Genomic DNA, 144,179 nt, shown 5'->3' with positions numbered 1-144,179 from the left:
AATCATTTACAGTGACTTAATACTTCAGCCATGACAATAGCCTAACCAGGCTTTTAGCAACTCAATAATTTGTCCTTGATACCATCCAAAACAAGAGCTTCCTGACATCAACAAAAATGCTATACTTGTCCTTTGAATTTTACAGGAACTATCGACTTTAGGTGATAAACCTGAAAGCAAAAGTAAATACCATTTTTCCTTTGAAGAGAGGTTCAATATCAAAACAATATTAACCCTTTATGTCCTAGAAATCAAATAGTCCTCTTGTTGCATTTGCTTTAAATATAATATCAGAGGGTTGTCTTAGGAAATGCACACTCTAATAATGATTTGCTTGATATTTATTGTACCATTTTTTGGTACAGTCCAAAAATAAGAAAGAGTGTTTAAACTTTCTCCAGTTCTTTTGATTCTCTTTTTCTTCTTCGTGGTAAACAATGAACATTCAGTTGAAATTTCTTTGTTAGGTACGTTTTTGAAAACAAATGTTTAAAATATTGCATTTTGATGTTGCCAAACAGAAAATTTCCTATAAGAAATTGCTTTTATTCAAAATCAGGTGAAATATTGAAGAAAAGTACTGAAAATCAAGACAAAACATTAATGTGTAAATTGATAGACACAAGATCTTTTTGTCTGCATATTTTAAAATAGGAAAAGACCTCTCAAAATGCTGACTTCTTAACATTACTCAAGACAGAAAATATTTCAATATTTTTCAATTTTCATTTTTTACGTAACACAAAAAGATGTTGAACATCTATTTTTCCAGACTAATACTTCCTTCCAAAAATTGGTTTGTATAATTTGGTTGCTTGAGTTTCCCTATGGTGTTAGTCATATATTTCCACAAAATCTCTATATTTTTGTGATATAGAAAAGCAAAGTAACTTAATCATATGTCAGTTGTTTTCAAAATTCATAGTCCTTTAAAGCAAGCATAAGATTTTAGGTCATATACTGCAATTTCAAGAAAATAAATAAATAAGTGAAAGCTTTCATCAATTACACAAAAAAACCTAATATAACCTCCCACTAAAATAAAAATCATCACTGACCTGCAGACAAGTTGTTTAATGTTTGTAACACAGAAACCGGACATCAAAGAATCAATTACACTACAAGCAGATTGGAAATTGTAATATCTTTAATGTCTGCATTCAGAGGCAAAAAAAAAATGGTCTCGTGAATAAGATAAGTGTCCTTCAGACTACACAAATTGAGTTGCAAGACTTTTTTTTTTAGCTGCCTTTTTTTCCAGAAAACAGATTTATTTTACAGGGGTGTGCTTGGTTTTCTTAATAAGACAACATATTTCTATACTCTTATTTTTAACACCAAAAGTGTGATGAAAAGTGAAATTCAAAAGGATTCTGATGGTAAATCGTCATTACTCTTGCAAAGTGGTAAATTTTACTTGTTCCTGATTAGCCCTCATTGTACGTCACATTAATGGTAACCTCTTCAGCAATCTCTGCTCTGTAAAATCAAGATAGATAAATAACTATTCACAGTACTAATTAGAATGGGGTATTTTTAAAATATTACAGCTCCAGTATACAGGCAAACAAGGGTGCATCTCGAATTGCAGATTAACCCCAGGATGTGGTGAGTTGTTTACAGGGAGATGCTGGCCTTTGAGGTAGAATTTGAACAAAATTAACATAAAATAGGAATAAGGCAAACTGCATTCTTTCATGCAAAGTGTAACCCATTCTTAAAGAGTAAACTGATATAGGAGTGCATTTATGATGGAATATGTGCATAAGAGTAATGTTGATCTATGTCAGATAAAAACACAAAAATGGTAGAAATTTGGTTTCCAGACCTATTTATTAAATTGCTCCATAAACTAAAAGCTCCTGCATCTGTTGCAAGATGGCAAGATTATTAAAGAAGAAATACATTCCTAAAGGTTTCTTAGTACTGTGAAGAATGAAATATTTCCTTCTTTTTTCCTCCTTTTTATGCCCTTAAAAAAATTCTCACCTGGGTCAAAAATTTCACTATTTTTATTATAAATCTAAAAGTAGTTCCATAGTGTAATTTTTTATGATCTTGTAGCTCTTTCAAATACAGATATTTGTTTAAGATATTTTTACTGAAAAATGTTGATGATAAGGCAATAATGAAAAATAGTTTCTAACATGCAAATAATATTTTGAAACAAGTCTATTCAGAACTTCATTTCTCTCTATTCCACACTCACGTCACTATGATTAATTGTGCGATAATAATGCGTAATAATACAAGCACAAATCACACAGTGAATAATAAAGATGCTGTATTATTGAATAGTTCAGCTGAGCACTTACAGTCTGGAGAAGAAGAAAGAGCTACATTCTCTTTTCTTTAATAAAGTGTTCAATGATTGAGGTTCTGGGCTCAAACCTAGGTAGACAGACATGCAGAATGAGCTGACAGAGCTTCAGCAGTCCAAAAAGGCCACACTGCTTTATTCTTGCATTAATAATTGATCCACAAGTGGACCTGTGAGTTAATAAGCTGAGGAAACTTTGGAACTAGGCATAGCTAAAATGGTTAGTTAATATAAGAAATATTTCAACCTTTCCTCCAGCTCTGAATGCAGTTTGCAATCAATCTTTTGCTTCTGAGGCGTGTCTTCCCACTATTTCCATGAGTATGAGCTTCTGAGGGGTCTAGTTTACTAGGAAAAAAAATCCCCTGAAATATGGTAACAGAGTCAGTTGTCAGGAATTTTACCAGAATGAATGACACATTGCCATTCACACTTTTTGGAAAGTCCATGGCAGAACACCAGTAGGCTATACACATACCAGCAGTTTCCCTATATATGGGGAATATTTATTAAATCTATATTTCATGTACATACACTCGCCTCCTTGTTTGTCAAAGTGGATTTATGGGTGATGGTTTATTCAGTCTGGAGAATTTAGGCTTTGGAGAGGAAAATGGGTTGAAAAACCTCTTTAGCATTACAAGAAAATATAAATTTAGGACCCTCAGAGCAATTGCAGTGGTATATATCCTGCCTTTGGTCTTCTTTTCTCAAGTGAATTTACTGTGGCCCATTACGTGACAGTTGTAGCAACTAAATTACAGTAGCTCTCCATTAAATAACAAAGATATGATTGGTAGTGTACTTTACATTCTCAAGGCAGTTTTCTAACCCCCTAAGTGGATAATTGTCAGTTATTGCTTTTAAACTGTGAGCCTTGCATGGCTTTATTAAAAGTTTCTGAGATCCAAAGCCTTACGAAGCTAATAGCAATATATACAGGAGGGGTGTGTGCACCACTCTGCTATAAGGAGGAACAAAATATAGGAAAAGTTGGGAACATTTGCCAGGCTTTTGATGGAGTCACACGTGTGCCATCTTCCTTGAGTGCCTCTGCCTTCAGATATCTGTGGAAAGGCCAGAATTTTACCTGGAAAATCTTGTTCATATTATTCCTCTCTTTTCTCATCAAATTCTTCCAAAAATTTAACCAATCAGCAAGCAACACTTGTCTATTCTTAAGCAGCTTGTTTGAATTGAACATATATATAATTGATTGGAACATAAGAGACCTGAACATGGAAACAAAGAGGAAAATTTATCAGATAATTTCATCCTGAGAAGTTAAAATATCAGTGATACATCCACAAATATAATTATAAACAGAAATTGGTGAAATGGAGGAACACCTAACGCTGAAGACTGATTCTAGGCCATCCGCTAGCTTTGACTACATAGCCCACTCTGTGATCTCCAAATCCATTGAGTGAATGATTATTTTTCAGCAATCATAAAGGAGTTCCTATATTTTTCCTTTTCCTTATTTAAGATATTAAATAAAATACATTCATTTTCTATTTAATTTCTCTTTCTTTCTTTCTTTCTTTCTTTCTTTCTTTCTTTCTTTCTTTCTTTCTTTCTTTCTTTCTTTCTTTCTTTCTTTCTTTCTTTCTTTCTTTCTTTCTTTCTTTCTCTCTTTCTCTCTTTCTCTCTTTCTTTCTCTCTTTCTCTCTTTCTCTCTTTCTCTCTTTCTTTCTCTCTTTCTCTCTTTCTTTCTCTCTTTCTCTCTTTCTCTCTCTCTTTCTTTCTTTCTTTCTTTCTTTCTTTCTTTCTTTCTTTCTTTCTTTCTTTTTTTTTTTTTTCTTTCTTTCTTTTCTTTCTTTCTTTCTTTCTTTCTTTCTTTCTTTCTTTCTTTCTTTCTTTCTTTCTTTCTTTCTTTCTTTCTTTCTTTCTTTCTTTCTTTCTTTCTTTCTCTTTCTTTCTTTCTTTCTCTCTCTCTCTCTTTCTTTCTTTCTTTCTTTCTTTCTTTCTTTCTTTCTTTCTTTCTTTCTTTCTTTCTTTCTTTCTTTCTTTCTTTAAATGTTACTGTTTCTGTGCTAGAAACAATTCACTTTACAGTCCCGTTTTGTGCTCTCTTTTCTGCCTTTTGCAATTTTTTACTGGCAGGTGTCTTAACCACAGGAACTCTTTTTCTAGGTAGCTTTCCAAATCATGGTCCCTTACAAGAGCAGAGCTGATACTGTTGTAGGTGTTAGCCATTCAGGGGTTCAGCAAAATCAGAAGGAAATAAATCGTCGATGTGAAGTCATCAACTTAGATTGAAGGAGATTTCGTCGGACTATTCATGTCATGGCTACTCTAAGCTATCCCTCTATGAATCACAAAATCCCAGAATGGGTCAGGTGGAAAAGGACCACAGTGGCCCATCTGGTCCCACTTCCCTGTTTAAGCAGGGTCATTCCAGAGCACATGGCACAGGATTGTGTCTAGATGCCTCTGGAATATCCCCAGTGAGGGAGACTCCACACCCTCTCTGGAAAATCTGTTCAAGTGAACTGAACAGTAAAGAAGGTTTTTTATCATGCTCAGTTGTAACTTCTTGTGTATCAATTTCTGCTGTTCCCTCTTGTCCCATAGCTGGGCCCCACTGAGCAGAGCCTGGTCCATCCTCAAACCCCTTCCTGCAGACTCTGACGACACGGATGAGGTTCCCTCTCAGTTGTCTCTTTTTGGGCCTGAACAGCCCCAGCTCCCTCATCTTCTCCTCTTAAGAGAGGTGCTCCAGACTTTTCATTATCTTTGTTACCCTACAGTGGACCCACTCCAAAAGTTCCACATCTGTGTTTTCCAGAGAGCCTGGAACTAGACACAGTGTTTTGTGTCTCAACACACCAATTTGAATAAAACAAGCTGTTTTTCCCTCAATCCCCTACAGGGCTTTCTTTGAAATCTATGTTAAATTCTAATTATCCAAGTGTATGCTTTTCTTCTCCCAGATGTAATGAGAAGATGGGGTCATCTTCATGCCTCTCAATTTTTTTTTTCTGGTGTGTGTGAGAAACATCTTTTATGCATCATATAAATAATTATTATTCAAATACAAGAAACTGTCACCCCCTGCTGTTACATGAAAATATGTAAAACTCATTTACTGTTCAGCTATGGTCAGAAGTTGCATCAGGGAGACATGAAAAATCATAAAATTATAAAATCATGGTGCTTGGAGTTTACCTGAGCAGTTCAGCTCAATGGAAGCCCAGTTAAAACAGAGTACTCCAGGAACTGTTTGTAAAAGTTTTAAGTATCTCCAAGGATGTAGCTCAGCAAACATTTCTTTCCGGTAGGCATGGGGTTATAATTTATCCTTACATCTACTCAGAATTCCAGCCTCTCTCCATTGTCTTGCCACCTTCCCGTGTACACCCTCAAGAACAGTCTGTCTTCATTTTCTTTACAGCCTCCCACCATGCAGTTGTAGATGACCATGTCTACAGATCTCCCTGTAACTTTCTCTTAAGTCTGAGAAAGAACAGGTCTACAAAACTTCCATCCTCATAGCTAACTATTATCAGTAAAATTGGAATAGACATAATAGGAGGGAGTCAGCAAGAGAGGCAGAAGAAAGGCTATTTTTTTAAATCCAAGTTTCTTCCATCTAAAATAATCTTAAAAAAAGAAGGGACAATGCATAGCATTTGGGCCGCAGAGTTTTAATCAATACTTGACTGCACAGGAATGTGACAAGGGGAAAATGCAATTATTTTTGAGTACTATATAACAAATTTGAACAGTATGACTGCTTTCACTATTGCAATATCCTCTGTACCAGAAATTTTTATTCAATAGAACTGTTTTGGCATGGTGAGATCATATAATGCTAGACATGGATCAAGAAACAGTGACTTCAGAATATCCAGTTTCAGAAACTACTTTTTACAGACTTGCAAAGAACATGCTCCATTTCAGGAAAACAGCAAGCCTACTGAATTGATAGAGAATTCATTTCTCTCTGAAAATTACTATCTTATCTCTTAAAAGTCCAGATTTTGTCAGTGTTTCTTTGGCAAATCTTCTGGAGAAAGATATTTTTGTATATAGGTATTTTAAAAGTTATTTGTCTGACAGCTGAAAGAACATAAGACAGGATAAAAAGAGCATGCAAATATTGTCATGTAGGAAACCAGAAAATAATGATTCAGTATTTCACACAATGTAAAAATGAACCAATGAAATAATTATAAAGCCAGATGAAAACAATATTTAAAAGCATGTCATTCTATTATGAAATTCACTGCCATATTATGGGGTGGTAGCTAAAGCCAAAAATATATACCAAAATTTGTGAAGGATAAAGACATTACTGTCTATTAATTTAGTCTGCTTGGGAAGTTTGTCAGAAGAATGCTAGAAAATGAAATGCTGTAGCAGGGAAATATTAGTTCTGTACTTGCCCTGTCTTTAACACTTTTTGACTATTTTTTCCTGCTGATCAGTTTCAGAGATCCGATACCAGACAAGAAGAACCCTCGACTTCATTGTTTCATAATAATAGCTATAACATGACTAATTGAAGGACTGCCACCTCTGGAATTTGCCAGGACAGTGTTGCAGTCTGGCTTGCAGTCTGTGGCCATGCAGGCCATTTGTTGTCATGCAGACTCCCCAGGATGATGAGGCACTGTGACAAACAGCAGTGCACACTGGCAGGAAACACCACAGCACAGGAGTATTCTACTAACAACCACTTACAGGCTTGGACAAGCATGTGCCATACTCTCTCCCAGCCATCATGACGTTAAGGGAATTCTTCTCTATAACATCCTTAGATAATGGTGAAAAGCATTAAAAAACATTCTATGATGTGGGATCTGTATGTCCAGATTAAGACAGGGAGAAAAGAGGGGGCAAGCACAGAGCTCACCTCATATTGACATCAGAAAGCCAGAACTTTAACTCATTTAATTCACACAGCTTGGTGTGCCTTTTGCTCACTAATCCTAAACCTTATGCATGTATAAAACCCTTGCACATATAAAACCCTGGTAAGTCTGATGAAAACATGCAGAAAACTCTGGAAAGACAAATTTCTGAGAGAGAACATGGTGCTGATGACATGCTATAACCCAGGTCACAGCCTCAATCCCCATACAGGCCACTTTAAAGCTGGACTCAGTGATTGTTATGAGTCTCTTACAATTCAGAATATTCTGTGAAATCTGTGAAGTTTCTATCCCTGCTAGCCACAAAAAAGCGGCCTCAGTTCTCTTCATAGTAGGCTAGATCAAAATAAGTACTACTTGGATTTGAATGCTATGGGTTTCCTAGCTAAAATGTGGATTTTAAAAAAGAAAATTAACCTTGCCAAGCATCATTACATGACAGAGTTACCAAGAAACTCTCCAGAGTCCAACATTCATGATTTATGAATCTATCTGAGTTCAGACACCTGGAAAATAAAAAGCATCGTGGTTAGGTCTTGTACAGTTTGCTAGTACATTAGTTATAATATTATTGTCATTGAGAACCACATGTGTAGTTATGCAGTGGAAATAATACTTATTTCTACCAGAAAATTTAATTCAGATCCTATACATTGGTAAAATCTCATTAATTATATCAAAGAAAAAGGTGGGACAAAATTCTAGCATAACTCTTTGGCTGAGGAAGTTTACCTTTAAATATGAAGTTTAATTTAAAAGCAAACCAAAAGTCTACCAAATCCAGAACACTGGGTATTTTCTAGACAATTTTATTTCTTATATAATTGTTATCACAGATGTATCTAAGAACCTTCCAGTAAAAAAACTGAATGTGTTTTGTCAACTTAAGTTTCCCATTTTAATGTGTACAAAGTTTAAAGTAAATTATGTTCTATGTGTTGGTGGTGTCAGTCCCAGATACATAATGCTGTCATTTATAACATTTAAGAGAAAGAAGAATTTTAACTTCTAGAACAGGGTGAGGAATTTTAAACAAAAAAATATATCTATAAATAAATTTATCCATAAGTACTGGAAATAGATCAGACTTTTGTATGTCTGAAGGATCTAGCAGGAATACTGAACTGCTGACTAACCTTACATGACTGTCTGCCAAAGGGGACTTTCCTGGGACGTTTCTCTCTTCAAAGTACCTGGTTCTGATACCTACATGTGTTCTAACCTTCAGTCATCAGAATAGCTGCATTTCAAACAGTGACCACAATGAACTCCAGTAGAGAAAAAATGCTCAAGTCAGCTTTTACAAATCGCTTTGGTACTTCACCTTCTGTGGGAGATCAAAGTAGAGAACGAAAACAAGGTACTATGAAAAATAAGTGTTTACATTTTTTTTTCACATAAAGTAAAATATTAATAATAATACTTGCAATAAGAATATGTGCAGAAGTCAGGTCTGGATATTATTTGAAACAATTAATTGTTTCAAATTTTAAATCCATTTACATTTGGATGTAATTCATTCACCTCTTCTGTGAAAATATATCACAGGAAAATTATTCTGATGGAGATGAACCTCACTGAAACTCTTTATTTTGTTTAGGTTTATGTTTTGTTTAAGTTTATATTGATTGATTTTGTACCCATCTTCATTTTCCCTATAGAATTTTCACCCTTGACTATGGCGATGCTTGCAGTGTTTCCTGAGGAGTTTGAACTGGAACACTTACTGACAAAGAAATATCGCCCTTGATTTCTCTGGTGGAGAAGGATTTGTGCAAATCTAAATAAGTATCCTTTTTTGCTATGCAGAAATTTCAGAAATTGTATGAGATGTAAATCTGGAAATGTTACTCATTTGCAGACTAGCACCTGCTGTGTTTTCAATATACAGGTCATGAGTTGCAGCAAACCCCACAGAATTACTGAGTACTCAAGCTTTTGAATCTCATCAGAGCATACAAGCACATAAGTGATCATTGTTGCTTTAAAGAGTTGTTCACAAAACATTGCAAAGATGATACACATTTTTTGAAAAAGCAGCAGTTTTGTTGATTATCCATCATTTGCATCACAATCATGGACAAATTTCACACCTCCGTTCATCGTTGACTTTTAGTTTAATATTTTGCACCAGTTATTTAAGTTCTGGGAACATTATCTGGGAAATGAATTTGACCTATGAGCAATGGTTGTAAAGAAAGGAAAAACGGAGTTGATGACAGCAGTCATGATTTTCTGAAACAATTTTCGACCTTATATTTGTGGAAACCAATAGGAGCTGTGACTGCTCATAGTATGTTAAACTGTGTTCAAGCAAAATTTATGTTCAGAGGACTCACAGTTCTTTTGAGATTGTGTGCTACAGACATCCTTGTGTGCTCAGCTTGCAGATGCTCTGAGCTTATTTCAGCCCTAACAAAAGAACCCTGGAACTTGTGCTCAAGCTATAGCAGTTTACACTTTTAGCTTGACTATATCTAGTTCAAGCCTTAAATGTCAGCCAAGATGGCAGCTATTACGTAAGTGGGGATTGAAACAAAGACCTTTTAGAATCAAAACCATAGTCTTTGCCATGCTGAATAAATCAAGCTTTTTGGAGAACCTTGAATGTACGTAATTATACAGTGATCCATATAATTATTTGGCAACATGCTAGAGGGGAAAAGTACATTCCCAATTGCATGTTTGTCCCTCTGTAACAAGGTAGAGATGAAACTTTGTAAAAAATTATCTACTTTTTTCCTTTTCTTCATTACAGCCATAGTTTTTATGATTGACCTTGGATATATCTCCCCACTTTTTCTACAAATTATCCCTAGAGAATTCTCAGTAATTTCATATAATACCTTTCCTTTCCAATATGGAAAATTTTGGCTATGTATTTTCTACTCCAAATGTCATCATCTAGAATTCAATGAATTTTACTTATGAAAAATTACTCAGATATATTTTCTAGTGTTAGAAATATAGCATTAAATTAATGGAAGCTTGCACTGTGATAAGTCTCTTGCACAAAAGAGATCAGTTCTCAATAGAACAGGGCTCTAGATGAGATGATCCATTTAAGCTAGGTGTTAACAAAGCAACATAAGCCCATGCAGACTGATTAATTTCCAATCAAATTACAAATCTCAGTCTCAGTTTGTAACAAGGTTCAATTAATTAATTTATTTTGTGTGTGTGTGCTTTTCTAACCTGGTTCTCCATATATTTAGGACAGGAAGTGTTGGGCTGAATGAATCATTCAGTTTCCTTTCAGATGTAAAAATTATTTACTTTTTAAAAAATTAATTGGTATAGTCTCTATTACAGAGAGATATTTTGGGTACCATCACAATCCATATATGTGGGGCTCTTTACCCCACATGATATTATATTTAGACCTAACTCTAATTTCTTAAACATCCTGAATCATTCCAAAAGGCCTCTCTTTGATCATCGATTCTCATAGTTCCATTTCATTAAGAGCTCCTGAATTTTTACAGCAAAATGGAAGATGAGACTCCTCAAGAAACTCAGTTATTCAAACAGGTCTCCTAGCTTGATCTCAGTTTTCTGTGGTTTCTCCTTCACTGCTAGGAAAAATCATGAGTCACAAACAGTGAAAAATGTTTACTCAGTCCTAATCATGAGTGTGGGTCAATGACTAAGGTCCCCAAATAAATTAATAGTGCTGGAATAGGCAAGTACCACCTTGTGGGGCACAGATACTCCAGGACAGTAAGTAAGGATGAAGGAGCTTTTCTTGGCTACCTTTCCAGCATGAAAAATCAAATGCAATTTGTCCAGATTAGTGGGCTTAGTCTCTTTCTGATTATCTGGTGCCACAAATATGTGACCCATGCCTATGCCTCTGATTTTTAATAAACACATTTGCTGGGTCCAATAGTTCAGCAATTTGTACAGAAAATTAGATGTAATTTGCCCTGAATGCCACTGGTTTCTCAGCTAGTTCAAAAAAATGCCAGGCAGCTCAGCAAATAACTACAACATCTCTGCAACCGAATCAGACTGGGGACCAGGTTTCCTTGATGAAGCTTTCTGTTGTCTGCTTCAAATCCAGGCTCTCCACTGCTTTCAATTTCCACAACCTTCTGTATATCCTCTCCAGCCTTCCTCCACATTCCTTTTCTGAGTCCTATTACTTCCTACTCTTCCTTAGAAATGCTCAGTACGAAGGGTCTGATGTAATGACAAATGAGGTTGTTTTTCTCATCAAACTCAAGGATGTTGGTGCAGACTTTCCCACAAGTGCTACCATGAAGGGCTACATCTGCTCTCTCAGACCCACGCCTACCCTTCCCTGCCTCTGTCCTAGCACTTGCAGAGGTACCAATGGGTTTAGGATATTTGTGACATTTAGTGGTCTTTTCTAAAACCCTAATAAAGAGATGGAAGAGAGACAAAAGTAGTGGGGTTTTTTTTCTTTTTTCTTTTTTTCTTTTTTCTTTTATCTTTTTTTTATTTTTTTTTTTTTTTTTTTTTTTTTTTTTTTTTTTTCTGTTCATTTGGCAGTGCCCTCCTCCCCTTGCTGCCCAGTGATGGACACAGATGGCTGCTGCCTGTTCCAGTTAGCTTGAATAGCCAGTAGGAGACTTTGGGGCTCTTAAACAAGGCTCCCTCTAGGCTGGTCTCAACCCCATCCCTAAATAAAGTTAAATAAAATTTTGAAATATTATATGGAAAGTTTTCTCTTAGGAATGCCAAGTTCATACAGGAAACCGGTGATCCTTTTTCTCCCACTCTTGTCTATATTTTTTTATTTCCTTTTTCTTCCTTCTCGCTCACAACCTCCTTTCTACCCCATCAGCCCCCCTTTCTTCCCTTCCTGATTCTCTTCTTCCTTTGCCATCTGCTCCTGGCTTTCATATTTTTGGTTTCCCCTTTCTCTGGCAACACAAATATCTCTCCACCCACTCCAAGAGCACTGTTGCGCAAAATGGGTTTTGTTTCTCTGGACAGTGTTGTAGCAGCTTTTTGCTGCAGTTTAAACATAAGTTACAAAAATAATCTAAACATTTAGGTTTAAAACTAAAAAGAGTATCTCATAGAATAAGTATATTTTAATTTTAAATAAGAATAGGACTAAAATCTCCTTAAAGTAGTGCTTTACGCAATATGAACCCCACAAGATTTCTGTGGACTGAATAGATGGGGAAGAAACAAAAAAAAGACATCATACCCCTTTTCTAGGTTATTTTTTTTCCTATAATTACCAATAGCCCACTATTAGGCTTCAAGGACAAAAATAACTCTTAGACTGTCTAGATATCACATCAGAACTAGTCTTTTCTCCCCTGGCAGCAGTTTGGAAAGATGATTCCTCACGGCACCTGAAGTCTATAATTGTCAGATCACTCATTCCCATGGAGAAGTCCAGGCAGGTGGTATCTGCTCTGTGATTATTTCTCTTCTTTTTTTTTTCTTTTATTTTTTTTTTTACCTGGTTTCTTCACTGTCCCCAAATGTCAGATGTGTTACAGAGGAATGCCTGTATTTTGGGGAGGGAAAGAGAAGGGTATTAGGATGGGTTAACTCTATCTAAGCTGGTGCAAACAATGCCAACTTTGACGTTTAAATTCTCATTTCCAAGCGGAGGTTTCTGTGGGTTTTGCGATGTGTAGAGGCCCCAGGTGGGAGATGGGTCCCCACGTGTGAGGTGCTGTACAAACACATTAAATTCCCTGACTAGAAGATCTTACAGTGTAAGTAAAGAAGACCAGGGAGAGGCTGGAGGGTAGAGGCTGAATGAGCACAATCTTTGTTTTACAGCAAACAGCTAAATTAAATGGTGTCCCCAGTGGGCTGAAAGAAATCTGAGGTAGAAATGGACATTGAACATCGATTATCCGAACCTCAGCGTTTTGCTCATAAAGCAGTTTAGACTTCAGGCAAAATCTGGCCTCTGGTTTGATCTTTCAATAACATTCTTTACTTTCTTATCATTTTCAGAAGCAATGGGCTTTCACACTGATGCATTGTAAGGTAGACCAGGCACAAAGGAAGAGCAATTCTCTGCCCATTCATATGCAGCCATCCCTTGTGCAGAGCACAGCAGGTATGTAACAGCTACCTAGCTTCACTGCAGAGAACAAGGAAGACTGTGTTTAGCAGATGCCTGGGTAGAATGACTAGCAGGTGGGGTCTAACCTTCATTCTTGGACAGAAGTGTTATCAGATTTTTAATGATCACAGAGCAAGCAAAGGACATACACAGATTCCCTCTCTCTTTTTCTCTGTGTGCATCTCTGTGTGGGTATAAGATCACTTCCGTCTCTTGCAGTTGGGCCATGCCTAGGAGAGTAGAATAAGTCATCTCCTAATAGAGGATAGTAAAAACCTCCTTAAGATCAAAGGATAACAGTTTGTGTCTTTTCTTTCTCCCTCTTCTTTTCTTTTCTTTAAGCAAAAAAAAAAGAAAAAAAAAAAGAAAAAGAAAAAAAAGAGAGGGGGTTCTATTCTCAGCTTTACTGTTCAAGATGGGTGATTTGTCTCATAATTGTGTTCGCTGACTGCAGCAGATGGATTCATTACTAGGGCTGGTCAGAAATCTTTCAGCACAATGTGTTTTTGTGTGTGTGTGTGAAAATGATGAATCATCAAAACTGAAACTTTTCACGAAGATATGGCTGTGCAGAGGAAACTTTTCTCACAGAAGTTTCCTCAGCTCCCCACTGGGGCTTGTGATTAAAACCAGAGAAAGCAAAAGCTTCTCATCTTGGGGTAGCCCAGAAGATAGGATGTGTGGGCACTGAGGTTTTGCATTTCTCTTCTGATTTTTCTGAACTGTTTCTTTTCTCATATAAGTTTGTTAGTTACTTTAGCATCTTATTATTCAGCACATTTTCTTATATATATATGTACCCGTGTATATACAAAGAAACATAAATGAAGTATTAGAGTTTTAACAAGCAAAATTGAGGGAAAGATGGTGGTCTGCTGAACATGGCTAAGTGAATGCAGGTCATGTCCCCTATTAAAGCCACCATATGCCTTTTTTTGAAACAGAAAATCATTTGAAATCTTCAGCGGGAACAGCCTGCTCATTACAGGCCCTTCTTCTCAAATCTACCAGATCCTGCTCGTTTTTGTTTCAGTAGAAATTACCAAAATAATCCAGGGGGACTAATGCTCAAGGAAAAGTCTTGAAGGCAAAGTCACTTAGCTCATGACCACAGCTGAGGAATAACATTTTACAATGAAAGGAGGTCATGAGCCTAGTTATCTGCTCATGTTTATATCCCGTAAAGACTTTTCCCCTCTGAGTGTTTGTTTAGCTTGTATATAAACTATTGCTGATTGTACTGCTGCCTTTGGGATCCAATCTTATGCATGACTTACCCTGTGCATAAAGAAGTTTGTCTTGGACCTCCTTAGCAAATGTTCAGTCTAGACTCTAATCAGCACAGAGAGAGAGAGACACTTCCAACAGGAGCTACAGCCAGCAAGAGGCCTATTTGGAAGACTGACAGGACACCAAATGTGTCTTTTAAATAGGGCAAGGCAGCTTGCTAATGGGCAGGAATTTGGCCCTGAGGTTTCAGCGTATGACAGTCATGTAAATGACAATCCCACTGTAGCAATGGGAAGAGAAAATCAATAACACTGCCCTATCAGTGGGAACAATAACAGGGAGCAAATAAAGGACCACTGTGGAGCAAAACATTAGACTGGGATTTGTCTGAAACAGAGCAGGAAGGAAGAGAAAGGAAATGTGTCAAAATTTATTTCCTAAGAATAACATGGAGGTCAATAGAAAGGCATCTCAGTAATGGAATAAGAGCAAGAAGATGACAACAAAGTTGTCACCAAAGGTGAGATAAAGCTCGCCAAAGCAAAAAAAAAAAAAATAGTCCCAAATTATTGCAAAAGTCCATTCTATCTTATCCATTAGCCGGTCTACCTGCTCCCTTGAGCTTTTCTTCCAGAGCACTCTAGAGCAGCAGAGCATTTTCCATTTCTAGAGTCTTTCTGTACTGATTTGCTTCTTACTTAAAAATATTTTCACCATAAGTAAAAGGAACCATGAAGCATGTAGCCATGTAATTTCCTTGCAGGACATCTGACATGTCCCATTTTTTTCTTTGGACAATTCATAATGTACAAGGAGTACCAAATCCATTTTTTAAGTTGGTGACCACATTGCAGGTCACACAGGTCCACCAGTCTATTGCCATGTCTAAGGTGAATAAAGCTACACTAAAAATTGTTATTTTGAATTGCAAATAAGATTTTACCCCCATCCAGTTAGCTTCTTCTCCTTTGTACTGGTTTCTTGAGATTTGAAGAAATGCATATTTACTCCATCATGGAAGTTGAAGTTCCTTTTATTACTCCTTTAAACCAGCTTTTTCAAACTGTTTCAAACTCAAATAACATCCTAAAAAATATGTGAGATATCATATACAAACTTCTCACAATGGTTTTCCATCTTAAAAAAAAATGGGTTAGATTGTGAATGCTTGATTATGGCTCCCTGACAACACCTTGTTTGTTCTTTTGCTTACCTGCATGTACATATTTATATGATGTAATGGAAAAGAATGGGAGGTTTGCATTGCCCATTGAAGTTTTATGAATCAGATCAGATCGTAGATAGAGAAACACCTTCTTACTGTTTATCTTTTACTCTAAAGTCAGCACAGGATTCATCACCCCCCTTTTTCCCCCAAGGTATATTCTTATAGTTACATCCAAATTTAAATGTCATGAAATATTTGGCTTTCATCCATGTTATCTTTGTGCTATCCGATTTGCAGTTAAGGGTGCCATCTAAAGCTTGATTCTCCTCCATCATTTTATGTATTTATTTTGGCAGAAACTTATTAGTATACTCTGTCAGGACAAAACTTTGCACTATTTGATCACTCCTTATTTGCATTTTTAATAGTCCCCATTAGACAGCCTCCGAACTAATTAGCCAAGCATCTGTAATAGAAAACTCTTGTTTCCTATTTTCAGAACTAAGAAACTAATAGCTGAAGCCCTACTAGAACAATTAAGTAATAAGAAAAATATTGTGTTAAGGTTGGCAATGGAGTAGTTGCCATAAATCACTACAATAATGACTTTCAGCTCACGATGTTTAAGCAGATAAAAAATTAACCCACACACTATTTCTGTGGTCTACAAAATAGATGTCCCAGATTAAAAAATGAAAAGAGGAAAAAAATGTATGTAATGTATATGGAATCATTCAGATTTTGTTCACTGGGAGGAAGACAGGGGCATTTAGGCTTTAACATGGCAAAACTTTTTGATTTTCATTTTATTTATGTAACTTCAAAAATTATGACTTAAGTATCAGGGAAAATTGTTAAATGTAGGCTTTTTAGCCAAACCTTTAAAACTCTTGAAGTGCTTTGTTCCCTTTGATTTCAACAGAGGCATTTGGTGCCTAAATCACTTCAAAGTCACAGATCTTAGGACTGTGATTCAGTTGCCCAAACACTGATCTTTTGCATTAGATATCATAAATTATCCCACCCCCATTCAGCTGCTGCTGGAAAATAGATTAAGGGCATTAGGCATCCATATTCAGGCAACTGATTTTTGCCTGAAATAATTTCCACTGCTTTTCAGAACTTAATTCAGCACTTCCTTTTTTCTATCATTCAGAATGACAGAAGCTGCAAAAAAAGTGGGATTTTGTTTGTTTAAGTGTCACTATCAAATTTTTCTTCAACAAGTAGAATGTACAATGCTTTTTTTTTGCCTAAACAGTCTTTTGCAACTGTAACAATTCTGAGACATTACTTCAGAAAGACAATCACTAGAATGGAAAAATTCTGTATAACAGATTGAATCATTAAGGATGGCAAGTAGCCGAAATAAAAGTCAAAGCAATTTTTTTGTGAGCTTTCAAATAACTTTCCCTGCCCTGCTGGAATTACAAAATCCTCAAAAATTAGCAAAAGTAAAAACAATTACAACTGAACAACACTTACAATGGAACAATAACAGATGTTCAAAATTCTCCATCAGTGTGGGAAATTTTGCAATCCAGACCCCTCAAAACTGCTGTTGGTATTTTCAAGTCTTTGCTTTTTTTCACTATCTTTATGTCCTCCAAAATTCTTTGCCATTACCTAACAAAGTCAAATACTTAATTTATAGCATCAAATTTATACCAAAGGTCATGCTTTCTGTTTTCATTCTTAGAAAATAAATTGAAAAAATCTTAAATAATATGTCCTCTGCAAAAATAAATGGAGCAAAATAGTGTTTTCTAAAAATCTATAACAATCTTTTAGTTTTTATTTTTAACTTCTACTAACTGAATTATTGATTTACCCAAGCAGTCCAAGATTAGATTTTTGTAAAATGAGCATGAGAATGGTAAAATTTAGTTCCTGAAAAGACATAGTACCTTGCTTTACTTACATCCCTTGCTACTTTGAATTTAGTTAACATCGTAATGAAACCAGTAATATGCTTAAAGCAATGAAACTAAATAATGATGTATTTATAAAAATAATGAAACCACCTGATTACTTAAAGCTAAGAATATGTACATTTAAAAATGTGCTCCTATTATGTAGCTAACTGCCAGCAAGAGACAAAAAATCTTTAAATATCTTTTACTCTAAAAATAGTATCACCATATTAACCACATTTCTGCATTGACTTGCCATTAAAAAGTACCTTAGGACTTATTTTTCACCTAAGTTTTCTTTAATTTATTTTTCTTCCTTTATCTCTTTGTAAATTACAAGATTCCTCAAAAGAAACAAGCATGAAAAAGCACTTTAAGAAGTTCAGTTTCAGGAAGCAGGATAACATTTTTAATCCCCTGATCTTCAAAAACATTCCCCGAAGGAATTTTGAACACAGTTCTGTACTACAATTAAAAAAAAATACTGAATTCTTTTGGTTTTTTTGTTTGTTTTTGTAATTAAGAAAGACTTTTGTTTCTGTCTAAGCTGATCATGTTGAAAATCATATTGGAAAAATAATATAACTTATATAACTTCAATCCTGGTTTATAGCTCTTGGCTATGCCAGGACTGTACCTTTGCATATATATTGGGGCTTATACCCAAAACTTGCCAGTTGGACTCAGTTTTAGTCTGGTTCTTGCCTCTTCACACACATACTGTTCTTAAAAATCTCTGCTCAGGCTCTCAGTACTAAGTTTTGTGAGATTCTTTTTGGTTATGTCTGCAGCAACCTGAAGCAAGCTTCGCCTGCCTGTGCCAGCCACCGTGACACTGAAATGAGTATGAACGTGGATGTACTAAAGTAATTCTGAAGAGCGACTAGAGCCAAAATTTGAGCTTGGTTTTGGAGAGGAAAGGCTGGTGAAGTAGCACATTTTGGCTGCCCATTACACCGCCTGCTAGGAGACAATAACTTTCCCAAAACTTGCCTGGTGCAGCCAAAAAAACAATGACACAGAAGCAGACGTGTTTGTTTCTTATCAGCAGGGATCCTATTGCTGCAAGCTCCACTGTGTTTTGGACTCTAGCTCCACTCGTCAAACCATTGCTCTTGCTCCATCGCCAAGCAGCTTACAGAAGGCAATTAAGTATTGCATAGGCATTTGACTGTAAACAATTATGGAACTTAATATCCTGTAGCTCAGAGGGGGGAAAGACGCCTCCTACACTGGCAGATCTGGTAATCAACGACTTTGACAGTGGAGAACTCTGTCTCTGAAAGACAAATGAAGCTATTTCCACAATCACCCCATCACCATATTCCACCACAAACTGTCTTCAATTGGGAGATTATTTCTTTTACAGGGTCTGGCAGTAAACAAGATCTAAATGCCAGGAAAGAACTGGCACAGACTTTTGACTGTTCAGCTTGACCACTCGAGTCTATGCACATTCAGAGAGGCATGTCATGCTGTGTGCCTTTTTGAAGCCGGCGATGAGAGCTGAGCCGCGGTGGGAGGCCGGCGGGTGAATGATGCTGTATTATTTGGAGAGCCCATGCGGCTGAATTGTGCTACACAGCGTGCCAGAGATGGGATGCAGACAGGCAAGCTCTGGGCAACACAGAAGCCTGATATCAAGAAACAGGAGCCTCAAAAAGCAAACCAGCAATCTGCAGAGTTTTGGTAACAGCACCAAGTTCACGCTGGGAGCTTTGCTGAGGAAAGTCGTGATGCATCATTCAACGCAAAGTATTCAGTCAAAACATAAAAAAAATCTCTTCATTAAACGTCAAGATGTCTTTGAAGCTCACAGCAGAGGTTTCTTTGCTGTGACAAGTGATCTCCTGGGTCAGAGCAGATGCATTATTTAGTTTCCAAAAACCTGATATATAACATAACTATAAATGTTATAGTTACCAGATAGGAATTTCTGTAAGTATTTCTTACAACATTTCAAAATACTATTCTTATCACTTGTCCACAGACACCCATCTTTCATATAAACAGAATGATCAAGTGTAATCTCTAGGGAGAAAAAAAAAAAGCTCTGTCATCATCTTAGGGGTGAAAAATCCTGTGTGGCTTTTATGTAGAAATCATAAATAAAGCTTTAATACTGGGTGAATGGTATTATTCCTTCCTTCAGATGAGAAAAGGATCCATGATGGTATCTCAGACATTTATGTAGGTCCAGATTTACCTCTAATGAGATCTAAATTCCTATGGCCAATATGATGATCTCACTACAGGGTGATCCAACTCATCCTAAGACAGATATGTTCCTAAAATTAAATGAGCTACATTTTTGTCATTTATTCTCATCATCTATAAAAGAATCAACCAATAAATAAACAGATAAATGAGGAGGCCAGATGCCTAAAGCTGAGGGAGGTGAATAACTTCCATAGTGATTACTAAAAGGTGCTGAGACATCATTGAGGAAACAAACATTAGCAGCTGGGGTCTAGTTACCAGAAAGCAAGGACACGGTCAGAGCCTGAGCAGAAGCTTTGGGATGAGATATAGGCTTCTGATGAGATCTGTGCTCCCCAAAATCAGCAACACTGACATTCAGTTCAGCCGGGATAACTTTTCGCGCAGACCTCTCATCTTCCTGACCTAGCCTATTGGAAGCTAAACAGATATTCACAGCAAATCACCAAGAGTAAGAAAGAAGTTCTTGGGGTGAGAATTCAGGGTCATTTAGGAGCAAGGGGCAAGAATCAGCACAGGGAAGAGATCAGGGCAGAACATGATGTGTGGTACAGAGGGTGGGCCAGGAAGGCAGTGGCCCAAGCTATGCGAAGACACTCTGACTTCCAGTATATACAGGGGAGCTTCTCCAGCCTCTTCCACCTCCTGCCTCTCATGCAGGTGCTTGGATCCTAGACAGCTATGACTTTTGTGAAACTTATTCCCTCAATGTTTCCTTCCTCCCTAGAGCCGCTGAATGTCCTTTCCCCAGCTCCAGCCCTTCTTGTTACACAGCAGCACAAAGATAGTTATTTCGGGGAAATCCCTCAGGATCGCTTTACCAGCTCCCTTAAAGATGTTTAGTGTTTGTGCCACTTCCTTGCCCTCTTCTAGTGGGTGTGCTGTGTCACCAGGCGGGATCCAATCATTTACAGACAGAAAAGACAGGGGGAATGCTTGTACCCATGAAATTTATCTAGTGAAATTCCCTGCCTCTGCCTCCAGTTTAACACTGGAACTCAGCACAGTCTGGCAGTTTCAGGGTAGAAGGTCCTAACACTGGATCATGTGGAAAATCAAGAGTTCTTTGGCTGTCAACTCCTCCTCCAAAAACCACCTGGAAACCCTCTCCTGAGCTGTTCTTTATCTTTCTTTGTCTATCGTGCCCTGACAGCTGCTCACATCTGACAGCCTAGCCAGCTCTGAAGGGGCTGCACATGAAAAACCCACCGACAGATTCTGTAAACTGTTCCTGCAGTTGCAGCAATGGTCTCATAGGGCAGTTTTCTCTAGATAAGGTAGTTAGAAGAAGTGTGTACAGTGCAAGGAGTGATGACTCTTGAATGGGCTGCAGCTGTCACATAGTGGAATTTTGTGTGTCATTCTTCCCTCCTGAGTAACTAGTGACAGGACAAGGGGAAAATGGGCTGAAGTTGCACCAGAGAAGTGTTAGATTGAATTAGGAAATATTTCTTCCCCAAAAGTGAGGTCAGGCAATGGAACAGGGTGCCCATAGAAGTGGTGAAGTCACCAGCTCCAGACATATCTAAGAGATGTGTAGGTGAGGCACAATGGTTTATTGATGGACATAGCACTGCAGAGTCAATAGTTGGACTCTTAAAAGTCTTTCTTTTCCAGCCTAAATATTTTTTATAATTCTATAGCAGAAGAGGTCAGATGGATATGGAAACATCTTAACAGTAACAAATGGTAACAAATGGTGTAAATTTTGTTGCTTTAACAGCTTATTTAAAAGACTGATTACAACCCCCTTTTATTTTCCAATCAATTTGCACTTTCTGAAGGCACGCACAGAGTGCTAAAATTGTTTTAGAAGTAACAGCCATTTCAGAATCCATTTTGCCTCTTACAGCAGTGGTCCAGGTACACTTGCAAAATGTGTGTTGATTTTGGGATGAATTTAGCAGCATTTTATATTTGGAAAACTATTGTACACCCACCAGGTTTGACTGCAATGGCTCATCCACACCCGGAATGGGACTTTCTGAGAATCACTAACAAGTTAAGAGAAAGAGTGGGATTTCTGTATGACAAGAGAAAAAAATACTTTTCTGGGAATTGGTAGGAAAATATCTTTTTGACATTTCTTGATTCTGCATGATTGTGGCTTGTTCATGGGCTGCAGGGAGGCTTAAGAAAAAGAATGTGATGCACTGAAAGTCTAATGGAGCAATAATAAAAGCAAGAAGAAACATGCTGTCTTCATTATTCCTTTATTAACATTCACCTAGTACACCTGATAACATTAAGTTGCTGCCAATAAGATGTGAATTAGCATCCACATGTCTGGAAAACACAGTATCTCCTTTAAGTGCTCTCTGTTCAAAATGGAGGAAGAATCATACATGTCCTTTTCAGAAAGATGTAAATCTTTTAAAGCAGCTGTATGAGACAGGCCAGTACTTGGCGTTAATTCCTGTCTTGGATCACGGTGAGTTCTTAGTCACAATCTCCTAATTGATCCAGCTCAGCAATCAAGTTGTGAAATGGGAATGTATCATCACTAAAAAAAGATCAAGCTTGAGAGGTATTGTGAGGGTCTACATGGATACGTAATGTAGAATCTTTGGCGGCCTCCATAATATTGAAACCACCAGTTCCTTTTCTTCCCAGTCCTGTAGTGGGGGCTTATCATTCCCCAACCAATTTACAAGCAAACCAATCTTCTTCTTGTAAGTGTGATTTTTATTTGTGGAGTGCAACATTTCTGGAATTTACTCATTAGGTGGGAATTTTTAAAATTATTTTTATTAACTTTTTTTTTTTTAAGATGGACAAACTGTAATGCAAAGAAAGGATGCAAGAGGAAAGGGAATGAGGAGAAGGAAAATCTCTTTTTGTTGATGAAGGGCCGTCTGCTCTGAAAGGTTATCATAAATATGAAGGTCACATTTCAGACAGAAAAGAATTAGAATAAATAAGGGAATAGGACCAACACGGTCAAATTGAAGCAGAATTACCATGATCATGGCTGGCTCCTAATGTTAAAAGTTCAAAATATAGTTTAGATGTTCAGGAGGAATGGTTTTAGGACCACATTAAGGTTAGTTTTAATTCCTGGTGTAAAATTAAGCAAAGGACTTTATCAAGTTCATATAACAAGTTCTTGAAATAAAATCCTTGCTCAGATCCTTATCTAGCACAAAATGCATAGAGCAGAATTACACTGGCCTCAATCAGCTACATTTCTGCCCCAAGATTAGAAAATCAAAGTTGCATTTACTGGATGGAAAATTCTATCTTGAGAACTGTGATCTTGTAAAAGACTTGAAAGAGAAAATGAGAATCAGTAACAGCTCATCAGCAGAATATGGGATCCAATGAGATGTTATGTTGCACAGGACCAATATGATCCTTAAACACATGAATGAAAATATATCAGATGGGAGAAAGGAATTTTTTTATTAGTTTGTACTTGGCATTGATATGACCATTATAGGAAAACTGTCCAGTCTTTGTACCTGCAGCTGAGAAAAGGTATCTAAAAAAGATTGGAAACTGTTCAGAAAAGTTCCACGGGAATTATTACAGGTTTGAAAACACTGTGCAATGAAGTACTGCATGCTCTATTTAATTTTTCAAAAGGAAGATAAAGGCGTAACTAGACATGGTCTATAAATATCCCCTGAAAGAATAAAAATGTGATAATAGAAGTTTCCTCAGTCTTAGAAGGAAAAACTTGAAAAGATCCAGTGGCTGGGGATGGAAACTTGGCAAACTGATTCTGAAAAGAAATATCCATTTTTAACAAAAATTATTAAAAAAAAGTAGAATGACTGACAAAGAACTATAGTGGGTTTTTCATCACCTAGCACCTTCAAATAAGGAAATAAAGGTTTTTTTGCTTATAGAATGTAGTGTACAAGCACAGATCACAGAAATAAAATTGGAATTTCTTCATGGAAGTAATGTCTTTATCTGAAGCGCGGTTAAAATTTCAAATTCAATTAACTTATTTTAATATCAAATGGAAATTGGATGTTTTATCTAAGATGGCTATGCAAAGACTTTCCTCCATATCCAGTAGCTAAAGAGTAACACCTTGATATATCTGTTCACTTTTTCTAGGCAGGGATCTTCAGTTAGATGAACCACCCTCAAAATGTACCTCTTTCTGCTGGTTGTAGAGGGAGGATATGGGTAAGTGTTGTCTGAACAAACATAGATATCTACACTCAGTCTTACCCTTGTTCCACCTTCAATTCAAACCAAAACTGATATTTCTAGTGCATAATTCAGATCATCCTAAGGAGAGCTAAGCAGGGCTAGAAACCGTTTGCTAAAAATACCTATCTATTGTACTAAATTTAAAGTGCTAATATTCCAGTTGCAGATCCTGTAGCCTTTTACAGTTACAGTTGTATGAGATGAATCCCATCCTTAGTTAATGCAATTTCTCATGGCCTTTAGGCTGAAAGGAAATCCTGTGAATAATTAAGCATTCAGATATAACTATGATAGTCAGTTTTACAATATTCGTGAAGATTTCTTTCTAGCTGGAACTTGAAGAAACAGGGTTGGTCTCTCTGCCTCATTTAAATTTTGCTGAGTAACTGACATTTTCCTACAGCAGTTCTATTTTGTCATTGAGGGGAGCTTTATTTTAAAGGACCAGGTCATGACTTTGGGTTATATTACTTTATAGTAGGCGATCTCAGTTCTACCCAGAATACTTTATGTGTCTGAGGTCAGACTTGTAGACAGCTCATTAGCATCTTCTTAATTTAAAGATGTAAAAACCCCATAGGTAAAGTAAGACTTGGCATGGGTGAAAGGTGGAAAATCAGGAAACTTAATAAAGATTTTGGAATCATCTTATGGTCTCACACCTTTCATTCTACTAACCTAGGATCAGCCTTTGATACCATCAATTATATACCTATTTTTGACTGAAAGGAACTACATGATGAGTTGTGAGACTTAGAAAAATCTAGTCAACATTAGAGGAAGTGTCTGAATGATAGACAGAGAGACAAAGTCTAATCTCTGTAATTCCCTGATGAAACATACACTGAGGATTAACCTAATCCCTGAAGAAATGACAGCAAAAATAAGGTGAAAGACCAATTAGCCTTCTCCCATACTAATCCTGGTTAGAGCAGCTTATTCTTTTTTTACACTTGTGGAGACATTCCTTATACCATGGAAAATCAAAATTGTGCTAGCCATACCTTTGTTTCAGAATAATTTCACTCCCATACAATATCAGTCCTTGTTATCTACAGGTTTGTCACATGCCAGAATGAAAAGATTTCTGATCCCAGTGGAAGATTCGGTAGTGATAAGTCAAGAAGACAAGCCAGGCATGAAAATTAACCCTGGATAGAATGATTTTGAGTTGATTCTATTCAAATTAAATGAAAGGATGAAAGCAGGTCAGTAACTAAGGTTTTGAGTGGTAAAGGACAAAAGGAAATTAGGCAGAAAAGTCAGCTGGGTGGAACATATCCAGAGCATGAATATAAAGAAGGTCTGTATATTTTCTTTTTCCAGCATAGGAAAACTACGGAGAATTTCTACCACAAGAAAAAAAATTACACTTGAATAAAACGTAACTAGGCTATACTGAATGAAAAATTGTAACAGAATAATCAGTAAGGAAAAAGAAGAACTAATAAGGAATAGAAGTCAAAAACATTTATAAACCTACCAAAAATATTCTGTATATCAAAAGGCCAAAATTCTAGAGGTTGTTCAAGAGTCATTAGCAAGTAAACAATATATACAAAATGAAAGAGATAAAGATTAAGGCAAAAAATTATTATGCTTCAATAATTAATATATGCTTTAGTTGTCAAGGGAAATTAAAATATTCAAGCAGAATTAAAGAAAGTAAGTAGAACAAATATAAAAATCATAACTGTTTAAATATATTTCAACTGTTTAAATATATTTCATACATTTTACCAATTCAACCTAATTCTGGGGAAAGAATAATATTTCCCGATTCCAAAATTTATTAAATGGGACAGGTCAAAAATCAAGAAACAAAAAAAACCCCAGTTCTATAAACCACATCAAAACAAAAACTTGCAGAAAAGAGAACATTCAACTGTAGTATCTGAATCTTTGAAATCTTATGACAGATTTGTGTTTGATTTATGATTATCATGAAGTCTAACATAAGTAATTCTAGTATGAATGGTTTGCTTACTTTCAGGGAAAAGAACTTGTAACATTTACGTCTTTTCTTGAGGTCTGCCAGCCATCTTTTTTAACTTGATATTTGCCATATAACTCCTTGTAAGGGAATTTTATTAAAAAAAAAAAAGAAAACAAAACAGTACTAAATATACAAGTTCTTTAACAATGAATACTAGGAAGCTTCAACTTCTATACTGTCTGATGAGAAACAACAATCTATGTAGGATTTTTTTTAATCTTTTGCATGTGTTGAATACTGACAAAGCTAGAACTACCCTCGTCAATGCAATATATTTCAGTTGATAAACCCATCTAAATTAGTTATGTTGTCATAATTCTATAATCTATTATTCCTTACTAGAAAAGGTGAACAAGACCTAAGACAAAATGTCCTTTATTTGTAAGAAGAACCAATGCATCATGGCAGTCATGTAATCACAACATCTTCAAGCTGGGGACAGACCAGGAAAGAATGCAGGTATGCAACACCCAAACAACAGTGCCAGTAGGAGTAAAAATAACATCACAGACTTGGATTAGGTATGGTTTGAAATTAAAAATATCTCAATTAAATGACATTTTTAACATATATAATATTAATTAATTTTAAAAAATAGTAATCAAGATACTTGAAAGGAAAATTTCCCAGTGGAGCAGTTTGTTCTTTTTTCAAATAAGAAATCAATATTATTTTGGAGGTGGAAAGGGAATAGAAAGCTCATCTTCCCATGGACCAGATGCTTGGAACTGATAGGACAAGTCATCTCCCAAAATGTGCATGTCAGTCATTACTAAACTCAAATTCTAGAGGACTGGTGTGCACTTACAGAATGGCAAAGACAGTTGAGCTCAATGTCCCTCCCTTCTGCTGATTTTGAGCAGTAAATCTCTGAGTAAACTTTTAAAATTTAAAATTAAATAACCTTTGAAACCATAAGGAAAGATACAAGGAAAGTAGACAAGCTGTCTTGTAGAGGATGTTGTTGTAAGTCATTGTGTTTGAGAGATATTTCTCAGGCCTGGAAAAAAGTCCTACATTTATTTGTGATACCAAAGTAGTGTAAGCAGAACATCTTTCTGGTGTCCTGACCTTACTACTGCAGTAAACCTAAAGACCTTAGAGATTTATATAATAAAAAAATCTATGATGAAAATTTCTTTAAAATTTGCTTTTTAGGTTTCAACAGCATACTTAGGCACACATGTAAACTTATAAACAGGCATTGTGCAGACTTTAGATACAGTTTTCTGTCTTGCCTGTCTGGCTCAATTGGTGGCAGCCTCAGAAGGTAAAATCCTCAGAGACAGATTTAGTAGGTGTTATGTCTTCCCAAAATCCAATCCACATCTGAAGACAGCCTCATTGCTATTGCTCCCTACACCAGAAAATTCAGTCACCTGAGAGAGTTTAAGCACAGTTTTCCCTCTAGTTCTCACTAGTTCCCTCTGTTTTGCTGCTAGTAACTGCCACTAGATCAGAGTCACAGGACTGAGATGGCAGTGAGAACTTCAGCACAGATAAGATGGCAGTCAGGACATTTATTGATAGCACAAAGCCATGGGGCTGAAATTGTGGTAACTGGGTACATCTACTGTGTAGAACCACAGAGCAGAAATACAGCAGACTGCTGGCACTAGTCAGAGCAGACTGGTGTGAAACCATAGAGCAGAAATATGTCTTTTGGGAAAAACCTCTGGAAGAACCTTGCTCCACCTCTCTCCTCAAAGCCAAACCAACTCAGATTGGGTTTCTCGCATCTTGTCCAGCAAATATTTGAATACCTACAAGGATGGAATTCCAAAAATCTTGTTGAGCGTCCAGTGAGGAGCTATGAGGGAGAAAATATTTAGAAGAAAGTTAATAGAAAAAATTCATAGGGACCCCATTGGAATTCCTACTCTCTTTATTGGAGACCTTGATCCCACTATGATTCTTGGTTTAACATGACATTTTATTTGAAATATGCTAGACATGTTCAGAGATTCACTCCCAGAGTATTTCTACCAGGTTTTCTCTCACTGTATGTGCGCTCTGCAGAGAAAACGGGTCACTGTTTAAACACCAGAACTCATGGTGGTGTGCCTAATCTGGCAGGAATGAACTATAATTTTCATCATAGAAGTCCATATGGTGATGTGCTACCAATTTGTGATCAGAACAGTATTGATAACCCACTAATGATTTGTGTGTTGATGAACAGCGCTTGCACAGCTTCAACACTTTCTGTTTCTTTTCTGCCATGCCACAAGAGATAGTCTAGAGGTGGGCAAGGAGTTGTAGGGGAAACAGGAGGGACTGTCAATTTGAATGGGCCAAAAGAATTTAATGTCATGCTCCACAATTCAAAGCTGAAGCATGGAGGGAAGTATCTTCCAAGGTCGCTGTTGCTGAGAGATAACGGAAGGTGATGATTGATTGCCTTTACATCAGTGCTGCTTGAGTTTTATTCCCTTCTTCATTTATTGAAGTATCTTTAGCTCAAACAATTAGTTTTCTCCTTCTTGCTCTACCTGTGTTTTCCTCTGTCCCAGTACAGGGGTAGGACTGAGTAAGCAGCCATGTAGCTGCTTAGATTCTCTTAGAATGCTCCACAAATGGCCAAAGGAGAACAGCAGCATGAAAACAATTTCTTTTCTTCCCCCTTCCCCTACTATGTAAATATTTTTGAACAATCACAACCTCACTTGCTCAGCTGAGTTTCACCACTTCCTCCATAAAATATTATTTATTTCATTTTTGACAGACACCTTAATTATGTTAAGGATCTCAAACAGAGTGATACACTTTTCTATTCATATGTGTACTATTTGAGTTTATAAATTTTCTTCTTTGTGCCTAAGTTTTGCACAGCAATTTCTTTAAGGAGGAAAAAGAGAAGAACTGATGTTATATATGAAAGAGACAGGTAGTGTTTCACTAGGGAACACCTCCTCTAACAATTATAATTCATAGAGCAAAAATCTTGAGTATGACACTAGCCAATTTAGTCTGATGTAAAACAGAGCCCATGTTTTCTTTCATTTATATTTTTATGATATGTAATGTCTTTATAATTTTTACCACTCACATCAAAGCTGCCAACTGCTGAGTGTCTAAATAAGTAGCATGTGAAGAAAATGAGTGAATTGCTAAATGTCCCATTACATCCATGGAGAATATCCTTGCATTTGGAGTCAGGAATCTTAAAATTGAGACGACAAATGAATGGTTTTCACTCCAATGGAGTGAGGGTTTTGGCAGTAGCAATTCTATTATTCTCTGTGTCTGAACAGAAAGAGAAAAACAGAGACAGAGAAAGGAATGAATAAAACCAAACCCATAGAAACCTACTGCAATACCTCAACTCTAGGGCTGAATGACAATTATATCCAAAGAGAGAAAAATAAATCTGGTAGAACCTGAAATATCCAGAAATATGCTGCCTCAAAGGTCTGGAATTATTTTGAGTGTACTTGAGTGGACCAAGTAGTGGAGATGTGGGCAGATGAGAATTTTTACCATTTCTACTATCCAAATGAGGCACATTTATCTGTTAGTGCCTACACATGGCTGAATTCTTATGCACTTTAGCTATGATTGTTAATAAAGGAGATAATGCTCAAAAGGACTCTCATCTGACCAGATTAGAGAGATATTAGGATTGTCTCTTGTCCAGTCTTAGTTCATAGCAATTAACACATTGCCAAAAACAGGAAGTACTTTAGGAGTTAGGAATGCCAGTAACTACTCCAAGTGTACTTACCCTTTTTAGAGGCTTAGTGATTTCCCCAGCACAGACCCAAATATATTTTGCTGCTTGACCCTAATGACCAGAAATGTTCCTGGTCCCATTTAATTTCTCAGTATAGATATATTCTTAATGATTGTCATAAATTAGATGCTAAGAATAAAGTAAAATTGCCTAGACATAATTATCTGCTGTCATTTGAGATGCCCTTGGGTGTCCCTTTTGGTTGCCATTTCAAAAGAATAGAAGGATTTTACCTACCTATAGATGGTGTCACATCTGCCAACCCCACAGCATCTCCAGTGATGTTTCACACTTAGATGTTTAGGCAACTAGACTGAGCAATAAGGATGGGTTTCAGCTCCAGATTCAGATGCACACACTGATGGCACTTCTGTTCTCATTGCAGCCAATGAAAATTCAGGCAATGCACTGAAAAAATTTAGGGTTAAAAAATATGTTAAAAATAAATAAATAAATAAATAAATAAATAAATAAATAAATAAATAAATAAATAAATAAATAAAATTTTGTCCATTCTACAGAAGGGCATCCATACTGACCACAATCCCTTATGTGGCTAACAGAACACCACCAGTAATGCTGTCCCTACTAATCAAGGGCCAAACAGGCACCAGAAGAAATACTTTTCATGGAAAGCAAACAAGACCAGATCTCCACCTAAGCTCCCAAAACAGTTCCATCTTTTGTTCTAGTTATAAAGACTCGTCTTTCTATGAGACAAAGTCAGCATTAAGCTGTCAAACTGTGATTGAAGTGATTTAGTCCTGTTACACAGTAGCACTGTTGGGATGAATGCAATGAAAAAAAGGCAAGAAGAAAAAGCTGCTTTTTCTCCTAGCACGTGAGTATCTCACCACAAAACCTGGAGAAAATCCATAGATGTATTATTTTATAACAAGTAACTATCCAATGGTTTAAAAAAATTAAATCTTAAATTATAACTCATGAAGTAAAACTAGGAAGACATGTTGTGTTAGGATGCTCTGGTATATTATGTCTTGTACAGTGCATCTTAATGTGAATTGACACAAGAAAACACTCATTGATTTATGACACTAATTTTAGGACATGATGTTTTTTTGGTTTTGCTGCTGCTCTTGTTTCTACTATTATTGTTACTGTTATTGTTATACTATCCTTGATCTATTACTGCCTTTTTTCACACCAAGATTTGACAGGTGGATAATGAATATTGTCTATTGTGCCATTACTATGATTAGATGTGGATAGCAGTTGTTATGCTATTGACTCATTTCTGCTATTGACAAGCTAATTCTGAAATTTTTTTAGCTTATCAAGATGTATTGTCAGCTGAAGTGTGTGTGTCTTGTGGTTAGCAAGCTGATCTTTTACTAAAACTGTAGGATCCAGACCATTAGTTCATCAGTCAATGCATATGGCAGTTTTTATTCTGTGAAATTATGCACTATGTTAGCATTCTAAGCCATCAGCTGTTATCAAGGATGAGTGAGCACCATGCAAAAAAAACATCTTGGAATAATCATGAAATCTTCAGCTAACCACCAGTCTGTACAGTCAAAGAGAAATCCAGCCTTGCCATATCACTGTTTTTAGCCATGTGCACATCACTTAACCCAGGCTAATCTTCTGGGTTCCCTCCACAGTGTCTCCAGAGAGCGTTTCTTCCCATTTTTAGCAGTCATTTGTCTTTTGCTGATGGGATCTAATTTTCTGTAACAGTCTGTGTCTCTCCGATGAATGCAGGGAGAGCCTGTTTAAGAGTTTCAGAGTGGTCATAGGAGGACTTGTGTTGGGAGGGACCTCCAGCAGCCATCCTGTCTGAATTCTTGTTCAAAGGAGAGTCAGGCCAGGTTTCTCAGGGCTTCCACAGAAATCTTGGATATTGCACAAACTCTGTGCACAACCAAGTCTCCTGTCAACCTCAAGGCTGCTCTCAATATACCACAGCATGATAGATATGTAAGGGCATCTCTTGGCATTTATATCTGAACATGTAATTGACCATTTCTAAAAAGAAGACATTTTAGTGAGCCGCTCAAGTTTCATTGGTTTGAGTATTTTTTAATTTTTTTTTCAGTTGTGGGCTGCTTTTTTCAGTGTTGGCTATGTTAACAGAGGATATACTACTGCTGAAGTTCCAGCTTCTATGTAAAGCACATTTAGGGCAAAAAAAAAGTCTTATTAAAGTGTATAGTAAAATATATAGTGAGCCAAGAGTTTTCAGTTTACAGGGCAAATTATTGTCCCTGTAAATGAAAAAGTAACCTCCAGTGGGCAATAATGCCTGAAGCTGAATTATATCCACTTTTTCATCCCATAAGTCAATAGCTTTCCACTATAAACATCAGCTCTAGTCAATATGATATGCTGCATACTGATATATTGACTAATGGTACTATTAAAAGCTCACAAAATGTCAGCAGCTGGGAATTTCTCATGCATATAGTTCTGCATTTCAGTAGATAAGGGCGCTCTGTGTAACTTATAAATCCATGCCCAGTTGGGAACAGTCTTTGTAATACTTCCCTTTGTGTTATCCTAGAGGATGCACAACTTCCCCAGTGTCTCCATTCCCACACTTTTTTTTGCCTTTTTTTTTTGGTAAAAGAGACTTTCTTATTCAGTCAAGGAAGTCATCCAGAAAATTCTCTGTTGCAAAGTAACGAAAAGAGGTAACATATAATTATTTTTTCTCTTCTACATATAAAACATGACATAGCATGAGGTTTTTCTTTCTTTTTCTCTTACAGTGAAGACACTGACTCATATCTACTTTGCTGACAGAGTGTCTCTGAAGAATGAATTTAGATGGCAGGTAAATGAAAGGTAACCTAGTAAGTTTGCAAGTTGCATTTGTTTTAAGCTGTAATGCTCAAGGCCATAGGTATCTTTTGGGGTTTGTGAAAAGCTTGAAGGAACTGTTGCCCCAGAGAACACCTAGAGATCATTATCACTAACCTAATAAATGCCTTGTGGCAAGGTGATCTGTCTGATTCAGGCATAACAGAAATTAAATTCATGGTCAAATAACTTACATTTACTTTGAGCTGAAAATTTCTGGAGAAGTAAAATATTGTCTGCATTTTAGGCTTGGTTGGGTTTCAAAGGCTTTCCTAAACTAAGAAAAGGTGTGGGTCCAAAGTAGCCAATTGAATTGACAAGAGAATCCTCATATACACGTGAATCAGTTGTCTACATCATTTAGTAGGTTTTTTTTAGCATGTGAGGGTATTTTTTACAACTACAATTGCACTAACAGAATGTATAAATTAGGAATGAAAATGTACATATATTTGTGAATCTGAAGTATCTGACAGTTTGTCAATCACTACTCCAACATGGTGCAGTCTTGTTAGTCAAACACATCATTTGGATTTTGTACAGAGGTAGAGATGCCTCTTTTGGTGCTGCTAGTGGACATTCACCATGTGTGTCATATGACATCATTCGCTGACTGTCTGAAAAGTCTTTCAGGATTAGGACCAGCAACCAAAAGAATAGTGACATTGGTTTTGTTATTAGTTAGATGTGTTTTCCAAGAGAATTAGCTGAAAGTTGTAAACCAATAATGACATTCTCATTAAAAAAAAAGAGACCATTTCTCATTTTTAGACTATATTTCTTTTCTCAGATTGTTTCTATTGCAGGTTGGGAAGCATTTCTGTGTGTGGTTTTAGCTCTGTCACTTTTCCTGTAAGCAGGTCATTTTTCCCTTTCATGGAAAACATATTTTTCAATAGCATTTATTTATTAGAGTACAAGATTTTCATGCAAGCCGTGGACCTAGGAGCATGTACAATTTCAGACACCTACATACATCATGTCTATTCTGACAAACCTATGTTAGAAGATCTTTATCCTGTGCTTCTTGTGCATTGACAAATTAACTTTAACAGACACCCAAGAGGGAATAGCAGTTCACCACAGAAGTTTTAAATTGGATGATCAGTGTCTTGGAATGTTTAACAGAAATAGCAGCAGTCAGGAAAAAAAAGATTTTACACCTATGACACATTCAGCATTTTTGGCACCCCGCTTGCTGAGCATGGTTCAGCATGGAAATGCATAACCATGGAGGATTTTGGGAAACACCATTTACTCTCAGTACTTGGTTGACAGAGAATAATCAAAAGGTGGAGAATAAGAATAATAAATCCTACTAAGTGCTCTGCAGAATTTTTTTAAATTCAAATTCTTTCAGGTTTAGCAGAATATTTTTAAAGCACTGATTTTTGCTCTTTTTTTTTATTTGAAATGCATCTATTTAATTTCTGAAAAGTTAAAATATTTATGAAAATATAATATCTCAATTTCTTCTTAAAAATATTACTTATAAATCCATTTTTTATCAACAGGATATTAGATAGAAATTTTTAATTCTAACCTATAAATAGCCATGATTTATGGCAATGCATTTAACCTCAATTTACTAGTTGGGAAAATAGGTATAATGATAATTATTGCTATTCTCACAGGAGCAGTGAGCATGAATGGACATTCTTTAAGTATGCTAAGATGTGAAATGACAGATAATGGATATGTCCAAAGTACCTTTTCTTTGGGTTTTACCTGCCAAAGGCAAATGTAGCTATGGGAATTAATAGACACAATATCTCATTTTGGTATCAAACTTTTCTTATCAGCATGGTTTATAAAATAATTATCATAGACTTTAATTTTATTACCCAAGAAATATATTAAAAATGTAGATCTTTTATAATTTCTTCAATTAACAGTAGACACTTCTTGATTACTTTCTAATTAAATAATTTCACTCCAAGACTTGGTAATTACAACAAGAAGTTATTAAAATTAGAAAACATTTGCTAACTCAGTACTTTTGATTATTAAGCCTTTATCGCTTAATATCGCCAAATAGTCTATGAAGATATATGAGGTTGGAAACTGAATTTAATGTATTCAGCTATGATAATTAACCACAGGTGTTCCAAACAATGCAATGCCTCTTCCCTGTCATATAGTTTCTTATGAAATCTATTGTTTCTGTCATTGAACTTATTTTTCATCTTATTAAGGTATCTGTCTATTGACAACGTATTATTGTTCCTATTACAGGGAAGAATACTCTTGATACTGTTCCATTCATCTGGAAGATATAGCAATGAATAGCATAATTTATATTAATCAGTTTCTATGTAGGATAAAACATTTTATACATATTTACATATAATGTTCAAGCATGGTGTGTCTCTGCACGCACAGCAAAAGGAGTCAAAAGTCAAAAAAACAATGTTCTTAATAAGAATAAGAGAGATTTTGACATGGGCTGAAGACTTGAGGTGACCCAACTATTTCAAAGGAGGGATTTCTATTAGCAAATGGGAAGAAAACTTGGTTCTACAAAAATTATATCATTTCCTACTGGAAACAGAAGAACAAGGATAACATCTTGGGTTTCCAAGGCTATTGACATCTTTCTAGATGAATACTTCTGGATCAAACTAAGTTTATAAAAAGAAAACTGCTAATTTGACCATCACTCAAATTGTTTGCAATTAAACAATTGAATCCTTAAGCTGATATTCTGAAGGGAATATTATATAAAGGATTTGGCCACACATAGAGAGTTAAGACTCGGATTAATCCTGCTAATTTGTGAAGCATCTGAGGCCTTTTTAGTTGGAATACATTCCCTTCAGCTCCCTGTCTAGTCAATGAAGAGAGATAAGTCACTTCACCAGTTAACTGAGATCACAGGAAGGCTGAATTAACCTCTAGAGAAATTAAGCTCCTGCTTTTAACATCACAGAATATTTTGTATTATTATAGCCAGTCAGGTGTTATGGAGCAATGAATCTAGACCTTTGTGAGTGTGCTCCAAAGAGTTTGGTTAGACAGTCTGGACAGGTCCTTCATTTTTAATGTTTTGCATTTTTTTCCTACTTTATAGACAGAAAAAAATTGAATCTGCTTGTACTCAAAATTAAGAATCCTCTAGGATTTCAGGCAGCTCATTTTTTCCTTTCTATCATCCACTCTCTGATAAGGAAAGTAGTCCCAGAAATTAAGTAGCACTAAATCTGGAATCAGTCACTAAAAAATAATAAAATAAAATAAAATAAAATAAAATAAAAAAAAAATAAAATAAAATAAAATAAAATAAAATAAAATAAAATAAAATAAAATTAAAAGGTGGCGTGGTTAGATACTTTTGTTTAATAGAATTTTAATCCAAACCTCTGAGCGAATATGATCTCAACCAACCTACCTTTTAAAAAATATCTGAGAATCTTAGTGTCATTGACTTAAGTTTCTCTGATTCATAGAGTATCAGGAAGTGTTATCTGCCTTTTCTTATGGACATCAATAAAGAATCATAAGGCTTAATTAATGTGGATCATTTTAAGAGCCTTAGATTAAAAGTGATATGCAAGTTAAAAAGCACTGCCATTAATGTTTATGTTCAATGCTTTGCAGCCTTGCCAGCAGGCTTTTTTTATTTTTTCATTTACTTGTTTTTATAGGGAATTAGTCATAGGAAAAAAAAAAAGTAAATACATGGTGATACTATGGTAACTTCTATATGTCACAGATTCCATACTGTTTCACCTGAAGGCCAGAATACCTGAATGAGCTGTCCATTACACACCATCCTTATGATGCTTGTTCCTCAACAATCATCTTTACAGCCTCACCTAAACCTGGATTCTTCTGCCTCTGTAACAGGCATCTGCAAACCTGGTTGAGCAGGTTCCCTTCTTTATTGTCCAATATTAATTCCAGATCATTTATAAGCTGTTCTGCAGCAGAGCTTTGATGACTTCAGTAGAGCTGTGTCTTACTCAGGCTAGGAAGTAACTGTGTGTTTCTATCAGCTGCTCATGAGAACCCACAGAAAGTCAAGTCTGACTTTTTTATTTACTTATGCTTCATCATCAATAAATGACCAATCTTGCCCTAAAATAAAAGAACAAAAATATTTGAAAGCATGACAACTGAAGAACAAAAAATTATATGCAAACTTCCTTTAAAAGAAAATCCAGTGTTGCTTCTACTTTTTATGGTTTTTTTTCTCCCCAAAACATCCAATTTGGCACATATTTTATGGGTTTTTCTTCTTTATGAAAAAAAATAAAGAGAGAACTTTCCCTGCCCTTCACATTTTAGAGGTTTTCATTAAAAGCAAGATTTTGCCAAATGAAAATGGCAACACTTTATTTGTACCTTTCTGACCACATGGATATTGACCCGCTGGAGTAAGTCCAGAGGAAGCCACCAAAATGATTAGAAGGAAGGAGAAATTTTCCCATGTGGAAAGGCAGCAATGGGCTTGTTCAGCCTAGAAGAGAAGGCTTTGGGGTCACCTAATTGCAGCCTTTCAGAACCTGAAGGGAGCCTACAAGGGAGATGGAAAATAACATTTTACAAGAGCATAGAGTGAGCAGACAAGAGGGAATGGACTCAAAGTGAAAGAGAGTAGGTATAGCTTGGATATTATGAAGAAATTCTTCCCTAAGCCAGGTGAGGAACTGGCACAGCTTGCCCAGAGAAGCTTTGGAAGTTCCATCTCTAGAAGTGCTCAAGGCCAGGCTGGATGGGGCTTTGACCAGTCTGGTCTAGCAGAAATGGAGGGTGGAACTTGGTGACTTTTAAGGTCCCTTCCGACATAAACACATTTATGATTTTATACTTCTATGTTTCTCTGAAACTAAATCCTTCCTCTTTGAACTGAAGCATTGCTGAATTCACAGAATTAACTTTTCCTGTTCAGATATAATTTAGCTGACAATCTGTCCTTGGTACCTTTGCACCTGAAAATCCAAAAGACATTTGATATTTATGAAAGAAGATATTTATGAAAGAAGGACTTGTGCTTGAAGACAAATCCTCACTTGCCTATGCATAGGCATCCAGGACTTCCCCTTCCTTTCCTTTTAAATGAAACTTGATGGGGGAGGCAGAGCTGGACAACCACACTCACTTTTGCCAGTGACCCAGCAGTCCCCTTGAGTCCCACAGGCCAGATCCCTGCAGATACGTCAAGAGAAGGATGTCTGAATCATTCAGTAGAGCACAAATCTTGCTTTTGTACTTGCTATCTCTCCACTTTAACCATCTCACTACCAACAGGCAACCTCTCTGAGAGCAGCTTGCTTAGGCCATGATTGTGATCTTACCTTGAGATGTACCTCCATCTGCCTTGCAGAGGGAGGAGTCTATTGATCGTAACATTATAAGACATTTTTGGAAGGTCTTGCTGGACATTCAGATTCATAGCACTTGCTTGAATTAGGGTTTTACGGTTTCACCAGAAGACTGAGATTTCAGTCCAGAAAAAAGTATTAAACATCATCATGAGATGTTTTTTATGCACCATCAAACTCATAGCAGCACTGAATTAAGAAATTATAGGTGGGGGGAAGCAATAATTAAGTGAATTATTTGACAATTAGGACAATAATTAAGAGAAGCACCTTCCAAGTACCTCCTTTGTTGGAACTGCTCTCTCACTCTTCCTTTGCAGATATAAAAAGTGGAGCCAAAGGTTGGACATGATCATCTTGGATATCTTTTGCAACCTCAATTCTGCAATTCTGTGAAAACCAAAAAGAAAAGAACAATCTTGATCTGCACAAGGAAAAATCTCTGTGCTTATATGTGTGACATTGATTCCTGACAACCATCCATCTACACTAAGTTGTGTGATGTTACCCTTGGTTCAAAGATCTGAAAGATCTTAAGTGATCTTAAGAGACACATCTTTAAGCAAGAGACACATCTGAAGTGCCTCTTGCTTAAAAATTTCAAGTCCCTGCTGAGTTGCTCTTAATGCGTCTCACCTGCCTACAAAACACTCTTCTCTGCTCACCATTTTTTTGCAGTCAGATGCTCCCTTGTATGATTACTGCAGCTAAGAGGAAATTTTTCAGTGCTTGTTGACATTGCTGTCAGGAAAGACTGATTTATTGAAACAAAAACTTTTCTCAGAAACTCAGTATATTTAGTGGATCTTAGCTGTGTCAGGAAAGAGTCACGGCTGCCCCTCAAAATTCAATATTTCAATAATGGTGGGAGACTGAGGTTCAAATACCTGGTTTGTTAATTTCTAACAACAGACTGTTTCTCCCACATCACAGGAGGGCTTCAGACGCTGTATACTTGCATTAGTCCTTCTAGGTGATTGTACTTTAGGAACTGAAAATATTAATCAGCTAGAATGCTTGGTTGCTTCCTATCCAGTTCTTGTCATGAGTCACTCTCAGGACAGGACTTCTAAACCTTCTACATTTGGCAGTCTGTTGTTCTGATATGACATACTAAAAAAAGGAACAATATGGAAAATTGTGGGTTAGGTCCTGACCTCAGGCTCTATCTTCAACAGCACCAAAAAAATCAATCTAATTTCTCCAAATTTATACAATATAATTGACAAGAGAACACAGCCTTTTATCTCTCCACATATCATGACTCAGAACTCCCCTAGTGCCAGCGCCACCACACTGCTACTGAGGCTGGATCATCAGGGTGAAATGAATTTCCTCACGGTTTATTATATGATCCCTGCCAAAATGCATTTCTCTGACAAGGACATGGAGCTTCCTTTCAGAGGCACAGATCTCACAGTGCTGCTGTGGCCTCCACACTTTCATCAGTCTAAATTATTTGATACAATTTAATTAGTCTAATCAAAAGGCTCAGTAGTTCTTGTAACTCTGCTCAAGAAAGAGGAAAGGAAAAAAATCAGTGCTTTGTTTACTTCCAGTGTTGTTCCCAACGCATGAAGACACACCAAAATAACTGCTGTTTATTTTACAAGATGGAAAAAATATTGAACACCCTCTGGTTATAGAAGCCATTTTCTTTTGGGATTACAAGTGCAGAGATGAATTAGGTACACTTAGGATCAATATCTGTTTCTCTTCTCGGCTCAAGATGGGATTTGTCAAAATTCGAGAGCAGCTTCTATTGAGTGTCAGCTACAAATCCTTCCAGTACTGAGTCATATACTCATTGAAAGTTGAAATATAAATGGCAAAGGGCTTTTTTCAGCTACAATGTCCGAGGTCAGAATGGTAGATCACCTTTCTTCCTTTCTTTTTAATGAGCTTTGGTTTGATGAAGTGACCTTGCAGGTCTGGAATCTAAGGACGTAACGGGTCTTTACAAGCCCTGGCTGTGTTGGGTTCCATGTAGCATGGCTCCGGGAAGCAAAAAGCACAACACAGAATAATTGAGCATTGATAAGTGAAAGATACGGCTCATGCTGGGAAGATTTTACCTTTTGATACGATAATTTTTTTTTTTATTCTATCAATTGAATCTTAAATGAGGTCTGAATGTGAGGGAGAATGCTTCACTGCTGAGAAAGTCACTGGGAAAGGAATGCCCTCACTTTTAGAAGAAATGGGATCCTAAGGCACAGTCCAGAAATCTAAGGGCCTCGAAAGTAGATCATGCTCCATCACCTACTTGGAAACTGAAACAACCTCTGAAGACAGAATCAGTTTGAAGAATCAAAAAGGCTCTTCTTTCAAGAGTGGATTTGGCTTTTTGGAAAAATATATCTTTTCTGGAGGAATTAAACACTCCCAGGTTCCAGTTGAACTGAAGTTTGATCTTGCCATTTGCATTCTTGACCAAGAATAGCAAAACCCAAGGAAATATAATATAGAACCAAGTCTAAAAAAATTTAAAAATATATAAAATATAAAATATATAAAATATAAAATATAAAATATAGTATAAAAATAAAATAAAAATTACTCAATTCCTTAGGAATTTGAAAAGTTTCTAATTTTTTTTTTCTTTCTTTGGGATGTATGTTTAGTACTGACTCTATAAGAATGTCCTTTGGCTTGAAATATCTTATATAAGTGTGATCAGCTGCTGTATGGAGGGTAAATGTGCTAAATAATTTTAAAGACAGACTGTTTTTTAAGGGCATATGTGACCATCAAATTTTGTGTCCTGGTGTTCTGTGTAACACCATAAAATTCATCCCATTCTGTCTGCAGATAAAGAGACAAAAAGATATTTCCCTGTAGGATCAATTTGCATGACTGAAGCCAATGTTGAATCATCTTTTCCATTTAGAAAGACAGGATTCATACCTGGGTGGGTCATAAGTCACTCTCTTTTCAGAGGAGGCTGAATTTGCAGCAAGTGTGTTGCATTGGTGCACCTCCAATTGGCAATAAACACTGAGTCTGTGTCTTATGTACGCATTATTACCTTAAAGAAAATTAGCCAGGGAATTTGGACTGAAGGAGCTGATTCTCTTTGTTAAGTGGAAAAAGTACTGTATAATTAATATTGAAGCCAGTAACAAAGCAAAACTAGGCTTCTCATCCTTGAAACTTCGCTGACTGGAAAAATTAGCCTACTCTCCCTCTCGCTCCGTCTTTTTTGCTCTGTCTTCTTTTTTTTTTTTTAATTATAACTTGCTGAAGCACTCCATAATACCCTTTAATCTCCTTTAATAACTACCCTATCCTAGATTTTTCTAAGCATCCTTTTGCACAGCATCCACAAATCCAAGAATGAATTGCTCTTAAGATTGACTGACTGGCTGATCTCTGAGCTCTGCCAATTTACCAATCCATGGCTTGCTCTTGTGGTTCCTCGGGTTCATTGTGGAACACACTGAAGGGTGGGAGGGGAATGGGGAAAGGCATTTATTCTCCTGTAGAACCACTACCTGCACTCATCTCATCTGACTCAGCCTTCTGAGTTGACAATAGCACTTTAAAGAGTCCACTGAAGTGAAAGGCAGGTTGACCTTGTAATGTCCAGAGATAGCAGAGCAATTTTTGCATCTCCATAAAAGTGTAGAGTAAGATAATGGAGGCAGAATGATAAAAATAACTGAGTTTATGGCCCTGGAGTTCAATGACTACAATTTGTTCTCCCTACTTTTCAAGAGGGAAAGAAAGAGAGAAAGAAGAAAGAAAGAAAAAGAAAGAAAGAAAGAAAGAAAGAAAGAAAGAAAGAAAGAAAGAAAGAAAGAAAGAAAGAAAGAAAGAAAGAAAAGAAAGAAAGAAAGAAAGAAAGAAAGAAAGAAAGAAAGAAAGAAAGAAAAGAAAGAAAGAAAGAAAGAAAGAAAGAAAGAAAGAAAGAAAGAAAGAAAGAAAGAAAGAAAGAAAGAAAGAAAGAAAGAAAAGAAAGAAAGAAAGAAAGAAAGAAAGAAAGAAAGAAAGAAAGAAAGAAAGAAAGAAAGAAAGAAAGAAAGAAAGAAAGAAAGAAAAGAAAGAAAAAAAAACCTTCCACCTTACCTGACTTTCATGTTTTTCTGACTACTCATGTTAGTTAAGGCGCTTCTGCGCGAGCAAGGAGTAAAATATACATTACTGGTTTTAATACATTTTGATTCTACATTTTGTTCATCAAAATGAAACAATATGAATTGTTGGTCATATTTCATTATTTCCTTATATCTTACATTTCTTGTACAATTTCCTTTGGTATTTTGTAAAGCAAACATTTTCTTGTAGGGACCTCACTAACTTTTCCTCAATAAGTTATTTGTTACTTTGTTGCTAGGTATAAACTGCTTAAAAGATCAGCTGAAACAGAATTCTAAGAAAAAATGATCCATATACAAAATTCTGTCCATAACTGCACTATAGTTCTTAGTGGCCAGGAATCCTATAATCTACAACATTTTTGGATCTGATTCAATACTGAGTTCTGCCTGGGAAATGCAGCAGTAAAATGGTAGCATACCGAATGCAAGTAGTTAATACCTGCCATAAAGTTTGATTTGCAAAAATGTGTGACAGGTGGCTCAAGACAGTAGAGAAGCAGGCATGCTAAAATCATGATATATAGCCAGGAATTATTATATATGCAGATGGTCCAAATAGGTGGACTTTCTTCAATTTCCTGCTTATGATCTCTGATAAAAAGAGCTTTGTTTAAAGCATTGAGCGAATAACAAGAGAATACAGATGTAAGAGAGGATATCTGAGCTAACAAATCCTATTCACTGATACCAAATGTAATTACACTTGATAATACAATCTGTACATTTATTATGTCTCACTTTGAAATTAGTCCATTTTTCAAAATAATTTCTTCTGTTATATTATACTATTCAAGAATATTTCTTTTCTTGTTGTTAGAGTATTTTATAGGCAGATTTAAAACATCTGTGGTTCATGGATCAATTTTTATTTTTTTAAATTGTTTTTGCTAAGCAAAAGTAATAGATGTTTTGTTTATGTAGGAGTTTCAAATTTTGCTCTAGCCATTACAGTCAGTTCACATTTACCTAGAGAAAGGTAGGTAAATATATAGAATATACACAAACAGAAAGCAAACAAACAAACAAAAACCCCACCCAAAACTCTGTTCTAATATTGTCTAAAAAAATTACAAAGTAGTGGTAGAACACGAGGTTTATAAATCATAACTCTGGTCATGTGTCCCTTCATTCTCCGCCAGATTGCTTGTCTGGTTAAGTCAAACGATATTTGGCACTGGGATATTCAGCATCTGTACTTTCAATTATATGTTATGAAGCTAAGTTAGTTGCCAAACACTTTTTTTCTGTAGTCCATAAACTATTAGAAGTGTGTCCAAAAATTATATCCAGATTTGTAGGTGTTAGGTGAAAAGTAAACCACATGAGAATGTGAACAGATCTTTAGTAAATAGACAAAGTTAAAGTGCTTAGTAACCAGAAACAAAAAGAAGAAAACAGAAATTAATAAGAGTATCTCAAGTATTTGACCAATCCCAACACAGATTCAGAAATAAATTAATCACTGTAGTTCTGGCTTGGAATAAATCTTTCTTGAGCTGTGTCCAGATTATTAAAACAGGGAGTTTAAGCCAGTCACACAACTGACAAAGAATTATGATGCCTATTTGGAGATATTTAAAAGAGGTGTCAAATTAGGAGGTTCTAAATTAGGAACTTCATCAGGTTAAGTTTTCTCTGGGGTCAATGGAAGAGGGAAAGCTGCTCCACAGACTCACTAAGCACATGTGAAATTTGAGACACTTGCAGTCAGTGGGTATTTTTTTCCAGTTTGATCAGAACAGGAAACAGTAGCAACTGTTCTTTTTATTTGGCCACCTAAAATAAGGTAAGCAAAGCAACCAGGTGGGGCTTTTTGTTTAACTTTTGGGTTCTTTTAGGAAATATTCTTTTTCAAGAAGGCTAAAATATAGATATGGGCAAATATTTGATGGTAAAACCCCCATCAGAATAGGATCTTATAAATAAATAAAGAGATCCCTACTATTTCAATAACGGCTGATCTCCAGTAAAACTGAAATTTAGAAAAAAGTCCAGATGTGGCTGAAATCTTGTACTAAAAGAATAGAGGAATAAGAATTATTTCAATTTTCCATTAGAGAATTTTGTTTCTTTTTCAGATTTTTTTTTTCTGGGGGGGGGAAAAAAAGTGTTTTGGGGCCTTGAAAAAAATTCAGAGGTTTGGAAAAGGTCACAACAAATCAAAAAGAATTTCCAAAAATAGTCAGAAAACTCAGGGAATCAGGTAAAGAAGTATGCGGTTTTCAGATGAAGGGAAAAATTAAATCAACCAGAGCAAAAAACCCTCTTAATATCTTAAATAAAATCCTGAGGGTTAATTAAAGAGGAGTGTAGCACAATTAGCAGGCTTAAAATACATATGCCACAGCTTCATGAGTTTTGTGGAGTGATTATGGATAATTAATGACAAAGAAAACTGATTGGATTCAAAACTTAAGCTTTTCCTTGAATATTACTCAGAAATGGCCAATTTATTATGAAAGAAAAAATCTTACCTCATTTACGTATACTTGATAATTACATTTCAAGGAAGTTTTCAGAACATCTACCTGTGTGAACCACAGCGAGAACAGAGGTTCACTGTCAAAGAAACATAATTTCAACACAAAAAATGGAAAAAAATGGAAAAAATCTTAGCATGAAAAAAGAATGTGTTTGTCTCTTTGTTTTAATTTTCAGCTACCTTAATAAAAATGTCCAGTAACCTTAAAAGGTACAAAAGACTTGCTAGTACGAGATTATCTTATTGACCAGGAGGAAAAAGATGGTTTGTCTTTTAACATGCTTTCTGATGATAGCCCACAGACATTTTGTAACCCATTTCTCAATTCTGAGTGATTTCCCCATCTTGAAAAGTAGTCACTTTATTTTACATTATTATGACTAAAACCAAGCAGGTCATATACTGCCTGTAGTTCTGCTAATCTGTACTGTTGGCTTCAGATAGTTTTAATATTTTCTAATATTGAAAAACTGAGTATTACTAAGAGTAAGGGGCTTAGAAAAAAAGACTAAATCAACAATAAAGTCGTGGATTCCTTTACAAATTAAATTGTTAATTCTAGGACAATCAACAAGATTTGAGAAACAGAAGAATTATATAAATAAAAATAAATTAATTCAGATTTTTTCATAAGCGGCAGGCATGGGATCCACTGACTTGCATACTACACTAAAAGAAAGGAGACAGATTTATTTCATTACTTTTATTGTTGTGTGTTAATGGACAAGCTGCTTCACTGGCTCAGTTTTCTCTGGTTGATTATATTCAGACTGGCATTCTTCAAGGACATGCATCAATTCTGTATCTGCACAATGCCACCCTGAAACCAGTCATGGGCTTTTAGAAGTGACTGAAATATAGATAGTAGGAAAAAAAGGAGACTTACATCTCAGCTGTAGTGGAGTGGGTTTAGTGTTCTGCAATGCTTGGTTGCTTTATTATTAATTAACAAACAGCAGCACTATGTTCTTTCTTTCTTTTCCCCTCCTTGATATGAGTTGCAGCATGAAGGCAGCTCCTACCAAAACCACTTTTTAATTTCATGGTATAAATTGGGGTTTTTACGCTAGTTAGCAAAAAATAAACAAAGACTTTCTGAATGATTGAAATGGAATTTCTGAAGGAAAGAGCAACAAATAATTACACTTCTATATCACTAATTATTATTGGTAGCTTGAACAAAATTATGTTTCTGGCCTATAGAATTTCTAATCAGTAAAGTCACAGCATCATAATATGATCTCTTCAAACAGATTTATTTTTCAGATGACTGGTTCCTAATGCCATTTTGGCATTGCACAATTCTGCTGTTAGTTATATTTGTCTTCTGCCTATAAATATACTGTTTTCTCTTATTACAAATTATTATTTGTAGCATAGTAAAGGATAGAAACTATAGTCACGGGTTAAGGGTGCAGTGCACCAGGAATTATCATAAAGGGAATTTAGGAACTGTCCCTGATGCAGACGTTACAATTTAAGAAAATTATATAACATTTAAATTTTCTACAAGCCCTTGTTTCTAGCCATTTTTACCTATTACACTTCTTCCACATATTTGTGAATGTCAGTGGAAAATTATCAAAGCAAGAAAGATGGGCTTGGGGCATTTTTACACTAAACAACAAAGTAAAGAAATTGCACCTGGGAGGCCTCCAGTTAATGATGCAAGCATGGTTTCATCATGGTTAACTTTAGACAGTCAAGACCTTTAATTTAAAAGCCTGCATATCACAGGTCTTTTCTAAATGTGAGAGATTCAACATTAAAGCTGCATGTAATATTCTCATTTATATCTGCCACTTAGACCTAAACACAGGAAAACATCAGGGATTCATATCAAAGTCGTCCTTCATGTTAAAGATTAGTGGGATTTATAAAGGTCAGTCAAAAAGTTAAATGTTGTCTGTGTCCCTTAGTAATGTAGTTCAACCCATTTTAGTTGCAACTAAAACCTCAAAGTTGCCCACCTGTAAATTCAAGGATTTTCCTCTATTTCTACTGAAACAGAAAGTTATACCTTAAGTTTGAACTTCATTAAGAATGAGATGAGTATAAGCAGAAACCATTGAGACCAATAAATAGGGAAATGGGATGGCTAGATAATAAATTTTGAGGTGATGAATGATGATAGGAAAATGGGAAGACTACCTAATAAATTTTGATATGATGAAAGATATTGTGCCTTGGAATGACAAATATTTTGAATGCAAGACTTTTGTACTTAGACATTTATTGAAACTACAAGAACCCTTTTTTTGTTGCCTCCATTCAGAACTGTTTAAGAAACGGAGAGCCAATGTCACATTAACATTAGGGTGAAGTGATGAGGGACAGATAGGTGGCAAGACATGGGCATGGTAGCAGGTTGTGTCCTTTTAATCACATCTGATGAGCCTCTGGTTCACCTCACTGAAAGCTGGTACAAAGGCAAAAAATATAACACAGCTTGAAAGACTCAGCTGATGATAAAAAATATTCACTAAAAGCTTTCAATTAAAGGCCTCGTGTGTGAATAAGAAACTCCTTCAAAATGTTGAAGATTAGGACACTTTTAATGAATGCATTTGGTCACTCACAGAGACAGTGCACTGGCCCAGCTGAATAGTGTTTCAATCCAGTTCTCTTATCCCCCTGTTTCTTTGGCCTCAGGGTGTGTAGGACAAATAAGCAGAGCAGAAGAAAACTGGATTTGCATGGGACACAAAAAAACCTCTTTTAGTGAGAGTTGCTAGTAAGGAGATGGAAATGGGTGCGCTGCTATGCTCAGCATGAAGGAATACCACAAAGGGCTTCATGTCTCCAAACCTGTAGCTCAGAGCTCTTGCCAGGTGGGAAAGCCAGCACTTGCAGCAGTGCAGTGGATGCTATAAACACAGATTGCAAACTCAGAAACCTTTCTGAAGAGCCTCATCAGAAAGGGAAGCAAATGCTGCCAGCCATTCCCATACAAATGACTGTACCTGGCTGGGCTACAGTATACTAAACAACTGCAGAAAGCAACAAATCACCAGTCTGTTTGTGACAGGTCATCCCAGCTAAATCAAGTTGTCATTTATTTTTGACTTGCTCTTGCCCCAGGATCAGTAGCTGTTTCTTTCAGGTTGAGACTGGAGCAATTTGAAAGTGCAAAAGCCTATTAGAAAAAATGGCATGAAGGGTTAGTTATAGCAGTGGCGGTTGCACTTTGTCATCTGTAGTTAACCCTTTTGCCCCAGGGCTTCAGAGACTTTCTGCATGGTTCACAGGTCATTCAGAAGCTTTGCTGCAAGTAAGCATTTAAAGGTGAAACCTGGGAGCAAAGCTGTCATAAAGGCATGGGGGGAGTTGGCTGTGCGTGTGGCAGGGGGGAGTTGTTAATCCAGATAATATTTTAAATAGAAACGAGCTCCCTGGGGAGGGAGGGAGGGAAGTTAATGCGCCTCTTGCCTTTGGTAGCAAAAAATACCAATCACTTAGGGAAAGTAGACACTTTCAAGCAGTGTTTCTGTAGTTTCAGATAGAATTTCTGAGCCAGTGCTGTCTTTTGTAGACTTACACAAGCTGGAGACCTCTGCTGAATCCTGAGCTCAATTGTATCAGGGTCTATGAGCAAAAAAATATAAAGCAATGGAGAAATTATTTGCATGAAGTTCAGAACCATTTCTTCAGAAACAAGAGTATGCAAGAGGAAGAGAAAATGGGTTGTTCTGTAAGGAAACCAAACTCTTCTGTGGAAATGATTTTAGATTAGATATTATGAAGAAATTATTTGCTGTGAGGGTGGTGAGGCACGGGTACAGGTTGCCCAGAGAAGCTGTAGATGCCCATTCCTGGAAGGAATGGCCCCATGCCAGGCTGGAAGGGGCTCTCAACAACCTAGTCTAGTGCAAGGTGTCCCTGCCCACGGCAGAAGGTTTGGAACTGGTTGATCTTCTGGTCCCTTCCAACCCAAAACATTCTGGGATTCTATGATCCTATGGTCCAGCCTCATACTCAGAAAACCATTATCTTGACCTCTGTATATAGAGCCAAATATTTAAGGAAAAGGTTACTGAAACCATGGCTACACTGTTTTGATTTACACTTGGCTATCTGCAGGAGACACTGCTTATCTGCTGCATTTCCTGTTTGCTTACTGCTTTTTAAATAGTTCTTTACAGATTCAGCTCATACCAATGGCAATATTAGGAGAAGGATTCCCATCATTTTCTTATTACTGCACTAAAAGACGCCCAGTCTGACTTGCTGGGAATGCTGGGAATGGAAGGGGTGGAAAAGGCAGGCTTTAGGAAGGAATCAGGTGTTTTCTGTAAGTGACTTTTTAGCCACTGGGCTGGCATAGATATATAGATCTGTAATGACACCACCCTCCAAAAAAAAAAAAAAAAGGAGATTTTTGTGCATTTGCTTAGTCTTGTCAAGATATGTGTATTTGAGGTGCATGGTAAGACTGAAAAAGCAGTTCCAACTAACACACTAATTTTATTATTAGTTTATTATTATGTTTATTATTTTTTCTGCAAAAGCACTTGTCAGAAGGGCTTACCTTAACAGTGCTAATACTCTATTTTCCACTGAGGGATGCAGCCATTCCAAGAGACTGCATGGCAGTGATCACTAACAGTGTCAGAATAATTACAAATTTGCCCATGATCAGTGTTGTGGGGTTTTCTGCCTTTCTTTTTCTTTTTCATCAGGCTTCTTTGCTACATATAAACATGTACAGTTCTGCCCCTTACTCTGCCAGTCTCAGATATTGGTAATGTCTTGAATATCCTAATCTTACTAAAGCATTCCCCTTTCTCCCTTCTATATCCAAGAGATCATGAATACCTTACTAAGTCGGTCCCAGTGTCTAAACAGTTCCCCTTATGGCTTCTGTTCAAATTTGCTGTAGCTTTTCTCTCTCATATCTTTTTACATGCTCTTCTTAAATTCCTTAGGTATCTTAAGTTTACGTTCAAATAAAACAAGGCTGACAGATTTGAACTCATTTCTGATATTGTGAGGAAGAAATCGTAGATAGAAAAGAACCTCTGACAATTCAGAACAAAGATATTTTTCTGTTGCAAGCTTGGTAATGGTGTGAGTTCAACCTTAGTCTCTGCTGAATTGTTAAAATGTGAAAGGCAACTTACCTAAATGGGCAGTGAATGAGGGGAGCTGGATGTACCGTGCAAGCAAAGTGAAAACTATCAATCACCATCTATTACTTCACTCTTGGTATTTGAGCAGTGTTTCAGATGTTCTGGAGAGATTAGCTCAGAGTAAGTAAATGCCAAAATGGAAACTGTCTACACATATCCATCCAGTGTGTCAGCCAAGCTAATCAGAGTGTGCTTTATAGACTGACCACTTCAGTCCCAGCTCTATCAGGGATCTCTCAGACATAAATTTAGCAAGGTAGATGAATCTGACTTGTCTCAGTAGAAAGTTCCATATCCTTCAAGCAAGTCATCATGCAGATAAGGAATGAAGATATTTGACTTGGAGATTTGACCTTCTAAATAGGCAAAGTAAATTAGAAGCTACAAAGATTTCCTACAATCATTCCCTGGATTATGTCTTGATTTCTAATACTTCATGGATCACAGGCTGAGAGGAACTGAGCTAGCTTAACATGAAAGCTGTCATCTAAAGCAAAACATAAGCCATGAGCCCACTCTCTGAATTTCACACATGATTAGAGGGGATATCCTCAGGCCTAAAAGTAAATTCCCAGTCATTTTACAGAATCCTTTTAGTAAACAGTTCCTCATTCCTCATATTAATTTGTAGCTTTGAAGAATATTTTGCTTGAGAAAATGGGACCTCTCTTCTGCATAAATCAGCGCAAATTCTGGGTTAACAAAACAGGTTCTCTCTCCACCCACTTCCAAATAAGTGAAATGATACCTGATTGCTCTGGGCTCTTTCACAATGGTCCTTTGGATCTCTCCAAATGGAGGAATGGTCAGCCACTGTAATCATCTAAACATAGCACAGAGGCAGCATGAAAACTGTGAGCTTTCCTTATCCTGAATATGGTGCAACAGGCAGAGGGGGTCCTGGAAGGTTAAAGGCAAACGTCACTTCCTAGGGTGTGTTTTCTCATGCTGAAGAAAAACCACTACAAGCAATCACAGTGACAAACCTTTGGAGGGAAAATGTCAGTTACTAGGCAGTATCCCCAGGAGTACAGGAGAAACCTTCCTTGCTCAGGTGAGGTTCACTTCTCATCCTGAAACAGAAAAGAGAGCAGCAGCAGTAGAAGAGAGACCATCAATTGAAGCAGATACTACAAAAATAGTCCCGAAGGCAGAGAGCAAGAGCAGTGGTGCTGTAACCTAAGACCTGAAAGGATAACAGGGATAGAAGAGTTGTAACATTACAGCAGAAAGTGGTAAAGAGTAGGCTGCATCCATACTAGCAGAAGAATGTCACAATTTTGCAGGCATAAGAGAAGCTGAAGTGAGATAGATTTAGCTGCAAGTACTCAAAAGAAAGGAAACAAAAAAGTCATTGAATGAAGCAAGATACAGCCATTAAAAAGAGGCATATTTTCTTCCTCAGAAAAATGTTTTGGGGTGTAGAAGATGCAGGAACAATTCCAGAAGAAAAGGAGAAGGATAAAAGGCAGCGAAAAAGCAGGACTACACCTGCACAGGCAACCACTTCAAGGAATTTTTCATGTTCTTCTTTTTCTCCAAATAATCACAACAATCCCACTCATGATGAGAAGCATGAGTTCATAATTACTCTCCAGCAACTCATGTAAGGAACATGTGACAACTAGGAGAGCCCCCAAGCTGTATTTTAGGAACACATGCACTTCTAGGTCTTCTAGCCTTTATCAAACTCTATTTGCAAATGACTCTGACATTTGTTCCTTTAAAAAACAGGGAAGTTGAAGCATGAGAAGCAGGAATAAAACTGATTCAAAGTCGGAAGTTTTAGAGTAAAGATCAGGAAAAAAAGACAGTTTATCCAAGTCCAAAAATCTACAGAATTTATATACCACTCATAAGAGAAGTGTACAATCATGCTGACTCCTCACCAGCAAAGTGTACAATACAAAGATGAAAAAGTGTGGTCTTTAAAATATGGCTATCCCTCTTTCCCTCTCCCAAACATGCAGGATTTGTATCCATGCTGTATTTTTATGCCTCACTGTGAGCACAAACAGGCACAGACTCATATGTGGTTCGTTTGGTAAACACAGACAATAGACACAAATGCAGTGGCATACAGGATGTGAGAATGGTTCTAGGTGAGATTGAGACAGAATTTATTTATTTTTTAATCAGTGACAGCTATGAATTCACAAAAATGTAATCTTATCCCAGATAAGAAAAACAATTTAGAAAAACCTGATGATCCAAAAATTGACTAAGTGAGACTGAAATTATTTTTTAAGATACATTCTAATACATTAACTTACATCCAGAAAAAAAAAAACTATTTAAACCATCTGCCCCACCTTGGGATTTTTGTTTTGTTTTGGATTTTGTTTATTTTTTGGGTTTTTTTGCTTCAAAATCAGCATATAATAATTAAGCCATTATGTATTTTTCACAGTCTGGGATTTCAGGCTGATGCTTCTGTGTTTGGAATTCATCCTTTCTAATGGATGACTCTATTCATGACAAACTGATATTTTCAGAAAACAGTGTTTTAAAGTTGACAATTCTCTGAGTCTTTCAACTGACAAATTTCAGTACTCTACGAATAAAGTTAAATAACTTTTTTATTTATATTTATAGCTAAGAACATCAGAATATTTGTTGTTTAATATGAAGCTACTCTAGAAAAACAAGTACTTTGTGAACACATTTCCAAATTTAAGCAATGCAAATGGCTAAACAAGATTGTTTTCAAATTGACAGAAGGCAAGAAAAGACCTCCAGTGAAAAATTAGCCATCTAAAATAGCTGGATCTTTTTTTAATCTGTTCCTCTGAGGTGGAAAACACTGTTTTATACAAATCAAAACTTACTATGAAAACTTACGACTTTAGCAGAACTTCAGACTGGATTTGATCTGCAAGAGTGAGTGACAGCTCCCCACTGAATATATGATTCAGTGCATCACCTTTCTGGGGGGATAAAATCCATTCTCAAAATCTCAAGGCCCTGATCTGTCATGTCACAGAATCATAGAATAAGCTGGGTTGGAAGGGGCCCACAAGGATCATCAAATTCAACTTCTGGCCCTGAAGAGGACCCACCCTGTGCCTGTGAGCATTGTCCAAATGCTTCTTGAACTCTGCCAGCCTTGTTGTTGTGACCACTGTGCTGGAAGAGCCTGTTCCAGCACCCATCCACCCTCTGGGTGAAGAACCTTTCCCTGATATCCAACCTAAACCTCCCCTAACATAATTTTAGTCCATTTTCTTGGGTCTTGCCGTGGGTCACCAAAGAGAAGAGATCAGTGCCTGTCTGTCCTCCACCTCTCACAAGGAAGTTGTAACTGCAATGAGATCTCCCCTTACTCTCCTCCAGGTTGAACAGACCAAGTGCCCTCAGAGCTCCTCAAGGCTCTTCACCATCCTCTTTTCCTCCTTTGAAAGCTTTCTAATAGTTTAATGTATTTCTTATATTGCAGTGAGCAAAACTGCACACAATATTCAAGGTGATGTTGAACCAGTGTAGAGAATATAGCTCCCTGTTCTCTGAGGCAGACACACTACTTTATATAGAGTCTCTTTGCCACAATAACTTAAAATATATATTCAGGATTCTCAGAGGATCAGAGCTAGAGCTAGGACTTGAATATCTTTCTTTCAGGCAGTGAGCTGTATAACCCACTGCCAAACCACGTCTTGCAAGAGGTATGCATCCAGTGTGTGCTAGTCCTCTTGGCTTGCTCTGGCATCACCTGCAACACAGGTGAGAACCTCTAAGGGCTCAACAATGCCACCCAAAAAAGCTGACTGAAACTGCTAGCCTACTTGAGAAGAGATGCCCCATTTATCTAATGATAGCTGAGATTAATTTCATCCTTGGTTCTTTATACTCTGAAGAAAGTGACACCAAATCCTTGCTGGAGGTTCAGATTGCTGTGGGTTTTTCTTCTTCATCTTCCTCTTGTCATGTATCACCTCATTTTCCAGCAGCAGTGAATGCACAGAAAGGCTCAGCACACCTGAAAGTGCAACTTGGCACCTCTTGCTCTTCAGCACCCATCATATTGCTCTATGAGATGTAAATATGTGACCTTATTTTGAAAGGAAAATCCTTCCTAGCTGCTTTTCAGCTCCATCACTTATGCATTATAGACTTTCTACTCAATTGCAGCATAATCTCATAGGAATTTATTATGCATCCTGTATATAAAACAGTATGTACCCTCTACAGAGAACATCAAAAGGTAGTTAATAGAGATGTTAAATTATTATTGGTTGAAAGCAGCTGATGCCCTAGAGTAATCAGATTCTCTCTTTCTCTCTCTCGCTTCATATACCATATATAATATATACAATTAATAGTGCACATATATCAGTCGCCGAATAGATCTCTATAAAGTCTGCTCGAATGTTAGAGGAACTGATGTATTAAACATGTGGAACCAAGCAAAGGTGTCACAATAAGGCACATTACAAATACCAGCAAAAGTGTTGATGGATATGGCAAAGGAGAAACTGCGAGTCCCGAGGAAAATAATAATAAAAAAAAAGCTTTATGTTATTTCCTGCTCTCACCATTTATTTGTAGGGGAAGACAGTCAAGGTGCTGCTGACTGGAGCAAATAGCTGCACTGGTATTTATTAATGGTCAGGAGAAAATGTTAAATGCTTACACTGAGCTAATTACTTATTGCCAAAGATCAGGAAAAAGTGTAATTTGGAACTTACTACACAATGATTAGATTAATTGAGATGAGATTGAATTAGAATTGCAGTCCCTGGGATAAGGTTCTGAAATAGCAACCAGGAAATTTCTTCAATGCTATGGATGTAGTATGAAATGTTGCCTAAATTCATCCATCCCAGTTGATGATGTCCTATGCAGAGTCTCTCTCCTTTCAGAGAGCTGACTCTTTCCATGTGTTTATTCAAAACACAGCAACATCTCAAACACACCTAGAAACTTAATATAGTGCTTACATTAGAAGTATCACTGGTAATAATTAGAGCAATTGGTGAGACCTAAATATTAAATACAGATTTATAAATTTTTCTTTAACAGGTAATTGAAAATTTTGGAATAAAATTAGATTAATTGAAAAATTAAGATGTAGGAGAGTGGAAAAGAAGATAATGGTTCAACTAAATGACATTAGAGATTTCCAAGCTTAACGACTTGTGATTCAACAATAACATATTAAATACATGTATTCCAGTAAACGCTTAAGGTGGAGAAAATACTGCAACCCACTGAAACTCAGGTATCTGACTCCTCTAGTCATACACTGGTCTATAGCATGATGTACATTTGCCTGGGGATTTTCACTGCTCCCTTCTGAATTATCTGGGCCTATCTCACACCTGAAGGCTCATCCCATGCAAATCTCGTTGCTGTCATCAAAAAATACCCTAGCAAGATGAAAAATGAAGAAGACTTCCTGCCTGTTTCATTCATTAATTCCAGAAGAGTACTCAAAGAGCAAGCTTGGAGTCAAGTGATATGTTTGTGTTAACAAGGCCTGCCATGGGATTCTGTGATAAATGATCAGACGCTGTGTTCCACGCTGAGACTTGAAGTGGACAAGGTGTTCTTGAAGGCTACCAGCTTAACTGACAAAGCGAGCAGATCTATGAAAGACCCTCCTAAAAATCTTTTTGGAGCTCTGAATGTGATGTGGGCTGTATTGTGAAGACCTGGCAGACCTAGCAATAAGAACCTGTTTTCCTTAATATCCAGGGTAAATTCCAAATCTGCAAAAGCTCTGGTTACAGGCCTGAAGGAGGAAAAGGGGGTGAACAACTGGGGAAAATCATCCTTCCCTGTTTACCCACAGGTTTGGTATGATTATTAATGGACTCCCAGAGGTAAGGGCAGGAGAGCAGCACTGAATATACACCCCACATAATCCTCATTGCATTTGGTTTTGTTGTGCCATGAGCTGCTATTTCAACAAAGAAATCCTGATCCCTCTTTCTGCTCTCAAAAAGGTCATCTCAGGAACACATATTGTGCATATGGAAGTATATCCAGATTTAGGTACTTCATCCACATGAACAGAACAAACAACACTATGACCAGTGTAACACAGAAATGCTTAGATCAAATTTTCTTCTGCTCTGGGCAGATCAGTTGTTGTCACAACGTTTTGTGCCCCATATGGGGTGTCAGTGTAGGCTGTCATGGTTCAGCAATGGTGTTTTCCAATTTAAACACCAACTAAAATCTGCTGCCACTCACTCCCTCTCTTCCTCCAGTTGAAGCAGAAAAGGCAAAGATTATGGGCAAACATAAGAAGAATTTACTGGAAACAAAAGGAGATAAGAAAACCAACAGTAACAGGAATAATATTAATAACAAAAGCTGTAAGACAAAAAGTGGTTTACACAGAAAGGCCGTACATAACAATCAGCAAATGCTAACTGGCTCTTCCCGCCCCAATTCCTCCTGAGTGGAGGGAACTCCACTCTCCTGGGAAGGGAGAGTACCATTCCCACTCCTCCTTCCTGGCAATGACATGTGGAGGTATCAAATACTACTGGTGTCCTGGCCACATCCCCTCCTAGCTATTGCAAAAAGTTAACCCTGTCCTGGCAGAAAACAGAATATCAAAACACAGATTTAATACTAAATGTGCTAACAACATCTCAAAACACACTAAATGCCTATTCTTTACAAGAAAGTCCGGCAAAAAAAGTTCGCCTTTGATGTGGACTGAATGTCTCACATCAAACAATATTAATAAGCCACGTTGAAGAGTGATAAAAGGTGGGTTGATCTCATCTAACTTGAGACATGCAATACAGATATCTACATTTGACTGCAAGGAAAGAAATAAAAATTAAATGGAATACATTTACTAATAGTTTATCTTCAGGCACTAATATAGTCAGTGAGGTTAAACGATAAACTCAGCTGCAGATGACTACCTTGCAAATCTCTGAAGGAATCCTATGTGCTGTGTCAAATGACTCTATGTTCAGATGTCTTTGTCCAAAACAACTGAATTCTGTTTCATTGGTGAGAGTTCCACCTACTTTCATTTTGTGGGATATTCATTTAAAAGGCAGAACAAAAACAACTCTTGAAGACCTAGGAATTGCTAAAAAATTTGGAGTTGTGTTAGAGTTCTAGTGTTTGTTGTGTTTTTCTCTTGTATATGTAACATATGTTTGGTGTCTTTAAGCACAATTACTTTTCTATAATAAAAGTGTTGATTTGATGATGTAACATTTTCTGCAAGTGTGTTTAAGACAGTTTATGTTTTCATAAGTTGTAATGAAACTCAATTATGTATGTGTAATAAGGCCCTTGATTGTTACACTTCTACTTTTCTGTATAATGAAGCCAGCAATTAGAATTTGGTTGCTCTGTGGCATAGGAAAACACACTTGTTTTCTAGACAAAAGATCTTAATGAGCATCTTTAAAAAAAAAAAGTGTTCCAAAAAAAGGTCAATAATTCAAACATGTAATCAGATTTCTTAACAAAAAGGATTTTCTTCCTGAAAATATAATAACTTCAATGGGCAAAAAATTGAGATTACATTAATACACTCATTCTTATGATTAGAGAAATTAATAAGAAAGTATTTCACCAATAAAGTTATTGCCTTTACATTGTTAACTTACAAAATGTCTTGAGTGCAGGTAAGTGCGCACAGCTTGTATAGTGGAAAGCCCTAATCACACTTATTAACATCAGACTTTTTCTTTGGGCAAACAGTGTACTTCCAAAACAAATTTCCCAATTTTCTTTATTTACCATGCATTGGTTTGGCTTCTGTGGCAGTCTTGGAGCTTGGCAACTATTCCTTTTGGATTAAATTTGACCAAAGGATATTCCAGGAGATCTTCAGAAGCACCACTCCTGCAGTCTGTGGGTTCAGACTATAATTGACCCAAAGCAAACATTCTTGAAGTGTCTGTGCTGCGGCCATCAGGTTCCAAACACCACCTGTTTTCCTTACACAGATTTCTTTTGTTCACCTTATTAGACATTACAGATAAAGATAATATCTCATCAAGGAGCTGATTTATGATTTTCTAGTAACTCTCCACAGTAGATATTTATTTTGAGTTCTCAACATTTTAGTGAAGGGCTATGGAGTCAAACTGAGTCCAAACCAACCCACTAGAACCACAGCTTTCTTGTACCATATGGCTCCCCTGTGCCCATTTATCAATACTGTGTATGCACAAACAAAAAAATCTGAGCAAGTTTCAATCAGTTTTGATGACTAGCACAGAGCCAGTATGCTGGGAAAAGAGACTTGTCACCTTGGAGGGCAGTGGGTGAGACAACAGAAGAGGTAGAACTCACTGAGTGTGATTATAGTAATCTAAACCTGATAAACAAAAGCTAATCCAATTGCCTTAAAGTTTTGTGCAATCTAGGAGAGAAATAAGCAATTTTAGGGTATGAGATGGTCTGACCAAATAGTTTTTCTTTCCATTGACTGAAAGGGATCATTGGTGACCAGCACAGATGGAAATCTCATGTTTAACCCCCATGAATGATGTCCAAATTGTCTGATGATCAGCAAAGCAGAAAAAAGCCATGAGGATTTTCACCTTGTGGTGAAAGAAGGAGAATCCTAAATTGAGAAGTAAGAGATCCTAAACTCAGACAGGTAATTGTCCACTTGAATGACTGAAGGCTGAAACAGTCAGTGGCAAATCTTGTTTTGACTTTAAAGGAGCTCATGTTTTACTATTAAAATTAACACAGAAAAAACTAGCAAAATGCTGCCAGTGTGCATTGTTCTGGTATCACAATCACACACGGCAATCAATGTGACTTCAAACGAACAAACAAGAGAGTCAAGAGAGTCTGAAAGACTTTTACACACTAATTTGGATCCACTCACAGCAGTTCATAAAGTCAGACATTTCACAGGTGGAATACCTGTGTAAAATCGGCTTTGAAATGTTTTCGTTCTTTAAAAACAAACAAAAAAACCAAAAAAAACACCCAAAAAACGAACAAACAAACAAACAAAAAAAACCCCAACCCCCCCCCAAAAAAACCCAAACCAAACAAACGAAAAAAAACACCAAAAAAAACCCAAAAACCATAAGGAGTTTTATTAGGTTGCTCTGATATCCATACTTTCATCCTTTTCAGTAAAAAAAAATGTAATCACTGTATTGTAAATCTATTTCACTACAGCTTAATTTGTCTTCGAAAACCAGCTTTTTTAGAGCTTAATAAAAACACCAATAGAAATATACTCGGGCTTAAGGTTGTCTTTGGGGCTTTTTTGATTCTGTAAAATGCAAATTACTTCCAAATCCTGAATTAACTGATTTTAAATAATTTCCCCTATTTTAAAGTAGTTTTATAATTGTGCTTGCATTTAATTATGGTCCAAGAGGAGCAGGATTTCTAATTATAGTATTTTTCTTTAAAAAATTGCTGAAACCATTCTTTTTCTAAAAAGGCAATTGCTTTGATATTACCTTTTTTTTTTTTTTTTTTTTTTTTTTTTTTTTTCAAATCACACTACAGTGCCAGACATACCCATCCAGGGTGGGCATGTGACATCACATTCTGTCTCCTTTGTGCTTTGGTAAAAGACCAAAAATAGTACAAAGGAAACCCCTAAGCTTTGAAAATGTGTAAGTATTTATTGTTACTTTTCATGTTTTAGGAACATTCAGGTGAGATTATTCTGAGTACCACAGCAATACTGGTAAAGCATGGAGGTAGAGGTGAGGAAGAATTTGTGGAAGATGAGGCTTTTTCACCCTGTGCTGCCAAAAATTTGTGGCAGCATAAGGCAGACCTCAGGAAACTCTACGAAACAAGATGTTACTGTACCACAGTCAGGTAGCCCAAGATACCTTGGGAAAGCAGAGATGTGAGTCTCATGGATCTCCTGTGCCAAAACCACACTCTAGGGTCAGGGTGGGTGCCTGGGGTATTATTACTTGAACTGACCAAATAAAACTGATCATGTCTGCGTGTGTGCAGCAACTGACCCACCATATGGCAGTGTCATCACAGCCTTAAACAGGTGTTTGGGCTTGGGTAAATTTAATTTGGGTCCAATCCAAAAGATATTTTGGGAGCATAAACATGTGTTAAACTGCTTAATCCCTTTACATACCTCCACACACATGAAGCACACGGATTTCTTTGTTGTGGCTTTTCCATAATAAGCACACAGCATGTTCTAGGTTTAAGTCCAGTGTGTGCCTGCTCTTTCACAAATAAATGCAAGAAACATATTTTAGATGTTGTTGGTTTGTTTCTTTTCCTTCATCTTTTTTTTTTTTTTCTGTTTTTTTCTTCCCTGCCATCTGGGTTTCCACAATTAGAGGTAGGATTCATCTCAACTAACCTTCACTGTCTGAAAGGTGAATGGCCGAAAATAATCACCTAGGGTCTCTCTGCAGTCAGCAGAGAAAAACAGACAACTCCAAGTAGTGATTTGTCCCAGCTTAAGCCAGATGTCTGACACAGACAGGACAAATCAGTCTCTAAGGTGCCCATTTCTCTCCACTGAATATAAAAAGGGTCCAGTTATCTGCCTTGGACGAAGTATGCAATTTTTAGACAATAACAGTAAGTGAAATAAATATTGTCCTCAGCACATTATGATGCATGTTATTCTTTACACACCAAAGTACTTATGTGAAAAGGACTTCTTGTATAGGGACAGTCCTAAAAACATTTGATAATAGGGAAATGGAACAGATAATGCAGCTATTTAGAATTAAATGTAAAGTTTAATCATCATTACTGCAAGACTGTTTGACTCAGCAATACAATTACACAGGTGTAGATTATTACGATAAAATACTTTCCACCGGGAAATATACATGCATCTTGCCATCAAAAAAATTTCATTTTCCATTTCCTTGCACTTGGCCAATTATATATATAATGATAGTAACATACAGTATAAATTTTGCATGCAGATTCTCATTAAAGAAACATCTTAACAAGATATTTTAAAGAAATTGCATGCATACTTTGTAAAAGCATTATTTTCAAATAACAGTTTGAAGTTAAGTCACGTGAAAAAATAAAGTAATTACACTTTTTCATTGTGGAAGACACATGGTCAAATAAGACTTTATATGAAAAATTATTCCCTTTAAAAATTACTCTGTATTTCTGAGAAGCATCTTCTGAAGTACTGTGATAATAAATTACTCTTCAGAGCACTGTCTGATTTAAAAAAGGTTTTCTAAATGTACAATACCTGAATGCAGAAGACATTAAAATTACACATCTTATGCTAAGAGAATATTATTAAGTCACAAACTTAAGTACTCAAAAATTAGTTCATTTTTTTTTTTAATTTGAAAAGGTTTAACATAACCTAAGTAATTTCCTCAGAAAAAGTGCTCAGTCCTGAATCAATGGCAGAGCTTGTATCTGTTATATCAGTATATAAAATGATCCATCAGATAATAAACAAGACAGTTATAATTCAAAATGTTCATCACATAGTCTCTTAATACAAGAATTTTTCCCTTATAATAGGGAGTTAGAGTGCATATAGGGGAAGAATAGGAGGAAGAAGAGGCTGAAAGGAAAGATAATGAGTTTGTATTACTCTCAAACAGATTTCATTGAAACATTAACTCTGACCCTTTCCTTCTCAAGTGTCTGTCATGGAGGAGTTTTTGCATTGATTTAAAATAAAAAAAGCATGAGTCTACTGCACCAATTTATATGTCTACATGATCTAAATGTGCTTCTGCCCAGTGAGTGTAAGGGAGTCCTGAACTGGCCACCTCATATATAAACCTCTATATTTTGAGATGAATTGTACTCTCTCTCCTGGCACTAATGACATTCTGATGGTTCATTAATGGTAACAAAGGATTAAGTCACTGCAGTGAGCTGAGGGTTGGAAAAGTCTGCAGATGCTTCCAGTGCTGAGAGCCAGTTAGAAGAATGTTTACAAAGTCTCTCCAACACAGGGACACGTATGATTGTCCATTCACAACTAACTACCTCAAATAAGACACCAGATGCCTTGAACAGCTATCAGCAGCATCTTCCTTCCTGTGAGGTATAAAAATGAAATGAACAGCTGGGGTAAATTTCTGTTTAATGAAACATTTTACACTTTTTAAAGTATCCTTCCCCAACTGTACACATAAAATTTCCCTCCTATCTCATCTAGAAAATGGGAAAATTCTTCCCAATCCTACATGTCCCTAGTGTGACACTTCAGAAATAAAATAATAATACCCTCCAATAAGTAAGTGAATGGATAAACAAATTTCCAAATCTTATTATTATAAGAGGTTGCACCATTAAGTAAAATCCAAATGCTCCTTAAGGGATAATTTCAGATAAAACTGTGTCGTATCATATATATTTTACCTTTCCATCCATTATCCAACATTATAGAGAAGGTCTTCTGTTTCTTAATGCTGTGATTTTCAGGGCATGATAAAGTGGAGAAATGTGTGCGTCCATATTTTGTGGGATTTTTAATTTAAGGTGTCTGCGTGTCTGTGTCTGAATCAGTGTCAGGTTTTGTCCCTGCAGAGCATGCAGGCATGTGCTTCAGAGCCATTGGCTTCAATAAGAGCTGAGTTCTTATTGAAGTAGGAGGCTCTGAAGCACATATCTGTGTGTTTGGTGAATCAATAACTTCGGGGCACCCAGCCCTGCCCCAGATGTGCTGGCTATTTCACCTCCTATGGATCCTAGTGGGAGCAGAATGGTAATCTGCCATGGGAAGCACAAAGATGTTGAAAGAATGTTTTACTTTCCAGAGCCCTGTTAAACTCCTGTGTATCATAAACCCTTGTCATCTTCTGAAACAGTTCCTTCAGACATCTGCCAGGTTGTGGCAACTGAGTTTAAACCGTATATGTATTTTCCTCATGGCCCCATGACTTGTAAAATATGACAGGTGATGGAACCATCAAGAATGTAAAGCTTCAGGAGACATCCGGCTTGCTTGTGTGTGTATGGGCACTTATTGGCTCTGTGTGTGTGTGTGTCTGTGTGTGTGCAAGCACATTTTTATGTATGTCCATGTTTCAGTGTTCTCTAGTACCTTCCTTCTTTGGCTTTTTAAATTAGTATCTGATTTTCAAGTGCACTGAATTTATTGAAAAGAATTGCTAGAGAAGAAAGCTGGAAAAATAATGCTCAGAACACTAACAGCAGAAATTACCTCGCCTCACTTAAGGATTTAATGGCCACAGGGAGAAATCTTCAATAATTATTTCAGACTAATATTAGTGTTTAAAAGTTAGTATTTTAATGGAAATGTTTGATCTTGATGAAGCACAGAAATTGGCTGTGTCTTTTAAGTTTCCTTGCTCACACACCTCACATACAGACAGTAGACAGGCAGCATAATCCTCTCTAGGCCTTCAGGTACAAAACAAATCATTACAGTTTTCCCATGTATGCCAAGGTTAAACAAACAACTGTAATGCTCAGTAACTCCAGCTCCTCCATACACTGTATTAGTGGCAGATTTCCTTAAGGATTTGACTAAGCATATGTCTATCCAGCAAAATGGAGACATGATTTCAGAACAGATTGCCTTTAGCCTGCTTGATACAGGTAAAGATAATAGCAATGGCATGTTGACACAGGCTAGGAAAACTCATATGCACCCACCAAAGGCCCTGGGTAAACATCCAGGCTCCCAGGCCTCACAAACGTACAGGATGCCAATCAGCAAGGGCTGACAGCTCACAATTGACACAGGTTAAGGGAAGGCAGTCTGGGAAGTCCTGGCTACAGAACTATGGAAGTTTGTGATCAAGTCAGGACAGTGTGATTCAGCAGCTTTCATGCTGACATCCCCTCCCTTTAGCCATTTGATCGCTTCATATCTCCTTTTTCTTTCATCTGATCTTTTTGGTGGAAAGCATACTGTCCAGGCCAGTGGCTGCCTCTTTTGTTGCAGTCATATTCCCTTTTCAGCAATCATTAATACGTCGGATTTAACTTAGAAATTAATGTTAAAGGCTGACATATTTATTGACAATACAGTCTGTAGGCATTGGGGTTTTTTTCAGTTTTGGTTTTTTTTGGGGTTTTTTGCTACGCAAGGGCTAAAATACCATGTTATCTATTAGTATAATTTTCTCTTTGCAATATCCAATGACACTCAAGACATCCAGGTATACTATCCTACAACAGGTCTGATTAGAGACTAAAAATTATCAGCAAGTCCTACCTGGAATATCTCTTCTCACATTCAAACCAATATCAAATTTTTGTTCATTTCCAGGAATCACCACTTCAGTTGCCTTCTTTTTTTTGTTTTTTTTTAAATTCAGATCTTTCCCCTTATACCTTTCAGCTCCTGTAGGCAAATTTTACACTTACTGTTGCAAGGCTGGCAGAGAACATTTGAGCATGGAGGACAATTTTTTCTTTATCACTGGTGGACAGTTTTTACATTGAAATTTGTACATCCAAAGGTTTTTCCACCTTTCTTTATTTTTCCCCCCGAGCCAAATAATAAGAAAACTATTTGGGGAAAGGTGCAAGAAGAAGACTACTACACAAATAAAAACCAAACTGAAATTCCATGTTTACCTATTACAGTAGGGTCTTTATGGGGTACTGTTCATCAGAGTACAAAGGAACTAGTATTATATAAGGAAAGAGTCACATGACAATAGTCGTACCAAGTATTTACCTTAAAATAATAGATTCAGCTCCAGTGCCTTTATTAAAGAAATTATCTTTTGCGTCTCCTAAAGGTCCTCCCCCTGGGATGACTGCCCTATTTATTATCAAATGGTGGCTTTTAGTCTCCCTCTCAGTTTTCTGGCCAGAAAAGATCAGCCTGCACAGTTTATCTCCTTTTTATTTACCTTGGTTCTGATAGTGTTGCCTAATTTAATGATGGAGTTGTTAAATTTTCCTGATTGGGCTGTATCTTCCCCTGATTTAGTGACGCCCTTCTTGAGTGCAGTTGTTGCACACTTTGATGATTGAGACACATAATTTAATTTAATAAATGGAGAGAGTTTACTATCATTTTTGCATATTTTATTATTAGGGAAGATTCATAGTTTTGAGCACTGGTTTATTCATTCCCCTTATTTATTTATTTTTGGCAAAACCAGCTGCACAGACAACACTTGTTCAGCTGCAAAACTCCGCTGACCAAGCTCTACAATTCAGGAATTGAACTTTTGAATCTTCTCCTTATTAAGGTGCATATTCTAGCAGCAGAAATTCCAGATGATTTTTCTTCAGCAGCCAGGGCTTATGTGCTAAGCTGTCGACAAATCTGTTGGGGATATCATTTGTTTTAAGATCACTAAAGTGCATTTTCTATAGTTTCAGCTATGGTTTTAGATTCTTTGATAAAGCAAATAAAGATGCAATCAGTTTCTTTGTAAATCTTCCTATTTTGCATATAGTAAGTGGCACAAGCTTTCCATAACCAGCAGCTTCAATCTTTGGGGAAGCATTTATCCTCCTATTTGAAAGAAAACCTAAGCATTTTGCTATCTTAGATTCTGAAGACACAGCAGGTTGGAAATACTGTAATTCCTGTTCAGTTTATTTTGCATAATATATTGGGGGAAAAACAAGCTTGAAACTGGACTGGCAAATGCAGAATGAAATAGCTATATAAACAGTGATAATAGATGGCTCAATCAGCAAAGAATACAGCGTGATTATGTATAAAATTTCATCCACTAAAGTTCACAGCGTGATCAGGAAAGGAGGCAGCCAATCAACAGAGCATAGAGCTCTACTGAAAATGAATATGTTTTGAAAACTCAGCTACCCAGAATATTCAACGGGATCAGCAAAGTTCTAAAAGGGGGCATTTGAAGATAATAATGGATATGGCATTATTAGTCAGTAGAATGACAACTCCTTTAGCATGTCTGTTTCCAGCAGTGTGTTCAAAAGAATTTAAGCATTATATACCTGGGAATACAAGTTAATGTTGAGCATGTCACTCATGGTGAGAGCCCTTGGCAGGACTGGTATAAAAACCTGATTCTATTACACGCTAAAGAACTCACTTCATTACATCCCTACTGGTTTTAACACTGTTCATATTTGCAAAGGCTGCCATATTGACTAGCACCCTGAGAATCAAGTGAAGAACTAAAAAATGAGTATATAAGGTTTTTGTTTGTTTTTTTTTTCCCCTCTGTGAAGAAACAACAAGTTTATCGTCCTTGAGGAAAGGGCACTCAGAAAAATTGCTAGTAGTTATCTGTATGTTACACGAGGTGCATTGGTCCCACTGAATGCTCAAAGCCTTGCCTAGCTCACAAAGCACATTTCTCACAGCATGAAAATTTCCATTTGGCCCCTAGTGTATGTATTCTATTCAGAATATAGGCCCATATGATCTGGAAATTTACTGTTGGGACTACCTACATGGATGTCAGCTTGGATGGCTGCCCCACAATCCTAGGAAACAGAGTCTGGAAATTCATTCCACACGGGCCTGTCGCTGACTGCTGCAATCATGATTTTAACATACCATGAGATTGAAAATCTCATTCTTTTCTGGGTTTCTAAGACCCCTACCATTTCATCTTTCTCTTTATTATAAACAAGTTTCTGAGTACCCCAGGAAACTGCTAGTCAGTGCTACCAGGTCTCAATCTGACAGAACAGCTTCACACAGCCAAGCAGGGTGATGCAACTTCATTAGATATACACAACCAGCTGCTGCTGAGGGCCCAGTATCCAGAGCATAGATCCTTCAGGACTTTTTTAGTTTATACTAGCCCTACAGTGGTCCCATGAACCCAAGATGCTGGAGAATGTTAGATATTTGATTAAAGTTCATCCCTGACATCAGCTTTTTCCATACAAGATCCCGGTCAGACACTCCAAATTCACTTTATGCAAGAAAGGTCCAGAAGGTCACTTCCAAAATGCACTCCTGATCCAAACTCACTCGACAACGTGAGTTTGGATCAGGAGTGCATTTTGGAAGATGCAAGAAATACAAGATGCCGAACAAGACATACCCTGAACCATGTCAGCTCCTCAGGCTTTTCAGTCAGCTAGAGCACAGAGCACGCTTTCTCTCCATAACACGGCAATATTTCCAAAATATAAATGTCCTACACTGACATATTCAAGGAGATCAGTACAAGCTATGTTCCCTGTGGTGGGGAGGAATCTTATTAAAAGAGGTCTGGGGGTTCTGGTGGACAACAAGCTAAATATGCATCAGCAGATGTCCGGAGGAACTTCCCTCTGAGAAAAGAGTGAAAGAGTTAAATCTTTTCACCCTGGAAAAGAGAAGGGTCAGGGGCAACTCCATCGCTGTGTACCTGAACCTAAAGAATAGCCAGAAAGAGGACAGGCACTCACTCTTCAGAAGGAGTCACAGAGAAGACAAGCAGCCATGGCAGGAAGTACTGTGGGTAATAGTTTCACCTTCCTATGTTTTTATAGTCAGAGCAGCAATTCAGAGCAACCTCCACGCTGACATGTAGAGTCCTCTTCACTGCAGGCTCTCAAGCTGCAATGGCACAGGATGCTAGATAATCTTATCTAGGCCCCCTTTCCCACAGAAGATGGAGTCAGATCCTCTCTGAAGGTCCCTTCCAACCTGGGCAGTTCTGTGGTTCCATGATTCTGTGATTCCATGTGCATATGCATGTATCCATACATGAACATTGATATGACATATATTACCTTCCCTTAAAAAAGAAACATTCATGTACTTGTAATTTTAATGCCCTTTCCATAGCCACCCTCATGTTACTGCCAAACTGATACTGAAAAGGGTTGACTCTCATGAAGGCAGCCCCAAAGAAGCCCAACAATTGCTGTAGTAATAGACTGTTATGCATCACAAGATATTGAGCCTGAGGTGAGAATTACTGGCTAAAATTCCGTGACAGGCGCTATGCAAGAGGTCAGAGCACATAATCATAATGTTCCCTTCCAGCCATAAAATCTATTAATCTAAGGATTTCATTCTACTGGGTATTGTGCACAATTTGCTACAACAAATACTGAATTCAATTCACCCAGGTCACACAGGAAAACAGTTGTTTTTAAGATTACACTTAGAAACATTTTGCACGTGGTATCAGCTAAGTTCATGTACTAAAGAAAAGACCACAGCAATCTTTTCTCACCTTTTTCTTGGATCAGCACACTTTTTAAACATCTGAGAAATTCCAGTGACTTCAAAGGCTTATGTTTTAAAAAGAAGAGCCACTTGTTAAGTCAATAAATGTAGATTGAACCTCTCAGGTTGTTTTCTTTGGTTTTTGTTTGGCTTTTATTGTTTTGTTTTTGTTTTGTTTTATTTCTGCATGGCTGAAAGGTCTAATAAAAAAAGGATAAGATTCCTTTCATCCCATTCTTTTTTTACAAAACATTTGGTTGCATTGAATTTAGTACTGAAAAATATTTTAATTTTAAAACTATTACCATACAATATGAATAAAACATATGCTAAGTGGATTAGGAACTGGCTAATTATAAGGTTTCAAAATGCAGTACTTAATGTTGTATGATCCCAGGATTTAGGAGCAACCTGTTTCTAATGTGGTTTAGTAATTGGTGCAGCATTATTCAATATTTTCATCAATAAGTAAATAAGAAATCACTACAGCTAAAATCTGCAGATGGCACAGAGATTGACGTGCTGGTAAGTAAGGATGGGAACAGTAAAAATCACCTGGCTGTCTCATGGAATGGCAGCCCAATAAATAGAAGATTCACTGTGACATGGTTATACCTGGAAAAAGAAGGTCCAAAATTTCTTTTCCTTCTTTAGAAAGAAGACCCTGAACACTTTGCAAAATAGAAGCTCAGTATTAGTGAAACTGGACTTGTTGCACAGTCAACAACTCTACATTATAAACAGTTTCCTGCACAAAATCAAAATACAGCCCCATCAGCTGTTATGAAGAAAATTAACTCTATACCAGCAAAACCATAATGGGAAATAAGGCTGATGACATAAAGCAATGGACAACGAAGTCTTAAAAATAATCATAATGTTTAAAATATATTCTTAATGAAGGATTAAAATAAATCAATTCACTTAATTTTCTGGAAGGAAACCTAGGAGTTGCCTAGATTAAAACACAGGGAGGACAAAGTAGGATATGTAGTTTAATCTTATGCAATATGGCAGAACAAGCAAGAATGATTGGACACATTCAAACTGGCACACAATCAATTTTTTAGGAAGGCACAACTTTTTAATAGCAGGGGTCACAAACTATTGGAACAAATTACCCAATAAGTAACAGATTCCCTTTGTTTTGATGTCTTCAGAAGTAGTATGGATGCCTTTTGGGAAGGAATGTAATCAAATACTTTGAATTCAATGCTGAATAACTCTGTGACATTTAATAAATTGTGATATGGAACTATCCACAGCAAGAGTGAATGTGAGTGTCCCTTCTGGCTTTATCATCTCCGCATGTATTATTTTGTATTATAATGGATGTCCCACAGGATTGTTGGCTGGAATGCTTCTCTCCTTTTTGTGATAGAAGGACATGCCGAAGACTAACTTAAAAATAATAATAACAATAAAAAGGAATTTAAGTTCTACTATTTCTTTTATTTCCACTTTCTGCATCCCCATCCTTCACAGCCATAATGGGACACATCTAGGTGTGTGTTGCCACAAGATAACTCTCATCTTGGGTCATTGAAGGCACTCCTCTTTGCCTTGTGTTTCACACTTCCCCAAAGGTATGTGTTATCTCGGTATAACACATGCCTTGTCGTGTCTTATTTCTCATCTTCAGAAGAGACCTTGAAATTAAATAAATAAGTCACCAAATAGTATGGGAGGAATTTAAGGGTATTTTTCCCCCAGTGTTTCTGTTTGTGTGTGCACAGGGGGGTGTGGGTATGCCTTTTGGAATCCTTCAGGGGAGAGGAAGGAAGAGAGAAATGTCTGGAAGAAAAAAAGAATTAAGAATTGAAAGAAGCACAGAGATTAAAAAAAAAAAGTGTTGAGACAGCAGCACAGCTTTGTTACATAGCAACAACATAGGTTTGTGATAATAGCCCCTGATGAAAGTGTCCCAAGAAAATTTTTAACATACTTGCACATGTACAAGAGCCAACAAAAACATTCTAAGATAATAAAACATGCATAAAGAAGCAGGGGGAAAAAGGAACAAGTAAGCAAAGTGAGAACTGACACCTGGGGAGAAAACCAGTGCATATAAAACATGGAAACAGGAGAAAATAGAGCTTTCACAAACAGCACAGTTAGGACATGCAAGCAGAAAACACTGGCATCACATATTTACAGAATGTTCTTTTCACATGCTGTGTTCCAGTTCTGATGATAAGACAGACTGGATCATACAGGTGAGTGAGGAGTAGCAGGGAGGTACTGCAGTGACACATGAAACATTTTTACATGGCTGAAAAAATGAAGGGCAGAAACATCATTGCATCTCATTTCTTCGCAGTCCTTATTTCTTAGCAGTCCTTATTTTTTAACCTGGTTTGAGATTACTTCAGTGGTCCTGATAACCAAAGAAAATGGCAGAAATTATTGCTATTTAGGAAGAAAATGTCTATTGAAATACTTAATCACTTCTGAAGATACCAGCACGGTTTTCACGGTTGCTTTTTGTGCTTTGGTTATTTTTTTCATCTATGACTTAGCCACCAACAGACTCACATTAATAAATCATGCTGTCCATACCAGAAGTTTCATCAGCACTCACCAAAAGCGTGTGATGAGGAGAGCCTTGGGCTGCTGTTGGTGGTGTCAGCTCCAGAGTTGGGACTAAGCTGGCTGTATGAACATATATCTGCAATCAAACTGCAAAACTGAGCAGTAGGGCACATTGGTTGGGATGCAAAACCACACTGAGAGCACTACCCTGTTTCTGGATACAGCTGTGCATCTGCACGAGTTCCCAGGATGTGCAATGTAAAGAAATATATTTGGGGATCATACTGTTTTTCTCTGAATGAACAGTTGCACCAACTACTATACTCTTGGGAAATACAAAAGAGTGAGCTTTTACAGAGGGGTGGAAGCTGCCATTTGTGTCCTGTCAAGAGCTGCAATCAAGTTTGAAAGCCCATGGGGCAGGACCTCTAAGTGCACAGTCCCACTCTGCTCTCCAGACTGGCAAACACAAAACCAAGTCCCATGTTTATGAAGCATCTTGGCTTGGATTGGATTGGAAGGGTCCTTAAAATTTACCTAATACCTCAGCTGGCCTTAAGAGTACAAATTTGGAGCAAACCTACTGTTTTGGTTTTTTTTAATGCCTGTGAAATGCCTACAGAAAGGTAGTCCTATCCCATTCCTTGAGCATTGGTGATAACTTTCATACATCTCTTTAAAACCAGTCTACTCAGAAACCATCTTCTCTTTTGCAGAGCAAAGAGAAGACCTTGATGAAGAAAGAAGGAGTAGGCTTTTGTTTTAAAGACCAATTCCCATTGCAGTGAAGAAGTTTTCTCCCCCCTGGTTCATCTGAAGGCAAATGACACAGATGTCAGTATCCTGAGTCACCCTTACTCTTCCTGACCAGGCTCCCTGGCTGCCCTAAAAAGAGTGACCTAGGTCGCTTCTAAAAGGCCAATTCATGACAAAAGCTATGAACAACCATTTGCCTTGTGAGTTTCCAACCCTACTGCTTACATCGCTTGGTGTGACCAGCTGCAGCATTGATTTCATGCAGGATTTAAGTAAGCAGCAGAACAGTGTTCCCTGAGAAGGTTCATCACATCCTCATCTAACCCTTCCGACAACCTCTTGTGGCATATCCTGCCCAGACTCGACTAAAACAAACCTTGGTGTGGCCACACCAGGAATTGAGTCAAGATAATTTTTGCTTTAAGGTAAGCAAAAAAAAAATACATGTATTTCGTCTAATAGATCTGTCTCTCCATAGAGATATAAGAATTTTCTTCCTCAGAGCTAAAGAGGAGGAGACAAGGGAGGAGGAAAGAAAGGCATTGAAGACCATGCTTTTTTTCCACATCGATATCGTCCTGACAGAATGATAAATTACATACAAATCTGCAGCTTAAGCCAGCCCTGGTAACCACATACAGCAAACAGCACTGTCATGTGTAACCAAACACACAACCACGTTCCTACTTGCCAGCTGCATGTCTGTCAAAGCTGTGGTCAACAAAAATTTGCTGAAGCCATGGGGCAAAACACAATTGTATTTGTCAGCTAGGTACACCAGAAAAGCAGGACAGCAAATAGCTGTTTTGGATGCAATATTTGGAAGTAGAAACCAATAATGGATAATGAGACAACCCAAAGCTTTCTAGAGGTAAGAAAGTGCCTCTCCACACATCTCTCGTGGCTTTTGACTGTGAACAAGCACATCCCCAGTGTATTAACTGCTCTTTTCCAGCTAGCACATAGCTGCACATATCAGCTCACAGATGTGTTCATTTTCTGGATCTTGGCTGCAAGTGCAGCACTTCTGGGTGCCAATCACCTGGTTCCTGAAGATGAGGAGTTCAGATGCCAGGGCTGTAGAGGAAAATGCCACCCCTTTCAAAATCCCACCCCTTTCAGGCTCCTCACAGGTTGCCATAAGAGTAAGAACTAGAGGTGCAGAATAAAAAAAAAAAAAAAAAAAAAAAAAAAAAAAAGATTTGCAGTCTGGGAGATTTCCTAACATTGGTGGAAAAGCACTTGCTTCGGGCCATTGTAGACCAATAAACAGTTCATTTTTTCATTGTTCTAATTAATTTAATTAAGTTAACTTCCAAGGTGTGTTAAGAAGCAATGCCTTGGGTGATTAACTGTTCCCATATCAAGGTGTTTTCACAAACACATTTACCTTGATTAGTGTACACATTATTATGTAATTAAATACCTCACACAGAGGAATTTATTAGTGCCTCCTTGTCTCCTAACAAATAAAGCAGCCCTTGAAATTCTCTCTGAAAAGAGCTCTCCTAAGCTAGGTGAGAAGGACAAGCAGAAATGTGTGGAGAGAAAGATAATCATGGATTCATCATGCAAGCAAGTCCCTCATTGTCTCAGCAAGGCTCTGCATCTGTGTTTTTGCAAGGACTGTGAATGTCTGCCTGGGTCTCCTGGAGACTTTCTGGCTAATTAACCCACTTTTTACAGATCTAATGTGCTTTTCTTTGTCCAGCAGAATCATTGCTGTCCCAGTTCTCTGGAACAAAATTTTTATTCAAACCTTAATTCAGCTAAATGGAAAACCTCAGTTTAAAGCATTTACTTAAGAACATTTCAAATCTGAAAAAAAAATACAAAGGAAACTTAAACAGTGTTTAAGAGCTCTTCCTATGGAGCTTAGTCAAAGGAGTGAAGTGAGACAGTTTCACTGAGAGTTTGCTTCTTCTTTCTACCATTTGTAGCCCCCAGTCACTCCAGCCACAGTTCTATACTTAAACATGTGCTTAAATATTTTGTTGAACCCAGGCCAAGGTTGCTCCCATTGGCTTCAGCAGAGATTAGTGCATGAGGCTGAGATTAGTCTTTGCCCTATCTGCAGGCTGTACCTGCTATTTTATTAGGCGTGACCACAATATTTCAGCATTCTCTTCTGGGTTTGTCAGTAGATCATAAATTGCACTCACCATCTGATGAAGCAATAAGATTTGCTTTATGCCTCATTGGTCACTATCCCAAGCATTAAAGCTTAGAATGGGCAAAACTCAGATGGTTCAAAGGTTCTATTAAGATATTTGCCCAAAGTTTACAAAAATGTATTTTACAACTCTTGTGTTTATAAAATAAATGAGAATTTTTCACTAAATTCTGATATTATTAATTATTTATTCCAGATAAGAAAAGAAGTTGGATGAAAAATTCTTTTAGGCTAGCTAAATATGATTATCAAGCTCCCTGTAGACCAGAAATTTAGTGCTGGAACAGCAAGGTGCAAATTCACTATCATTACCCCAGTTTATCTGTGAGAAGGGAATTTCAGACCTATATCCACAGTCCACATAATTTTCCTATGCTATGAAAGTTCCTCTTGAGCTAAATTTTGAATGTGAAGCTGCTGCCATTATACTCCTTAGAAGAATTTCATATAGAGTGAATAAAATTTCTTAATTTTTTTCCTTTTCCCCCTAAAAATGAAAAGATTCTAGTTTATCTAGCTCTAGTTTATCTTACTCTGAGAAAAGACAACAGTCTGTGTTGTTTCAAGAGTTTAAATCCTCAAATTCATCATTATTGATTTGAGTTATTACTCCTAATTCCTTCAAACAATAAATTAAAAAAATTTATAATATTTACATTTTTAAGTATTTTAAGGAAAATAGAAGAAATGTAGAAAATAAGGAACAGTATTAGACATCTGGCCAACTAGCCAGTTAGGAGTGGAAAGAACATTTTGGATGACTGCTTTTTTAAAAAAGGTTTACATTGCTTAGCTCTGGCAGCAGTGCTTGAAATTTCAAGATCTGTGATCCCCTGAGCATCCTCTTACATAACCTGCTTATAAAGCCATGAGTTTTCCAGTCTTGATTACATAATATCTCAAATACAGGCATTGTCATTTTGTGACCTAATGCCAGTTGTGCCTGAGAGAATCCATCCATCCATCCATCCATCCATCCATCCATCCATCCATCCATCCATCCATCCATCCATCCATCCATCCATCCTCCACATCCCTTTCCTCACCTCGTTCCAGGTTCAGCACATTGGTGACTACAGAGAGAATCTCATCAGTTTGCTTCTCTGACCAAAAATCAAACACTCAGGGTTTTTCTTTTTTTCCTCAAAATCATTTCCAGCCAGGACATTGCACTGCATCGTCTCAGTCCATGGTTGCATGATTTCTGGGACTCACATAAGGGGATGGGGATGGTTGACATCACCCTTTTAGCCTGTAGCACAATGTTAGATCAGGTCAGGCCAAGTGGAAAGAGAAATGTAACCTCCTGAATCTCTGTGCACTGGTGGTTGGGAATGGTGTTTGAGTTAACTCTCCTTCCTCCCCCCTCAGCATGGCAGGAACGCTGAAAAAAAGTTTTGCATTTTCTGGAAAAGTGCTCTCCCCAGCAGATTTTGAGTACCAGATCAGCTTCCAATGAGTAAAAATTTGATGCAGATTTATAAGCTCCAAATACCAGCTTTCAAGATTTCAAGTCCCGAATTACAAGAAGAACATATGTGGAAGAGAACGCTGTAAATGCACTGCAGTCTTTAACATATAATTAGCTAATTACATATCCTGGTGTTTGGAAGCTGGCTTGTTCTGTCTCTGTCTAGGACTAAGAATAATAGCAAGGAAAAAAAAAGAAGAAACAAACACATAAAGCCATTTTTTCCCTTGTCCTATGAGTATAGCCGCTATGCTCCTGAGCAGTGCTCCACATTCTTGGAATTCAGTGTGCTTACTTATCCTGATATTTTCCAGGGCACTGTGCCCCTGGGAATGAAGGAAAAAAAGAAAAGTCAAATCTTAATGCTAGTGCATAATCTTTAAGCATGTAGGGCCCAGCTTTCACTCCATAAGGAATGAAAGCATAGGTCCTGGCTTACAATAGTGTTGTAGTGCAGACCAATGCCTCTGAGTTGCCATTGGAATACAAATAATAAGGCTTACTGATTAACCTACCTGCTGACAGACCTGAAAAGCCTGACTGGGTTAAAAGCACTCAAAAGCTTTTAACAGCCCTCCTTGTGAGTCTACCATTCCCCTCCCTCAAATCACATGCACAAAAGGCGATAGAGGAACCAACAGGATCTTGTTTTCCATTCAGCTCTTAGAGTGTAAAGCATTACCAGGAAAAAAAAAAAGCAAATATTAGGGTCCTCTAATATACAAGCTTTTTAGAGAGGATGAATTAGGTGACATTTTCTGGGAATCTGGAAAATACTCCTGAATGCCAAGTGAATCAATGTTGAAATAAGAACAAATACAATCCCTACAAATAGGACAAGAGCTATCAGGTCTGTGGCAGTGAGAGAGAATTATGTTTGCCTGGGGCCAGCTCCTCAGGGAGAGAAGATTGATTCTTTATGATTGATGACTCGGCACTTGAATGCCAAGTCATCAATTCCCTGTGTTCATGGCATTGACTGCATCAAGATAACTTTTCCCTCGTGCCTAAGCATGGATATGGTCCTTGCTTGGAGTGCAGCCTCAGAGGGCTCAGGTACAGAACCCGAGTCACCTGCTTTAAATAAGAGACAGACAAAAACTCCAGGGGCCTGGATGCAAGAAGCAGGCAGCACTGAAAAGTGGATTGGGAATGGTGCATGGAAGGGTTGGCCATCCCTTTACTTTAGGAGGTCCAGATTATATATCCTAAAATGAATAGGTTGGCATTATGCGGTTATGTACTCTGAAATGTAAAATAAATATTTTTTGGTTTTGTTTGCTGTACATTCAAGCTTTTGTCTGTGAGAACTCAACACTCATTCCACTGTAACACTATAAGCTGTGCACCTCACAGCATGGAGGAAAGTGGCAACCAGAAATACATACTTTTATCTGTATATCTAAGGGAGTGTTGGAAAATACACCTGCCCTATGGGTCCTGACAGCTATTGGCAAAAATGCACAAAATAACTACCCACTAATAGAGAAGCAGGATGTGATTTCATTGTCAAAAAAACTTTTGAAAAACTAACACCATGAAAAAGCACAGTTCGTGTTTGGAAGAAAGTCCTTGTCTCTTCTGTTCCTAAAGTCCAAGAACACAATTCATGTTTCCTAAGCAAAATTTAGGATCGTCTTGATTAACCTTTCTTTTCCAATTGCCACAGTGTTTTAAAGGACAGCTCCAACTGCCTTAAACTGACCACTAAGAATTTCCCGATCAGGGGAGGATCCACAGCTGACACAAAGGCTCCCCATGTCAGTGGTGTAGAAAGGAGGAGGAAGGTGAGCAGGACTGCGATGCCTCTCAGCTGAGTGCAGGCTGACAGAAATGTTCAATCAGTGCATGTTAGAGAAACTGTGTGGCTGATCTTTCACAGCCTTCAGAATGTTTAAGCCCAGACAAGCCACCAGCAGATCAGGGAAGGAATTCTGCTGTGAAGTCACCCATCAGCCTCACGTCTAGAGGAACCATCCCACTTTTGTCTTTCCTTTTTCCTTTATTTTTCTTTCACTTGGCTGCATTTAATGCTGAAAAAACACAATGTCATTTTCACTAGATGCTTGAAAAAGGTTGGATTTGTTTTTTATTTTTTTTTCATTTGTTTGTTTGTTTGGTCTGGTTTTGTTTGGTTGGTTGATTATTTTAATAACTCACTTTGCACAGTTCAGACTTTGAAAACATTCTTTGCAAGTTCAGATTGAGTTTCAGAAACTATATATGAAAAAATAGGGGAACATATTTTTTCAGGACTTTCTTCCATCCCTTTTCATTTTTTACTTCTAGGAAGACTGATGTGTGATGCCTTTAAAGAAAGTGTTAAAATTTTTGCAAGCAGTAATTAGAGACTTCAAAGCTTTTCAAAATATAACTAGTCAGGTTTTTATTTTACTCAAAAACAAAGCAAAATATAGGCAGAAAAACGAATTCACTCCTCCACTTCCCACAACCAAAATGCCCAGTCAAAAAGGCAGAGAAGTGGTAACAATAACAAGGAAATGTAGTATAGATTCCACCTCTAGCCATGTGTATGAACATGCTGTTCATTCACATGTTTACTAACAATCCATGATCACTATTGCCTAATGTTTATCTAGTGATTCCTCTTCCTTGATTAAGACTTAATAGCGCTGGCGCCAAAACCATTTACAAGGGAGTATTTGTAATGCCAGCTTATTAATTCTTTGGGACATATAATATTACAATCACCCTTTTAATCTCATCACATTGCATTTGCCCTATTCAGAAGTGAGGAGTTTCACACCTCCTGCTAGAATCTTTTTTGACTCAGAGGTTATGTGCCATATGCTAAAGGTTCTATGTATAGAAATAGATGTGAGCTATTTCCAGCCTTCCCTCAAGCCCGGGCTGTTGGATTTCTACTCTTGGCTTATAACTATACGATGTGTTGTACATTTAAGCTGCTTTCAAACTTGTTTTTACGTGGCAAATACTTGAAGATGAAAGGCAGAGAGTTATAGTGTGTTTTCCTCTACAGCAGAAAAAAAGTGGTTACACCTTTTGAAGGTTGTGAAAGAGCTGTTAATGATTTTCCATTACTTTTTGATGCAATGATAGAAGGGAAAAAAAATATAGTATTATACTAAAAAGAGATGACCTCGTTCACACAAACTGCAGCCAGACCTCCAAATCTATAGTCATCTGTCGCCAGGCCATTCATACTAAACAATCCAGTCCTATTCCTTGTGAAATATTCTAATTTGCTAATTCCATTCTCCCTGAGTTGGGTCCTTGCTGCCAATAAATCACCATAGGGGTTTTTTTTGGGGGGTTTTTTGGGTTTTTTTGGCTTTTTTTTACTTGAATTGCACTTTTTTACAGAGGGTCAAAAAGATTTTGAGATCCCTTCGGCATTAATATGATTTTTATCTTACGTGCCCATAACATTGATTTACACACCAAAACTTGCATTTGTTGAAGTGCGCGGTGTACGTAACAATGTTTTTCCCAGTAGACTGAAATACAGAGGTGTAGATATGTACACAAACATGCACGCAGCTATTTTAGCCAACAGAAAGTGGGCTAAAATTCCTTTGTTGGTGTGGAAGAATATAGAAGTTTTAGAAGTTTGGGCACATACACAGAGTCTTGATTATCAAGTCCTAAAATTGTGCATTGCCAAGAGGGGCAAAGAGGCAAAGCATCACTCTGTGCTTGGCTGATTTTTTAATATACTTTCTCAAAGCAGATGTGGTTGGCCTGAGGTAGATTTGATGCTTTAGGCTAGCAGGACTTTCTGTTTGACTCTGTATATGGAAGATTTCCTAAGGAAAAGGTCATCCTGAAAAGAAGTCATGCTTCAAACAGTGACCTCAGTGTATGCCCAGATGCTCCCAACTCCACTTTCCTAGTGGTTTTAGTACAAGTCACTAAGAGTCTTCGTCAATTTGTTGACAATTTTAATTACAACAAGACTTGATTATAACTGCTTTGCAGACTCTATTCAGCGTTTCTCTTCATTAACATCTTATCAGCAGTATAATTGCAGGCTGGAGTGAACTCACAATGCCTTTTGCCTTCTTCAAAGCTTCATTCAAAACGTGAAGGCAACTTCCAATTCAGTCCTGTGGAACTAAAGGAGATACACCCCTTCAAACATTTAATCAATCTGATGTTAAAGCAACAAAACCTGAGCAAGCATTTTTTGAACTATCAAGATCATATGAGAATCATACTCATGAAAACATTGCACTGACTTAAAGAATATGAATTTTCCCAGCGCTTTAGCAACTGTACTTGCAGTCTGTTTCCTAGAATATGACACAATTCAAATTTTTTCAGTTTCAAAAAATTTTGTTTGTTCAGGGCAAGAGGCCATAGCATCAAGATGCCAGGGGAGGTTCAGGTTGGACATCAGGAAGGATTTCTGCACTGAAATTGTGGTCAGGCACTAGAGAATGATGTCAAAGGAGGTGGTGCAGCCACCATCCCTGGGAGTGTTCAAGAAAAGACTGCACGTGGCTTTGAAATCAAAAAAGCTCATTTTCTCCTCTGAAAACCTATAATAATAATAATATAATTAAAAAAAAAATCTGTAGGCCACTCGACTCCTTTTTTCCCTCCATTTAAAGCAAATTGCTTCACCCTTAATGACAGTATGTATCACCATTTTGTCCTTGCATCTTGCCCGTCTTTTTCTTCAAAACTACATTGGAGGCTACCAAGCCTGGCTTGTTCTGAGCACCCAGGACAGATGGTGAGTGACCACACCATCTTGTAGCCCTGGTGTGTAATCACCTTGGTGGAAACATCTCTCCCAGTGTCAGGAGGTGCCTGAAGGATGCATTTCTTTAGATTCTATCAGCCACAGGTGAGGAAGACAACAAAACCAGTGGATCTCCACTGCCACAGCTTCCCTGAGAAGAGACGCAGACCCACCCTGATGTGTACCCAGGTGCTATAAACTCATATTACTAGGAGTTTGCTCTGCTTGGCCAGCAGAGAGATGCTGTGATCACATCAATTTAACAACAAATAGGGAAGTTATGGCCTGTGATTTTCTTTTCTGTTCAAATGTAAAAAGCAGATAGAGCCAAGGAACACGCTCCTCTTTCCCTCACTGTTTTAACCACTTTGTCTACTGAGATCTGCTAGTCCTCTACCAAGAAGTCAGATTCTGAATCAGGATATTTATTTATCATGTATTAATTAAGTATATGCCTACATAACTGCACTTAAGGTCAGTTCTTTGCAATTTAATTACAAAAGAAAGTTAATCACATTTAGGCAGGCTCTCCCAGGCTTGCTTTTTTTTTTCCTTCAATCATTTTTCCTCTGTGTTCAAAATTAATTAGTGCTAGCTAAAAAAAAAAAAAGTTACTAGACTGATACCACAGAGTCTGTTATTCTTCCTCTACTCATTGAACAGGCAGCATGCAAGCAAGACTTTTTTTTCACCCAGGTGCACTTTGTTATTGACATTATTTTTAGAAGTTTATGTGTTAATATATATTAAATATGTACAAACTTTGAGGCCACCAGATATTATTATACTTACCCACCCTGTTCCCAGATTCAGGAATGTGAATACCTAAATTCAGCCCTTTCCCCTTACAAGTCATGAAACACATTGAAAATTGTGAGAATGTGTTGACAAATACTTTCCTGGTTTTCTCTAGTTGATTTAGTCTTATTTTTCTCGAGGAATCTTCTCATGCCATGTTCATAAACTCAATTCTGTAGCCACAGACACTACAAATTACTTAGGAAAAGACAGACATATAACCAGACACTTTCTAAAACACATACCTCTGGAAAGTAGGCATTTAAAGAGAAAAAAATTACCATGAGAAATGAAATGAAATCATGGGGAGTTCACGATCAATTTGCAGAGTACAGCTATGGGAACTTCACCCAGTAATTCATGTACAGCACCCAATAAACATGCCTGCTAAGACAAACGTCTTACCCTGACTGAACAGCAGGTTTGCTCACAGATAAATCCACTGGAACCTGCAGCCCTGATTCACATCCATGTATGCTGGGGGTATCAGACCTTCCAGACCACTGCCATTTTTCACAGCTACTGGAATTCTTACTGAGGGTGCCAGCCCAGAAAAGTTAGTTTTTGTTTCCTTTTGGGATGCCATCCCCTCTAGAAGGACAGACACTTGCAGTTTCTTTTCATGTTAGTGTGCCTTTTAAAGATGAAATTTCCCAGCAAGGTAGCTCTGTTTTATGTATCGTGCATGTTAATTTGCAAATGATTGAACCACACTCTCTCTTTTTTTTTTGTGCGTGTGTGTGTGTGTGGATAAGAAGGATGCAAAATACTAGTAAAAATCCATTTATAAACTCTTCCCCTCCTCCTCCCTGGAGAGCTGCTCTAAGTCTTTTCCTCCACTACAGAGCAGCGTGAAGGTGACAAAACACCACTTTTAAGTCTGCCCTCCAGGGTCCTTTTGTCCTCCATGTTCAAACAATAAAAACACAGAAGGAGAAAAAAAAAAAGGAGGAAAAGCAAAGATGAATAAGAAAAAAACCCAACAAAACAAACAAACCAATGCACTTAGAAAACAGTTTCTAAAAAGCCTTTAAATTGGATAACGAGCTTCTGTTTCAGATAAGCTGTTTTGACACAAATGCACTGCAAAGTCACTGATACCTTTTAAACGGAAAACTTCCCACCTTTCTCAAGTAGATAAATTGCTGTGGTCAATATTGTCCCATCTGACAACCATTTGAGTGACAAAATAATTGACCAATACCCAGATTTATATTTTCTATTAGTGCAGTTACCTGAACAGTTATTAGTTTCCTCTTAGATAATAACAATATTATGAATAACCTTAATAAATATTCCACACAATGATGGCAGTTCTGAATAAAATAGCAAAAGAGAAAGAAAAAAAAAACAATGAAAGGAAGGACAAAATACCCCAGCTGCTACCAAATCTCAAGCTATGACTGTGTGCTCTGCATTTGAAACTTCATCAAAAAGCAACAGGCACAGATGGGGGGTGGTGGGGAGAGGGAAAGGGGAAAAGATATATAAGCTATAAGAAATATCAAAGGACACCTTTGTTGGTGGAATATTTTTCATAATATCTTGACATTACAGAAGGCAGGATGGTGATCAGTAAAAATGAGTACAAGTATGAAACAAATAGAAAAGTCAATGAACACATAGAATGCATCAGGTATATTCAATAGATCATCAGCAAAGGAAATCAGCCCAGAGTATTTTCAACTCTCTGCCAGTCTATTTATGTATATATTTATTTATCCAAACATTATTCAACCCGAACAGGAAGGTCAAGAAGCCCAAGAGATTAAAAAGGAAATCTGATGATTGTACAGGGGTGTGATAGTCACGTGTATGTTTGTCAGCAGTGGTGGACAGATAGACTAAGTGAAGTGGTTGGTCACTTTATATCCTTTTGTCTCTCTTTCCCATGGTACATACATGATCTTGAGAAATGCCTGGACAAACAAAACTAATTCTGTTTAAGAGATCAAAATGCCTATGTCTTTATCAGGAAGTAACATCCAATCACTATTAGCAATAATGAGTTTCTTAGACTGTAGGCCCTTAAATGATCAAACACACCATTGAATACAGAATTAACCAAAGGGATGAAATGACAGTGAATTCCCAAATATCTCAAAAATTGTTTTAAAGGAGGAGGAAAAAATTAAGTTTGCAACTTGTGGAAAAGCAGATGGGAAAACAAGTCTGTATGTTAAATGAAAGTACTCAGATCCCCACAATGAATGCTGATTTTTTTTTATTGTTTTTTAAGATTAGCTATTTCAAATTATGAAATGTGTCATTAGAAATCTTCCTGTTTCCTCTGTTTTTGTATTTGTACCACAGACAGCATAACAAATGGAGTAAGTAGGGTCTTAACCAGGGAAAAAATAGGTGAATAAAGTCTCTTGAGATAACCATTCATTTCTGAAAGCCATTCATGATGATGAACGTCTGTGAAGTGCACAGTAAGGGGAAAATTGCTCATGTAATCTCCACCTTCTTGTTGGTGATGACAATGAAGAGTTAGTAGAGAAAACTGAAATTCATTGAGAACTTTAAAGTCTTTTGAAGATTCTTCAAATGTTTGCTATGTTTCTTTGAGTTACTCTTTGCCTTTTGATACACAACTGGTAGAAAGAGAAAAGAAATGGGATTATCTTGTTTTCTAAAGACCACTAAAATGTTCTGTCCTTACAAATTACAAGAACATATGTAAGTATAATCTGCAGTTATTGTTAAATAAATTCAGTTCAATGATAAGGTAGAACCTATGACTTACTTAAGTTAAGTCTTTGCCTCTTTCTCTCTTGCCCTTATTAACTGCTCATTATTGTGGGCTTGAATTTCCCATTGCAGATTTCCTGGGTCAGTTAAATCCATATTTCCTGGGTCAGTTAAATCCATACTTCCTGCACAGCAGTTGAGAAGAGTTTGAACCATTCTCCATGTCCTCTTCTTCCCTGGTACTTGACATCTCTTGCCTGGAAAGCTTTCATTTCCTTGATTCCCAGTTGGTATCTGAGATGGAGCAGAACAACATGACCTCAGGGACCATCAGTCAGTCCTGGTTAAAGCTGCAGCCCTGATATGAAAGGCCTGCAGGTTTTTTTTTTCCTTTTTTCCTCTTAATTTACCATGCTGAGTATGACTCAATATTTTCTGCTTATGGTTCATCCTCGTCCTCCTGCACACAAGGGAGCTTTCACTATCCATCCATCTCTAAAAAAGTACTTGCAAACAGAAGAGCATCAGGATGCAGTTGACCTAAGGAATACCAAACCATGGTGTGACTAAACTCTTCTAGCACTCCAAGAGACACGTCAGAAATGGGGTCGGGTGTGATGATTGTTACAGATTCCAGCATCATGGATTGAACCAGGTACCATCCAACCTGAGGTGGAGGTGTCTTCAACAGCTGCAGCAAAACAAGCTGTCTACTTGATATGATGAGGGCTACAGAATACCTGCTGCACAGTGGGAAATCCTAGCAAATATCACAGTGCAAAGCCAGTCCATGAGGAAACCAACAGGCTAAATAAAACAATTTGTCTGATTTGATAAATAATGAAAAATTGTTTTCTTTCCAAAGCTTCCCAAGTATATTTAGCTAAGATGTTATTAATAATTTAATCATCTCTCTCATCTCCCTCCTAACTCAGATCAGTTGGAGAGTCTGACACTTCCAGATGAAAAACAGCATCACTTTATCTTTAAAGAAACAACCCTTTAACATGGATAAAAATCACTTTCCTGTGAATGAGTAGTGACAAATTTATAGATATACTTCTTATTTTTTTTATTTCTAGATTACTCCAGCTTCAATCTAGTGGTTTGTACCATTTTAATACAATATCCCAAGACTTCCTTAGCTTACTCAATAGTGATATCAGTAAAAAAAAGCTTGATCGATCATATCTGAACTGTGTGAGAACAAAACATGAAACAAACTACTCTCTACCTTTGCCAACACGTGGACACACAGCATTGCAGACCTTGCTCAGGAGAGAGAAAAGAATTTAACAAGAGTAAATGCAGGCATCAGTGGTCCCTTCAGAGATAAGGGTCCACATTGCATAAGCAAAGGTCTTGCAGAGGCAGCCTGTGTGTTCCCAGGGGTTATCAGCATGCCCTCCTGGCTATCACACAAAGTCACAGCTTGGTTGTGGCTCATAGGAGGTTGTGTACAGAATATGAATTATTGATCCTTGGATTTCTACATGCTGCTTGATGTCGAGGTATTATTGGTGAAGAATTGGTGTAGGTCATCTCCTTATGTTTGTATGGTTGTTTTATAGCTCTTTTTTAATTTATATTGATCACTCCTTCTGCCTTCTGCCTTCTGCCTTCAGAAAAGTGTCTCTCCAGGGGTGCATTCTGCCCTAAGTTAATCCAGGAATGATTTTTTGGACTTGACAGTGCTAGGTTGAAGGTTTGACTCAGTGACCTTAATGGTCTTTTCCAGCCTAAGTGATTCTGCGGTTCTGTGATTCTAAGACAGGACAGATTGTGCTTCAGGCAAGGGGAGCAGTCAGAGAAGTGTGTTGATCAGCAAATTATTTATATGAGACTGACCATTTCTTAGCCTTTAACTCCTCTGTCTTCCTGACCTTTTTTCCTTCCCAAATCACCTAATTCCTCAGTATCTCATAACAGGTCTGGTGCAATCCCAAAGCACTTTTCCTCTGTGCTCTTTATAACATCCCATGCCTTTGGCCTCTTTGTCTGGAAGGTGATCCCACGAGCTGCCCCTGATGCCTTGTTGTGATGGGTGTCACACATGCATGGTGGGGCAAAGGCTTTATTGGACAGTTTGGGTCAGGCACTTTATTTACAGGAAGTCCTTGATTTGGTTCCCAGTCTGGCATTGTACCCTTGTGTTCCTGTGGGCTGGTGGACATGGGTATTTAATGGATTTATGGACTCTGGGATAGGCATGAAGTAACCTGGCAGTGCACTGAGCTCCCCCACCTGCTGTGTTCTCTAGCTGCTACTGTGTGATGATCTGAAAATAAGCTTTTGTCCTAAAACCTAACAATAAGAGGTAAACTTAAACCTCTGTAACTGAATTTGTCCTAGCACTGAGTCTAGCTACAAGTGTGGGTAAGATCTGAATTTTTATCCTTCTAATTTTTGAACTTAGAGAACAAGGGTCATTATTCAATGGAAAAAACAGGAAACAAAACCACCATGTTTGGGTTGGTTTCTTTTTGGGTTTTTTTGTGGTTTTTTTGTTTTGTTTGGGGTTTTTGGCTTTGTTGGTTTGGTTTTTGTGGTTTTTGTTTTGTTTTGTTTTACTTTGTTTTATTTTATTTTGTTTTGTTCTGGTTTGTTCTGCCTGAATGAAAAGTTGATCTGTTTTGGAAAAGATTAAATGTCTTCCTGCATTGGTAAAACGATGGCTAAAATTTGGTAATTACAGAACAGTCCCCACACTGAGATGTATCTTCTTCTAGACAGCAAAGATTTCTCCAATATGGCAAAATCAAATATCTTCGAAAATATCTGTTTGTACAGGTTATGTGACATTATATTTCTGCTGCTACCCTGATAATTTTCTTTTTCTGATAAGCATTAGTAATAAAAAATCTCTGGTTGAATTCTGGGTGAACAAGACCCAGAAATGGGTGATAGATTTTGTCCAATAGAATGGGTGAAATAAACTTGAGCCAACTTTTGAATAGTAAGTGGATAGAGAGTTGGAACTGAAAGGGCACAGAAGCCCTTGGCATGGATAGAGACCAGAAATGAGGTAAATGAAGACCACTAGGGTTTTAGTAGCATGAATAAAGAAAACAAATTATAGGGGTTTTGAGCAGTAAAAAGTTACAAGGAGGAAGAAGAAAGAAAAGAGAGCCTAATCCCTGCCCCCCCACCCCCCCCAAAAATGTATATACATATATAGATATATATATATATAAGCTTCAAGGACATGGAGCATATAAATACACTGCCATTTCTACTTGTGTCTGATTTTTGCTGAATTCATTGTGGGCCCATTCTTCACATATTTTTCTCACCCTCAGCTGTCTACTTATGCTCATGCCACACCTGACAAAGAAGGAAGTTGGCATTATTCCTGTTGGTTTTGAGTTTTTTTCAGGTTAAAATATTGACATAGATGTCATGAGAATGGAAAGGGTGAGAAATTGTCTATGGTTCGAGGCCTTAACACTCTCTGCTTCATTTTGTTCAAAACGGTGGCTATATAATGGTGTTTAGACAGCATTGTGAAACTCAAATAAAATCTTGTTCTTAACTGTTTTAAAAGGATATATGGAGCTTAAAGGCAAGATGCTGTCTTGTTTTGGAGATGAGGATTCTACCTTGTGTGTGCTGCCAATGAAGATTTGAAGTTCTCAGGTGTGGTCAGTAATGGGTTCTTCCTCTTTTTCTTCCTCTTTTTCTGGTGCCTGGATTCAGGATTTGGGATGGGGTGTGCTGGATCAGAGCAGCTTAGGTGAGGAGGGAGGGACTATGCACTCAGCATGAAAAATGTGAGGAAGGAAAGTCCTGGGTGAGAAAGTTTCATTCAGTTCAACTTTAAGCACCAAATACGCCCCTGTACCCTCTCATGAGTTGGTGTGGAAATGTTTTCTGGAGAAGATTTTCTCCTTCCATTGATTTGATGGGATGAGGATACACTGGCTGCATAGCTCTGGCAGCAAGCTCCAGTGCAGGGAGCTGGGTGAGTGGCTCCCTCTTGCTTACAGAGTGGATGTGCCACAGGAATGATTCAGCTCTTGTTACAGGGACCGCCAGACTACCCACAGGGCTGATAATATCTCTCTGCTTGAAGTGTTTAAGACTATGTGCTAGATAGGAGTGGGGTCACAGGCACTGGGATGCACCCACAGTGCAGAGGGCTCTGCCTGAACCAGCCAAAGTCTCTTTATAGTCAAGGGAGAGAAGTGCTTCTCCTTAGGGGGTGATTCATTTCACTCTAAACCACACATTTAAAATGGGTCACCTCTTAAAGCACCTCTTCCTTCCCCATGTTTTGAGGGGAAGCCTGGAGCAGCTGGCTGAGATATAAACATATATGTGTGGGATCTCTGCAAGGAGGGGAGGTGAATCCCATGGTTGGTAATCAACAGTAGGAAAGCACATATAGGATCATTATGTACAAAATGAGGCCCATTCAACCTGAGTGTTGAATGAGGCAGGACACCCATGGAGAGAACAACATGTCTTCATGTAATTAAAAGTGCCTTCATTATTGACAGACAAAACTGGAGAAAAGGCAAATATCACTAGCAGCCCTATTTCTGATGTTCACCAGCTCCTGAGTGCTTGAACTTATAAATTCCATAAGCAGCATCTAGGTATACATATATATGTATGTAAACAATGTAAATATTTAAAATGTTTGTTTTGATTTTTCGCTGCATTTATAATAAACCATAGCCTTCACTAATGTGAACAAGGGTAATTCTATTTTCTTCTGCACATTTGTGACAGTTCCTCTTAACTGAAGATTTGGCCTGGTTTGTGCTATATGTGTTCTTTTTTTAAGTTTCACAGACATATAAAGCGAATCAATATTTCCACAGTTATGCTGATGCACCTCCACTTATAATTGCTGACAAGATCCAAATCTAAGTGGCAGCCTCCCATTGGATGAGATAATTTTTCTTCCTGTTTTGCCAAACCTTGTCTTACTTGTTTAGTATACTCAGGCTCATACTGAGTATACTAAAACCAACACTAACTTGTATTGGAGAGCTTACTGATGATAGACAGTGCAGATTATGGATGGGAGATACTGTAGTTAATACTAGCTTGAGATGAAGGAAAGAAGGAATTTTCTTGCCAAAGGACTAAGAGAGTTGGATATCGTTATGAAACAACTGTTTGGTACATCTGTCTTGATGAGTTTTAGAAATAAGAAACTGGAAGTTCTTCAAAGCCCCCAAAACTGAAGGAATGTTATTTAATGCTTCCAAGCAGCCCTGGGCAGAAAATAGAGTTTGGCACTTAAATGTTTTCCTGGAGGGCATTGTGTGATATATTTTACATGTTATTTCTCAAAGTCATGAATCTCATGGACCTAGGGACAGACTTTTCAGTCCCCAGCTGTCATTTGACTTCTGCACACAGAGGACTACACAGTACCAATTTACACCAGTTTCTGGTTGACTTCATGTAATATATACTTGTACTCTGGAATGTGACAGGGAATAAGCCTCAGTCTAAAAGAGGGGCACTAACCTACCCTGTAGCTACACATTGTGGTTTTACAGTCCCACTCTTAATCTTGTCTCTAGTGTGTTTTTTATAGAAAGAGGGTTACTCATTTCAGCCCAAAGTCCAAACATTATCATTGCTTAAGGGTGTTCCACAAACAAATTAATGCTTGAGATTTCTTTGAAAGCTTCTGGCCACAGAAAAAAATAAAATCTCTAGCAGAATTGGGTCATGCCAGTGGTGATATACACATCCTGACTTGGTATGGTTGAATACCTGACAGTGGGTGAGAGAGACAGGGAGAACTCATGTCCTAGAGGTGGTTCCCATTAAAGGGATAATAATGGGCAATATTGCTATCAACTAGATTAAGTTCTGAATCAAAGACTAATTCCCACCAAAGCACCAGTCTTACATTTCTAACCACAAGGCAGTACTAATCATGGCTGGAGGAACATTTTCTCAGCTTGGAGGAATAGGGAATGGAGGCTCTAATGGTGTCAAGAGGAGTACTTTACTTTCTGCAATTTGAATAGAGAAGGGGAAGAAAAGCATTCAACAATACTTGAAATACCCTGTTGTTCTTCACAATCAATGCTCTTAGAAAACAGCAGCAAGATCTTGGTGGAAATGACAAGTAACCTCACCTTGAATTTTCCCTCCTGTGGGACAGAACTTTGGAAGACAAATCCCTTATAACCCTGCCTGACCATGTTTAACCACTGAGATATTTCAATGGGTTCAGACTAAAGAGGTTCCTGTTGAAGAATCATGTGATTTGTCCACTGGCATCACTTCTGCTACAACAGGAAATTACATTCTTCCAAACACGGCTTTTAAAGGCAATTCGAAATACTTCTAATCAGTCTGCGCTAGTGCAAAATGTTAGGCAAAAACTCTCCTAGATCCTTGGTCTAGTGTCAATTTACTTCAAACTGTCAGTTTATTTCTTACAATCAAGATATGTTCTTTCAGCATATCTTTGGGTTATACTCCAAATAATTCTAAGTTCTCTATTATAATTAATTTTCCCTTTAAAAAACCCTAAAATTTTAAAAGCAAAAAAACAAAAGCCACCAATCAAACAAACAAAGACCCCATACACAAAAACCACAAAAAAGAACCCACAAACAAACCAATTAAAAATAAAAACACAAAAAAAACCCAAACCAAAAAAAAAAAAAAAACAACAACAACAAAAAACAACACAAAAGCTCACAAACAAATAAGCAAATGAACACATAAACTCCCCAACCTGTTTTCTTTCCCAGGGGAGCTTTTATTTTACTTCCCCATCACCCCCAAGAAAAACAGGTTTTATTGACTTTGATTTGAAGCTTTAGCCCCCTTTAGATTCTCCTGGGAAATTTTCTGCTGTGCTAGGGAAGTGCTGAAAATTAATGAGGAATTCTAAGTTCAGTTTTGTTAAATATGGTCACACCCAGGTCTGTCTTAGTCTGTGAAAGAAAAAAATTGGAAAACAGGAAGTGTAGAAGCTTTTTTAAGGGATGCTCTAATAGATCTGTGTTTTTCCATCTGGCCTTTTCCTTCTCTGATGAACAGTAGATTATTTAGAAAAAGTGTCAAAAAATCCACAGTAGTAAGGCAGGGAACAAAAAGTTCCCTAACAGCCTTCAGAGTTTAATTTTAAAAAGGATAGTCTGACCATTTGCTCTCCTTTCCACTTTCATTCTTGCCAGAATTTCTGCCAGTGTATATCTGTGGTATCTCATTAATGGAAATGAAAAATTACTAGTTTTGATCCCAGTAAGGTCCAGTAAGGTGAAGGGGAAAACCATTCATCTGGTTCAATTAACTCAGGAATTCAAGCTACACCTTTTGACTATAAAATCCAAAACTATCCTTTGCTCTGAATATAGAGTTCTTAACAAAGCAGAGTCTGGGTGAGTGAGGACAGGAGAAAATAAGCTTCACACTGCCTGTTTTGAAGTGACAGGTTAAATCCTCAAAGATGCTGCACACCTACAACTCTCATTTAGGTCTCCATAGCAAAAAAAGTTATCCTACTAAATGCTTAGCTTCTACTTTCCAGGATTTGGACCTTTCCTTCTATTTTAGAGAAATTTTTGTTGCTCATGCCAGCTTGAATTCTGCTGAAAGGAAGGAAGGTACTGCTTAAACCTTGAGGCCTGAGTGAGAGAAGTTTTTTTTTGTGACTTGGTGCATGCAAAGCAAGGATGATAATACCTGTGAGGTGTGAGGATGAGTGTAAAGGTGTAAAAATGTTATGAAAATAGGATCAGTATACACTCAGATCCCTTTAGGTTTTCTACGTGTTTATCATATGCATCTTTGTAGGTTTTTAGCCACATCTAATATGCCCTTAACAATTGCTTTGGTTTTGGCTGTTTTTGGTTTTTTTTCCCCATTGGGAGATTTAGCATCAGCTGTAGTGTTGGATACATCTTGGTGTTATGAATTTCATTGAAATTCTCTTACTGTGAATTCTTATTCCCTTATCTGGGATAGGATTTGCCAAGAAGAACTTCTCTGAAGTACTTTTCAGTGATTCACTCTCACATTCTCTATCAGCAGTTTATCCAGTTTCCAGAAATGTTGGGCAGAGAAGTGGAACCATGAAAATTACCTTGTGGACAATTTGTTGCTGTTGCTGTTGTTATTTTTGCCTAAGATTCTATTAGAATTAAATATGCTCTGACAGTTGGACGTATAACCTTTTGGATAGAAACTGCCAGATTTGAATAGAACTATTGTAAAGAGGGAGATAAAAAACAAATCTGAGGGTTAAATCTCTGATGGTGAATCTTATCTCAGTGGCTGAATGCACCTGTAGTAGCCCTGTTTCACTTTCCTTGTTAATCAAAAAACAAACAGACAAAAATCAGTGATGATGGAGAATTGAATGCTGAAATGATTGCCTTATAAAGTAATAATAAAAAAGAAAGGGGAAAATTTTCCAAGCTCCTATTAAATTTACAAGTTTAAAACAATGCTAGGATTTCATCAGGGCAACCAGATATGAAATTCCAGTTTTTCTCTGATGTGCTAATGTGAGAAGCTCACAATTAAAGGGAACTTGCTATTCTTAGATGCTACACCTTCAATTAATAAGGTCCATCATGGAACCTAAAGCTTCCTCCTAATTTATAAAATATTTTCACTGATGAATGTCCACTAGTTATTCAGTTCTTTCCAAAGAAAACATAAAGCAGAGAACAGAGCATCAGCATCCCACACTTTTCAAGGAATTTTCATGTAATGTTTTTTAAATAGCCACCCCAGCTCAGTGCTGTCATTAAATATGATTGGAGGGAAAAAAAAAAAAGAAATAAAAAAGGTATTTTTTCTCTCTGTTCTTTTCCTTAAGGGTCTGGATAGACCACAGGAGTAACTCACCCCCTCTATTTCTTCATGACAGGACAAGGGTTCTTTAAACCCTCCTGCTTCTAGAAGAAAAGTAGATGAAACAATGAAATAAATTCAAGCAACCCGAGCCAAAATATCCAAAGACTGCAAGGTATATTACATGTCCAAAAGGGTAGATTAGAATGGTATCTGAAGGATTGAAATTACCAGTATTTTATAGGATGATAAATCAAAGAATTTAGAATGTCTGAGATCCTAAAACATAATTAATTTTAGTGAGGTCAATAGAACTTTTAAGATAATCCTCCTAGTTCAGAAAGTTGACAATATGTACCACATTAGTTTCCTAGAATAAGTGGTGTGTGTCCATTTACTCTGCCTCTCATGTGAAAATAAGGATAATAATTTTCCTATAATCTTAAAATTTATCAGGATAAAATATCTTAAAATCCAGATGCCATGTTGATAAGATATCACATCTGTATTGTATTTTCTTTTCAATTGGCAATGTTCTCTTTCATTTTGTTATTCCATTTAAAGTGAAATATTTCCAAAAGAATCAGCCTCGTCTCATTTATGTTTCTTTTTGACATTTTTAAATTTAAGTGTTCAGTTTTATTTTCATTGTAATATTCTTGCTCTTGCATCATGTTCCAAACATGACTGGTGAATTCTGAGGTTCAAAGCTTCTGCTTTTAAATGTAGTACTTTAGGTTAGTAATCAGAGACTATTTTGAAAATGTGGTGCCTACAGTACATATGAATATGCTAATCAGCTAAACTTAATAGTTCTCATTTGTATTAATGCAAATTAGGTGGCTGTACTTTCCACCAAATATTTTCCTCAGTATTTATTAGAGAAATCAAAATCTCTTTCTACCTATAATAAGTCCTAATATTTCATCTTTACACTTTAAAGGGCGTGTTTTATTTTAGCTTAATCTAATTTCATTGAACAAAATTGCATCTAAAGGCTATATAAAGTTACAATTTGTTCCATGTCAAATAATAAAAATGGACTTTTAATTTTACATAATTTGGCCTTTTGGTTTGTGCATTTCAATTAAACCTCTCTTGTAATCCAAATGGTAAAACATACTTCGTGCTTATTTGGTCTTGAAGACTGGCATCCAGCTGTATTCCTGGTGACTCCTTCCCTGTTGCTTTCATCCTTTCTCAACTCTCAATTTGTTCCCATAAAGAAAAATTGGGATTTTTCTGCTTACTCAAACCAGTCTTTTGCTAGCTGGAAATGGAACCTTGTGGGATCAGATGTGCCCAGCTTTCGAAAAGGAGCAAGGATTGGTAAACATTCACAACAACCTGGGCTTGTTCTGGCCTGGATCTGGAGCAGTTACTCCTTCAGGTTTCCTTATTGATCACCAGGACAGCCCTAGAGTTGAGGTGAAGCACAAAGAGAGAATTTTTAAGAACTGTGTAGAGAAACCAGTTCTGTTTTTTCTAAGCACAGCAGTGTGCAAGACCATGCTGGAGTCTCTTATTATCTTTGTCCATATAAATTTGTTATTAATAGCAAAAATATTTTTGATGTTACCAATTTTCTCTTTTCAGTGGGAAAACTACAGGACTGCTCTTTACTATATCATCCTTCAGAATTATATTAATTTTATTTCAGCATCACATGACAGCCGTTCTCTTCTGAAGCAGAAAAACAAAAGGAACTCCACCATTAGTATTCAGAATGTTTCCAGTGTGACAATGACCTGCATGATGAAGAGAAAGATCTGAGTTGAATGTAGCTGCTCACACCCTCAGCAGAGATGAGATAGAGCTTTGATGGGGTATCATGTGGCACACCTTCCAAAACCTCCCCATACTCATGTGTGACTTGTCTCATAGGGACAGGACCAGCTGTTCTTTGGTTCAGTCCCCGAATGCACACTGGAACCCCACACCTGATTTGCCCACTGTTGTAATTAAGACAATTAATAATACATGTTCTGCAGAGAAATAGCTGAGAGCATCTTCCAAGCCTTGAACTTCTTCTGTGGCTTTAAATGTAGCTTTAAAACTTGATGGCTTAACAACGACTGGTTCTGTGTCCAGTAGAACTAATGACATCTGATTTTCATTGGCATTTTGTCTGGTGGCCAGACCGTGTGGGAAGGCACAAAGCCGAGTCCAGGGGATGAGATCTTCAAAACTACATTCCTTCTCTGTGGGCTCTTTGGAGTCTTAATGAGAGTGGGCTCATGCTGCAGCCTGTCTTTAGTGGCCATGCTCAAGGAGTGTTTCTCTGCTGTTCAGATGCCTCTTTTCTGAAGCTTGTAGTAATTTAATATCCTTGACACCTTCAACCCTCAGCTAAATTTGATTGAAATGAGCTAATCAGCCTGTAAAGTGAGACAGACAGACAAATAGGAAGAGATGTGTGTGCTCTTTGACCATGATAAGCCTCATTTCCCTCAGAAACCCAGGTGAAAGAATAAAATCCACGATGTTTTCAGTTTAATTTTCGTTTTCTGTTTTTATTGTGTTCTTTTTTTTTTTCCTTTTCCTAGGGCAAACTAACCCCAGCACTAAATGCAGAACAACCTTGACATCAGAGTCAAGGGAAAAAGAAAGGGGCAAGCTATTCTAGTGGTATTCTAGTGGAGGATAAATAAGGGAAACGTTTTTTTGTTGTTGTTGTTGGTTTTTTTTTTTTTTCTTTTTAACTGCAATAGAACTCAAACACCAGGGCTTAAATGGAAGAAATCTCACTTTTTTTTTTTTTTTTTTTTTTTTCCTGGGAAGAAGGAGAAGATGGGAGAGAGGAGGAGTAAAAAAAAAAAAAGCTAAGCGACTGTCAGATCAGCTCAGGATCTCCATTAGAATGCAGAGTGCTCCAGAGTAATTACAAAACAGCTGTAATGGAAAATTGGTAGTCAAACCCATTTTCCACCAACTAGAACGGTGAATGGGCTCCATTATGTTCCTAATTCTCATTAACTTAATTTGCATAGGAAACAATGAAGGAATACCTAATGAGTTAGACTCAGCTAGCAGCAGATCGATACCCCTGTGAACAGGGGTTCGACCCATAATTACAGGACATGTGGCAAAGCCAGAATGTTTCTCCTCTTACATAGGGGAGATGGAAAGGTTGGCCTTGCTGTTGTTATTTATTTAAAGGCTGAAGATGTGGTGCCTACAGGGGCGGGAGTTCCTTGCTGTTTGGAGGTGGGAGAGAGGGAGGGTTAGTTTTTCTCTTTCTCACTTTGTTCTGTGGCTTTTAGGAAGACGTTTATTATTTGACTTCCGCTGCTGCCTTAAAGAAGGAAATTGTTAAAAAATGGTCTTTTCAGTCCAAAATTAGACAGCTGTGATGTGGTGATGTTGTACACTGAGGGCTGCAGCCAGCGCACTTGCTGCACGTGCTCTGGGCCAGCTAAGACCTGGACAAATACACATCATGTGCCATCATGCCCCAGACTTTGAGCCCAGACAAAAGGCAGAGCCTGCTCACCTGGGCTCAGCTCTGTGCAAACACAATCACACGGTATTAGAGGACCAACAGATGTAAATACTGCTGGCTCAGGGTGCATGCGTGTCTCTTTGCAGTGTAATCCCAGGAAGGTCTCTGCTCAATTCCTGTTCTTGGCAGCATGGCCGTATTTGCAGTCTTGGACATGTGCATTCAGCTCTCTGGCCTTTAACTCCTGCATGTGGGACAAGGATAGCAAATCCCTGCTCTGGTTTAGACCCTGTGCTGTGTGAGGAAGGCTCTGGATGACCCAAAAATTAGGGTAATCTGAATGAGGAATATTTACTCTGACAGGTAAAGACTGTAAGCAAGGTGAGATGCTGCCACTTCTGTACGTTGAGAAAATTTTTCTTTTTTTCCTGATTTGCCAGTCCTTGACCACAGTAGCTAGATCATGCTATAGATATCAATACAGTTACTGGAAGTGGTTGAATCTCTCCCAATGGTTTCATAGCTTAATTTAGTATCTATTGTTTTTTCTGAGCGAGATTTCCCTTGTGAAGAGGACTTTAAAAAAATTAAAAAGGAGAAATTCCAAAAACAGCATTATGTGAGTCCTCCAAAGAGTTTTAAATTAATGTTACCATATTTTTGTATGTACTGCAGCTGTGCAGTCCTCACAATGCCAGAGGGAACATGCTGTGGCAGATTCTGTAAGAAATGCATTAAAAGAAAAAGTGCCTGCCTTAACAAGCTCACAGCCCACCCAGATCAGGAAAACAGAGGAAATTGTCCCATTCCCCTTTTCACAGACAGAGACCTGAGTCACTGAATGATTCAGCGACAAGTCCAATGTCAGACTCAACTTCAGGTTGATGATTTATTGCTGCAACATCTTTAATGGATTACATAAGCAAAAAATTATAGGACACATAGATTTTGGGGTCCCACTGTACTAATTTTTCCATATGACATAAGAAAAAAGAGGTGGCACTATGAAGGCATTATATTATGAAGACATGCCCTAGCTGTGGGAATCCCTAGTAGACATTGTGTTCATAGGACCGAAGAAAAACTTTGGGCTCATGTCAAGACTGGAAGTAAAGGTTGGATGTTGGAAAAGTCTTTTAGCTCCAAAATCATTGCATCTTAGAGGGGCGAGTCATTGTAGAGTTGTGAGATCTTCAGGAAATGGCAATAAGTGGGAGAAGCCAGGAAAGCACTTCCCTTATCTATGTTACAAGAGAGTGACAGGTTTGCTCTCAATGGGCTGGGGAGCATCTGCAGACCCAAAGGAGCACTGAGGTGACCAGTGAGCTCTGCCTCATTTCCCCATGGCAGGGGTCAGCAGGTGGCACTCACACACAGCCTCAGGAGGTGCCAATGCCACTGGAGTAGTGGCAAGTTTCTCTTTTTAGAAATGCTGCATCATTCTTAGATCTTTGCTGCAGTTCCTTTGTGGGAAGCTGTGGCAAACAGCTCAGGAAGGGTTTTTTTTTTCCTGTCATAGCATTTCTGATTTAACACAGAATTGCACTTTGGGAAGTGGTTTGAAGACCCTGAAAGCCGGATGGTCCAAACTCTGATTTTATAAGTTCTGTTAAATAAGTAACATATATAATATCAATACATTGTCAAGCTGAACCCTTATATAGAGCCATGAATTCCTCTTCAGCTGCAAGACCAAGACATGTGCAAGACCAGGATATCTGCCTGCAACGAGAAGTAGCGCTGTTCAATGTTACTCAATCTCTTAAAAAAAACCTCCTCTATGTTTTATTTGCAAATGTTTATTATTGTCAAATTTCTGATCTGTTTTAAAATAGAGAATCTTCTTGGAAGTCAACAGTATTTTTTCCCTGTTGACGTGTAGATCCTATGTGATGATTGTAAGTTCGTAGCTGGGTGAAGAGGATACAACAATACTCTGTGCCTCTTGAGACCAGAGGTTCATCTCCTGTGTAATTGATTCAGTGAGGTTACTTGGCCAAGTGATTTTGTCATTCTTTGCTCCCCTTGTCCTTTTCAGTTGTTTTTCATCATCTCTGTTCAGATATCTCTGCTTATGTTCTCATTCATCCTTTCTTTATCTGATTTCACCACAACAAATAGAAAAAATAATCACAATAATTTAAAATACATTATTCTGGGTTTTGACTCACGACAAAAGCCTTTTGTCCAGCTTTAGACTGTCAGCTTTGATTTGAAGGAACTGTAAGCAATCACTGCATTTAAAAAGATTGTGGAAACCAAAAGACCAATCTTTCTGCAAGACAAAACCCTGCATTCACCCTCCACTGGTTAAACTAAACTCAGGATCAATGGTTAGTACTTGAGAATTTCATTCTGAATTATCGTTGCTTTGTATGACTAGTTACATTTGTTTAATTAAAGTAACACATCTGTACAGTATATAGCCTGTGATCAGGCAGCAACATAATACTGTACAAGCCCAGCAGTAATTGGATAGCATAATGAAATGAATGGTGGTCTTGGGCTTTTTTTAATATAATGAGATTTCATCATTTTATACAAACAGGTAATTAGTTCTCAGAAATACGAGTAGAGTAAATTATCTGCAGATTTGAACTGTCAGCAAGTATTTTATATAGTGCAGCTGAAGAGGTAAAAATGTTTTAAGTCTCTTGAAATTCAAACCAAATGAGACCAGTATGAAATTAAGGTACTGGTAAGAGCTGAAAGGCTTCAGCTTCTTTCAGACCATCTGCTATAATGCCTACCAAGCTTGCAGGTGAACTCCCACTGCCTGGGTAGTGCTGTACACAACTGCAAGCCATCACCCAACAAGGTCACTGTTCATGAGATTCCTTTTCCTGAGACTTTTCAGATTAACTTTTTTTTAAACCCATTCACCAAATGAGCCAAAATTTGGAGACAATTCCTGTTAGCAGATGTTTCAAAACCAGGTGTTTGTGGTGACAGGAATATGTGTAGAAGAAAGGTGCCAGGTTCTGGTCTGGAGCTGCAGTCAGTGCAGATCTGCTTCTGAGCTAATATTGAATCTCTGTTCCTCACTTTTGGAAAATAAATGCTGTTCCCTTTATGTGTCACAATCACGTCCTGGTAGGGAAGGGAGAGGAGGGAGATAAAACACGTTAGCATAGGTTAACATTCAGAAGGTTTGGCAGGCAAGATCAGAAGTCAGGGGATGCAACTGCCTGCATTGTGTCCTGAAAACAATCCATCTTCCTGCTCAGACAGTCCTGATGTTTAATTGATACATTTCCGCCTTCCCCCTTGTTGTTAATATTTAAGCAGGTGAGCACAGCGGGCAATGGGCTGCTTGCAGTAGCCAGGTGGCCCTTGTCAGCAGCCTGCTGCACTGATCACCTCCCCTGAAATTTGCATTGCTTTTGTTCTCCTCTGAATGTGCACCAACAGCCCCAATTCGAAAATGCAAACAAACAAACATATATCTAAACTTTCTCTGAAGGAAGCCTAACCCCCTTGAAGAAAGTTCCGCAGGGCCACCACTAGATTCTTTTATTCGTCTCTCTCTATATATTTTTTTCTCTCTCTGCCTTTCTGTTTGGCTTTCACTCTTGTTCTTAGCATTGCCTTCTTTCCTTTGTACTTTGATGTTTCTTTGGGGACGTGAGGAAGAAAAGCTATAACAAAACAAAGCAAAACAACAACAACAAAAATGAAAAAAAAAAAAGAAACCCAAACTCTAAGGCACTTACAGTTTGTATTCACATTAACTACACCTGACAACAAACATAGGGGAGTGTAGAAAATGAGGGGAATATAACCAAGAAATACAGAGGCAGGAAGACTGGGGTACAGGGAAACATTATCCTTCCCTAGGGTCTTTGCCCTGAGAGCACAGCCTTCCAATCAGCCAGAACAAAAGGTGCTCTGCCTGACTTACTGGCTGGATCATTTTCTCTTTCCCTACCCTACTCTGGCTCTTTTCCAGAGCAGCAAGCAGGTTGCAGGCAACTGATATATTTGCTCTTGTCTAAGGCAGCAGCTGGTTCAGGTTAAGAGCCTCCAGTGTTCAGTGGTCAGCTCCTTGGTGCAGAGTTAGATTAACAGAAGTAGTCTGTGGTTGGTGTTTGCCCAGTTATGACTGAAGTGAATGGGTCCAAATTCCCCATTGTACAACATTTAGGCCCAAAAGAACCTATCTTACACCAATCTCCTAGTATGGTAGCTCAACAGCACAGACACTTGGACAGGCTTGAGCTCAAGTCCTCTGCTAGAAATGGTTTCATTTTGTACAGATTTTTTAAAATATTGAAGGGGTTAAGAAGATACCAATGAGCTTATTTTATCTTTACGTCATTAAAACCTCTTCTTTGGGAGCCTGGCTGAAATGAAAAACCTGGCCTGAAGCTTTCTTGGATCTTTGGACTTTCTCAGTTCATTTATGAACACCTCTGAAAAATTCTGGTCACAAACATAACATTTCCATGCGTGAAACAATGTACTGTATTGAAGCTAGTACAGTCATCCACAACTGAGAAGGTTTGAATTTAAATCACCATAAACACTGAGGGAAGCCAGACTGTGATCTGGCTACTGAGATTACAGCAAACTTACAACTATCAACTAAGCTAAACTTGAAAGGGCACTTGTGGCCGTGAATGGAAGAAGGTGGCAGTCATTCAAGCAATGCAGAATTAAGAATCTGTTTTCCTGAGAAAGGCAGCTTTGAGTCAACTGACTAGTTTGCATGTGTTTTGCTCTGAGAACATGAATTTAAGTATTCATCTTTTTTAATGTATTCATTTACATCTATTAAGCCCCTTATTCTCAATTCCTGCTGCAGCTTGATGTAAAAACTGGTTCTGTTGTGTTCATTACTCTAGCCATTGTATCCATTGAAGTTTTACAGTCCTGTTGAGAGTTAAAATCCTTTCAAAGTGTCCTAGTGCCTGAGATCTCCTCATACTGAGAACAAGTGTCATCCAAAGACCTGTGAACACCCTGATTTACAGACAGCTAACTCTATTTCTTTTTCTGCTATGATTTACCATGTATCCTGGTGAGTCTTTAATCCTGGTTTATCTAATAATGTGAAGGTCATTGTCTTTATGAATTTGCTGGATGGTTTTGATTTAGTTTTGTTTGGGTTTTGTTTGTTTGTTTGTTTGTTTTGTTTTGGTTTGGTTTTGTTTTGTTGTTTGGTTGTTTTGTTTTGTTGGGGTTTTTTTGTTTGGTTTGGTTTTTTTTTGTTTTGGTTTGGGTTTTTTTTTTTGTTTTGTTTTGGTTTGGTTTTTGTTTGGTTGGTTTTTTTTTTTTTTTTTTTTTTTTTTTATATTATATATAGCTTATTGTTTAGCAAAGTGGGCCTCCAATATTCCTGTCCTGGTTTGACACAAGACAGAGCTTGTTGTCCTGGCTAAATCCATGGACCTGCAAAGATGTAAAGACAGCTATAGTCACCCATTTCTCTGTGTGAAATGCCAGATCATGACAAAGATGTTCCCATTGCTGTATGAAAGTAGACAAACTTGGATCAATTAAAGTAGGGGAGGTTCTGGATAGAAAAAATGTCACTTGGAGAAATCCCAATTCTTAATCTTCTACCCCATTTCTTTTCTTTGTGGCACAGAGCTTATACTGTTAAGGAGTTAATACTAGCAGAAGTTCTCCAACCTCTGTGATTCTCTTGATGGGGCCATGAGTGGCTGAGAAATAGTGGAAAGGGGAAGGAATTAGCAACCTCTGAGTGGGAGAAAGGACTGGAGTGGGATGGAGTGTTTTCTGTAATGCTAACTTTGAAGAAACAATACAGAAAAGATGTTTGATTAAACCCCACACACTCTCCTATACTTATGAATTTCCCCAATAATTATCTTTTTCATGAGAAATTAGAAACTTCTCATTTCTATCAGAAGCAGACACCATTTAAGTAATATCCACAGAAGAGATCATTCACAGCTTTCTTATGTATTAGTTAGGGGCGACAATGGTTTCTCAAGCCCTTGAGTAAAACAGCCGCTGTGATTTTATTGTGTGTGTTTACTGTGTTTATATTGGGGACCTCAACATCTGAACCACAAAACATCATTTTTACCACAGATCCATTTTATAAATCAGGCACTGGGCAATCAAACGTTCCTTTGTATTAATTTTATTGCATCTTTTGCATCCTCAGGTTCTTTGTATGGCAGCATTTCTGCCTGCGCTACGTACTTTGTCTACATTGAAGCATCTTCCCCCATTCTTATATTGGGATGCAGAGGGCATTTTAATAACCCCATTTCATCCACATAGAAAGAAAAAATAGTAAAGAGCAGGTGATTTATTTATATGGACAAAATGGTTTGACGTTGCTTCTTGTTGACAGACTGATCTGGCCAGAATTCCATTTTGTTGATAAAACTGTGAAGGAATGCCACTCATTGACCACATGAAGTTAAGGGACTGGGGAAGATTTCTCCATAGAAATTTATTTCCCAAACTGTCAGATGTTTCTGGAGATTTGAACAGCCTTGTGCTCACATTTGTGTTCACATCTACTTTATCTTTATTTGTTCAACCATTTTGTCCTTACTGGCACACATTCCTGTAAATGCAGCAAAATTTGAACAGTTGTTTTCAGCAGTTAGCTACCAACATCTAATACTTGAGACTTTTATCTTGGTGGGTATCAAAAATATTTTTAACTTTCGCTATCACTAAATATGTAAATCCCTAGAGAACACGGTAGTGATTTTTTTGAGATTGTGCAAGAATTTCCTTCTCAGACAGCAGAATACAGAGTTTGAAGGTTTGGGGCCAGTTACTTCCACAACAGATTCTCCCCCTGCATGTCACAATTCTCCATGTACCATGTGATTCTTATAGTTAGTTTGCACTCCTCAGACTGAAAGGTAAAAGACCTCTTCACACAGAACAAGATGAACAGATGCATTTTAAGAAGGTGGGAAATTCAAACAAGTCTTAGTATCTGAAATAATCCATTACTCTATTTGTTTCTTTTATCTATCTTTCTCTTGTGCTCTGCTCATGATCCTTCAGTACAACATTTAGTCTCACAAACACACACACTTGGGGTCCTGTCATCTTTAAATAAGGAGTCCACAGGGAAAGGAAAGTACTTTTAATTTAGATCTGTCTTAACCAGAATTAAACTGAGCTTTAGATCCCATGGTGATGGTGTAAGTTTGACATTTGCTTCTTGCTTTGTTCCAAGCTAGCGAGCACAATGTTCTTCCTCTACAAAGTAACAGAAAAGCTAAGATTGAATGTAATTAAAATAAAATACAACAATATTAAAATAATATTAAAGGAAGGAAATGCAGTGCATAAACTAGTCATTAACCCCAGCATCCTCAATAGATTTAAATTTGAGTAACTGTTGGTTGATTTGCCTACTTATAATTCCGACTCTAGTTTTAGCTGGATATTATATTCTTTTTCATTCATTAGAGCTTTGCAGCTGCTTCCCACTCCAGTGAGAGGTGCACTGTCATGCTGGAGGGAATGATTCCTAGACAAAAAGAAGTTTTCAGTCCTTTGGGAATTTCTATAATGATTCCAAAAGGGCCTAGTATTTTACCCATAGGCTCATAGCAATGCTATAGATTAAACTGGTATATTGCATCTAAATTCTCCTGAATCCTAATCAAGTCAGTTAAGCAAAATGTTAGTGTACATAAGTGCACAGACTACCAGAATACCCTGAAGCTGGATTTTTTTCTTTCATCTATGATCTGAATTTGGATCCTGACGCTGCATTACTGCCCTTTCTTGCTGTGAGTACATGTACATACATGTATATATGTGTACGCACATATAGCCTAGTGAGACATACTAAAATGCTTTAGGATGAAAGATCCTGGGTAATGTATAGTCATAAGATGTTATTTATGCAGTTTCCTCGGAGGAAGATTAATTGAGCTGAGGTATGTACACTAATGCATGAGTCAGCTGTGGTATCATCACTGCAGATACATGGCTGATTCAGATGATTTAAAACACACAGCCATACTACAAAGCAGCTCAGGACAGGAAGTTAAGAATGATTTCAAAGCCAGAAGATACTGCAGGAGAAATCTGAGCTGGTAGAATATAATTACACCAGTCAGCATGTTGTCTAGGCAAGTGAATGAATATTCTCCTTTCTGCATGAGAGCCAGAGGCTTCTTTCAAATATCCATAACTCCAAGTTTGGACATGATTATGAGGATACTTTAGATTTAATATTGATTTAGAGAGCATAAGATACTGGATGGAGTCCTGCAAAGTAAATCTCAGGACTGACAATCCAAGTAAAGGCTCTAGTCACCAGAATGAGTTTTAAATTCTAGTCTTGAAGCTGTACTCTTTGTCCATTGGTTGGGCAACTTCAGTTATGGCGCTTGACACAATTCCAGCACTTCTAGAAATGTATCTGTAGCCCAGCAGCTTCCAGAAGCTCAAGGACATGGCCCTGTGAGAGCTTTGTAAAGTGACTTAATCATTTTTCATAAGAACTGTACAATTTAAAGGACAAGGCAGACAAAGAAATTGAAACCACACTTTTGAGAATGAAGATGGTTCAAAGGGAGCATGCAGAACTCTTTGCAATTGGAAGCATGATTCTGGATTCACCAGCCACTGATAGAGCAGAGAGAAAACCTGTGGCTCTGGAGCCCCCAGCAGTTTCCTCATAAAAGCATACTTCCCTGACTTTATTTAGAAATGAGTTTAAAGAATTGAAGCAGAAAAAGCCTCCCATGAATCTGTAGTTTGAACCGATAGAAGAATCCAGCATGGGAGAGGGTGGGGATGAAGGTACAGAGAAGAGTCCCAAATTCATAATGGAGATCCAAGTTCAGCCTGAGGACCCAGCCCCCTCAGCTACTCCACTTTAAATTTGTTGTATCCCTGTCATTTATTCCTTTAATTAATGAGAAGGCACCCATAGTCTTCATTCCTCCCACCACACACCTTGCTATCACCCCTCCTTTCTCTTTTTCATGCCCAATCAATATTATTTGACAACATACAGGTCAGCAATGATGGCAGTTATATCAGCAGCATGGAAATTACAAAAGAAACTATTGTTTGTCTTCAAATTAAGGGCTACTGAAATCAATAGAACATTTGAAAATTGATATCGACCACTCTGTGTTTGTGTCTTTGTATATATGTGTGTGTATTTGCATGTTTATGTACAAGAAGAATTTTGGGGGTCAACTCCACTTTCAGCTACATAATTTCTGTTTCTTTTTGACAAAACCAATGAAATCACCCTAAAAATTATACACATCTGAATCTTTCTGAAGCAATTGAAAGGAGAACAATATTGACAACTCATAATTGGATTTCCCCACTTATAATGGTAACAGCCACTGTTTTGTAATTATTTTCCAGGTCTTGTGTGTTGGTTTATTGTTTTTGAGGTTTGCTCTGGGTTTTGTTTTATTTATTTAAAGGTTTCTATTGAAGTCGTATCAAGGAGAGGGGAGGAATAATGTCTGCAAATGCCATTTGGATCAAACAAGCCAAGAATAGTAATAGTTATTGTTTGGCATGTTTGAGAGCTATTGTGTGACAAATAGATTTGGAGTCATCATTTGTTTAAAAAGGCAGTAAATGAAACTTTATGAGATGGGGACAGAGTAACAACACAAAATTACCCATCCAGAACTCCTGATGGTGATCAGTAAAATGAAATAGATTAACTGTTTGTTTTTCCCCCCTCCAAGACACCAAGAAAATAAGATGCAATCAAAAATATTTGTTATCCTTGACCTACAGTGAACCAAAAAATTGCATAGTAGTGGCTCATGACAGCAGAGTTTGATGGGTAATGACTAGATAACCAGAAGCAGATGAGAACATAACAAAAGGCCAACCAAGTATTGTCACAGTCAGAACAACAAGATTTTTTGATGAGAAAAATGATACCAGTATGAAGTATGACAGTTGTCTCCTGGTATATACTAAGCTTACGCTTCATGGCTTCTTGTCACTACCTGAATGGACAAGGAAAGATTTTTCTCTTCATCTTTTTCTCCACCTATTTTTAATGAATTTTGTTTGTTCACCTTCTCTGAACTTCATCTACAAATCACATGTGAGAGCATTTGTATACAGCCTGAGAATGGTGCTGAAGTACATCTGGACTGGTTTACTCTTATGAAATAGGTGTCACACTCAGTGCTAGACCTGGAGAAAGGAACCTTTCCCTAGCATGGTTACCCAGCACAAAATAGTCCTACTTGTTTTGTTCTTTTTTTTTTTCTCTTATGCTACTTGTCTTTATTGGATTTTTGGCTAATTAGAGGAAGGGAACAGAATGAGAGGTGAGTTGTAGAAGTCCTTGAAGTAGTGGCTCATACACAATGACTTGTGGATCAGATAATTGGAGTTTATAAAATTTCACACAGACTAGGTAGGGAGGACCTCTGTACTGCCAGGGCTGTGTCAAATATTGCGCTGTGTTGTGAAAAGGATGTTGAGAAAGACTCTTTACAGGGGAGATTGTGGAAAATCAAGGTGCTTTCCCTCATCTTTCCTTAGACTGTGGTTTGTTTGTTTGTTTGTTTTAATTTCTCTGCTTGCTTGTATCAATTCTCACTGGAACAAATTTCTAGAAGTCAGTTATTTTTCCTGGAAATTCCCCAAATCCCATTTTCTAACTTCAATTTCAAGTCTCCCCACCCCCTCCAAGCCCCTACAAAGAGCCAAATAAAAACACCAAACCAAACAAAAACAAAACAAAAACAAGGAAACAAACAAACAAAAAAAAAAAACCAAGCCACACAACAAAGCAAAAAATAAAAAAGTGCAACCGACCAACCAACCAAAGAAAATCTACATTCCTTCATTATTGCTCAATTGATCTGTTAAACCTGACTTATGAGAAAGGCGTCTACTTATGTCTTAATTACCAAAGCAATTCTTCACACAGATGTTGTAAATGTTATTTATTGATTACGTAGCATGTGTCACCACGGCTAGAAGCACTTTCCCCTGAATTGTAAACTACTTGACCAAATTTTGATGCCTCTTACACCTTGACGTTACAGATCCCCAGATGGAAGACACTATAAAGAGAGTGCTAAATTTGAAGAATATTCCTTTGAACATTGACAGGCAGCAAGAAGACTCTTTCCAGGCCATGGGCCAAACTGTGCTATGAAACTCACTGCTCCAAGTCTAGTATAACTCCCCTGAGTCATCACCACTCTCAATATTTCGAGTCTCAAGTTTTTCCCTGCAGGTCTATCTGCTTCTTAGCCTAATGAATAATTTTCTAGCTTTTCTTTGCCTCTCCTGATAATCCCAAATCCTCATTCTTTCCCTTCAGGTTAAAATCAAACAACACAAAGTATTCCTTAATCTGAACAAATACCCATTTCCCTCAAACATAGGTCTCACCTAATTACATAATTATACTAATTTCATTTCACCAAAGTTGCTTTAACTGTCCTAATTTATACCAATAAGAAATCTTACACATAAATAAATTTTAAAATATTGAAAACATATTGTGCTGAAAACCTGTGAAATAGTCTTTCAGTAATCTGCTTCAAATGCATTGTATTTTGACACTCTTATTCTACAACTCACAATTTGGATCTTTTTCTACTCCTATGTGTTTTTCCCTACAAAACAACCTCTTCCCTCTTGAAGCTACTTATTGATTCTAAAATTTCTCCTGAAAGCCATGTGGATAATCCTTAAGTCTGCTTTTTAGTTAAATTGTGACTGAAATAGGAAGATTTATCAATCTTGGATATCTGGAATATGAAACAGGAGATAGAGTCTAACAAAATCTTAAAAATCTTAAGTGGCTGCACAAATTAAAAGCTTTTTTTTTTTCTTTTTTTCAGGACATTATGAAATCAAGGAAACTTAATCTGTATCCTGGACTACAAGGCCACAGGTTTTATCTTTTCAAAGCTCTAATGCAGCCAATTTAGGAACGCGGCTCTCCTGGTGTGTTTTAGCAATAGATTTATTTGTCTAGAATTTACAGAAAATGTCAGTCTGTACCATGAAATTGTTGTCTAGGTCCTCCTGGTTGTCAGTGAGAAACAATAAGCCCTTCTCTTTTGGTGGCCTCTGTTTGGAGCATACAGAGGTGTCAGGGATCTCTCCAGATGGGAGATCAGTTGAGAATTGACATCCACATTATCACCCAGATGGGTCAGATGGGTTAAACAAATCCCACATCTAGGACTTTCAGTGACATACAGCAAGGAAATTCCATCTTTTGAATTTGCAATTTTAACTTCTGACAGAGACATTTCCCTGCTGTATCCTGAAGAAATATACTCTCCCTAATATGAAATATAACCTACTTACAATAATTTCTTATATATTACTTATGGATTTTAATATCAGTAAAAATTAGTGTTATATTAATGTTCATTATGATACATTTCATTTAATATTTTATCCCAAACACTGAGTTGGAAGAGCCTAATCACCATAAAAAATATACATAAATGACATCTGGAAAAATCAAAAAGGAAAACTGAGCCAGGTGATGGAGGCAGAACAGCTTTTTTCTTTTTTTCTTTGGTAGCTTTTTCTTTTTTATTACTATAATTTTATTTTATTTTAGCTCACAGAATTCAAGCAATAGAAGAATAATGAAACATAATCCAACTTCCAAATAATAACAATAATGATAAAAATAAAAACTATGTGGGAGAAGTGGAGAACAAAACTGTTCAGCAGAAATGAGCGAGCAGCAGATTGGAAGTATGAACAAACCTGCCCAATGTCATAGCATGCCAAATTCTTGAAGATGACAGATGGTAGAATTTTCTTTTACTGCACTCTACAGAAATACACAATAAAGCAAAGTGCACCTCCTTCTCCTCCATCCTCTAGCAGGTCATTACTAGATTTCTCTGGACATTATACCCGTCCTCCCTCATTTTTCCATGACTTATTTTATTTTGCATCATTTACCTTATTTTTTGCATTTTTTTTTTTTTTCTTGTCTTTTAATGCCAGAATATTGATGTTTTGCTTCTGTTTCATTTGATTAGAGCCTTTTCTTCTATATAAAAAAAAAAAAAAAAAAGAAAAGAAACAATCAACCAAACAAAAAACCCTAGCTTTTTAATGAGAATTTTCCTCAAAATTGTGTGTTAACATCTAAGAGGAAGTGTTTTAATTTTTGATGTGGTCCGTACCTATATTTTCATATTCCAGAGGCTACAGATCCTCTTTGGCAACAACTACCCTTGTGACATCCCTACATTGCCCATCTTATTTTATCTTTCCTCTCAGATGGTATTACTCATGTGCATGTAATGGAACTCAGAAGTTGTGATGCTCTTTCTCTGGCCATCACAGAACTCACCGGGGGGGACAGATAGGGAATGGTTATCTTAATGAGAAAAACACTTCCTGGGAACATTCACGGACACTGGAATATGACACCACTAAGAAGAAAAGCTCTGGATGTGGGTTTGGATTATGACAATTATCAACCTCACAAGATATTCCTTGGCAAGCAACCAGTGTGGGTTAAGGACTGTTCTTAGCAGGCAGTGAAAGTCATGCTTTAAAAGCTAAGAAATTGTTGCAACTGTGGATGAGAGTCATCTCACAACATTCAGTCATCAAAGAATGGATCAACAAATGCTTAATTTTCACCTAATTATATTATCTAAGGACAGTTCTGCAGTACCTGCACACAGAAAACCATAGGATATACCCACAAACACACTAAGGTGAGGGCAGAGAATGAGGGAAGAGTTGTGTGCACGTTTAGAACCAGTTTGTACTCTCAAATGACATGTACTGAGTGAAAAACACACTTTCATTTTGTTCTCCATGCTCCTTCTCAATTTTGTCTATTTTCTGCCTTCAAACAGTAGGATTTTCAGGTCAGGGGCTATTTTTCACTATGTTTATGACAAATTCTTAGCACAAAACATCATACCTCTGTCATAGCTAAAGGAGTTATGACAATTGTTATTAACCTACAGATCTTGATTTTCAACTCTCATTGCCAAAACAATGCAATTATTAATACAAATAAAACAATCCTTCTGAAGATTTTTATGGAAAAGCCTACATTAATGTTCGTCTTCTCCTTCTTTGTCTTGTTTAATAAGAAAACACCATCCTTCTCAAAAAATATTCGCTATATTTTATTAAACAACTAATTTGAAGAGCTTTATAACTCCTTCTAATAACAAAATAGCTCTTCAAGATGGATTGCCATTACCTCCTTCTTTCTGTGAAATAGCAAGAGCCTGACAAAAATTCAGAGAAAAAGGGGATAGAGAGCACCTTCTCTGAAGGATTTCCAAGAAAATAATCCCGCTAAACTAGTTTTGGGAGAATGAATGAAGCATAGTGGTACAGCAAACACATTAAAAGTTACCACACAAAGAGAGATATTTTTTATTTGTTTGTTTCTCTCCTTCTTGTGTCATCCGTGGCCTGTCCGGAGGCAAAGAGACTGACACTTGTAATATCCTCCCTCTCAAGCCGTCTGTCAGCTGGGAAATAATGAAGGGAATTGAGCTTGTTTCAGCAGAGATCAAGATTTCTAATGGGAAACTGGTGATGGAGATTGTCTGAGTGCTTGTGCCCTGAGCATGGATGAGTTAGTCAATGTCAAAACATAAACCATCACTCAGGGAATGTGGATAAGCTTGTTTGGCTCCACAGCTGCTTGCTGTGTTGGGAAAACTCCATTATGTGCTATGCTTTTCTAATTATTATTTATTTTCAAAGGCAGCATTTTCCTCTGCAAATGTACAGTAAAAAAAAAAAACTAAAAACAAAAACAAACAAACAAACAAACAAAAACCCAACAAAACAAAACAAAATAACAACAACAAAAAAAAAACAAAAACAAACAAACAAACAAAACCAAAAAAAACCCAAAACGTCCTTCTAGGTATAGAAGTCTTTGTTTCCATTTTGAGGATGTGGGAGAGGTGGGTTGTACAGGAGTCCCATACAGATTTTTTTTTTCTTTTCTGCATATTATTTGTACAGTGTGTGGTGGTTTCTGTTAACACAAGTTGTGATCAGCTGGAGGTTTGCTATTAGCTGTAAAACACCCAGGATGAATTAGGCTAATACTAAAACTTATAAATTCCACACAAAATAACCATGATGACTCATTATTTCTCTCTCCCTTAGCTGTTTTTTTCTGCTGAGACCAAAGGCTGTTTGGAACTGGAATTGCTTCTTTCTACAGGTTTGCACAGTATCAGGTGGTAAGACTTTAATCTGGCTTGTATTCTCCAAATTCTGGTGTAATGTATGTAAGTACATGGTTTGCAGTACATCACTGGTCATTACTGAGAACATGAGATAGACAATCTTCTCCTGCAAATGGCTTAGAGTAGTTGATCCTGCCTTGGGGAAAGAGCTACATGGATTATACACCCTCTTAAGACCCTTTGCAATGCTGTTTTTCTGTGATTGCATCTAATACATACTTCACAGCCATTAAGGCATTTGGAATCTAAAATGGGACTCCTCCCTTTACATAAAGGGAAGTGGGAGTAAGTCCATCTGAAAAACAAAGCAAACTAAAACAAAACAAATTTTTGTTTCTGAATTAGTTTAATAATTTTTTTTTTTTAAGTTCCTAAGTCAGATGTTGTTCAGAAGCAGCCTTTCGGATTGCTGGGTTGGATATGTTTCCAGCTGTACATCTATTGTTCTTTATTCTATTGAATGTGTTTCAGATATAAAAATCGCTTGCTGTGAGCTTGAGGAGAAAGGCATCTGTCAGAAAGGGGAAGCATGCCCATCTTTTGAAGGGAAAAGCAATACCTAAAAGCTTCTGTAGCCATAGTTGCAAAGATGATTTTGCCTGTGTTTTGCCATTAGTTTCTCCATGTGCTTTGCTCAGGGATACTGCAGGCAGCATTCCTCCATCTTTAGACCAAGCTGAAGACAGAATATTTGATCTACAGCTACCTTTTGCTTTGCAGTTCTGTGTGAAGAGCAATCCATTTTCTTTCAATTTATCGAATCAGAATTATGCAGTGATGAACAAATATCTGCCTAGCACATAGAAGGGAAGATTAGAAGACTAAATATAAAGTTTGTCTAGATCTGCTTAAGCTCTTGTCTCACCACTGTGCAGAGCCTGGTCCATCCTCAGACACGTTGCTGCAGATACTGACAGACCTTGGTGAGGTTCCCTCTCCTCTCCAGGATGAACAGGCACAGCTCCCTCATCCTTTCCTCATAAGAGAGGCGCTCTAGGCCCCTTATCATCCTTGTAGCCCTCCACTGGATCTGCCCCAGGGGCTGCACATCTCTCCTGTCTTGAGGGGCCCAGAACTGGACACAGCGCTCCAAACCCTCGCTACAGTCTATACATAACAACAAAAGTCCTTGTTGCAAGTTCAAGATGTGAAATTTTCTTTTTGACTAGGACAGTGCTGTGATGGTCAGAGTGTGTGATGACCTTGTGCCATGCTGGGTCATTGCTCTGAGCTGTTCGGTGTCTGAGCTTGGCCTCTCCGACTGGCTTGGGAGCTCTGGTTCTGCATCTGCAGATAAAGCATCTCTCTTATCTTCACTTCAGCTCAGAAAACTTGCATAACACTGCAAGCTGTGAGCTATGGTTAAACATTCAGAACACCGTCCTCTTCGTGACCAGGCATTTCTCTGTCCTCCAGAACCGATAAAGGTCACATATAGAAATTTAAAGTGTACCTCATGAAATTATCATATGTTAATCGACCTCTTCAGATAGTGACCTGTACACTGGATTATTACAAAATCTTGGATACCTTTTTTATCAGCTGCCCCCAGTGGGACCTTTTGAGTAAGAAGTCCAGTGACATGTGAGGCTTTTATTTATTTTCCATGTCCATTTAGCAGATGCTCTTGCTAAGTACAATTCCTCATTCTCAGGGGCTCCTCATGGCACATAGGTCTAAAAGTTCAACCACAGCCTCTACAGGATAAGGCTTACATCCTCTTCTGTGCTTTTTGAATTGCTGGAAACTCTCTCATTCTTCATCTAATAATAAATAATTGCAATAATTAGTGTTATTAATAATGCAGGATTTCAGAGGGCATAAGCACTGGTAAAACAGAGCATCCAAAAGATTTCTGTGAGCACAGAAATGCCCCCCCAAGGAAATAAAGTAATCAGAAGGAAATATTTTGAAAACAATGTAACTTTGGGAGAAATGTGTTGTTTCTAATATGCTTCTGGTTCTCTATGGAGCAACAACAACAACAAAAAAATCCCCATTAATTATTATAATTGTTGATTATTTGTTAGGCACTAAAAATACAGTCAGGGTAATGAATGATTTTTAATTTTCAAGGCTTTAGGATACCTAAGTGAAAAGACTTTGGTGGATTTCAGTCAGTCTCATACTGGGGAGGTCACAGAGCACAAACACAGAATAGTGAACGCTTCTTTTCACAGTGCTATCTATAAACTGTAGGCCAAATAAAACTGAGCAATTAATTTTCTCCTTTTTGTTGCCTGCCAGGAATACTTCAGCATGAAACTCATTCTGTCCAGAATATCAGTGTCCAGACTATTTTGAGCATCTGAATATAACTGGTAAGCTTTGGGTATCTATTCCATGAATAGACCTATTTCATCCAATAAATGCAGGTACAAAATTTTACTTTCAAGGTCAAACCAAGAACTTTTGGAAAATATCCCAGAAGAAAACTGCCTTTATAGGCCGAAGTTTAGCAAGAATTTCATGTTCATATGGCTTCACAGGTCTTTCCAGTGGTCAGCGCCCTTCACTACTGTTCGTAAGACAGAATAAACCTACCCCAGAGAAAAAAGCTCATTTCAGGCCTGAGTAGATTTAACAGAGAGACTACAAGCTCTCAGAGGATTACCACTGGTCCCCTGGAGTGTTATGAAGACATGGAGAGACAGGGAAAGACAGAAACCCTGAGAATGTCTTGGGACATTCAAGCAGCATTGGCAGGAAGGACAAAGGAGGCAGCAACCTACTGGATTTTGGTGAGGAGCACAAGTGTCTTACTCACCCTGTCCAACAAACCACCACCAAGGCTTACAAATCAAGGCTGGAATTGGGAAAACTCCACAGGAAATGAATCTCCTATCTTTTTTGGTTATATAATTCAATTTCCATATGCAATTCTTGAATTGCCTCCCAAACTCTTCTGAACAACCCAAGAAAAGGATTTTCATACACAAATGTGATTTTTCTGTCCAGTGATGAGCAGTGCCCTTTAGTACCCCAGCCTCTTTGTTCTTGATCTCATGCTACATCCATTAATCCTAACCCCATGCCGCTTCTTCCTTCCTCTGGCCTCATAGGAAGAGGTCTTTTTACAGTAGAAACTGTTTTCAGTTGGAAAAGAGGCAACACTGGGCCTGATTGTCAGCCTTTCTGGGCTGGTGAGGTGTTTTATGAAATTAGACATATTTGTCTTGATGTTTAGTAGAGAGCATGAAATTCAAATCTCTGTGTTTGGCATTCCACAGGCCAGCGCTTTAATATTCAATGACATAACTTCATTGCAGTTTTGACAACACTATATAGGAGTTGTGCTTACCATTGAAAATTAAAGCCACTGAAAGAGTTGACAACAGCAGAATTGTGAATGCTTCCAGGCTCCTGAAGTGATTGTTATTCCAGTTTGTCTAGAAGTGCTTATTGTGTTTGTAATACCGTCAGTTCCACTTAAGGGCTACTTGAAGTCAATGCAATACGGGTAAGTATTACAGAAATCTTTCTTTCCTCCTGAACATTTATACCTATGTGGCTCATTTGCATTTTCATTTGCCCATATGTTTATTGATTAGATTTATGCTTGAAATCTTATCCAGGGTTAGTGTTTATATCTGTCTATCCTATCTACCAAGATTCTTATCTGCTCCTTGTCTCCATCATATTTTAGCACCTCAGAATCACTCACAGGTTTTTATCCTCAGCTCTGAGGGAGGGAAGTGCTGTCTGTGTCTCAGAAATTGGAGATTTGTATGCAAGCCCACGAATTATGAAAACTCTATCCTAATTTCCTGTACGTTAGTTACACAGATTGATCTTGCTATGGTTTCCGCAGTGAAAAGGGATTGTGTACTGAGCATCCAAACTCAGTTCAAAAAACAAGAGCTGTTGAAAACATTATAAAAATCAACCTCCAAAATGTAATAAATTCAGAGCAATAAAGCTATAGAGCTGAAAAATTGATATGCATAAAAGTCGGGGAATTAAGAATTTTGCTTTTCTCAGTGACTTTTACATGCATATCACAAAGCAAAATTGTTTGCTCAGGTTTACTGTGCTGATCTCATTTCTTCAGATTGTATCTTGTAATATCTCTATGCTGATATGTAGAACCAAGCCTAAATTTATTCTTAACCAATTTGAGGCATATGAAGCTCCTCACCTTATCTTCATCGTACCTCACAGCTCAATGCAAAGATTTGCTGACAGAACTTATTTCTCAAGAGTGTCATTAAAACACAACCCATAATCCTCTGAGTGTTAAAAACCCAAATATTTCTTAGAAATTAATCTGAAGTACAATTTTCTTATTTTCATTAGCTCTTCTCCCTGCATGCCTGGAGACCCTGAGGGGAAATGGACAAATGCCATAGAGGTGACAGTTATCCAGATCCTTTCTCTGGGAAAGCTGGAGCTTCCAATTGCCTTGACAGCCTTGATGGCTTCTGCATACTCTGGCTCCTGAATTTGAATTTTAAACTTCTCACTAACTTAATTTAAACACTTTAAAAATTCAGTCAAAATTTTTACTTCCATTAACATAATGTGGTACTCTGCCTGAGTTTTTTGCAATTATATTAACATTTAAGCAGAGGAATAAAATAAATATGCAATGAATATTCACATTAATGAAGTAAAATTATTAATACCCATAAAATTTGTAAAATATTTTGAAACAAATGTATGTGAACTAAATTTTTCTTATACAATCAGTATCACAGGAATGTAGAGACTTTCTGTTCACAAAATTCAGATACTACATCTGAAAATTGCTTTTATTATTTATTGAATTAAAAGAGAATTAGGTTTTCATTTCCTGATCCTCATATTACAAGGCTGGGACATCCATGTTATAAATAAATTAAAGATAAATTTTAAAACTAACTTTTTTTTTGACCAGGAATTTTCTTTCTCTTTCCATCCTACATTTATGCATTGCCAGTTTATCTCCATATACCCTTGTGCCAACAATGCTTTTTGGCATAATAGTTTCTTCTGGCTCCCTCATGTTTATTTCCCTTTCCCTTGATTTGCAGGCATTCCAAAAAGCATCCACATTTCTTATTCATCCTCTAATATGACATCAGTGTTGGTTATACACTTATGCAATTTTGGGATGGATTTTGTATCACTAGTGATTTAATCTGTGCAAGTTCCTCAAGCAGCGATGTTATCAATGGAAGAAACATCAAGAGCAGCAGATACAACAGAGATTGACATCATTGTCCAAGATAAGACCTGCAGATCACAGCACACATCCCTCTCTGGAATCCTGTGAGAACCCAGGTGAGCCATCTTAGATGTAGCATTTAAGAGTGAAAAGCCTAAGTGAAAAATCTGCCCTGATTTCCCTGCAACCCATAAGTGATTCTGGATCCTATTCCATGCTTTGGCATTATTTGGATGATCCGTGTGAACAAAAGCAGGTAATATATAATAGAGGAACACAGGCCCCATTCTGCTGTCTCAGAACAAGAGCTAATGAAAAGAGTGTTCCATGAAAAGAGACTTGCCTGACTCAAAGAAAAATCACAGGCATCAACACCAGACAGAAAATAATAGTGAATAAAAAAGACAAACAAACAAATAAACAAACAACCAAATTTAAAAAGGCTGTTATGGATTACTGAATAACCTGTCCCCAGGAAAATTCTTTCTTAAAGCCTGAAAGATGATAGTTGTTAAATACTTATTATAATTCTTTGTATTCATCCTATATGAGTATCTGTCTCAGCCTTTGAGTCATGACATCTCCTTGGAGAAACAGGCTATCCAGCCCCATGGCCTTAATAATTCCAATTTTCTTTTTTATTTCTGGTCCTCTTATTCCTTGTTTAAGAAGCTACTATCTTGTTATCTGCTGCAGATGATCTCCATGCCAATGTTTCGTTTTCCCAAATGTTGAATTATTTGTGAGCAAGCAAAGCATCTGAAATGGTCTTCAGGCACGAAAAGTGCTTTCAATTCCCAGATAACTCAAACCATGAGATTTGAAAACATTTTATGAACCAAAAAAAAAAAAGCCCCAAATTATTCAGCTCAGAAAGTGAGAAGTGTTTGAGCCTAGAGAAATTTGTCCCATGCCAAAAGATTTTTTCAAACTGGTAAAGGTGCTAAGGCTATCCCATAAGGGTCTTAGTTGGAGTTAAACCAGACAATACTCTCATGAGAGGCACTGGAACTCTGCAGCAAATGATCAAGTTCAGAGCAGCTGAACATTTCTAGCCCTGCTACTCACTAATGTCCCTCTGCAGACTTCAAAAGCCTGGAAGTCTCAGAAACCTTGTGTTTTCAATCAATTTCTTTCCAAAAACATTTTAAGATAAATTGGACACTATTTTCCCTTGTTGGTGCAAGAGTTACTTACACTGTTTTCACTTTCTTCTTCTCTTGTCAATCTCTTTCCTGTGGTTCTATTGAATTATTTTAAATCCTCCTGATAAAAGGCTATGAAAGCTCACTCCACAGGTTGGTTGTTGCTTATTTCTTTTCCCCTTGTTCAGAGACATAAAGTGGTTCTAGTTCACAAAAAGGAATCAGGCTCCCATTTGGTTTTCTGGGTCAATTTCTGGGCTCCCTGAAACAGACACATGAATATACCAGAGCATGTCCAGCAAAGGGCCATAATTATGATGGGGTACATGGAGCATTTGGAATATGAAGAGAATCTGAGAGGGTTGGAACAGTTCATCCTAGAGGAAGGAAGGCTCAGGGGGATCTTATGTCAATCTGCATAAATACTTCAGGGGAGACAGTAAAGAGGTCACAGTAAACAGGACAAGAGGCAGTGGGCATAAATTAAAACACAGGAAAATCTATTCAAACAAACACAAGAAGAAAATTTCTAACTCTAAGGGTGGTCAAACACTGCAGCAAGTCATCATCTCTAACCTAAAGAGAGGTTAGAGAATCTCCACTCTTGAAAATTCTGGAATCACAAATGGATGTGGTCCTGAGTAATCTGTTGAGGGGACCCTAATCACCTGGGGGTAAGACCAGAGGAACTGCAGAGGCACCTCCCATTCTCATCTATTTTGTGACTTTATGGTTGCTTGCTGCTGTGAACACATAACACATGCAGAGAAGAAACAGGTTGCAGTCTGCTTTTCTTTCCTGGCACCATGTTATTATTCCCTCTGAAGAGTTGCTTCTGTCATTGGATATTCTCCTCTGTGCCCATATGTTCAGAAATACGGTGGCCCCCAGGTGTCAAATCCTAACTAGTTAACTTTTTTCTGTGTGACTTTTCTTACAGTTTTTCTTTCTCAAATCATAGTGTCAACACATCTTTCCTAATTTTTTTGTTAATTCTTTAAGTCAGCTTTCAATCCCACTAATGCTATCAGCATTTCAATCTTAGTGCTTTTGTAGAACTTGATCCTACCTGTTACCTTTAATCCTGTGAGTCATTTTGTCAGCATTCACTATTTCTTCTCATTAGTCCATATAAAGTGTGCAAGACCTGGCACAATTCAAAAATCAGAAATAAATCCTGAATGGTTCAGAAAAGTCCTATGAATTAAAAGGATGTATTTCATGAGTAAAGTCTGAGTAAATGCTTAGTGAATATGAGAAGTCATCCAGGAATATGTGAGCAGTCTTATGGTTTCAGACTGTTCTCGCAGGAGCTACTTGTCATGAATTCCAGTCAGCAAGATTGCACTTGTATTTCATGTTGGTACATGCATGGTGCTTATCGAAGAAAAAGATCGCTCTTCTGACACCAATCTCCAAGGCTTTGGTTTCCTGTCCAAACACTGACATGTTGACAGATATAAAGCTCCCCATTTCTCAGGCAATATTGTTCTGATCATGATGGTTTTGACGAAATTCCATCTTTATCCCCAATCCATTTTATTTTTTATCATGGCGATCGCTTCCTAGTTTCCCTCAGATTACTTAGTAGCTCAGCATCAATAGACAGTGGTACTAAAGGGAATACACTTTAGTGCTTGTACAAAGACCATCCATCATGGAGAGATGGATTTGGGTATTTTTATAGGATTCTCCTCCATGGTTGGCTGAGTGCTGTTCTGCTGCTGTCTAACATGGGGGGATTAGAGGTGTCTCTCTGTTGTACCTGCTGCTTTCATATTGCAAAGCAGGGGGGTTATTAATAGCAATTGTTTTCAGCTGGAGCTTTTAAATCTTGTAATATGAACACACAGGATTGAAAGTTATTAAATGAACTGCCAGTACTGCAGCAGAGATGATAGTGTCTAGCTCTGGGCACTTTATTCCTCAGTTTCCTGGATAAGCAGACTTTATGTTGAATGCTTTTTTACCACAGTGCTCTCCTTTAGCAGACTGCTTTATATACAGAGCTTCCAAACAATGCTAATCTTTCTTTAATTCCTTTTTTTAACCTCTCTCCATCTTTTATTCTCTGACAAATTATACCCTTGGCATCAGGCTCTTCATCATCTTTCAGCTCACTCAGCCTTTCTTGTAGATAACAGCTTTCTGTGAGCGTTCTCACTCCAAACATCTTGCCTAGGATCATTATCTAAAGGTATTAGTGTATCTAGAACTTCTTGTCCCTTACTTTCCTTTTCCTCACACAAAGGACTCAGTCCCAGGTTTTGCTGATGAACCTGGGAACAGAAATCTTCACTTTATTTATGCCATGATGGGCTCAGAGCTATTTGGAAATGAGGTCTTGGGATGATAAAATATAGCGCTAAGAAACTATCATCTCACCAATGGTTAAATTTAAGAATGTAAGAGAGAGAAAATCGCTGCAAGTCTGCAGAGTCCCTTAACACAATGCTGTGTGCAATTCTACTTTTCCTCATCTCTTAGAGCAAGTAAGAGGACTAGAGAAGATACAGAAAAAAGGCAACAAGAGACACCACAGGTATAAAATAGCATCCATCCATGAAACTCTGAGGCCTAAATAAAGAAATGACTGACAGATTATATGATAAGGGTCTGTGAAAACAATGTTTATAGGATCTTTCAAAAGACAAGCTAAAGCATGAAATGAAAATAGCAGATGGGAATTTAGAAATTAACAAAAGGAAGCACTTCTTGGAATTCCTTACAGCAGGTTGTTGGGTATGCTAAAACTCTTATGGCTTTGAAAAACAGATAGAATGAGTAGAAAATTTGTTGATAGCTATTATTCTCAAAGGTACTGCCCTTGGAACAGGAGTAAGAAATGTTTCTGAAGCAATAGGATTGAGGATATTTAGGAAAAAAGGAATCGCTCCCCTCTTCTCACAGAACATTTCTCACCATATAGCTCTTCAGTGGAGAAAAAAATTGGTCAGAAAAAGATTTTTAAAATTGAATTCCATCAGAAATGTTATTTCAGTAGGATTATTCTTTGTGTGTTCATGTGTGTATGCATGTACATCGTGAAATGAAATACTGATGAATATTTTTGCTTCAAGTGTCTTAGGAGAAACTTTGAGTAGTATATTTTCTGTTCGAACATCTTAATGGGATATTTAAATTTAATATCTCAAAATACAGTTGAACAAAGAAAATTACCTTATTTTATATGGAATACATAAATGCACAGATAATCAGAATTACATATATTTTAAAAAATGTTTTGACAATTCGAAGCAAGTAGATTTACATATATTTCTAGTGGAGAATTCTTAAAAAGTTTCTTTCAGATTTGTATTGGAATTATATGACACTGTTTCTCAGCAATGACATTTTGTACGGTAAAGAATTTACACTTGTTTCTGCATCAAAAAAATATTATTACCATATAATCTTAGCAGGCAGAGATCATAAGGACCTCACTTTATTAAAATATTCCATTTCTCTCCCAGGGTAGGATTATTATCTGCACTTACATTGTCTAGTGATTTTCTTCTATCTCTAGTTTTAAAAATCCAAGCAAATGAGTTTACTGGGAAAAAAATGACACACAAAACTGCTCAAACTATTTTTTTATATAACTTTTCTTTTCCCCCTTGAAAATGCCATTTAAGCAAAACCAAAATGTTTCTGGAATGTGCTAATTTTGATAAAATTCTCCATGGAAACTTTTTTAAATAGTTCCAGGTGGTAGTGATATCTGTGTTTGCTGTGCTTCTGACATTTCCCTCAGTAAATATTCTCTTTCACATGAAATTCCAGACTACATTTTGTTCTAAATTAAAATAAAATTTAAAAAAATAAAATTAAAAGTGTTTAGGAGTTGAAATCTTTCTGAAAATTACATTTTCAGGTGAGTTCTATGAATCACTTAAAGAACAAAGTACATTTACTAATGCTTTCCTCTTCTTTTATAGTGAACCATGATGAGAAGATGAGCTTCTCAGTTGTTACAAGTATGGGGGGCAATTCCACCCAAGAAAAATGATTTGTGAAAGCTTTCATTCTCCTTCATTATCAACTCTGTAAAGATGCCAAATCCTTTCTCATTTGTATTTATTAGTTTTTTTCTTATTCTTTCAAAGCTAGTCTGTCCCAGCTTTGCCTCTCAGACATTTTGCTGTGGTGTGGACCAGGTTTGCTGGAACTGATGAGCCAGACCAGAGACCCAGGCTAGAGGATATTGCTCAAACAGGTTCCCAGACAGCAGTCAAGCATCTCTTTGACCTCTGTGCCTTGAATAGAAATATTCATGCACTCAAGAGAGACCATGAAAAAAAACACCAACCAGGGTCACCAAAATACTGGGAAATAAACTCTCTAAACAATTTGCTAGGTTAGAAAGCCAAAAATTACTTCATTGGCAGCGTCAGATGCATGGAGAATTCTCATCAAAACATGCATGCCCAGTAACCTAAGAGACCAGGTTATATTCCTGAAATTAATATGTATTCAGTACATTTTCTCAATACATTCATATATGCTAATGATTTCAGTGGACTTATTTGGATATAGCTCTGGATCTTCTGATTAATCTTTTTCTCCTTGAGAGTATTTCAAATGGGAGGTCAGGTCATAACGTACTTGCCTTATCATTCTTTGTTCTGACACACAATCCTTGTTCTCAAAACTAAGACATCTACTAGTACATATTAGTCACTGATATAAGTAAATAAGGAAACATTAGCTGGCTCAAGACTTATTAGTCATGATGTAGGAAGTTAATGCAAGGCCACATTAATCTCTGGCATTTGTACTAAGCACTCCATGTACAAACCTAAGTATTAACCACGAATATAGGGATCATTCAGTATGTGCTAAAGTTGAAAGAATTTTCCAACATCTTCCCCCACTGCTGCATAGACTCCTTCCTAAAGAAATACAAATTTATTTGGCAACAAGGGTATCACAGATTATATGGGTACAGACTGTAAATTGGGCTGGGAGAGGGGATGCAGTGAGCTGCTGAGGCCCCAGAGAGCCTGGCTTAGCACTGAGAGGGATGCTTCACATGAGCAGAGACAGGGAAGGCAAAGCTTAAACAAAGATGTGGCTGCAGCTACAGAATCACAGGACACAGGCCTATCTGCACCCAAGGGAGGATGAGCAATGCAGTCTGGCACTGACACTGTCTAATCTCTTCTTAAAAACCTCCCAAGCAACAAAGTTTCACAACATTGCATCTCCATCACAAGAAGTAATGACCTGACATTCACTGAATGATTGTATCCCATTCCCTCTCCTTTCCAATCCTTCATGTGAGATGGGGAAATGCTGTTAGCCTTGCTTTGGAGGAGACAGTGAAAAAAATAAATGTTTTGGACAACATCACAAAGGAAGACAGAGCATAAAGCTTGAAGCCACTGCCTGAGTGCCACACTCTGTTCCTGCTGTTCTTCCACAGCTCTCTCTGCCTCTGAAACATGACTATTATTCTTACTCTTTCTTCTACCCTTCTTTTTCAGTCCCTGCAATGGTTGGAAACACTTCACTGTTTTCCACTTGGCCATCCTCCCCAGGCTCCTGTGCAGGTACCTGGTGCCTCAGCCCAGGTGAAGCAGCAGAGCAGGAGCTCAGGAACTACCCCAGCCACATAGAACTGCTTCAGGATCAACTCTAATTTCTCCCCAACCTCCAGCCAAGGAATTCAGAGAAAAGTGAAGTATCAGGAGGGGGGTGGGAGAAAGGTGAGGCATTTTGTCATTAACAATATAGCCTCACTTATCACTTACAACTGGAAGTGCAGATAGCAGTTATTAAAAGATGTACCATTAGTACCAAAGCTCATTACCGTGCTGTAATCCTTGTAAGCATTTGTGACTGATACCAGTGGAGCTGGCAGTGTGTAGAGGGCTTTTTTTTTTTTCTTTTTTTTTTTTTTTTTTTTTTTACATATATCTGGGATTGAGAAAGGAACCAGAGATTCAAGGATCAAAATATGCCAAGAGGAAATCCTGGGTTCAGCGTAATTGCAGTGTTTATATGTTTATAAAGCTGTAGAAGAGTAATGTGTGAATATTTTTCCATCCTCCATGAAAAGGGACTAAAATCCCCTCTCTGCTGAGATGTAACATCATCTAGAATGGGTCTGCCCATATTTTTTTCTTATATCTGACTTACTTTCTCCAACCACATTTGTCTCGCTCTTAAGTACAGTCTTTTCTTACCTGTTCTTATGACACTTTCCCCTCACCCATTGCCCCATATTCTTTATTCTCATTTCAAACAGAGTTTTCTGTCACAAAAAACAAATCCCAATATGAACCAGGGCACTTCGCCAGACATTTGACAAACTTTCACTGGAAACTGCTATTCTAACCTGTTGACCATTGAACTTTGTCTGAGCTATGGTTTATTTCCAATCATTCCACTAACCTCCATTTTAGCTGTTAGCAAATTATTTCATTATTTCAGTGCCTCAGGAAAGCAAGGATAAGAACATTTCCTTGTTTTATGAAGTTCTCTAAGATATGTATATAAGAAAAAGCTGTAAAGAGCTAAGTAGTACTACTGGTAGTAATAATAACAATCATGATGGAGCTAAAATAAGCCTGTGTTCCAAACTTTGATGGTTCTTTTTTTTTATTCCTTGAAAATATCATTACTGAAATGGAAGGGGAAATAATGACGGAAAGGAAGATGTACTTCATTCTACTAATGCAAAAAAATATAAAAAATAGATCTGCATGAGATTGGCTACCCAAAGTAATATTTTGTTCAGCACAAGAAAGGTGCCAGTTAGTATTCAGATACATGGATTTAGGTATTACAAAATGAACAGAAACACCATATATAAGTCACTTAGAAAATAGAGATCTCTTGGTTTTAAGGATTCTTCTTCACTACAACTTAAAAACAATGAGTCAATTTAGTAAAATCACCTTGATTCGGGGTGAAAGATAAAAATACTGGTCTTTTTCTGTTCTGAAGCAATAGATAGGACTAAGACAGTCTATGTGACTGATACCCAGCTACTTGCTGTAGCTTTTTTCTCCTCTATTGAGGAAAAAAATGCATTTTCTTGGTTATGCATAAGTAAACTCCAAGGGAATATTTAATTCATGTCACCTTAATGGGTAGGAACACTCTTTGCAAGCTTGAATTTCAAACAAATAGTCAAGACCACAAGGCTGCCAACAGCTGACTGAAAGGCTGAAAGGCCACCATGGGTGAATTTTGGATGCAGATACAAATCTCATTAAATGTATTGATGTAGTAAAGCTAATGTTTTGGCCAAAAAATATCCTTCAGGCTCAGCAAAAATAGGAAACAAGCTGTTCTTTGCAGTATAACAGCTGGATTGTGTCAAAGATCTGAAAGTAAAGTACTTGACAGGCTGGGGACAAGTAAAATGGAGGCTTCCCATAGGTAAAGAAAGTACCAGGAGTTGCACTCTATAATCCTCTTAAAACAGAAATGAATAAGCTAAGGGGCTTTGAGAGTGAGCCAAGGGGCTGAGAGAATGAGCCAAGGGGCTGGGAGAGTGATCTAAAGAAAAGACAGAGGGACAGGGCCATTAGCACAGAGACTGTCCCAGTGAGATGGACATATAGACTTGACTAAGGCAACTGACTTTATTTTCAGTCCAAAATGCTTTGCCTGTTGGTAATTGTATCCAAATAGTCTTCTCCAAGATTTTACCTGGACATGACCCCTGAGATGTCAGCTTGGCCTTGGACAGCCCAAAGGCTGCCTAAGCCCAGGGGAAGGGTGTGAGATGTGAGGTGCACGCTCAGCTCTGCTGTGGCCCTGCCTGGCAGGGCTGAGAGACTCACCATGGGAGACAGACCCACATGGGGAAAAGCTCCAGTGCTCCAGTGACCCCAGCAGTGGCCACTGCTGAATGAAAAGAGGTGGCTTTAAAAGAGACACCACTGGCCGGGGATTCAAACAGCCCTTGACAGAGAGCAAAGCCTAGGGGAAAGCCTCTGTGTGCTCCTCATTTCCCAGCCTAGTAGATGTGCTCACAGATCCCCAAGAGCTGTCATGTAGCATTCTACCCTCCCTACTCAGATAGCTCAGCAGCCCTGGCTGCCTTATCATCAGATCCTGCACCTCACACTTCTAATAATTCCTACAAGAGCTCTTCTCTTTCCCTCCCCTCAGTTTTCCCCTCCTCCCCTCATTCCTCTGAGTGATTCATGTTGAAGTTAGAAGGATTAAACAATATGTTATCTCAAATGCTGGCAATAGCTTCAGGTTAAAACCATGCAGTCTGCAAGAGGTACCTTGTTGCTTAAGTTATGCAGAGACCAGAGGCTGCAGAGCAATAGAATCTTTTTTCAGACTTTTATCATGCCCAATCCTATAATGTATTATAAATCATTACCTTCCCACTCAGCATCCTGGAGTCACCAATATTCAACAGCACGCTTTTCTTTTCCTAGAAATAAATTAATATATCTTAAAAAAAATGCTGACTGAATTTACTGCTTGGAAAAGTGAGTGTCTGAGAAATTGTGTGAATTCACACACACAGCTCTGCAGTCCCCTCACCACCCCACTGCCAGCTACAGCCCAGCTTCCTTTCTGCTTCTTGCTATTGCAGACTACATCTTTCACCCTGCTACTGCTCCATTCTTTATTATTCTGCTCTTTTTCATCCTTTCCCTTCAGCCCTGTCAAAGCAGTTGAACTCAAAGCCTAATTCAAAGCCAACTGAAGCCTAGTAAAGCTAAGAGCAGTTTTCCCATTGACTCAAGGGGACTTTGATGAGGTCTTCAGTGGTTCAGGGGAATGGGGACCAGCTTGAGGAGTGGGCCCGTGGGAAAATCATCAGGTTTGACAGGACCAAGTGCAAGGTGATGAACCTGAGCTGGGATGTGCTCGGTGTCAGCACAGGCTGGGCATGGCCAGCCCCAGAGCAGCCCTGCCCAGAAGGGCTTGGGGGTGCTGTGGGTGAGAGGCTGCACATGGCCCAGCCATGGCACTCACAGCCCAGAGAGCCAAACATGTCCTGGGCTGCATCCAGAGCCCCGTGGGCAGCAGGGCAGGGAGGGGATTCTGCCCCTCTGCTCTGCTCTGCTGAGACCCACCTGGAGCACTGCATCCAGCCCTGGGCTCCCAGCACAGGAGGGACAGGGACCTGCTGGGGAAGGTCCAGAGCAAGCCACTAAGATGATCAAAGGGATAGAGAAACTCTCCCATGTGGAAATTCTGAGATAATTGGGATTGTTCAGTCTGGAAAAGAGAACTCTTTCCAGTACCTGAAGGAAGCCTACAGGAAAGATGGAGAGGGACTACATACAAGGGCATGCAGTGACAGGACAAGGAGAAATGGATTAACATTAAAAAAAAAAAGACAGGTCTAGATTAGATATTAGGAAGAAATTTTTTACTATGAGGATGGTGAGGCACTATCACAGCCTGACCAGAGAAGTTGTGGATACCCCAGCTCTGAAAGTGTTTAAGGCCAGAGGGGAGGAGCTCTGAGAAACCTGGTCCAGTGCAAGGTGACCCTGTCAATAGCAGGGAAGTTGGGACTAGTAATCTTTAATGTGCCTTCCAACCCAGGCCAGTCTATGTTTCTGTGATGCCACCTACTATTTCCCAGAAATCCCTATAACTCTTTTCTTATACTTGGAATTCCTTAATTCCTAGGAGCTACAGCACCTTTTAGAGTGGTAATGAAGCCTGTTCCTCATTGCTGTTCCCAGTTGTCACCTGTTTTCAGGTACTTGAGGAATCTACAACTCATGTATGCTGGGCAAAATATCTTATGTTTTTATTATTAACTTGTCCAAAAAGTAAAAGCTCTATGGATTTGTCTTGTTAAACAAGAACAAAAAGGGCGTTGTTTTTAATTCAGCTTCAAAATTTTAAGATTAGTGAGCGGCAATATTTACTTGAGGGTTTTTTTTTTTATTTTTGTCGTATGAATCCAGTTAGTTCAGGGATTTTTGAGTGGTTTAAAAATGTTGGGTCAAATTTTCATTTTTTCCCCCCAAAACTTCTTCTGGAAAGATAAATTATGGAAATACAGAGAAGAAATAATTATTAGTGTTCACATTCCCAGATAAATTTTAAAACTCTTGGAAATGTCTTGAGGTGCTGCTGTCATTAAACAGTCTGTATTGAGTCTGGGTAGAGACAGTTGAGCAAGTTTGAATATAGGCTGCTTAATAAACCCAAGATGGGAGATATTTTAAGCACACACACAAAAATCTCCCATATTTTGAAATACTGACTAGCACTTGGCAGTACACAGTCTTATCCATGAGCAGCTTTCCTGCCTGCTGTGGTCAGAGATGCACAAATTAACAGTGCACACATTGAAAGTGCTACACTAAGTATTAGTGAAAGAGCAAGGCCCTCTAGGCTTTCTGTCTCAGGGAGATTCAGCAGCTGTGTGGGCCATCACAAAAGTGTTTTGGCTGTAGTGCCAGGCTAGAAGCCCCTCTGAGATACTCCTGTTTATTCTAGGGAGACTCAGCATGCAAGGACTGTTTAACAAGGCCCACAGTGGAAGAAACAGCATTTCTTAACTACTCATCAATGAAAATGAGCTGCTTCCCATACCAAAAACAGGTCTCTGTAAAAGGCATAGGCTTTAAGCTGCTCCAGGATTCCTTTACACAATAGAACTTTCCAATCACCTAGTTATGTCCCCAGATCCTGTCGCATTACCAGGTTTTATTTCTGCGTTACGACAGAGAGGACAAGAAAGGCAGGAGGAGGCAAATGGCTTTAACTGAGAAATTAATTGCAGTCTACTCTGGAGCCTGGTAAACTGTGGCATAATTTGAGGGCTATAATAATTTTTCCTTTTAATTTTGGGTAATGGTCTTGGGCCCATGTAATGATTTTAATTTTTTAGATTTATCTTCCTTAGGTGAATAGCTACCCTATTTCTCCCCCCTAGAAAACCTAATAAACAGACAGAGGGAAGTCTCAGGAACATTGCCCAGATCTGGACTGGACTCCCAAATCCCAGCCTTATCTCTGAAGAAAACTAGGGAAAATCCCACTCCTTGTGTGGGCACCCCCTCAAAGCAGATGTACCCAACCTGCTGCTCCACAGTGCCTGCATCCCCCTCTCTGAAGAGACAGCCCAGCTCCTGCCTGTGCTGCCTGGTGCTCAGGGACCCTGACAACACTGGGGGTAGGATGATTTGGTGTTTCTGCAACACCATTCTGCAATTCCCCTGCTGCTCTGCCTTCCCCCAATGTTTTCTACAGTGTTTTGTTGGGGTTTGTTTAAAGTGTTATTGCATGCAATGCTGAGAATGGATTATTCCTTGTTATGAATTTATACAGCGCCCTAAGGGTCCCTTGATTTGTACTGTAGAGTTTCTCATGAATAGATCTCAGCTGGGACCTGAGAGCTATGAAGTGAGGCTGAGCAGTTCACTCTCTGCTAGATGAACTGTGAGCAGGGGACTCAGTGATATACAGAGAGAAAAGCTCACTGCTGAGGGGAAGACTTGAAGGAGCCTCTTCTTAAGAGACCAGCCAAGAAAGTGCTCAAAAAATAAAATGTGCATTTCTAGCCTTTTCCTTTGAGCAAATAACACCCCCTAAAACAAACCCCCACTATAATTCTCTGCAAACTAGCCCACAAAGTTAAGGAAACGGAGACCTCCTGCAGCAAACTCAAATGGCAGCCAGCCATTCCCATTCCATATATACACACTCACCAGCATACAACCAAGGATTATGGTTGAGTGGGTGCTGTCAGAGATCAGAGGAAGCCTGTGGATGGGAAGATGATAAAGCAGTTGATGGCAGAGACTTGGACCTACTTGCTCCATGTGTGACAATCCAAAAAGGAATAAACCCACTGACTGCAAGATTACAAGCCCTGAAAAGTAAAGCTCATCTATTTGGACTCTTCCATACAAAGTGTAGGTATATGCAGTTTCTGAATATAAACTCCTGGAAATTTGTTCTCCAAAGACATGTCCTGCACAAAACCAGCATTGCACTGGGAGTCAGGGAAGTGAATTCTCCCTGGGACTGCTCTGTGTGTAACGCTTTGTCCTTATTTACACTGTCTCCATTGTCTAACAGGTCTCTAAACTCTTGAGGACATGTCTCTGCCTCATAACTGAGCACTGTTGTCTTCTTTAGACATTGATTTTTGCTAATATCTCACAGAGAAATGGAGATACAAAAGGTTAAAACTGGTATGTAATTCCCAGAAAAAAAATGACTGCTCAGTGAGACTAAATTCATGCTTTATCCAGCAGCTGCTAAGTAGCATAGGAAAGGCAGTGGCACCCTTCAGCAAAGTCAACCTAGTGATAGATTTTGACACTTTAAAAAAGCTGGGACTTAGAGTGGCATCCTGTAATAGCCACCCCTGACTGTAAAAAGCTTTGCTAATAAAAGTGCCAGGCCAAAAAGGACAAAAAAAAAAACACACCAAAAAAAAACAGGGTGGAGTTTAGGTTTTGTGGGAGTTGATTTATTTTCTAATTTATGTTTGTTTATGTATTTATGTAGAGGTTTCTGCCAGCATTTGGAATAAGATCATATGTCATCTTACTGGTGGTCAGTATAATGGCAAAGACCAACTTCCCTTCTTCTCCAGGGAGAAAGTTCAAGTCTGAGTTTGAGTCTGATAATTCAGATGCTACCAGCCTCTGCATATACCAATCCCACTGTATGGACCCTATAAGTTCTCTATAAATCCTCTCATTCTCTCCTCCAAATGAGGGCAGAAGGTTAACACAGGGTTTGTTTCTGAAATGGCTTTTGATGAATGGTGGGGAGCTTAGTCAAGAAAAAAACTCAAATCTTGGTGATACATTAGAGTGAGAGTGTCAGGCCCATGTGTTGAATATATTCTGGCACAAATTTCATCCTCACTAATGATGCTTCCTTGAAAACATAAAGATCAAGGAAAGGAAAAGGAATAACAACATCTTTCATTGTGTTTCTGTGTGTCTGATAAAGTCATTAGGGAAAACAAGAAAATGGCTTTTTGATGCTGATGCTGCATAAACATGTTTTCTGAAGGAAAATGTTTTCACATTATCCTAAGAGGTGAAAAATAAGAGATTAAACTGCCAGGCCTCTTACATTGAGGGGTGAGTTCCCTTAGCACCTCTGACAGACAGGAGAATGGCCTGGATAAATGACAATAGGGGTGAGTAAGAGGGTACCATTCTCCTCTCTGTCTGGAAGATGTGCAGAACATGGTGCTTGAAGGCCAGAGGAGAGCAGAGTTTGTGAAGGCAGCTTCATAGAAACTAGACAGCTGAGCTGGAGTGATTACTTGGACAAGCTAAGTTGAAAATAACATCATTGTGAGACTGGTGCATCAAAGAACTTGTTACGCTCCCTGAGACTAACACAAAGATACCTATGGTCCTCTGCTGGGAAAGGATGGCTTCTAACCCAGACTTTCTGCTTTATACACATATTCCAGGCAGGCATGGATGGGGGCCAAGATCTGCAGCTCCCCTGCTGGGGAACATCCAAGAATGTTTTGTTCTCTCCAACCAAGCTCTTCGAAAACACACTGGTTGAACAGAAAATATCCAGTCAGGACTCAATGCCCTGCAGTCCATCATTTTTGTGCATGTCCCGAGTTCACACCTGTTCAATGGGTTTATGTGCTTTGAGTTACTGAGATAAAGTGGAGGTGGGAAGACCAACCATCCCAGTGATCAGGGTGCTGAAGGACACTACTGAGACAGCAGTCCTCTGTGAAGCCACTCTTTAAGGCTACATAGACTTCTTGCTTCAGGTACCTGATCTCTATTTGTTCTGTGATAGAGACTAATATGGTGGCCTCTGGAATGTGGAATAACTTTGCTGAGTTGTTTTGTTCAGTTTTTCCGTGCTGTGAATTTTGTTCGATGGATGTACAACAAACAGGATGTCTTGGAACAGCTCCATGTGATGGAGTCATCCCAAGCTGTGACTCCAAGGTGTGCATGTTTAATGCATTTTGGACATAATAGCTGAGTTCCATAATATTGTCTCTCTTACAAGCATAAATTAAATTTATACCACATCATGAAACATGTGTGCTCTTTCTTCTTATGTCTACCTTGCTTAGACATGCCCTGGAGACCTCACAAGGAATGATGAAATTATAAGACCTCACACTGAAAAGACTAAGAGGTTTAAAATATTTGGTATTAATTAAAATTCACTACCAAATCTAGATTTTTCAGCAGCAGTGAAAAGTCACACAAACAAACAAATAAAAAATGGATGAAAACTGTTTTTCACATGTCAGCAGGTTGGTCTAATTCTGCTACACTTCGCAACCCCAAGGACAAGGAAAAATCCCGGGATATCAAAGTATGGGCTGGCCAATTAAACTCAACCAGACACTCTTTGTTTGCTTGCAAGAATGAGATGTGGATGGGGTGTGCTTGAAGGAACTCTTTTAGGGGATCCTAAAAGAGTTGATCTCATTAACTTTTCCATGGGGGAAAGAAGTTTTCTGTGTTATGTTATCTGATGCCCACAGTCCAGGCCACAAGTAACCTCTTTTTTACACCTGCAGCTAGCAGGCTCTTTAGATCTTTAAAAGCACAAATTAGCTCTGTCACATTATGGGGGCTATAGGAACAACTTTTCTTTAAAGGCATTTTACTCACCACTATTTTCCATTTTTTTTTTTTTTTTTTTTTTTTTGCCAAGGAAATTAAGCCTTAACTTCCTTTCTTTTCTTCCTTTTTCTTCCTTTCTTTCTTTTTTTTTTTTTTTCGTCATCTTTAAGCCCTTTCCTTTGCCTCTTTCTTTAGTTTTTTTTTCTTCAACCTCATTTTGGAGGTCTGACAGCTCAGATCTGTAACGGGTCTTCCTGCTGGACAGATTTATAATTGGGACTGCAGAGTTCTGAAAGCATGCCAGATGTGTCGTCATCAAACAGCAAAGTCCTCATTAGAGCCCGAGTTGTAAGTGCATGTGTATGTTTTCAGAAGAACTTTTCCATTAATGGCTAGTAGGTGTCCAGGAGCAAAGATCATTGTCTCTTTTGTAGCTGGCCTTTATATCAAGGATTTTACTTAGTGAAGTGAAATATTTTCTTTTGTCCCACTGCGTTTTCCATTGTAATGGGGACTTGTCTGTATCATTTCGTTGTTGAAGTGGTGCTTGATATGACAAGAAACCACTCTCCAGATGCTAATTGCCCTTGGGTTGCATTATTTATGCAGGAGAAGCAAAAATGGGATGTTCCACTATTTTTTTTTTCCTCATAAGTGTTTCTTCAATTCTTCGTCATGATAGCTTTCCCTTTATAGCGCACATGTTTGAGCTGTAACATTTATCCAAAAAAGATGAATTTTCTTTCATTTTGAAAAAAAGGAGACAAGGCTGTACAATAGTGCCTTATTTGATGCCTCAGTCCAGATTCTGTATCAAACTAATTTCATTTTTCCAAATAATTTATAATCTTCATATCTTAGCATGTTAGTGAGAAGATAAGTGCAAATATATTAGACTCCAGTCCTTTGGAGCTTTTTTGAGAATAAAATGTATATGAGGTGAAGTTCCTTGAATTGAAAAATATTTTTAGGTACAAAGTAATTAAATCTTTCTGTAGAAGAACCATGGTAGGTAAGTGTCTAGAGAGAACTGACTAGCTTTTTTTTTTTGGTGGGGGTTCCTTTTTTTTTCTTTTAATATAATACAGAGATTTTAAAATAAAACTGGCAGAATGTCCTCTACCAACCTTCCTAGCAGAAAATGCTTATCAAAACTGCATGCTTGTGTGAAAATCTATCAATTCTAATAAAATTCCATTATGAAGAAATCTGAGAAGATTGTTCTGATGAGCTTGTAATGGAACAGAATGTTCAGATGTTTCCATTTCAGTACAGCCTTTTCTATATATAATTTTAAAGCTGTTCATAGTGTATAAAATCAAACATGAGCATTACAATGAACCATTTCACTTTCTTTGAAAAAGTAGGTTTCAAATAAAAAACATTATTATTTTATTTCAGGCTCACATTCCTGAGTAAATTTCACATTTCTCCTATTATTATTATCCAGCTGAAAAGAGTGAAAATTATGGGAATAATGTAATTTTCTGTGAAACAGAAAATACATTTTCAGCCAGGTTCTACTTTTAAAAATAAATTGGTCAAACCATGAGTGAGCAATTTTGTCGATGCATGAAGTGGGTTTTATGTCATCTACTGTTAGGTGTGAATAGTTCTAAGTATCTAGACTATCTCTGGGATCCATGGACAAAAACAGGTGTCACCACAGGATTGATCTCATGCATGTTAGAATGGTGTGAAGTACTCATGCCAGATATATAGTCATAGTTATAAATTCTATTTCTTCAGCAAATAAATGCAGAGAATTATAGTGAGAATGTTTTAATAAGAACACAGGACAGAAAGCAATCTGGGTGTCTTATTTTGGTCTTTTTCTTGCTATAATTTGTCTCAAAACTCAAGAATGTTTATGTTATTTGTATTCCTTAGGACTTAGTTCTGTTGTTCTGGACCAGACCCCACGCCCTGCTTGGTGCAATATAACAGAAGTCTGACTGCTCTTACCCTGTCCCTAAAACATACAATGCTAGGCGACAACTGTGTGAATTCTCAGGTCAGTTTGAGAAACCTCAGCTAGATTTAGTATTAGCTTTTAGCACATGTTAAACAAAACTGAAAATGCCAGTGCTGTCCTCAGCCAACAGAGCAGAGAGAGCAGGACGGTGTCTCTGTGTGCAACAGGACGTGGCATTCACTCCTCCCACATGATCCTGATCCTGACCCCAGTTGTAACAAAACAACAATAAAACAACAATTAAACAAAATAAGTCCTGTAACGGTTTTGGGTTCACACAACGGCAAGTAGGACCAGAAACTAGCCTGTGTCTGTTAATAAAAGCATATGTGTGATTCACAACAGTGAAAGATATAGTCCATTGCTCACTTTTTCTTTGTCCTTACTCTCTCTTTCCTACTCTGTTCTGTCCTTTCTGTCTCCCCTTTCTTTTCTTCAATCCATTTGTGATTTACTACATTATAATTATATGTTGTCTTCTACCTACTAATAATTCCAATATCCTATCCAACCATAAAACAGTAATTATTAGCTATAAAATGTTGCTCAAAACAAGGACAAACAGATTGTCTCTTTTTTTCTTTTTTTTTTTTTAGCAGGTTTTTGAAGGCATTCTTGGTAATGATGCCTTTGCCTAAGCCCCCAAGGAAACGAACAAAAAAAAAAAGAAAAAAAAAAAAACAAATGCCTACACAAAGGAAGAATGAGAATAAATACAAAGACGAAATTCAATACTCTGTATTAACTCACAAAGAGAAACAGTGAGTAAAGTGCTGGGCTTATCATTGACTGGAATGGAAAAAGATTACCTAACAAATCTATCCCTTCTGTTGATGCAGAGCTTTTTGTAGACTTGCACCAGAAATTAATCTGGACCAACAAAATTACTTGTATAAAAGAAGCACTAAAAAGAAAAGCAGCCAACCACTTCAGAATGGGATTATTTCTTCATTTTATACATACATAAATACAAGGATTAAAGAACTCGCATTATATTTACTTGCAATATATTTACTCTTTAAAGAACTTGCATTATATTTACTTACAACACATGTTGTAAGGAGTAGCACTATTTCTCTTCCCATTCTGTTTAGAAATTCAGATTTTAGTTAAGAGACATGTATCCCAAAAGCATCACAAATTTGATTCTTTTAGAAAAGCAGGTCCTTTTAATAATTATAAAACACTTTGCAAATTTGGCCCACAGTGCCATAATGGATTGAGATAATCAAGTCTTTTGCTAAGATCAAAATATGAGAGATTTGCTAAAATGAATTGTTGAGAGCTGAATCTCAGCTCAGCTGAAAACAGTGGCAAATGTCCCAGTCATTTCAAATGCTTTGCCCTAAGCAGCTTAGAAGTTTACACCACCAGGACTCTGTGACAATATTTTGAAATATTCTAATTCATCAAACTAAGTAGCCTCTTTAATACTGGCAATTGGTGGATGCCCAGGTAAGATAAACATATAGTGGCACTTTATCAGAATACTTTTTCAGTCTCCAATGCTAACTGCAATTTGCAGTGCAGAGATTTCTAAGATAAGGGATGGCCTTTTTATGTTAGCCTTGATGGCTTTTTCTTTCATGAAGGGCTTTTTATGAACCTATATAGATATTTAATCTTCAAATGTTCCTGCAGCAGGGAGTTCAACAACTCATCAAGCTTTTAGTCTTTACAATCAGAACACTCTTGATTTGTTAGATTTGTGTTTGCTTTTTAATGAATGAATTTGATGTCCTCTATTTTCTGTGTTGAAAAAAAGGTCATCAAATGTAATCTGTAGAGCATAAAGTCTGAAAATCTTCTTATTGACCTCCATGTCCTTTGTATCGGGCTCATAATAATATCTGCTAGAGTATCTCAGAAGAGGTCCAGCACTAGCATACAACAGAAAGCTCAATACTTCTCATTCATTGTTTCTAAGACTGACTCTTCAATCAGAGACTGACTGTGAGATGGTGGAGTCTGGGACCATGAGAGAAAGTAAAAAAAAAAATAACATCAGGATCACAAGCCTGGATTTCGAGGCAGCAAAATTTGATCTGTTTGGGGATCTGCTTGAAGGAATCCCATGAAACACAGACCTGAAGTGAAAATAGATCCAGTACAGCTGGTTGATTTTCCAAAGGCCAAGTATTAAAATAGTTCATCTCAACTAACAGGAAACCAAGAAAAGACTTCAAAAAGCCTGCATGGGTGGACATTAACCTGACAAAACTCAAGACATGAAAGTAAGCATAGAAAAAGTTGATTAATGACCTGGTGACCTTGGAAGAATACAGAGACTGATTTCATATGAATGATGCTAGGAAAGGACACTCAGTGGAGTTGACTCTGGCAAGAGACATGAAGGACAAAAAGAGAAAAAAGGAGAATTTAATGAAAGTTTAAGTTTGCTTCTGACTGGAGTAGAGGATTTGCAATATGGTGAAAGCTGAGGTGCTCAACACTTTATTTGGTTTGGTTTTTAATGGTGAGATTTAACATCAGGAATTCCAAGGCTCTTGAGGCAACCACAGGAGCAGTGGAAAAGTCTGAGGAAGGAAGATTTACTCTTGGTGGAGGAGGAACATCCTAAAGTCCATTTTAATAGACTGAACATACACAAGAACTTGGGACCTGATGGAATGTACTCGTCAATATTGAGGTCCTGGTCAATGACATTGTGAGACCATTTTTAAACTAATTTTTGAAATGTCATGGCATTTGGCGGAGGTTCATGAGGAAGCAAACGCCACCCTTGCAGGCAAGAAAAGCAACCAGGGGGACTTGAGGAACTGTGGAATGCTCAATGTTGTGTTGATCCTTGAGGAGATGGTGGAGAAAATACTCAGGGAAGCAAACACATAAGGGACAAGGAAGTGATTTGGAGTAGTCAGTACAGACCTACAAAAGGGGAAATTATGTCTGACAAACCTGATAACCATAACCATAACCAAAGGAATAGTTTAACAAAAAAGAGAAGAGCTACAAATCTTCATTTTTTCTTGATTATGTCAAAACTAATGACAAAACTCTTCCACTAACAAACTGACTAAATGTGGGCCAGTTAAATAGTGAAGTAGTAAGAAATAAGCTTAACTTCTGTTCTTAAAGAGTTGGTGATCAGCAAAATCCACGGAGGCCTCTTACTAGTAGTATATCCCAAGGGTCTTGAATGAGGGCCAGTACTATTTAAAATCTGTATTAATAAACTGAATGATGGGGAAATGAACCCTCGGTGTGTTTGCATGACAAGCAATGGGCACAAAAGGATATACAGGAAATTCCATTTAAACATAAAGAAAGGTTCTTAACTGTGAGTGTGATCAAACATTGCAATAAATTGTTGAAAGAAGTTGCCATTCTCTATCCATGGAGATACACAAAATCCCTCTGGACTTAATCTGGACTCTGATTGGATCTGGAAATTGGCCAGGCCAATCTCTGGAGATCCCTGTCAACCTCAGCTATTTTGTGATTGAGTTAAATTTCCAGGTGAGTAGGGGTTTGTGTTACCATTTTTTTCCCTACCTATCTCTGACATAGGTTAAGGAGCTGGCCAGGGCATAAACAGACCACATAATATGCTCTGGAGTGTTATTAATCCCCAGTTCATAAATGTTAATGACTTTCCTGCTCATGGCTAATCCAGACAGAGAAAAGTGGTTTTGAGATTAGAAGATAAATCCTTACCTTCATGGCAGGCCCAAAGGACTCTGAAGCATTTGGGAAAATGACATGTTAGCATCAACACCAATTCTGCATCAGGATGCACCAGCACAGATTTATGTTCCTGAGAGGCATCCCATTTATCACGTGTGTGCTGCAAGATCCCACTTTGCATAGGTTTTTCCACAAAAGTTCAAGACATGTTAAGGCTGAGAATATAAAAAGCAGAAATATCAAGAGAGACTCTGTAAGGTGAAATGACAGATACCTCCTGTACCTGTTCTCTCACCACTCATTTCATTCCCTTTCACTTGTTACTTTGTCAGTGTGGACTGTGTTCTCGCAGTCCCTCAGACAGCCCTTCACACAGACAGCTTGAAAGAAACCCAGGTTTTATAGTCTTCCCTGAGCAATCTGAGAAGCACAGCTTCAGGAAAACAGATGTGTTTCTACTCTTATCTGAACAGTTGAGAGAAGGGGAGAGATATCAGGCTGATGCATATTCGATCTGAAATTATTTATATGTATGTACATATTTTTTTGCATGTATATCTAAAAATACATGCAGATACATGCAGATATGTATATGCATAGGGAAAGAAAATATATCCCAGGCAGATATTTCAAAATGCTATAATAAATACCTGTTCAGACTACTATTATGTGGGTTTCTGTGTTTTTGAGCATTTTCCAATACTTGCATATTTCACCATCTCCGGTCTCTATCAAAGAGATGAAAGATGTATTGGTGCAAAGGAAAAAAATATAAGCAATTGCCACAGCCAAATAATGCCACCCTAAACTTCTTGACTACCCAGGCCCAAGAACTGGTATCACAGGATATTGTCACACTGCAATTTAAGGGAAAAATACTGTGATGATAACAATGTGAAAATGGCCATGTCTTCCACTTGTTTATCAATACAGGTCTCAGGAGTTGTTCAGAGTTCTTTCTGACTTTTGCCGACTAGGTAATGCAAATCCTTTGTAAAATATTTGTACATGACCCTCATGGGAATCATATTGCTTGGTGATGAGTAAGAATCATTAAGAGATCACAGAATAATAGAATTAAGTTGGAAGGGATCTTAGAGATCATCCAGTTCCAAACCCTTGCCATGGACAGGGACACCTTCCACCAAACCAGGCTGCTCAGAGCTCCATCCAACGTGGCCTTGAACACTTCCAGTGTTGGGGTATCCACAGCTTCTCTGGAATGTGGAGGTGTTCCCTATTCAGCCAAACTGACTTGGCACCTATCTGGAATAGAAACTGAGACTGCTTCCTGCAAAATGCCATGACCGAGTCAGTTTTAGGTTTCCAGATATCCCTATCAATGGGTGTGTCCAATAACCCAAGTACACGCCACCCATGAGTAGATGTTAATTCCCTAAATCTTTTGTCTTTGTTATTCTAAATAGGAAAAAAAGTAAGATAAAAGGTCAAATACATAATTTTGGTGAAAAATATAAATTAAAAAAAAAAAAAAAAAAGAAAAAGTTGTTCACCACAGATATCCACTTACTTTTTAAATTTTAGAATTGTTTTGCACTACACAAACATCACAGTCATAATATTCTTGTGCATATTACAATATTGGCAATTGAAAAGCTTGAAAGGTTATTATCTGGACTAGCTCAATCCTGGAGATATCCCCTGTGCTTGGTGTAAACTAAAGTCCATGAGTATTCTTTTTTGTCTGGAACAGAAACTAAAAAATAAAGGAAATTTATAAAGGTCTTGAGTAAAATTATGTTTCTTGCAGGGCTCAGAACAATAAAAACAAAAAAACCAAAAGAATCATTTATCAAGTATACTAGGAGAAAAAAATATTTGAAGAGTGGAATATTTCCATTACTAAGTAGCAATAAAAAATAGATAATACGGATGGGAAAAAAAGATATATTTTATATAGTAAGTTAGCTTTCATATTTGAAACAGGCAATATGAAGTACTTGTAGCAGATGAGGTCAATTAAGCACTTTTCAGTCCAGCAGCAACCAATAAAGATAGAGAAATATTATTTCTAGACATGGACATTTACAGATCATGGGACTGAAATTCTCATATCAGGAATACGAGCATGAGCCCTAAGTCCTCATCTTCCTGTTATTGTGAATTTGCATTTTTCTTTTCTTTTTTTTTTTTGTAAAAGGAAAAAACAAAATAGCACAAAACCCTCACAGGATTCTAAAAAAATAGCACTATTGTGTTTATATTTATATGGAAAAATAATTCTATATCTATTCTGGGTAAGACAATGGAAAATTTTTCCAGACACTCTGAAAATAGAAAATTGACTAGTATATAATTGGCTGAAAATTGGTAGATTATGATCAATAATTAACAACAGCAACAACAACAATAATACTGCTTTATCAAAAATAGGTTCCATAAAGCAAACCTGGTTTAATGTTTGGAGATGCTTACAGGTGGCTTGATAAGAATAATTCTGCTACTATGATATACATTAATGTATTCTTTGTTTCAGCACACCATTTTGATTAAAAATATGTTCTTCAGAGTATCATCAACACACACACACTTCTCTGTGCTTTACTGCCAGATGATTAACTGACAGCTGTGAAAAAGAAAATTTATCAATAAAGAATCATCAGTGAATATGAAAAGGTTAGAAAACAGTTTTGTTCTCATCAACATTTTAAAAAGGGAACTGGAAGGAGATATAAAGTCATTACTGGGGAAATGTGCAGATGACACAATATTCATCCTTCCTTTAGCTGATTGAAGGATAAATATTACCAATATCCAAGCAGGCATACAAAGGCATGTGGGTTGCTTGGTAAACTGGTCTCTGCCATCCATGATTTTTAATTTTTTTTTCATTTTTTCTTTTTTTTTTTTTTTTGCTGTGTTTGGTTCTTAAAATGCAATCGTATCCAGACACAGGACACTGGAAACTGAAGACTTTGAAAAGGTTAACTGTAAACAATGATTTTAAGTGAGTCACTGATGGAAGAGAAGCTTGTGTGATGCTAGGCTGCATAAAAAGGGAAGAAGTAGGAAAGAGTGGAGAAAATATTCCATTTCAGCATTCAGCATTCATAGGACTGAGACTAGAATACAATTGTGGCATCTGCATGAATAAAAATAAAGAGTTTATTAAAAAAAATGAGCTGGGTACAGAAAAGAGCCATGGAAGTGATTTCAGGTCCAGAGAAACTGCTTCACAGAGAGAGACTTAAAGAGCTCAATCTGTTCAGCCTATTAAAATGAAGACTGAGAGGTGACTGCAGCACAGCGTATCAGCACCTTCACAGGGGAAGAACGCTGGGTATTAATGGGCTCTTTAATCTAGTAGGGAAAGGCACATCAAGAACTAATGGCTGAGAGCTGAAGCCAGACAAATTCAAATTAGAAATTAGGCACAACGGAGGAGATGATTAACCAGAGTCACAAACTACTTGAGGGAAACAGTGTTTTCTCCATTGCTTGATATCTTCAAAATCAGAAAAGACAGTTTTGTTTGTTTGTTTTTATTCCAGATCTGTTTTGGCTGAAGCTTTATGTCTTACTAAAAAGGCAGCTCAGCCAAGGTTTGTGCAGCTTGACATGACATAGGTTGGTGGGAGAGGTCTCTTGATGTGCACTGAGATGACAAAAAGCTAAGTGAATGTAGTTAGCACAGGGATGAGGCTGAGCTAACTAATCTGGGCCATATATTAAAGCTCCAGTCTCAAGAGTCTTTCATGCTTTCCAGTTGGAACAAAGAAATGCAGCTTGTCTTTTTTTTATGAGAAGCACCCTATAGAAATATCCTTTCTTGTAAATAAGGATATGTTTTATATCCCTAAAGAGATGCAACAGTAACATTACTTTGTCCAGGTACTGCATCAGAACTTTAGTTTCAGGGTTTATAGTTCACAAAGCTGTCTTCCAGTTTTAAGGATCAATACTCAATTTTAAACACATATATATGTGAATAACATTAATTAAATATAAATATAAATATATATATGTGAATAACATGAAGTAATTGAGCTCTAGATCTTTCTGAGTCTATTTGTCTGCTTTGGGCATTTTGTGGGGTTGTTTTTTGTTTCTTTGGTTCTTAATGGAATGCAGAGAAAAAATGGGGAACAATACACAAAGGAACCAGAAAATTAAACTCAAGTAGATTTATAAAATGTGAGCTGTGCTGCTAGAGTTTTGAATTTGTTTACCACAATGTCTCAAATAAAGGGACTGCTGCCATTTTCTCAACCAGTTATTCCAGGAAGCCTACGTACCATGCACAAGTGTGGCATGAGTTTTAATATGCTGCTAGACACTTGCTACTTTTCTCATTACAAGCAGACAAACAGATACCAGGGATGATGATTATACAGACTATCTATCCTTCTATTATTTCCAGATGGCTCTGCTTTGTTGTGATTTTAATGCCATTGCAAAATGTATTTATTAAGAATATGTACTCTTTCTTCTTCTTTTTTTTCCTTTCTTTTCTCTTTTTGTTTTCTTTTTCTTGTTTTGTTTGCTGATAACCCCAGAGTGCTGTGCAGTGCTGGGGAAGAATAATGCCACGGACTCCATGCCCCAGTCCACTCTGGGGAAGCAGCTCTGTGTAGAAGGAAATTGGGGTCCTGGTGTACAAGAATGTGTCCCCCTGAGCCAGCAGTGTTCCCTGCTGGAAGGACAATGGTTCTTTGGGGTGCCTCAGGAAGAGCATTGCCAGCAGGTCAGGGAGGTGATCCTGACCCTCCTGTAACATGGAGCACTGTGTCCAACTCTTGGCTCCTCAGGACAGGCGAGAGGTGGAGCAATTCCAGTGGAGAGCTTACAAGGATGATGAGGGACTGGAGTATCTCTGCTACAAGGAAAGGCTGAGGGAGCTGGAGCTGCCCAGAGATGACTGAGAGAGAACCTCATCCATGTCTGTCAGGGCCTGCAGTGGGGGGGACCAAGGATGGAGCAGGCTCTGCTCAGGGGGGCCCAGCAATGGGACAAGAGGCAGGAACAGATGCCCATGAAGTTCCACGTTAACATGAGGATGAACTTCTCCACTGTGCAGTGACTGAGCACTGGGACAGACTGCCTAGAGAGGGTGAAGAGTCTCCCTCACTGGAGATATCCCATTCTGGACGCAATCCAGTACCATGTGCTCTGGGATCACCCATTGTGGCCCATCCAGCCAAACCCACTCTGTGATCCTGTGATTAAGCACAAGCCCCTTCTTAGTATCTGGATTTGATATTTTCAGAGTGGTCACTATAGTGAGTCTTCCTGCAGATCTGATTTTTTTTCCCAAAGCACAACATAAAAAGTAGAAAGCAAAAAAAAAAAAAAGTATGTCAACTTTGCATTCATTTCTTTGTGCACATTTAAAGAACTACATTCCTGTTCAAAATTTTGCTTTAAAATTCATTCAGCATCTATGAGATTTAGTCTTGCTGTTTAATTACTTTTTAGAAGTGTTCACTATTAGGGGTTGCCATTTCAATGAAAGCTAGTATTTATTACATTTCAAATTTTTATTATGAAGACAAGTGTTATTAAGTGTAGCCTCTTCTTTGCCTTCTCACTACATTAGACAAGATTCTGATTTCAGAATGGCCTTTAAGATAAAAAATGCATTTCCCCTTTTGTTTTTTTCCAGAATTCATGGTAAGCAATTTGAAACAATTGATGCCAAGGTTATAAAGAAACAGTAAACATCAGATCCTGACAGGAATATGGTTATGGCTAGAGTCCCCAGTTAGGTCTCAGTCTCCTCTGAGTTATACCCAGAGCAAGCACACAATGCAATGGTGACACCAAAGACTTTACAGCTGAGGTAGAATTTGCCAGCATCTTCTACAGGAACAAATCTTTGATTTAAGAGGGTATGGATCAGGATTTCTATGACAATTTACAATTACCAGCTTTACTTTTGTGAAAAGCCTTTGAGGCACGTGGAGAATATCTCTTCAAAAGAATGAAGCTTAGACTGAGATGAAAAACATGTAAAAGGTGATAGAGGTTACGAACATTTTTTTATATTTAGTTTTGTGCAAATGTTTCCTAGAAAACACTTGCATCAGTTCTCCTTTTCTATTGTGTTTCACTTTATATGTACTCAAGGATTCAACTTTCCAAAGATTTAGGAAAACTCCATATACTACTAAAAAATTAACTGGTTTAAGCCTGAGAACTTCTGCCTGAGATTACAAATCCTGAACTAACCTGATGTAAACCCTCTGAAATGACCCAAAGAGAAACTGATGAAACCTTATAAAGTTCAATAAAATATTTGTCTAGAATTCTCTATTTTACGTGTTTTCCAATCAAGCAAGGGAAAGTTTTAATAGCAGCATATTATTTTTTATTTTATTTTATTTCATTTTGACACAGAATTCACTGTATAGAGCACAAAAGCATCAAAGAACAGTCTATACAGGGTAATGTGGAATTTCTTCCGTTAACCTTAAATTTTATTTTGAAAATATTAGAAAGTATTAAAGAAATTATGAATAACAGATCCCCTGGAAGTGCAGCTTGATTGGTCCAGACTGGACAGTGGGAAAATATCTGCTATCTGTGCAGCCCTGGAGATAATCACACAGGAAATTGAAGGAGATTCTATCCCTGGATGCTTTCAAGACCAGGCAGGTAAAAACGTGCCTGGCCTAGCACAATACTCTCTTACTTGAAATAGACAGCTGGACTAGAGACTTCAAAAGATGTCTCCCAATCTGTATAGTCGATAAGTAGCTAAATAATTGCAACATGCATTGAATCACTTCTTCTTTTAAACTAAATTTGTTAATCAAGGCCTAATAAGTGGTACGAAATAAGTCATAAGGGCACCATAATTTGTGTATTAAAATATTCTAAGACCTCTTAATTCAGTATTTCACATCTTATGTTGCCCTCTAGAAAGCAAAAAAGTATTTTAATAAACAGTTACTCAATAATCTGGATCTAGAAGGAATTTCTAAGACACGTAAAAAAATCTTTTACAGGCTCATAGAGTCATTTAAGTTGGAAACAACTTTTAAAATCATCAAGTCTAACAGCAGACCCAGCAGTGCCAAGTCCCCCAACTGTATGGTGACTCAACCCTGGACACACTGTTCCCATGCTTTTCGACCCTTTTGATGAAAAATTATTTCCTAACATCCAATCTAAACCTCCCCTGACTCAACTTGTCGATATTTCCTCTTGCCCTATTACTTGTTACTTTTAAATGTGTTTGTTTTATTTTATTCTGTCTTTATGAAAAAAAAAGTCATCTGAATAAAAATAAAGTTTTAGTGTCAATTTTCGATTTTGTTGTGATACCACATTTTGGCATATTTTAAAATGAAGCATTATAGCTTTCAATTTCCAAAATATCATTTCTGTTATTCCCTTGAAAGATTAATCTTCTCCTTCCTGCTGCATCTTCAAATAAAAGAAGTAGTTCAACTTTTTTATTTGACTGTTTTCTTCAGTGATCCATTTGTGGTACTTTTCATTTTGTGTATTCATATTTCAGAGAAAAAAATTAAAATAATGAAAACAGTTTCATATTGATGCGTTTTCCTTCTTTCCAACTCTGTAGTTTTCTATTTCTACATTAAAGTGCAAAACCAAAAATAATCGGTA

The sequence above is a fragment of the Camarhynchus parvulus genome, chromosome Z (genome assembly GCF_901933205.1).
Source record: "Camarhynchus parvulus chromosome Z, STF_HiC, whole genome shotgun sequence".
Classification (NCBI taxonomy): domain Eukaryota; kingdom Metazoa; phylum Chordata; class Aves; order Passeriformes; family Thraupidae; genus Camarhynchus; species Camarhynchus parvulus.
Note: the sequence above shows the minus strand (reverse complement) of the source record.